The sequence below is a fragment of the Bufo bufo genome, chromosome 2, assembly GCF_905171765.1.
Source record: "Bufo bufo chromosome 2, aBufBuf1.1, whole genome shotgun sequence".
In the NCBI taxonomy this organism is placed as follows: Eukaryota; Metazoa; Chordata; class Amphibia; order Anura; family Bufonidae; genus Bufo; species Bufo bufo.
The window spans coordinates 820,376,897-820,521,075 of NC_053390.1; the positions used below are offsets into that span (position 1 = coordinate 820,376,897).

At 45.7% G+C, this 144,179-nt stretch overlaps 1 protein-coding gene and 1 pseudogene across 1 annotated transcript; both read left to right on the forward strand.

Moving 5' to 3' along the window:
• The first annotated feature begins 6,773 nt into the window (after nt 1–6,773).
• On the forward strand, nt 6,774–105,968 carry LOC120991087 (vomeronasal type-2 receptor 26-like). Its single transcript, XM_040419977.1, has 2 exons — nt 6,774–6,905; nt 105,237–105,968. The coding sequence occupies exons 1-2, from the start codon at nt 6,774–6,776 to the stop codon at nt 105,966–105,968; spliced, it is 864 nt and encodes a 287-aa protein (XP_040275911.1).
• A 20,031-nt stretch (nt 105,969–125,999) lies between these two features.
• On the forward strand, nt 126,000–126,173 carry LOC120992968 (annotated as a pseudogene).
• The last annotated feature ends 18,006 nt before the right edge of the window (nt 126,174–144,179 follow it).

Genomic DNA, 144,179 nt, shown 5'->3' on the forward strand with positions numbered 1-144,179 from the left:
CAGATAATCACATCCTAATCGCAGCTCCCAGATACACCACGGATCAACCTATGTCTTTGATGGAAAGGATGTCCAACTAAACGTCCATCGCCACGCCACACCTTACCACATCAGGACCTGCCTCAGAGTCAACTCCCCAAAGAATCGAACCGAAGGATGGAGCATCATCATGGAGGCAATGTCACCCAAGGAGTATCACAATCGACGAGGGCAAGCTGAGGAAACCGAAAATTCAGCAAGAGACTCAAAGAACACAGGGGACATATTACAGAGAGGAGGGAACTGTCGTTAAAAGTTTTATTAAGCATAGGATGACTATAGTAGACTTTCTTTTTGGCTTAGGAATGGTATGTAGGTTTATTTTCTATATGCCTCCCTGTGTAAGGTCTGACCTGATTACGGTTATGAGAGCGTGATCGGGTCAGGTCGTTGCAAGGGAAATTCTATAAATCAGCACTCTGGTCCCTACTCCCCATATGAAAGCCGCCACCGTTGGTTTGAGAGGGATCTAATGGCTGCTGGCTCTGAGAGCAATGTTCTTAGTGAAAGCTACCAGCGGGTCCTCATCAGCAACGGTGGGGTATGGCACACTGATGCCGGTCTCACTGAACCATGGGCGCCCCAACATTGGAACATTGGTTGGTGGGACTGGTGTCCATGTGAATGCTATATCACCTTTATTGGTCGACTCTGTTTTAAAAGACCTTCCTCAGGGACTGATCCCCCCTGTCGGAACCATGTCTAACAGAGATTCACTGTGGGTCAGTAGCATATTTGTACCAGATTAAATAGATGTTGTCCGATTAGGGCCACATTTGTTTAAAAGAAGGCTGATTCATTTGGGAGCATTTGCGCATGTTCTGGGTGTGGTAGTGGATGGTGAGTGTTTGAGCGCCACCCACCGCCGCTCTCAGGAAATGTGCGAATGTGTACCTTCCAGGTCGAAAAAGTATTTCTATTGGTCAAGGCATGAGGTGGAATGTACCTGCCTATCTGTAATATTACTGGGCAGCCATGTGCCATGGAGGGCAGGGTTAGCCCAGTAAAAGGTCTAACCCGAATATCCTATCTATGTGTAGAGCTTGCATGTCTTTCTTTCTCACTTTTCTTTTTTCTCTCTCTTCACTATGCAGGAGATTTTTTCCTACTGTGCGCCAAATTACACAGAAGGTTTTTTTTATCTCCTTCATAGTCTTTAGTACCTTCATGTGTCACACACACACACACGCACGTTATATATATATATATATATATACATACACACACACACGCACGGCCTTAGATGGAGGAAAACGTACAGTGATCCCGTTTTTATATATATATAAGTTGGGATCAATGGTTGGATTGAAAGGGATTTTTCATAAATCTTTTGATACATCACAGATAAGACATATATTATACAAGCCTCATCTCTAATGCATGCAGCACATCGAAATTAGCACGTAACACACCCTCTGCCAGTCCTGGACACAATGGCAGCATCTCTGAACAAAGGAGCTATTTAACATCTCACCTCACATACAATCAAACAAACTAAGATAGCCTATTCACCTTGTTAGCATATAGAGGGAACCCTGTTGACTGTAAAATAGCTCTTTTGCAAGTATTGTATACAGCAGATACCAGCATTGTTTAACAAAGTTTCAACTGTAATTTGGTGACACATGTTCCGAGAGCCTCTTTAGAAATACCAGGAGTGTTCCAATTGGACCTTGAGAAACAATATGCGCCCACCCCCAAAAAGCCCTATAAGTATGTGATGAAAAATAAAGATGTCAGATATTTAGCAACCTAAGTTCAGTCTGGGCTGTTATTTATCTCTCTGATCAGAAGCAAAGGGATATTCATTGCACAGGGAAATATTCACGGGTTGGAGGTCTGATGCCTCATCTTGTACCAGCATAAACCTGCCTGAAGAAAACCGCTAACAGAGGTGCTGAGTCAATTGCAAACAAAGAAATATTTTTCTCTATTGCAAAAGTAGTCAACTCATGAATATGAACGAACTGACCATCAACCAGGTTAACTCCTGCCCCATGGTTGATAAACACCTCAATTCCCACGGTTTTGGACTCTAGTGCTACCTCAGAAGACAGGAGATATCGGGTACTACCAGTAAATGACAAAAGTAAGTTTTCTGGCTCCCCACCCACACCTCCAATAGTATGTTGGGGATTAAACATTTTTTTATTTTTGTTTTCACCTTGACGCTGAACGTACGGACATATATTCACAAAATGTCCCTTCTTTACACAACAATAACAGACTCCCTTCATATGACCAAAGCTCTTGCCAGCAGTTCCAGGAGTAGCTCCCACCAACTGCATAGGCTCGTCGCAAGGCGTAACCACAGGTGTCTCTCAACCATAAGTGTCAAAGGAAGCCACCACATTATTCGACAATATGTCCTGAGTGTGAGGAACCCTAGATCTCTCCCTCAGGCATCTATCAAGGCATAGAGAAAGGGACATAGCTGCTTCCAATGACTCAGGATTTTCATGAAAGTGCAATGCGTCCTTCAGCCTCTCAAAAAGACCCTGACAGAATTGGCTACGGAGAGCAGGATCATTCCACTCCATATCCGTAGACCATCTCCTAAATTCAGAGTAATAGGTCTCCCCCCGGAGCGCTCTCCTTGTCGTAAACCACGTAACTTGGTCTCAGCCTGAGCAATCCGGGTTATTGTAAATAAGACCCAAGGCTGTAAAAAATTAATCTACCGACTGGAGGGACTGTGATCCGGTCGGCAGACAAAAAGCCCAAGACTAGGCGTCACCTCTAAGCAATGAAATGATCATACCCACATGTTGGCTCTAATCTCGAGAAGAGTATGGACACAGCTTAATGTACAATTTACACGACTCTGTGAACCGAATGAAATTGTCGCTACCCCCGGAAAATCTGTCTGGGAAGGCAACCTTAGGTACAGGGCAGGCCTGGTACCCAACACCGTAACCAGCTGCTTGTGGTCTCTGGATCTGCAAGATGGTCACACGGAGGTCAGCTACCTCCAAAGACAGACCCTGCAGCTGTCCGACCAGTGCAGACATAGGTTCCATAGCTGCACTGACCCGAACAAAAATGGCGGTTTTGGCGGTTGATAATGTCAAGGATGAGGTATGGGAGGGAACACCAAACCGACAAAAAGAGGGAAGGGAAAATCCACTAGGCCTCAATGATAGGGAAAGGGTCACCTCCTATAGAACCCTATTCCATGCCCTGACTCTTATCCGTATGGGCACACCCTGAAGGTAGGAATGCCCTAAAGACAGGGCTTGAGACGACCCATTCCTTCCCAGGTGGAGGAACCAGCATCTCCCTGAGGCCTAGTAGCAACAGATACAGGGAGGGTAAACACTAGAAAGAAATGAGACACTTAACTTTTGTAGAGAGATGGACAAGCAGGAACTCCAGACAGGACAACACACCAACTCTTCCAAAACCAAATGATGCTATCACCTGCATAGCCTGAAGGGTGAGGTCAGACCATATAGGGGAGGTGTGATTACCACTAAGCTACACCTGAAACAAGGGGTGTAGTCATGAACAACAACAACATTGAAGCAAAAGTAACCAAAGAGGCTATTAGATCCCTTCACGTGTAGCCAATCTCTTTGATCTTCTGACGTACTAGAACATGGGCAATCGACCAAGGTCAGGAGTTTTAGTGTCCTCTACCTCCTCATCGGCACTCTGAGTTGACAACTCCACAGGAAGAGTGCGTCTGCGTTGCTGTTCTCCCTACCTGACCGGAACTTGATGTGGTATTGGTATCGGCGAGCCATCCAGAGAATGCCAAGCGTACCGAGCTTGGCATTCTCAAGATGTGCTAACGGGTTGTTGTCTGTCATCACGGTTACATAGAAACATAGAATGTGTCGGCAGATAAAAACCATTTGGCCCATCTAGTCTGAGCAATATACTGAATAATATGAATAGCCTCTGGCCCTATCTTATATGAAGGATGGCCTTATGCCTATCCCATGCATGCTTAAACTCCTTTACTGTATTTGCAGCTACCACTTCTGCAGGTAGGCTATTCCATGCACCTACTACTCTCTCAGTAAAGTAATACTTCTTGATATTACTTTTAAACCTTTGCCTCTATCATTTAAAACTATGTCCTCTTGTAGCAGTTTTTCTTCTTTTAAATATTTTCTCCTCTTTTACCTTGTTGATTCCCTTTTATGTATTTAAAAGTTTCTATCAAATCCCCTCTGTCTCGTCTTTCTTCCAAGCTATACATGTTAAGGTCCTTTAACCTTTCCTGGTAAGTTTTATCCTGCAATCCATGTACTAGTTTAGTAGCTCTTCTCTGAACTCTCTCCAAATATTAATATCCTTCTGGGGATATGGTCTCCAGTACTGCACACAATACTCCAAATGAGGTCTCACTAGTGCTCTGTAGAGCGGCATGAGCACCTCCCTCTTTCTACTGTTAATGCCTCTCCCTATACACCCAAGCATTCTGCTAGCATTTGCTGCTGCTCTATGACATTGTCTGCCTACCTTTCAGTCTTACCTCTGCCCCTGTCAGGTAATCTGCGAACCTTTCGGTCATGGTCCACACCAGTGCCAGTAGTTACAATTTAAAGGAGCTATAGTTGTCAGGGTTGCGCTCCGACTGCCTCAGAGACCGGCTGCTGTAGGCAATGACTCTCTCACTCCATCTTGGACTTAGGATGACACGGTCCCCAGACCATGTAGACTTCCGTTGGTGTACAGCAAGAATGGGGCGTCGAAACGTGCATAAGCCAGAATCGGGGCACTTGTCAGCGCCTCCTTCACTGCTTTAAAGGCCTCTTGTTGCCGGGGGCCCCACTCAATGGGATGATTCTTTGGGCCCTTCACCATGCCCTTTGATAACTCGTTTAATGGTCCTGCCAAATGAGCAAACTTGGGTATAAAACTCCGGTAGTAGCCGGCCAGTCCCATGAAATGAATGCCAGCACCTCTCGTAGTGTATGCAGCTGGGGCCACTTCTGGACAGCCTCCACCTTTTCATGGGGCCGGCTTTACCCCCTCCTGGGTAACCAAGTGTCCCAAATATTCTTTCTGCTGTAGAAACACTTGGCACTTCTTGAGCTTTATCTTGAGCACATGTTTTGCAGCTGTCCTAGTACCTGCTGCAGCTTCTGGAGGTGATCCTCAAAGGAGGCCCTAAACACTACTATGTCATCCACGTATATCAATACTGACTCAAAGTTGAGGTCCCACAGACAGTGCTCCATCAGCAGATGAAATGTTTAAAGGACATTGGACAGACTGAAAGGCATCTTGAACTCAAAGAGTCCCATAGGTAGGATGAAGGCCGTCTTCCCTTTGACCTTCTTGGCCACCGGTACCTGCCAATTCCCGCTGGCCATATGAAGAGTCGAAAAAGAACTTCACATGACTCAGGGTGGACAACGACTCCTCAATCTGTGGAAGGTGGTAGGCATCCCGGACAGTCTGGGCATTCAGCTTCTGATAATCCACACAGAACCGGAGACTCCCATCTTTTTTCTGCACCAAGACCACTGGAGCAGCCCAGGGAATTTGACTCTCCTGGATCACCCGATTTTCCAAAATGCTGGCCACCATCTCCTTAACCTCCTGGTACATTTTGGGGGCGGAATTTGTCGGCAACCTTCCCTGATAGGCACAGCATCGCCGGTGGGGATTGTGTGCTCAACGGTGGCAGCACAGCCGAAGTCCTCATCATATATCGAGAATGCCTCCTGAAATTCCCAAAGTTTATCTTCCAGCAACTTCTGTTGTCCTGGAGTCAGAGTTTTGCAGTCCACCCCCATCCGGGCCATGATCACTCGGCCATTCCACCCCGCTGTCGGGGTCTCCCTTTGATGGACCTTTACAGTATATGTCCAGGCTGATCTCTCTTCTGGTTGCAGCATGAATCTCCTTAGTCGTAGGATGTCTCCCTCAGACACATACCCTTTGGCCAGCAAGGTATTCTCAGGCACGGTTAACTCTCAGTCTTTAACACTCAGGCAGCGTATAGGCACACTTCAATCCTTCACAATAGCAAGGGACTGGTTTCGTAGTAGCCGATCCATCTCCCGCAAGGCTTCCATGGCCTCTGGGTCTCTCCGCTGTATTTCATTTAACGTCTTCTGTACGGCTTTGTAGTACCACATTAGGGTGTCGCCCTCTCACTATCGTTGGTTGAGGAAGTGGCTCCACAACTGCACTACTTTAGCATGTCCTCCCTGGGCTCCCTGCAGCAGGGAGAATACTTTCTCTAGGGTGTCTCTCTCGGATTCATGCCTTACCTTCACTGTCCGTCTGACGTCATACTCTAGAGCCCCCAATGCAACCTCTGCCTACAGCTCGGGGGTTAGGTTAGTCCAGTCCTGCAACGTCATGTTTTTACCGTCAAATTTTGGCCGATGATGCAATAGCACCCCCACAAGGATGTACCCTACTGCGGCAGGCATGGCAGGAAAAAGTTGTATCTGTCGCACTGGGGCCGTTGTTCCAGCGGTGTTGGGGTAAGTTGGCCTTGAACTGGCGCACACTGAGCTGGGAAGTTTATCAGCTCTCCAGTGTGAAACATCACTTTAAATTGTGGAGTCTTTGCAATGAACAGCCAGCAACACTTGTGGCCTGACACAAACAGAAACCCTAACTAACAAACTACAGGCCTAGTCTCAGTCTCTAATATTCTCGGTGCCAACACTGTAATGAGTTGAATGCACAATCAGTCTTTCTGACCCAGGTCTGCTCTGCATACGCTGGTGACTGTGAACCAAACAAAAGCTTCTCCAATAAGCATGTGGTACCGCAGCTTATGTTGCTTTGCTCCTCAACTCTCATCAGCGTTCCTGGAAGAAGTCCTTGTTCTTCTGGACTGGATCAGGGTCTCACAAACAATCAGCTTCACTAAGCAGCAGCTCAGGTCACTGGTGAGGGATGCTCCCACACCTGGATGTTGTCGGATCCTCTGCTCACACAGTTCCTCAGTCTGAGCTTCCTCTAAGATGGATGCTCTATCTCTTCCTCTCCAGGCTTTTGGTAACTCCACCTCTCATGAATATGGAAATATGCATTCTGTTAGCTGGGTTTAAGAAAACAGCGGCATCTTGTGGCCAAACGACATAATGTCAGTCCAGATCATTTAATTTTATTTACACAAACAGTGTTCGCAAAATGAGAGCTGTTTCTCCATCTCACAGCTTAACTCTCACCTGGTCAAGATACTGTATGTGCAATTACTTGTAATGACCGGCGTCACGCAAAGGGAGGGAAATGGGAAGGCCCTGTCCAAGGAAGAGGGAAAGGTGGTGACCCCTGACTCACCTTGAGGCTGGCACCTGACTTCCCTGACGTCCCTAGACGGGTTCCTCACCCGTACGCCGATCACATGCCTAAACCCTGGCTTTCCCTAAGATGAGCCCTGTGTAGTGAACGGGGCGGTGGGATCACTAGTCCGCACCACTGACACTAAAAGGAAAACACCAAAGAGAGGACAGACAATACAGACAAACATATAATCCCAGGTGGGCGACCACAAAGGCCCAACAGGGATCCTGAGGGTAACGTTCTGGAACAACAACCAGGGAACACAGCTACACAGCTCCAGTGGGTCAGTATTGAAGTCCAGGCAGGAAGCTCTATATCTGGCAACCAGAGAAGTGGGAGAGGGGAATATAAGGAGGTTAGGAGTGCTGGACAAGAAACAGCTGAGGAGAAGAAGCTACGGATCCCTGAGTGAGCCAAAAAGGGTTGCAAGGCAAACCCAGAAAGCTACCATTAAGAACCAGCACTATCTTTATACATAGAACGCGCAGCCGCCCGCTGCGACTTTCTGACCCCGGGTATAACGGAGTCAGACGTGGCTCTTGACACCCTCGTGACAGTACCTCCCCTTCCACGAGGGGCCTCCGGACACTCAGGACTAGGTCTCTCAGGATGAGGGCATGAAAAACCCAAACTAACCTGTCGGCGTTTACCTCAGACGCTGGAACCCACATTCTTTCCTCGGGAACGTAACCCCTCCAATGCACCAGATATTTGAAACTCTAGATTACCATCCAACAATAACAGGAGGGGGTGGCAGCGGTGATGGTTCTAGAAGTGGAACATACTTTTTGAGTAACGACTTATGGAAGACGTTATGAATTTTAAAAGTCTGAGGTAGCTCCAGGCGAAAAGCCACTGGGTTAATGATGGCTACTATTTTGTAAGGACCAATAAACCTAGGACCCAGTTTTCAAGAGGGAACCTTTAATTTAATATTCCTAGTAGATAACCACACAGTCATTCACTCCTAGGTCCGGACCTGGCGACCGTTTTTTATCAGCCATGCATTTATATTTTCCTCCCATATTTTTCAAATTAGCTTGCACTTTTTGCCATACAGATGAAAGAGATGACGAAAACCGTTCCTCTTCGGGAACCCCAGAAGACCCCCCCTCTTTGAAAGTACAGAATTGGGGATGAAAACCATATGCACCAAGAAATGGTGACTTACCAGTAGATTCCTGACGGTGATTATTTATGGCAAACTCGGCTAACGGTAAATATGATGACCACACCTCTTGGTTTTCAGACACAAAACATCTTAGATATGTCTCAAGGTTTTGGTTGGTACGCTCAGTCTGTCCATTCGACTGAGGATGGAAAGCTGAGGAAAAGGACAAGTGTACCCCCAAACGGGAACAAAAAGCTTTCCAAAATTTAGAAATAAACTGGGTTCCCCGATCCGAAACAACATCGGAAGGGACCCCGTGAAGCTTCACAATTTCACTGATGAATACCTGAGCAAGAGTCTTAGCATTAGGTAGTGCGGGTAACGCAATGAAGTGTACCATTTTGCTAAACCTGTCCACTACTACCAAGATAACTGTTTTACACGCAGACAAAGGTAAGTCAGTGATAAAATCCATTGACAGATGTGTCCATGGCCTATTGGGAATGACAAGTGGCAATAAAGACCCTGCAGGACGTGTATGAGAGACTTTCGCGCGTGCACAAGTAGAACAAGAAGACACAAAATCCATTACATCCTGACGCAACCTTGGAAACCAAAAACGACAAGACAATAGCTCCAAGGTTGCTTTACTACCCGGGTGCCCCGCAAGTGCCGAATTATGATGTTCCTTCAATAATTTGAGACGCAGGTTTAACGGTACAAACAATTTCTCTGAGGGGCAAGAGACCGGGGCGTCCCCCTGGGCCTCTAACACCTTCTCCTCCAGAACAGAGTGTACCGCAGAGACAACCACTGCTCTTTGTAGAATGGGTACCGGATCACTAACATTACCCCCTCCAGGGAAACTACGAGATAATGCGTCTGCCTTGCTATTTTTTGCCCCAGGACGATAGGTAATAACAAAGTTAAACCTAGTAAAAAATAGCGACCACCTAGCTTGTCTAGGGGTGAGACGCTTAGCTGATTCGAGGTACAGAAGGTTTTTGTGGTCCGTAATCACAGTGACGGGGTGGATTGCCCCCTCTAAAAAGTGACGCCATTCTTCAAACGCTAGTTTAATAGCTAATAGTTCCCTATTGCCAATATCATAGTTCTTCTCTGCTGCAGATAGTTTTTTAGAAAAGAAAGCACAAGGACGCCATTTGCCAGGAGACGGACCCTGAGACAGCACAGCTCCCACTCCCACCTCTGACGCATCTACTTCATCCACTGACCGGAGAGCCTGGGAATCAGTAGGTAAAGAGAACGCCCAGGATTGCGGGTCCCCCTGAAGCAGGGAAATAACAACCCCCACCCGCTGTTCTTCATTACCAGAGGAGTAAGGGCGCAGCTTAAAATATAATTTACAGGCCTCACGGAACGTCACAAATTTGTCCCTTCCCCCAGAAAATCTGTCAGGAAGAGCAACCTTGGGTTCCGCAACAACCTGGTTACCTGTAGCAACCGCTGGGCTTGCGGTCTGTTGCAATTGCTGCTGTTGCTGGAGAACCGACCCCCTCAATCCTGCCACCTCCAAAGACAGGCCTTGAAGTTGCTTTGACAAAGCAGCAATTGGATCCATACTGGATTCTAAGTAGGTAGAAAGAAAAAGATTTTTTTTTTTTTTCTCTAACTACACAAAATAAGGGCCAGATATAATGTAATGACCGGCGTCACGCAAAGGGAGGGAAATGGGAAGGCCCTGTCCAAGGGAGAGGGAAAGGTGGTGACCCCTCACTAAACTTGAGGCTGGCACCTGACTGCCCTGACGTCCCTAGACGGGTTCCTCACCCGTACGCCGATCACGTGCCTAAACCCTGGCTTTCCCTAAGATGAGCCCTATGTAGTGAACGGGGCGGTGGGATCACTAGTCTGCACCACTGACACTAAAAGGAAAACACCAAGGAGAGGACAGACAATACAGACAAACATATAATCCCAGGTGGGCGACAACAGCAGACCACAAAGGCCCAACAGGGATCCGGAGGGTAACGTTCTGGAACAACAACCAGGGAACACAGCTACACAGCTCCAGTGGGTCAGTATGGAAGTCCAGGCAGGAAGCTCTATATCTGGCAACCAGAGAAGTGAGAGAGGGGAATATAAGGAGGTTAAGAGTGCTGGACAAGAAACAGCTGAGGAGAAGAAGCTATGGATCCCTGAGTGAGCCAAAAAGGGTTGCAAGGCAAACCCAGAAAGCTACCATTAAGAACCAGCACTATCTTTATACATAGAACGCGCAGCCACCCGCTGCGACTTCCTGACCCCGGGTATAACGGAGTCAGACGTGGCTCTTGACACCCTCGTGACATTACTGCTGTACCACTTAGTGGATTCTGCTGTCTTTATTGAACTAGTAGCGTGTAGTCAGCCTAGATGGTAGATACTTCACTTTCTCCAAAAATACAGTCCCTGCCTTATACGCTCATTTGATGGAGAACATGGGCCACTTGTTGCAATTTTAGATGAGGAGCAAGGTGCATGCCACCATTGACACAAGGCGAGGTCCTATTGACACCTGCACGTTTATGTTGGTCTGGTTCATATGCCAGATGCTAGAAACATAGAAACATAGAATGTGTCGGCAGATAAGAACCATTTGGCCCATCTAGTCTGCCCAATATACTGAGTACTATGGATAGCCCCTGGTCCTATCTTATATGAAGGATGGCCTTATGCCTATCCCATGCATGCTTAAACTCCTTCACTTTATTTGCAGCTACCACTTCTGCAGGAAGGCTATTCCATGCATTCACTACTCTCTCAGTAAAGTAATACTTCCTTATATTACTTTTAAACCTTTGCCCCTCTAATTTAAAACTATGTCCTCTTGTAGCAGTTTTTCTTCTTTTAAATATTCTCTCCTCTTTTACCTTGTTTATTCCCTTTATGTATTTAAAAGTTTCTATCATATTCCCTCTGTCTCGTCTTTCTTCCAAGCTATACATGTTAAGGTCCTTTAATCTTTCCTGGTAAGTTTTATCCTGCAATCCATGTACCAGTTTAGTAGCTTTTCTCTGAACTCTCTCCAAAGTATCAATATCCTTCTGGAGATATGGTCTCCAGTACTGCGCACAATACTCCAAATGAGGTCTCACTAGTGCTCTGTAGAGCGGCATGAGCACCTCCCTCTTTCTACTGGTAATGCCTCTCCCTATACACCCAAGCATTCTGCTAGCATTTCCTGCTGCTCTATGACATTGTCTGCCTACCTTTAAGTCTTCTGAAATAATGACCCCTAAATCCCTTTCCTCAGATACTGAGGTTAGGACTGTATCACTGATTTTATATTCTGCTCTTGGGTTTTTACGCCTCAGGTGCATTATCTTGCACTTATCAACATTAAATTTTAGTTGCCAGATTTTTGACCATTCCTCTAGTTTTCCTAAATCCTTTTCCATTTGGTGTATCCCTCCAGAAACATCAACCCTGTTACAAATCTTTGTGTCATCAGCAAAAAGACACACCTTACCATCGAGGCCTTCTGCAATTTTGCTGATAAAGATATTAAACAATATGGGTCCCAGAACAGATCCCTGACGTACCCCACTGGTAACAAGACCTTGGTCTGAATATACTCCATTGACTACAACCCTCTGTTGCCTGTCCCTCAGCCACTGCCTAATCCATTCAACAATATAGGAGTCCAAGCCCAAAGACTGCAATTTATTGATAAGCCTTCTATGTGGGACAGTATCAAAAGCCTTACTAAAGCCTAGATAAGCGATGTCTACTGCACCTCCTCCATCTATTATTTTAGTCACCCAATCAAAAAAATCAATAAGATTAGTTTGACATGATCTCCCTGAAGTAAACCCATGCTGTTTTTTCGAGAAAGAAAGATAAATGTAACGCACAAGAGTAACTACAGCCCATGCTGTTTTTTATCTTTCAATCCATGGGATTTTAGATGTTCCACAATCCTCTCCTTAAGTATGGTTTCCATTAATTTCCCCACTATTGATGTCAGGCTTACTGGCCTATAGTTGCCCGATTCCTCCCTACTACCTTTCTTGTGAATGGGCACAACATTTGCTAATTTCCAATCTTCTGGGACGACTCCTGTTGCCAGTGATTGGTTAAATAAATCTGTTAATGGTTTTGCTAGTTCACCGCTGAGCTCTTTTAATAGCTTTGGGTGTATCCCATCAGGCCCCTGTGACTTATTTGTATTAATTTTAGACAGCTGACTTAGTACCTCTTCCTCTGTAAAGACACATGCATCAAAAGATTCATTAGTCTTCTTTCCTAACTGAGGTCCTTTTCCTTCATTTTCCTTTGTAAAAACTGAACAGAAGTATTCATTGAGACAGTCAGCTAGTTCTTTATCTTCTTCCATATACCTTCCTTCTTTTGTTTTTCATTTGGTAATTCCTTGTTTTAGTTTCCTTTTTTCATTTATGTATCTGAAGAATGCCTTATCGCCATTTTTCCCTGACTGAGCTAATTTATCTTCTGCCTGTGTTTTAGAAGCTTTTATAACTTGCTTGGTCTCTCTCTGCCTAATCTTATAAATTTGTCTATCATCCTCGTTTTTTTTTTTTTTTTATAATTCCTAAATGCTATCTTTTTGTTTTTAATGATTTTGGCTACTTCTGCTGAGTACCACAGTGGTCTCTTCCTTTTTTTGCTTTTACTGACAAGCCTAATGCAATTTCCTGTTTCCTTCAATAGTGCCACTTTTAAGTAGTCCCATTTCTCCTGGACTCCAATGAAACTGTTCCAATCTGATAGGGACTCGTATACCACTAATCTAATTTTAGAAAAGTCAGTTTTTCTAAAATCTATAACTTTATAACTTTATCTATAACTATATCACACCTACATGAGTTACCTTATGATTATCAAGCTGCAAGGTAACCCAAACTGACTCTAAATTGTTCTCGCTAACTTGTATCAAATTAGATTTTATGCTATCTTTCACATACAGGGCCACCCCTCCCCCTTCTTGCCTTCTCTGTCTTTCCTGTATAGAGATAACCCTGGTATTGATATATCCCAGTCATTACTCCCCTTGAACCACGTCTCAGTAACAGCCACTACATCTATATTCTCAGATGCCATTATAGCCTCAAGTTCATTGATCTTATTCCCTAAACTGCAAGCATTTGTAGACAAGAATCTGAGCTTGTCATTTCTTAACCTTTGTGCTACTGGCATCTTCTGGCATTGTTCCGGGGGGGCAGTTGGACTGCTGGATTATCACTCTTTTGCCCCCCTTTCCTAGTTTAAATGCTCCTTAGCAAATAATTGGAACTGTTCACCGAGGACATTCGTTCCCTTGAGAGAAAGATGAAAACCATCTTTCTTGTACAGTTCTTTTCCATTCCAACAAGAGCTAACATGAGACACAAAGCCAAACCCTTGGTTCAGACACCATTCACCAAGCCATACATTGAATTCCTTAATGTGCATCTTCCTGTCATGCTGAAGGTTATGCACAGGCAAAACTGCAGAGAATGAAACAGTTGATGCAACCTCCCGTATATCCTTTCAAAGTGTGTGAAAAGCTTCTTTCACCTTTGAAAAGCTTCTTTCACCATGTTCTAGCCAATGAACATCCTCCCATCCCCGACAGAAGCAGGGCAAAATATTGCTTCCACTTCCTCTCCTTCCTATCATGTGTGTTGCCATGTTATCTTAGTACTAATAAGCATGAGTGAGAGAAGAAACACAATTAATCTGTTGTTAATGTGCATCAAGCATCAAATATTCAGGTGGCTGTCTGCATGCCAACTGCAACTGGGCAATGTGGTCAGCAACATTGGCAGTACCTCTGTAACTGTGCTGCATTTGGGAAAATAACATTTGCTCCCTGCAAGGGGTACGTGATAAATTTTGAAAAAGTATAGTGACTTACAGCAACAGAACTGTCTACTATTACACCAGTTCATTCATAACATTTCAACCCACTATAAATCCACCTGGTGCGTTTGTACAACCAGCAGATTGTTGGCCTTCTCTGTTTCATGCTATGCTGCTACTGCTACTATTTCTATACTTGCAGCATGCTACTATAACTCCTACACACACGGAAAAGCCTTTGTTTCCTCTGACACAGGCATCTTTCTCCCGGTTAGGCATCATTTTTAGACGTGTGTGCACTGTTTCTTATGCTATTAACACATTTGTGAGAATAAACAGTACCATGGATCTGCCTCCTTTAAGACATAATTTTTAGACTCTGGGTCCAAACAAGCCACTGTTTTTTTCCCATAACGCTGTGTGTGTTTAACTTTTGCAAATCTGACCAGTGTCACTTATTGTGGTGATAACTTTAAAACGCTGTGACTTATCCAGGCCATTTTGATATAGTTTTTTTCGTCACATATTGTTCTTCATGACACTGGTAAAATGGAGTAAAAAAATTTCATTTTTATTTATAAAAAAATACCAAATTTGCCAAAAATTTGGAAACATTTGCAAGTAAATCTTGAAATTTCTCCGACATTTTCAAAAACCAACTATTTAAGGACCAATTTAGGTCTGAAGTCACTTTGTAAGGCTTACATAATAGAAACCACCCAAAAATGACCCCATTCTAGAAACAACACCCCTAAAGGTATTCAAAACTGTTATTTAAAACGTCATTAACCCTTTAGGTGTTCCACAAGAATTAATGAAATTCAGAGATACAATTTCAAAATTTCACTTTTTTGGAAGATTTTCCATTTTACAAATTTTTTTCCAGTTACAAAGCAAGGGTTCACAGCCAAACAAAACTCAAAATTTATGGCTCTGATTCTGTAGTTTGCAGAAACACCCCATATGTGGTCGTAAACCACTGAATGGGCACACGGCAGGGCGCAGAAGGAAAGGAATGCCATACGGTTTTTGGAAGGCAGATTTTGCTGGACTGTTTTTTTGACACCATGTCCTATTTGAAGCCCCCCTGATGCACCCCTAGAGTAGAAACTCCAAACAAGTGACCCCATTTTCGAAACTAAACCCCTCAAGGTATTCAAAACTGATTTTACAAACTTTGTTAACCCTTTAGGTGTTCCACAAGAATTAATGGAATATAGAGATACAATTTCAAAAATTTCACTTTTTTGGCAGATTTTCCATTTTAAGAATTTTTTTCCAGTTACAAAGCAAGGGTTCACAGCCAAACAAAACTCAATGTTTATGGCCCTGATTCTGTAGTATACAGAAATGACCCATATGTGGTCATAAACTGCTGTACGGGCACACAGCAGGTCGCAGAAGGAAAGGAATGCCATACAGTTTTTGGAAGGCAGATTTTGCTGGACTGTTTTTTTGACACCATGTCCCATTTGAAGCCTCCCTGATGCACCCCTAGAGGAGAAACTCCATAAAAATGACCCCATTTTAGAAACTACGGGAGAGGGTGGCAGTTTTGTTGGTACTAGCTTAGGGAACATATGATTTTTGGTTTCTCTATATTACACTTTTTGTGATGCAAGGTAACAAGAAATAGCTGTTTTGGCACCGTTTTTATTTTTTGTTATTTACAACATTCATCTGACAGGTTAGATAATGTGGTATTTTTATAGACCAGGTTGTCACAGACGCGGTGATAACTAAAATGTATACTTTTTTTATTTATGTAAGTTTTACACAATGATTTCATTTTGAAACAAAAAAAATCATGTTTTAGTGTCTCCATATTCTGAGAGCCATAGTTTTTTTCAGTTTTTAGGCGATTATCTTAGGTAGGGGCTCAATTTTTGTGGGATGAGGTGACGGTTAGATTGGTACTATTTTGGTGGGAATACGCATTTCTTGCTGTTGTATTTTTTTTGATGTAAGGTGACAAAAAAATTGTTTATTTAGCACAGATTTTATTTTTTATGGTGTTCATCTGAGGGGTTAGGTCATATGATATGTTTATAGAGCCATTCGATATGGACACGGCAATACCTAATATGTCTACTTTTTTTTTTCCCAAATTTTTCCCAAATTTTTTTTGAACTTCATTTGAGCAAAATTACGCTTTTGTTTATTTCTACTTGAAACGTACATTTTTTGGGGGAAGAAACTTTATTTTTTCAACTTTTTTTCACTTTCTTTTTTTGTCCCACTTTGCGACTTCAACTTTTGGGGGTTTAATCCTTTACATTGCATTCCAATACTTCTGTATTGGAATGCATTGGCTATATAAGTAATACAGTGTGTATTACTCATACAGCTTCCGTCCTGTGAGATCCAGGGGGCTGGATCTCACAGGCTCGTCACAGGAAGGCAGCGCCGATGCCTCAGGAAGTCATCGTGCTGCCTTCCATGCTATCGGGTCCCCCCTACAGCCCCACGGGGACCCGATGGCACCGCTGCCCTCCGCCGCCCGCAACATGTAAAAGTCGAAAACCGCAGGTCTGAATTGACCTGCTGTTTGCGGCGATCACCGTTCGCCTGCGCATTTACCTAAGGTTCCTGCTCAATGATTTGAGCAGGCACCGGGTTCCGACCACAGCCCGTCGAGCGGCGGTGATCGGAAATACATAGGACGTACAGGTACGCCCTATGTCCTTAAGTACTGGAACATCAGGGCGTACCTGTACGCCCTATGTCCGGAAGAGGTTAACCACCATCTACCCCCAATAAGGGACTATTTTTGGAACATTTATAATTTTAAGACAGATAAATTAAAATTAAACATGGCCTTTATTAACATCATCAGCCATGCATACCATTCTATACCATGGAATCCCAATACCTTAATCATTACCACAATTAAGGGAGGTGCCAGAGGTACTAGACTTGCCAAAATTCCATTGCCAGTCATTCAAGGAAATATTCCAAACATACCATTTATAAATTTGTCCAAGAATAGTATGACAAATTATAATATATTTTAGAAGGATCCCCACTTTACCCCTTCTCCTACCTTCGAGACACCTTAAATATACTGTTCTGTCTTCATACACGTTCAGACAGTGTGCAGTCTGACATTCAGCATAAACCATTCCTGTCTTCCAAATAAGAGGACTGTTCTTTGTAGTCTAACTTGTTTATTGGTCAACAGGTCATACATATGTGATTGTTTTTTTTTTTTATTATTATTTATTTTTTATTATTTCTTATAAATACAAAAAACAAAAAGAAAGGGAAGGAGGAATATAATACACATACAAATTCATCCTCAAGTATATAATCTTCACAGTATACAAGCTAATAAGGTTCTGGCATATTACCTTAACTTACCAGTCAAAACAAACCTTTAAAAGAAACCCAGAGTAAGTGCTTATATACCTCTCTCCATAGACAAACCCTACCCAGTAAACCCCCCCCCCTGCCCGCTCCCACCCACCCAGGCCAGGCCACGGCTGTCGCAAGTGCGGCGGGCGACTCCCGTCATAGTTCCAATCTGTTAGTTTATGTACTGTGAGCTGTACCAATCTGCAAATATATTTTAACCTGGGGTCCCTAGATGTTTTGGGTTGTCAGCACCACTCCAGCCACTTCTACTCGCCCATGGTCATTATTTCTCCCCTTTAACTTTAATATCCTCCAATTCCTTAACTCTGTGCATTAATCTTTCCCACTCTGATAGGGTGGGGGCCCTATCCATCACCCTATTCCTAAGAATTAATACCTTGACCACCAAGAGTCCCTTCAACCAGCGTCTCTGTACACTTTTCAGTGTTCTAATTTTAAGCTCCGGGGGAATTATCCCAAGTATGGCGAATTCAATTGTTACAGCGGGACTATTTTCCCTTACTAACTCCATACCCTGCAGTATATTTTGCTAAAAAGTTTTTAGAGCCGGACAGCTCCACAACATGTAAATATATCCGGCTGCGGGGCACAGGCATTTCAAACAGCAGAATTCTGTTCCTTTTTTTCCATACATTTTGGAAAGAAGACCCGGAGTGAGGTATAATCGATGTATTATTTTAAATTGTGTCAACCGGTGCTGACGTGAAAGAGAGGCCTTCTTAATATTTTGGTATGCCCTTTCCACCGTAGAGGGTAGCTTACCCCTAAGTCCGCTTCCCATTTGCCAACAGAGTTAAATTTCAAAACAGTGCTTAATTCCATTCTAAATCTAGTGTAAATTTGTGAAACCCTGACTTTTTTCCCGTAAGAGTCATAACAAAAGCCTAATAATGATTGCGTAATTGGTGTTTGAGAAATTTTATTTCGCATATATGCGAGTGCATGTTTAAGTTGGGCATATCTATAGTGACTTAGAGCCGTGATAGGTGTCTCGTGAAATATTTCACCTATAGGTTTTAGTTTACCAGAGCTGCAAATATGTGAAAACATCGTAATCCCTCTTCGAGTCCAGAAGTTATTGTCATTAAGCGCAAGAAATTCATTTAGGAAGGGATTATCCCATAGCGGGGTGAATTCCTGAGCGTATGTAATCTGCAAGAGAGACCTGGTCTTATTCCATACCTTCTGTAACATTGAGCTTATCGGGCAGGTGCCCAAGGAACCAGTTTCTAGTGTACTGAAGATGTTGGATATGGGGCGTATCTGTAGTTTAGTGAGGTAGGATAACAACATTCCGTCTCCCACGTTAGTACACCATTGCAATTGGGAAGCGAGGTAATAGCCTTGGAAATATGGTAGACCGAGACCGCCGTCTGTTTCGGCCAAGGATAGGTATCGTAACTTAGTGCAAACCCTTTTTCTGCCCCATATCAGATCATTGACCAGCCTATCAATCCAGTTGAAGAAGCCGTCCTCAATCCATATGGGGCAGGGGCCGATCAAGTACAATATCCAAGGCAGAAGAATCATTTTGATCAGTGCAATTCTATTGATCTGCGAGAGGGGGAGTTTCTGCCAAACCCGAACCCTCTCCTTTACTTTATTGATCAAGGGAATGGTGTTCAATTTGTTATAGTCCGTTACTGAGCTGCCAATCTTTATCCCCAAATATTCCAAGTGGTCCAGTGGGGATATTACTTTTACCTTTAACGTGTTTTGTGGGGGTGCGCGATTCAGGGGGAAGAGGACGGATTTGGACCAGTTTATCTCATATCCAGCCACCCTGCTGAACTCATCTATAATTTGCATGACACGTGGAACATTTCTCCAACCATCGTTTAAGTAAAGCAATACGTCGTCAGCATATAAACTGATCTTATCATCCACTCCTCTTCCACCAAATCCCACAATTCCCGCGTCCGCCCTAATCCTACATGCCAGGGGTTCCATAAAAATTGCAAATAGTAATGGCGAAAGAGGACACCCCTGCCGAGTACCCCGTTGCAAACAAATGGAGTGAGAGATCACTCGTTTATATTAATTCTGGCCACTGGGCCATTATATAGCATTTTAAGCCATTCAAGGAAGTTTGCCCCGAGATTCATTTTGTGCATAGTCCGCCAGAGAAAGGACCACTCCACCCTGTCGAAGGCCTTAGCGGCGTCCAAAGACAGGATGGAGCGGTCCTCTCTCCCCCCCCCCCCCCCCGTCTGCACGTTCAAGAAGGCTCGCCGTATGTTTGTCTGAATTTGTCGCCCAGGGATGAATCCCGTCTGGTCTGTGTGTACTAGCACCGGAATTACTCTTTTTAATCTGTTTGCGAGGACTTTAGCGACTATTTTATAATCTGAATTGAGTAATGATATAGGTCGATAGGCCTCAACTTTATTTCCGTCCTTCCCTTTCTTCAGGATACGTGTAATAGTTGCCTCCATTAGGGAGGGGGGCAGTTTCCCAATAGTACAGGATTCATTCAGGACCTCCAGTAACCCAGGCAGCAGGATCTCCGCGTGGCTCTTGTAAATGCCAAACGGGAGCCCGTCCGACCCGGGGACCGAAGACCCCTGAATACCTGATATGACCTCCCGTAACTCCCCCAGGATAATAGGGGAGTTCAGGAAAGTCGAATCTGGCTCAGACAATATGGGGACCTCAATTTGGTTCAGAAAAACATCTATGGGAGTCTCTATGTCGTTTACTTCAGAGCAATATAGGTTGTTAAAGTATTTTACAAATTCTGCCTCAATTTGTGCTGCTTTGTCTAATTTATGACCGTCCCCGGTTAGGATTTGTCTAATCTTTGGACGGGACTTCTGATTGGCTACTATGGAGACCAACAGTTTCCCTGGGGTTCCTGCCTCACTGAACTGCTCGTATCCTTGGAAGAACAGTTTATTTTGTGCCTTTTTGGTCATATAATTTATATAGTGGTCATTGGCAGTTTTTAATTTATCTCGCATACTTGCGTCGTTATTTGTACTGATCCTACCCTCTAGGAATTTTACATTTTCTTCCAGTCTTTTTTCCTCTTTAAAGAACTCTGTTCTTTTGGATTTTATTATGCCATAATATAACCCACGAAGGTATGCCTTCATTGCATCCCACACAAAGTGGATATGTGATGTACCGATATTTTCTCGCCAAAATAGGGCCAGTTCCTTGTTTATCTTCTCTTGATCTTTTATAATGGTTAACCAATGTGGGTTCAATCTGGAAGGTCTTACAGTGGTAGGGTGACCCCCTATCTTAAGAGCTAAAAAAAATGGTGAATGGTCTAAAATTCCATGGATCTCATATTTCATTTTTGAAATTAGAGCGCTCATCTCGCTATTGGCCAGAGTTATGTCAATTCTGGACATGGCCCTATATGTCTTACTGAAACACCAAAATGCCTGTTTGTTGCCATATAGCGCCCGCCAGATGTCCACTAGCCCTGTTTCCTCACAAAAACCTCGGAGCAGTAACGGTTTTCCCTGACTGTATTTTACAGCATTAGATAATCTATCTGATTCAGGGTCTAACACACAATTGAAATCCCCGGATACTAACACCGGGCACCGCTCTTTACCATACACAAATGAGGCCAGGTGAGTCAGGGCGCTCATAGCGAACGGGGGTGGAATATATACAAAGGCCAGTATACAGTGTCGCCCATTCCATCGACCATAAAGGAAAATGTATCTCCCGTCGTCATCAATCTGATGTTCCAGAAGGACAAAGTCCACATCTCTATGGATGTATACACTGACCCCGCGGGAGTATGACGAGAAGCTGGAGTGGAACTGATGCCCCGCCCACTTTTTGATTAAATAAACAGGGATATCAGGTGCTGCATGTGTTTCCAATAGTCCTACAATTGCGGGGAGGTGTCGAGAGATCAAGTCAAAAACTATCACACGTTTTGTTCTATCCCCAAGCCCACGTACATTCCATGTTAAAACTTTATCAATCATGGCGTTTTGAACCTAAAGTGGAGTCTTCCGCCGCCACCCGGCGACAGCCGTGACCGTGCCCGAACATAACCCCTCCCACCCCCAATCTGACCCACCCCCCACCCCCCCAAACTGGTTCACTGATGCGGAACATCTTGTCAACCTCTTACATATTGCCCATCCGCCAGTGGGCCCACCCCCACCGCCTCCGTCCCCCGCCACCCGGCCACTGTTCCGCAGGCCCTGCCCGACATCGTGTTATTTATTTCGGCACGGAGTCCAGCCATTCAAGGGCATCTCGAGTTTTGTCAAAAAAAATTACAGTATCCCTATAGACCACTCTTAGTTTTGCGGGGTACAACATAGAGTATTTAATGTTGACCTCTCGCAATCTTTTCTTTATATCGTAGTACTCCCTGCGCTTATTTTGAGTGTCCCTGGAGAAGTCGGGATATATTTGTATCGGTTTCCCATTATATTCAATATCCTCTATATTGATTGTTTGATTATATACGATTGATTGATTGGTAAAACAGGATTGTTTGGTAAAACTACAAGAATACAAATAATATGTATCAAGCATAGCGTGGCATGTACTATAACATTACATTAACACTGAAGCACATGGTAAAATGGCTGCATGTACATAAGATTGCATGGCTAGCTAACAGTAATAACAACTCCCTGAGTAACAATTACAACTAGCTGAACAACTCTGCAACACACAATATCCCTGAAGCAAAGGTAGATCTCTCACCAGATATGCTTTTACAAGGATGGTGGCGTTTGAGAGGGAGATATGCAAAAAGACAGCTCTGCTGATGTGTCCTGGAGACTGAAGACTTCTCTTTCCCAGGATGTGTTGCATTCCCACAATGCAGTACACCACCCACAATGCAGTAGTATTGTAACAGGCAAACAAAGTCTAATACAATTTAAGACCGCTAGATGGTGCTATAACCACACTAAACACTTCAGAATTACCCTGACCCTAGCAGAATGAACTAGAATCCTTTTCTAACCCTGCTGGGCAAAACATACTGTATACCACACAGATATTTTTTAAATATTTACAATAAAAATCTAAAAATAAAACAGATGCAAACAGGTGTCAGTGTTCATAGATTTTTTTCAAAATTGCACTTTTGTCTCACTACTGCACATGAGCTGAAAGAGGTCAGCACAGGCTGAGATACAGGATGTCCAGTGAAGACTGAGAAATAACAATAAAAAAAAACACTTTAAGGCCTGGGTAAAATCACAGTTTAGATTTTCATTCTTCTGATCCGTCAGAAGAACAGAAAAATAGAAAAATAGATCCTTTCTTTCTAACATACAGTTGCAAGAAAAAGTATGTGAACCCTTTGGAATGATATGGATTTCTGCACAAATTGGTCATAAAATGTGATCTGATCTTCATCTAAGTCACAACAATAGACAATCACAGTCTGCTTAAACTAATAACACACAAAGAATTAAATGTTACCATGTTTTTATTGAACAGACCATGTAAACATTCACAGTGCAGGTGGAAAAAGTAAGTGAACCCTTAGACTAATGACATCTCCAAGAGCTAATTGGAGTGAGGCGTCAGCCAACTGGAGTCCAATCAATGAGATGAGATTGGAGGTGTTGGTTACAGCTGCCCTGCCCTATAAAAAACACAAACCTGCTCTGGGTTTGCTTTTCACAAGAAGCATTGCCTGATGTGAATGATGCCTCACACAAAAGAGCTCTCAGAAGACCTACGATTAAGAATTGTTGACTTGCATAAAGCTGGAAAGGGTTATAAAAGTATCTCCAAAAGCCTTGCTGTTCATCAGTCCACGGTAAGACAAATTGTCTATAAATGGAGAAAGTTCAGCACTGCTGCTAGTCCCTAGGAGTGGCCGTCCTGTAAAGATGACTGCAAGAGCACAGCGCAGACTGCTCAATGAGGTGAAGAAGAATCCTAGAGTGTCAGCTAAAGACTTACAAAAGTCTCTGGCATATGCTAACATCCCTGTTAGCGAACCTACTATACGTAAAACACTAAACAAGAATGGATTTCATGGGAGGATACCACAGAGGAAGCCACTGCTGTCCAAAAAAAACATTGCTGCACGTTTACAGTTTGCACAAGAGCACCTGGATGTTCCACAGCAGTACTGGCAAAATATTCTGTGGACAGATGAAACCAAAGTTGAGTTGTTTGGAAGAAACACACAACACTATGTGTGGAGAAAAAGAGGCACATCACACCAACATCAAAACCTCATCCCAACTGTGAAGTATGGTGGTGGGGGCATCATGGTTTGGGGCTGCTTTGTTGTGTCAGGGCCTAGACGGATTGCTATCATCGAAGGAAAAATTAATTCCCAAGTTTATCAAGACATTTTGCAGGAGAACTTAAGGCCATCTGTCCACCAGCTGAAGCTCAACAGAAGATGGTTGTTGCAACAGGACAATGACCCGAAGCATAGAAGTAAATCAACAACAGAATGACTTAAACAGAAGAAAATACGCCTTCTGGAGTGGCCCAGTCAGAGTCCTGACCTCTACCCTGAGATGCTGTGGCATGACCTCAAGAAAGCGATTCACACCAGACATCCCAAGAATATTGCTGAACTGAAACAGTTCTGTAAAGATGAATGGTCAAGAATTACTCCTGACCGTTGTGCACGTCTGATCTGCAACTACAGGAAACGTTTGGTTGAAGTTATTGCTGCCAAAGGAGGTTCAACTAGTTATTAAATCCAAGGGTTCACATACTTTTTCCACCTGCACTGTGAATGTTTACATGGTGTGTTCAATAAAAACATGGTAACATTTAATTCTTTGTGTGTTATTAGTTTAAGAAGACTGTGATTGTCTATTGTTGTGACTTAGATGAAGATCAGATCACATTTTATTACCAATTTGTGCAGAAATCCATATCATTCCAAAGGGTTCACATACTTTTTATTGCAACTGTATGTTGTGCTACTTTTGCATCTTTTTTGTCAATTCCACAAATGACTTTTTCTCCCATCTCTGATGGAACCGACGAAGACAGATGCAAAATGAGAGCAGTAAATGCTCAAAATCAAGGATGCTTTTTTTTTTCCTTAATTTTTCTGTTTTTTGGACACATCGGAAAATAAAACTAAACAGGGATGTGACCCTGGACTAAAAAGGGAAAATTTCAAAACGTGAAATTTGGCTATGAAGGCACGAAGGCTTAAAACCCTCCCTTCCATGAGCAGAGTTAACAAAATGTGTGAATATTATACATGTACAAAAATGCGCTTTTATAAAATAGCCATTAAAAAAACTGCAACATAAACTGACCCATGGTGAGGATTTGAGATCTGCTTCCTGTCAATTTATGCACCATATTTCTACTGTGCGATACATAGGGTGAAATCGGTGGCAAATCCGTAGCATGTAATGTAATGTCTATTAATTGTCATATCTTTAAAGGGGATGTGCAGGTTCACTGAGAACTAAACATACTTAAAACCTCAGGTTCTTGTAGATGGAGCTGTAGTCCAACATGCTATAGCGGGTAATATACTGTACATGTGGCGCAAATGCTGAATTCTTCTGGGGAGGAATACCAACATATGTCGGGCATCACATGGAGCATGTCACATTTGTATGAATCTACATATACTTCTATATCTGAGATCATCTCTATGGTGGCCTATCACATCTCTGTACAAAGCCTGCTAAAACCTGGTATGAATATAGTAGATCTTTTACCCTTTTCAACCTATAACAACTTATATGATGATTTTACTGAGAATTTACAATGTTCACCCTCAAAACTGTAAATGTAATTCTGAAGAAGAAGCCAGGTGAACTTTTACCTGTACTTATCCCAGAACGCACATAAAGTGATTTATTATTAGATTTTTCTCATCACAGAACTTTTACAAGGATTTATCTCACAGTAAGATAACAAATATATCCCTGTATAGACTGAATACAATAAGAGGTGATCGCCTCATTGATCCCTGTCATATTCTGTGTAAATCCCAGCTCTGCAGAACTAACATTTGTACTTACCCTGAACAGATCCGGTTGTAGTCTCTGCTCCCTTTCCAGAACCATTTTGTCACCCAGGAATGTACAGTGAAGATCCCTCCGATAATGATGTCTCCTTCCTGAGAATATTCATACTCAAAGGTGTAATCCTTCATTACAAGATGACATTGAGCTGCAGGGTCCAGTATCTCAGAATCACAGGTCACACACAAAACCAGCAAAAGGAACATTTTCAGAAAATAACACAAAATGATAGAAATAATTTTGTGCAGTATCATTGCTTCCATGGTATCTCTGGAACACTGGTGTCTGCACAGGCTTGCATCACTGGGAATTATTCAGCACTAGATCAAGGGATGTGACAGGGAGAGGTTTATATCTTATCACCGGTCAGGTCTGCACCGAGAAATAAGCACAGTGTCCTCCTGTGTATTATCTAGAAAAGGACGCAAAGTGAGAAAAAAGTCACAACCACCAGGGATCTCTCTGAACTCCAACAAAGAGTTCTAAAAGTGTGTCTGTACTTAAGTAAAACTTTTCACATGTTATAGTGACAGAAACTACTTATAAAAAGATAGGGATTGGGCTTTCAGGTGAAATTTATGCCAAACGTAAGAAGTTCAAACTACAGTGATGTTATATCATGAAAGTTTAAGTACAGTAGAAGCAAACAACCCACTCTTCTTGAAGGGCGGTCCTCAGGTCATTGAGGTTCGGGAGTACAGAGTTACGAGCCTCTACATAGTGACTCCGCTCATCCTTTAAGTTTTTAATGGTATTCAGGTCTGGAGAAAGTGCAGGCCACTACATTTGAGGTACCCTAGTCTCCAGCAGCCATTTCCTAATGATGCGACCTCGACGAGCTAACACATTGTCGTCCATGAAGATAAAATTAGGCTTGTGTTGTTATGCAGAGGAACAATGACTGAATTAATGAAGTTACTCAAGTAGTATGGGCTTGTCACTCTACCAATCACAAAGTGTAGGTCATTTATGTTTGGACTAGACAAACCTGCCCAAACTGTAGCACCACCTCCACCAAAGGCAAACAGTGGCTGAGGATGACATGATGGCATAGACTGGGTGCATCATGCTTCCCCTCTCCTCTGGCTTCGCTCCACCGCGTCACCTGCTCTGCCTGCTGCCCGGCATTGGAAGCCATTCCTGAGCCCTGGAGCTCTCTGTTTCTTGGTCGAACCTCCTTTCTGGTGTTGTGGCTTCTCAGTTTGGTGGTGGTGGCCTGCTGTGGGTGGTGTCTGCCTGGCTGAGCCCAGCGCCGTCTGCGATGTGGCTGCGACTTTTCCGGTCTCGGTTGCTGCCCACATGGAATTCTCTACCCGTCCCTCTCCTCCACTCCCTAAGCTGCCTCCAGGACCTTGTGTATTCGCTGAATCCCACTGAATTTCTTTAAGGAGACTGGTGAGACCTTTCTGTTTTAGTTCGAGATTTTTATTTTTTTTCTCCACAACAAACCAATGAACTAATGTACTAATATATAACTAGCTGAGATAATACCACTGCCTACTTGTTGTAGTTGTGGTTGCTCCAGCCCTGATTGTTTTTTTATTTTATTTGTTTTTGTTTGTATACGTGGACTTCTTTCCTCTTTCCTTGTCCTTGCTCTGCTGGCTGCCTCTCCCTGAGTTCTTGTCTCTCCTAACACAATAACTGATTAAATGATTAACATACAAGCAGTTTATCTGGGGGGGGGGGGGGGGGGGAGGAAGAAAAAAAGAGAGGAAAGAGAAGGAAAGGAAAAAAAGGAAGGAAAATGAAAAAAGAAAGAAAAAAGGAAAGAGAAAGAAAAAGGAGAAAAGGGGAGAAGAAAGAAGTGAAAAAAAGGACATAAGAAAAGTAAAGAAGGAAGAAAATAAAAATAAGGGTAGAAAAGGAAAAGAAAAGAGGGGAAGAAGATAAAAAAAATAAATGAATGGGCCCTAAGTAGGGATGAGCGGATCCGTAGATGTTCGGGTTCGCCAGGTTCGGCTGAACTTCGGGTCAAAGTTCAGGTTCGGGACCCGAACTCGAAACCGAACCCCATTAAAATCAATGGGGATCTGAACTTTGGTGCACCAAAATGGTTGTAAAATAGTCGTAGTAATGGCTAGAGGGCTGCAAAATGAGGGTAAGAGCAGGACAGTTGCCCTGCAAACAAATGTGGAGAGGGAAATGACTTAAAATAACATAGAATAGTAAAAACTAAAAAATAATAATCTTGAACTAGGAGGCGGAGATCAAAATGGAGTAGGATGTTGAGGAGGCGGTGGATGTACCGGTGTAGGTGGAAGCAGAGGAGGAGGAGGTAGCCAACACTGTTTTTGTTGTTATTTTAATAAAAAAAAATTCCCTTTATTTATTTATTTATTTTTATTTATTTATTTTCTGAAAATTCGTGAAGACCCCCAAACATTGTGAAACAGAGAATGCAAAGAGAAAGTGTGCTGGAATCTAACAATGGCTGGGTGCGGCCGGTATACATGTCTATTCAGCACAAGGTACAGACTAGTCCTGTGGGATCCATGCCTGGCTCATTTTAATGAACGTGAGCTTGTCCACGTTGGCTGTGGACAGGCATCTGCGCTTGTCTGTGATCACCCCCCCTGCCATGCTAAACACACGTTCGGCCAGCACCTCCAAGGCGTAAAGGGCAAGCTCAGGCCATGGGCCCAATTTGGAGACCCAGAAGTTGAATGGGGCAGACCCATCAGTCAGTACGTGTAGGCGTGTGCACACATACTGCTCCACCATGTTGGTGAAATGCTGCCTCCTGCTAAGACGTTCCGTATTAGCTGGTGGTGCTGGTTGCTGTTGCATGATGACAAAGCTTTTCCACATTTCGGCCTCCCTTCTGAGGTGCTAGCGGTGCCCCAGCTGCTTTGGCGACTTTTCCTCCTCCTCCTCTGCCTTCGCCTTGTGCTTCCACTGTGTCCACGCTGTCAGGTGGGAATGCCCTCAGCAGAGCGTCTACCAGCGTGCGCTTGTACTCGTGCATCTTCCGATCACGTTTCAGTGACATAATTAAGGACGACACATTATCATTGTAGTGGGGATCCAGCAGGGTGGCCATCCAGTAATCAGCACTGGTTAGAATGTGGGCAACTCGGCGGTCATTGCGCAAGCACTGCAGCATGTAGTCGCTCATGTGTGCCTGGTTGCCCATAGGCAACGACAAACTGTTCTCTGTGGGAGGTGTATCGTCTGTGTCCTTTGTATCCCCTCCTCATCATACTCCTCATCCTCCAGAACTGTGTCCTGGCTGGACAGTTGTGTACCTGAGCTCTGTTGGTGCAGGAACCCAGCCTCCGAGCCACGTGAATGACTGGCCGGATAACTGTGGAAATGACCCCTCTTCCTCCTCCTCTTCCTCCTGTGCCACATCCTCTTTTATCATCGCCTGAAGCGTTTTTACAAAGAGACATAGAAGTGGGATAGTAACGCTGAGGATGGCGCCATTGGCACTGGGAGTGTGCCAAACTAGGGGGACTGGTGGGTAATAGTACCATCCCAGTCTCGCCTGTTCTTGGAGAAACCCTTTTTAGCGCCAATAGTGGTAGGTCAGTGTCAAGCTACTCAGGTACAGTATATAGTGGATCTTACATCAACATAACATTTGTAAAAGAGTATAATAAAAGAAGATGTGTGCATATATATAAAAAATAATATAAAAAATAATAATAATTATAATATATAGGATAAAAAAATATATAAAAGATTATACACACAGATAGGAACACTATATTCGGTCTCAAGTGCCTAAGAGACCGTATTCTGCAGTGTCATACACGACATAGTGTGGTGTAGTAGGGTGAATTGGTTGTATCAAATAGGTAAAATCTGTTTAAAAGGATACGAGTACATATAATAAAATACTGTAGTGTCGCAGGTTCATTTACTCACTTCACGAGGGGGGGGGGGGGGCGGTTTACCAGGATAAGCATAATACACCTGTAAACCAAACATTCCCCCAGCCTGGATCGCTTCTAGAGTTTTAACGGATGAAGGCAGCCAATCACACGGGTGCTTCTCTTCAAAGGTCTTTATTGCAATACATGTAAAAATCCGGATTTTTACATGTATCCCTTGGTGAGCTGGTGAGCTGTATCCTGCATATATTATATATCATCACATGGTGCGGTGCATAACCTTCAATGTCAAAGGGCTCAATTCCAACGCCAAGAGGAAACTCTTGCTTTTGGAACTGAAATCCCTTAAAGCGGACATTGTGTTCCTATAGGAAACACATTTTGATGGCGACTCCTCCTTCCGTTTTGCCTCTCACCTGTACCCTATTGCTTATTCGGCTACTTATAGCTGTTGGAGGGCGGGGGTTGCCATCTTGATATCTGCACAGTGTCCCCTCAAAATTGAATCCTCAATTCTAGACCCACAAGGGCGTTATATTGTTCTCCGTGGCCACTTAGCAGATAAACCCATCACCTTATGTAACATCTATGCCGCAAATACTTTGCAGATCCGCTTTCTCTGCGAAAAAGGTTTTTGCTGAGGGAGTGGACTCTTCGGAACCTCTGGTCCTTCTAGGTGGGGACTTTAAAGCTGTGTACCTGGCTCTACCGGGCAGACCGGTACATTTGACGCAGCTGCGCTTAGCTAGGGACTTTTGTGAACTGGTGCGGAAATACTCCCTGTATGACCTCTGGCATCTCACTTACCCCACTGACAGGTCCTTCTCCTTTTACTCTGCCACACACGGTTCCCAAACCTGTATCGATTATTTCTTTGGTACAATTTCGACCCTCAGGATATTGGAGGGAGCGGACATGGGCCAAATCACCTGGTCTGACCATGCCTCAGTACTGGTCAACATTAGTAGCGGGTCGAGCCATGTTCGCCAATGCCACTGGAGACTTAATGACTCCCTCCTGAAGCAGCCCATCACTAGGGAGGAGCTCCGCGAACACCTGAAATCGTACTTTGAACTGAATGAGGGATCGGTAGGGGATGTCCGTCCTTTGTGGGAAGCACATAAGGCGGTCATGAGGCGACATCGTATTGCAATAAGCTCAAAATTAAAGAAGGATTTGATCACTTTGGTCAAGACCCTTACGTCCCGCTTGCGAATCCTAGAAGACAAGATGGTTGCTTACCCCTCACGCTGCACACTGAGATGAATTGTTGACACTAGGGCCCAATTGAAGAGTCTAGTTTTAGGTTGTGTCAACAAGTTACAACTTTACACACGACAGCGTTACTATGCTTGGGGGAACAAACCCCATACTTTGCTGGCCATACAACTAAGGAACCGCAATCTCCAAACGGGTCCTGAGTTAAAATGACGATCTTGCCCAAGCTTCTGTATCTTTTTGAGACCTTAACGATTGTAGTTCCCCTCAAGGATCTGAGATCCATCCTTAGATTCATATGGGCGGGGAGACGTCATAGAATCCCAAGGTCAGTCCTTCTATCCAGTAAGCACCAGGGTGGATTAGGGGTACCGGACCTGTCCAAATATTATTGGGCGGCCCAACTACGTTCTGTCACAGTCTGGACTTCCCTGCACCCATACTCTGTCTGGATGCAGATAGAAAGACTCTGGCTGGCTCCTACACATCCGAATTCTATGTTATGGTCCGGATTTCACGAGACCCTACCAGTTAAGGATCTCTTAGGGCCCATGGCTTGCACTAGATTCATATGGCAGCTGTGTAGTGGAAAGTTCCCTCTGGTTTCTAGCCACTCCGCCATGATATCCTTTTTGTATCACCCTATGCTCCCTACTAATCTTACTATGTCCACGACGAGGCCATGGTTTCAGCGAGGAGTGTTTCAGTTTGCAGATATTGTGGACCCCTTCACTAGGGACCTTTTGCCGTTTTCTACCCTCCAGACCAAATATAATCTCCCCTCCTCCTCCAATTACTTTTATATCCAGATTAGTCACTTTGCACAGTCCATTTTCTCGGGGGTTACAGTCTCCCTCCCGACTGCCTTTGAACGTCTTTGCACGGAAGGGGTACACGCGAAGGGTCTAATTTCTGAGATCTACTCCATATTGCTGTCTTCCTTCCCTGATTGGGTCTAAAGGCATTCCTACATGGTACGGTGGGAGGAATACCTAGGGAGGCCTTACCGGACGCACTTTGGCACATTATATGGAGGAGGGCAGCAAAATCCTCTATGTCGGTACTTCACCAGGAGTACCAATATAAAATTTGAATGTACTGGTACCACACTCCTGACCTCCTCCATAGAATGAACCCAGTAGTTTCAGGAGATTGCTGGAGGTGCGGGTTGCATAGGGGTACATTGCCTCATATTTTCTGGGACTTGCCCAAGATATGCCCCTACTGGACTGGAGTAGGCACCCTCTTAAATGATATTTTCACAGTGGAAATCCGACCTGACCCTCTGTCCTTCCTGCTTAATGTGGTCCCCACTCAAGTTAAAAAAAACACTCACTTAAGTTATTACTATTGATACTAACAGCAGCTCGTTGTTTAATCTCCCGATCTTGGAAAAACCCTGAACCGCCACAGGTTTCTGATTTGTGTGCTAGGGTGACAGAGGTCCGAACAATGGAATACTCCATGGCTATGTTTCAGGACAAAATTGTACTCTTGAACGCCATATGGGACCCGTGGGATAATTACTGGGCCAAGAGGCAGCCTTAACGATTTTGTTAGAAAGATGTGTTCCCTCCCCCCCATTGTGTCACTGTCTTTGTTATTTGTCTTGTCTTTTGGATATTAGTTTGGTGAAGCATTTCTTATTGAAAAGCTCTGGGCTCTCGGGTCTCTGAGATGCCTCCACTAATACTTATACTTGATGTCTTTCTGTTCTAGGATATGCTGCTCAGTAGTCCTATATTTGACTGATTAAAGATAGACACAGTTTCTCTTAGCACACTTTATTGTTATATTACTGCTCGACTTTTCATTTTCCATCATTGAATATTATTGAGTGTTACAGGTGCTCAATCAATGTGAATGTGATGCTTTACATGTTTCATCCTTTACCTTGTACTGATGTGCATGAATCTATTGTAGATGTGCATTGTCATTTCTATAATCTTTAATAAATATACAATTATAAAAAAAAAAAGAATAAAGTGGTGGACCTCGAGGACAGGTCAAGCAGATGTAATGTGAGAATACTGGGGCTACCTGAGGGTGCTGAGGATAAAAATCTTACTCAAATCCTACGAACATTTTCCCCCAATGTTTTTAGTAGAGAGGGCACACCGAGTCCCCGGAGGAAAACTAATCCCTAGGAGGCAGCCACGGACACTTCTGGTTAAGATATTGGTCTCATGGGACAGAGATATGATACGAGGGAGTGTCCCCCTAATGTATATAATGGGAACAAACTGGCTTTTTTTCCGTATTTTTCCAAAGAGGTCCAAGAAAGGAGACGTACTTTTAGTGCGGTTTAAAAGCGTCTACAAGAAAAGGATATTAAGTATTCATTTGTGTATCCAGCTAAACTTCGAATCATCTTTAAGATGGAACCAATTTTTTGATACTCGGCTCTTGCTATGGACTGGCTTGATCATAATAATATCTGATTAAGTTGTATTTTTTCTTCTCTTGTTTTGGTAGCAATGGTGGGGCTTAGTGGTAGTGAGAAGGGGAGGGATGGTCATAGTAGAGAGATCTGTTGCAGAATGTGGCGGATCAAGTGGATTGGGGAGTTAGGGCAGGGTTGCAATGCGTCTCATAGGGGGAGGGAGGAAGGGCTTGTTAAAAATTTCCAGACTGTAGGTAGAGAGTCTTATTCTTTGACTTAATGTCAGTTAGAATTCTTACTTGGAATGTTCGGGGGTTGGGAGATAAATTAAAGAGACAAGCGGTCTTTGATCTTGTGCGGAGACAGCTACCAGCGATTGTTTGTCTGGTGGAGACTCATCTTTCCGAGGAGACCTCCCGGCTGAACGGCAGGGCATGGGCTGCGCAAATGTACCACTCCACCTTTACCAGTTATTCTAGAGGAGTGGCAGTCTTTATTCATAGGGCGATTTATTTTGTCTGCGAGGCATCCTCTGTTGATGAGCAGGGGAAATTTGTTTTCTTATAATGTAAAATTGCAGGGAAATTATGTATTCTGGCCTTTGTTTATATTCCACCTCCGTTTTTCTTTTTTGTACTTAATTCCTTGCTAACTTCTATGGATCAATGGCCTGAATGCCCTTCATTAGTTATTGTGTCATCAATCCAATTATAGACAAGGTTTCTATGGGGGGGAGGGGGAAATGGCCATATTTCTGTCCAAGGGTCTCTCCTGGCACGCTTCTGTCAGGAAGCCGGCTTTGAGGATGTTTGGGGATATGTAGGGCATGGGAGAAGAGTATACTCATGTATAAGTAAATCTGGAAAATCTATGTCTAAGATGCAGTAGATCTCACCTTAATGAATATAAAATACATGAGTTATGTTAAACGGATGAAATATGAGACAAGGTCTCTCTCGGACCATGTGCCTTTGTCTCTTGAGCTTTGTATCGCTAATGATAGGAATATGGTGAGACCCCCATTTAGACTAAATCCCTACTGGATGTCAGTAAACAGGATACTGAGCGTTTTTGGCATATTAATTATAATTTAGCTAAAACTCAGGTAGTGTTGGATACCTTCAAGTCCTTTATGAGGGGAATTTTTGTTAGTAATACTGCTAATTTGAGGAAAGGGTATGGCATCAATAAGAAAAACTTAAAAGAGCTAGCGTCATTAGCCACAAATTTTTATAGGAATAAGACAGAAGAAAATAGAAAAAGCTATGCTGAAGGCTAGTCAAGCCTATTCTGGCTTCTTGTAGGAAAAGGTTCAACAGACGTTATTCTTTAATGTCAAAAATATCTTACAGGGTTAGGGCGTCCGGGAAAACTGTTGTCCAGAGTGATTTCTAATCAAGAACAAAAAAAAAAAAAAAAAACAGATAGATAATATCCGCCTAACCAATGGTAAAATAGCTAATGAATAGGATCTTATAGAGAGAACCTTTTTGGATCACTTCTCAGATGTACCGTATATAAAGCAAGTACTAATATTATGGATTAAATAATGGATTCCTATTTGGATGCCATATCCTTTCCAGTCATCACTGACACCCAAATGGATGCGCTAGAAGTAGATCTTTCTATGCAAGAATTGGAAGGGGCAATTAAAGCATGTGCTGGCAACTCCTCTCCTGGATTAGATGGATTTCCATATGAATTTTAGCCTAAATATAGATAAATTATTCTCCCTAGGCTTTTGAGGGTATTTGTTGAATCAATTGAGGATGAGAGCCTTCTAGAGTCAATGACAGAAGCGGTAATAATATTAATTCTGAAAAAAGGTAAAGACCCCCTAGATTTGGAAGGTTTTGACCAGGATGGGATTTGGAGATAGATTTATAGACATCATTAAACTATTATATAGATCTCCTTCGGCAAAGCTGAATGTTAATGGGACTTTGACATCTAGTTTTGACTTGAATAGGGGCATGTGTCAAGGCTGCCCACTATCCCATTGCTATTTGATATTTATATCGAGCCCCTGGCTTTAACAGTTAAACAGGATGCCAAAATCAAAGGGTTTGGAACATTAGGGATTGAAGACCGCATCTCTATATGCGGATGATGTCTCATTTTTTATAGATCATACAAACACAACTCTTCCACGACTCATCCGATTGGTTAATTCCTTTGGCGTGGGTTTCGGGTTTGGATATAAATTGGTCAAAAACTAATCTTATGCCATTAGACTTTGTACCCTCTAATGAGGGTTTTCTGTCTAAGTTGAATGTCTCTGACTCTTTTAATTATTTGGGTATTATTATGTCACCTAAGATTGAGGAATTTATACAGCTTAATTTGATTCCACTGGTAACTAAGCTGAGGTCCAAAATTGGGATGTGGCTCCAACTTCCCTTATCGAGAGCTGACAGGGTATCTCTGGTTAAGATGGTGATTCTACCCCAATTCCTTTATATTCTTAGGAACTCACCTATATGGATAGAGAATATGTTTTTTAAACTTATGGAGAGAATTATCAATGACTTGTTGTGGGGAAGAAAGCGAGTAAGGCTAAAACTGGAATATTTGTATAAACCATTGGAGCATGGGGGGTTGAATCTTCCCTACTTCAAGGGTTATTTTATTGCTGGCCAGTTATGGTTTTATCGCGAATGGCAGAAAAGTGCATTCTTGGATCCTCGTATAACAATGTATTTACTTTACTAAAATCTCGCCAATTGATCAATCGGGAGCAGGATTATAGAGAGGCCAAAAAGTTATTATCCAAGTCTTGGGGTACCATTAAATCATGGCTGGGGATAAGAGGATCGCTTCAATGCACCCCTCTTTGGTATAACTCTCATTTGCATATTTTGGAATAGTTGGGGATCATTTTTGGCACAGGTGGTGAAGAATAGAGAGATAGTGTCCTTACTGGATTTAGCACAAAGGGTGGATAATTTGTCGTGGTTTAGATATTTTCAGTTGTGATCTGCACTTTCTAGTTTAAAGGATAAGTCTCTTTTAGAGATAGATACTTCTACCTTCTTAAATGATTTGGGTATTATTTACTAAAATGCAATCACCAGGACAAAGGGCCTGGGAGTTGACTGCCCAGGTATTCAAATAGAGGGATGGGGAAATATATATTTGAATTAAAATTTACTCTCCCACAATTTTAATCACATTTTGGTACAATTTAATATTCTTCATAGATTATATGTCACGCCCTTATGGCTTAATAAATGTGGGTTAAGAGATAGTTCTAGGTTCCCACGGTGTTATTTATTAGGTGCAGATCACTTACACATGCTTTGGTCCTGTCCAGAATTAAAAGAATATTGAACTGGTATTAATAATTTTCTTATACACAAATTGAAGTTACAGATTCCCTTTAAAGTAGAATGTTCGATAGTGAGTGATCTCTCTGAGTTAAGCAGCCATAAATATAAAAATATAAATATAAATATAAAAAAACTCCTGGTTACTCGGGCCTGGTTTTAACAATATACTCCAGATGTGACTACATGGATACATTTGGTTAACAAGGTCAAACACTATGAGAATATCCTATATAAGCAAAGAAATGCTCAAGATAAGTGGACCAAGATATGGGAGGCCTGGAGTTTTTAAAACTCGTTAGTATAATTCTTAGGATTTTTCTTTTTCTTTTTTTTGTTTCTTTCTTCCTTTTTCTTTTCTCTTCCTTTCTCATGTTTTCTAATGGGTGATAGTGAGATTTGAGATGCATCGCAAAGGGGGGGGGGGGGATTGGGAATTGGTGGTGTATGGTAATAGAAAATTATAATAATATTAAATTTAAAATTTGTACTAAAAACTGAATTGTATTTATTTTATTCTAATAAACATATGAAAAAAAAAGCCAAATAGTGGCTGATGCATAGCACTCTCCTTGACGTCTCCAATAGAGATGAGCGAATTTCTCTAAAATTTGATTTGGTCAGTTCATAAAATTTTCCAAAAAGATTTGATTTGTTACGAATTCAGTTGTGACGGATCACGGGAAAGAACAGCTATTTCCTGGCTGCAGAGAGCCTGTATAGTGATGTAGAACACTGTGCCTTGCAGAAACATGCAAAGGGAATCCAATGTTGTAGTGAAACAGTACTGTAGGTCAGTATGACATGCAGAATCACTTCACTTATTTGGTCAGTTACGGTAAGGTATGAAGAATCGTGCAGCAGCCCAAGATCCTACTATAGCGTAAAAGAGCGCACTCCTTTTACACCATCAGCTGATCACCATGTGATACAGGCATTATGGCTTCTCCAAAGACTTGATCCGTTGTGTGTCTTTTTTTAATCCTTCTGACAGATCAGAAAAAGGGTAAAATAAATGGTGATGTCAACAAGGCCAAAAAGGGAAAATGGTGGCCCCATTATAGAGTGACTAAGGTGGGAACAGCATGAGAAGTCCACAGAGTAGCCCATTGACAGAATGGTGAGGTGGCGGCAGCATGAGGAGACCAAAGAATGGTAATTTGGCAGCAGCATGAGGAGACCACAGAGTGGCCCAGTGACAGAGTGTTGAGGTGGCAGCAGCATGAGGAAACCACAGAGTGTTGAGGTGGCAGTGGCCCAGTGACATAGTGTTGAGGTGGCAGCAGCATGAGAAGTCCACAGAGTGGCCCAGTGACAGAGTGGTGAGGTGGCAGCAGCATGAGGAGACCACAGAGTGGCCCAGTGACAGAGTGGTGAGGTAGAAGCAGCATGAGGAGACCACAGAGTGTTGAGGTGGCAGCAGCATGAGGAGACTACAGAGTAGTGAGGTGGCAGAGGCATGAGGAGACTACAGAGTAGTGAGGTGGCAGCAGCATAAGGAGACTTCAGAGTGGTGAGTTGGCAGCAGCATGAGGAGACTACAGAGTAGTGAGGTGGCAGCAGCATGAGGAGACTTCAGAGTGGTGAGTTGGCAGCATCATGAGGAGACTGCAGAGTGTTGATGTGACAGAAGCATGAGGAGACCACAGAGTGGCACAGTGACATAGTGTTGAGGTGGCAGCAGCATGAGGAGACCACAGAGTGTTGATGTGGCAGCAGCATGAGGAGACCACAGAGTGACCCTGTGACAGAGTGTTATGGTGGAAGCAGCATAACAAGACCACAGAGTGGTAAGGTGGCAGCAAAATAAGCAGACCAAAGATTGGCCCAGTGACAAAGTGGTGAGGTGGCAGCAGCAGGAGAAGTCCACAGAGTGGGCCAGTGACAGAGTGTTGAGGTGGCAGCAGCATGAAGAGAGACAGAGTGGCCCAGTGACAGAGTGGTGAGCTGGCAGCAGCTTGAGGAGACCACAGAGTGGTGAGGTGGCAGCAGCACGAGGAGACCACAGAGTGGCCCAGTGACAGAGTAGTGAGGTGTCAGCAGCATGAGGAGACTACAGACTGGTTCATTGAAAGAGTGGGGAGGTGGGGGGCAAAAGCCTAGCCAGTAACAGCACAAGATGGTTGATGGCAGTAGGATAACCTGGCAGCAGGTGTTTGGCGTCAGGCGGGTGGTATCAGAATAATAGCTGAAGCAGGTAGCCAAAAGAAACAGGTCTCTTTTGACATAGTTTAGGTGTGGCAGTATGGATGATCTAGTGTGATGTATCAGGCACTGGTGTGTGGAAATCCTGGCTGATCCATGCCTGATTCATCTTCACAAAGGTGGAAAGGTAAGTTTTCCTTGTGGTAACTATGGCCCCCGCTGCACTAAACACCCACTCTGATCACACACTACTGGCAGGCAGGAAATCTTGTCCAGGCAAACTTGACCAGTTGCGGCCACAAATCAAGTTTGGCTGCCCAGTAGTTCTGGGGATCTTTGATGTGCGGTGGCAGGGTGCAGTCCAAGTATGCCACCACTTGCTGGTTCAAGTTCTGTCTAGCTGCTGTTGCTGGTGACGGGTGAAGAAAACTGATCATCAGAGACTCTAGACTTAAGTTATTGCTGATGGAGCTAGTACTGATCCTGACCTCCCACCCCCCCAGCAGCCATGGCAGTGGAATGTGAGTGCAGAGGGCCCTGCTGGTCACACTTTCGTGAGGATGGGCGATGGCGCACATAGGCAGCGGCTAACTGGCTACATTGAATGTCTCGATAGTAGTTGAGTTTGTCCTCCCTCTCAGGTGGTGAAAAAAAAGGCCCCATTTTGGACTCGCAGCAAGGGTCTAATATGATGGAGAGCCAGTAGTGATCCCTGTGCCGAATGGTAACAATTCAGCTTTCACTACGCAAGAAACTGAGCATGCATCGGGCCATTTGGGAAAGTGACTCAGAGGGCCTTCATCTCCACAGCATACTGCCACGGTGTGTCTGGGTCATCTGCCTTGTCTTCCTCATCGCTCTGTAGTTCCTCCAGCTGCTCTTGCTCCTCTTTTTCTGTCACCTGTGCAGAAAAACCACCCATTTCTCTACACATTGCTTGTGCTCAAATGTCCTCCTCCCCCTACAGTTCAGCTCCCACAGGGCTCATGTGGCCGTGAAATGTAGTCGCCACATCTCTTTTCCCCTGGCCATCCACATTCAGCAGCATCTGTTCCAGGACATGAAGCAGTGGAACGACATTGTTCATCCCGTAGTCCTGGCGACTGACAAATAAAGTGGCCTCCTCAAAGGGCCGGAGCAAATGACCAGTGTCACGCATGAGTTGCCACTGGCTACCATCAAAGTGAAACATTAGGGATGAGCGAACCCGAACTGACATTTTCGTAAAAGTCCGGGTTCGGTGTTCGGCGCTTTCTTGGCGCTTTTTGAAAGGCTGCAAAGCAGCCAATCAACAAGCATCATACAACTTGCCCCAAGAGGCCATCACAGCCTTGCCTACTATTGGCATGGCTGTGATTGGCCAGTGCAGCATGTGACCCAGCCTCTATATAAGCTTGGGTCACGTAGCGCTGCACGTCACTCTGCTGATACAAGCGTAGGGAGAGGTTGCAGCTGCGACGTTAGGGCGAGATTAGGCAGATTAACTCCTCCAAAAGACTTCATTCTGTGATCGATCTACAGCTGTGGATCATTGAAGTGCTGATATTCAATTGCTCACTGTTTTTAGGCTGCCCAGAGCGTTTTTATATCACTTTTTTCTGGGGTGATCGGCGGCCATTTTGTGGCTTGTGGTGCGCCAGCACAAGCTACCACCAAGTACATTTAACCATCAATAGTGTGGTTATTTTTTGCTATATCCTACATCAGGGTAAAGCTTTCATCAAGTGCATTTAACCATCAACAGTGTGGTTATTTTTTGGACATATACTACATCAGGGGCAAGTTGAGCCTGTCACCCAGCGCCTAAAAAATAGGCCTCACATTTATATTCAACCAAATCTGTACTGTTTTAGCTGGTCAAGTTATTGTTTGTGACCGTCAAAGCACAGTTTTTGTTCTGGGTTGAAAAACAATTCCCAAATTTGCAATTCTCAAACTTAGTGGTTTCTGCTGTATCAGGCCTACTTTAAATCTATCCCTAAAAGGGTATATTAGATTCAAGGTGCTGATAGGATCATTCTGAAAAACTTAACACACACGCTACAGTGCAGATACAAGTCTAATTCTGTGATTAAACGTATACCTGTCACCCAGCACCTAAAAAATAGGCCTCACATTTATATTCAGCTAAATCTGTCATTACTGGTGTGCCTGTATTAGTGTAATACGGTACCTAAATAGATAGCCAGATAGTGTTAGGTGTCTGTAAAAAAAGGCCTGAATTTTAATTCAATACATTGGCCCGAATAATATTTTTCTTATTGTGGTGAACGGTAACAATGAGGAAAACATCTAGTAAGGGACGCGGACGTGGACATGGTCGTGGTAGTGTTAGTGGACCCTCTGGTGCTGGGAGAGGACATGGCCGTTCTGCCACAGTCACACGTCGTAGTGTACCAACTACCTCAGGTCCCAGTAGCTGCCAGAATTTACAGCCATATTTGGTGGCGCCCAATGCCGTTCTAAGGATGGTAAGGCCTGAGCAGGTACAGGCATTAGTCAATTGGGTGGCCGACAGTGCATCCAGCACGTTCACATTATCTCCCACCCAGTCTTCTGCAGAAAGCGCACAGATGGCGCATGAAAACCAAGCCCATCAGTCTGTCACATCACAACCATGCATATCAGGGAAACTGTCTGAGCCTCAAGTTATGCAGCAGTCTCTTATGCTGTTTGAAGACTCTGCTGGCAGGGTTTCCCAAGGGGATCCACCTAGCCCTTCCCCAGGGGTGGAAGAGATAGAATGCACTAACGCACAACCACTTATGTTTCCTGATGATGAGGACATTGGAATACCACCTCAGCACGTCTCTGATGATGACGAAACACAGGTGCCAACTGCTGCGTCTTTCTGCAGTGTGCAGACTGAACAGGAGGTCAGGGATCAAGACTGGGTGGAAGACGATGCAGGGGACGATGAGGTCCTAGACCCCACATAGAATGAAGGTCGTGCCACTGACTTTCACAGTTTAGAGGAAGAGGCAGTGGTGAGACCGAGCCAACGGCGTAGCAAAAGAGGGAGCAGTGGGCAAAATGCAGTGCGCAAAATCAGAACACCCGCCGCCAAGAGACTCCGCCTGCTACTGACCGCCGCCATCTGGGACCGAGCACCCCAAAGGCAGCTTCAAGGAGTTCCCTGGCATGGCACTTCTTCAAACAATGTGCTGACGACAAGACCCGAGTGGTTTGCACGCTGTGCCATCAGAGCCTGAAGCGAGGCATTAACGTTCTGAACCTTAGCACAACCTGCATGACCAGGCACCTGCATGCAAAGCATGAACTGCAGTGGAGTAAACACCTTAAAAACAAGGAAGTCACTCAGGCTCCCCCTGCTACCTCTTCTGCTGCTGCCGACTCGGCCTCTTCTGCTGCTGCCGCTGCCTCGGCCTCTTCCTCCGCCTCTGGAGGGACGTTGGCAGTTGCCGCCCAGCAAACATGGGATGTACTACCAACATCACCACCTGCGTCACCAAGCATCTCAACCATGTCACACGGCAGCGTTCAGCTCTCCATCTCACAAACATTTGAGAGAAGGCGTAAATTCCCACCTAGCCACCCTCGATCCCTGGCCCTGAATGCCAGCATTTCTAAACTACTGGCCTATGAAATGCTGTCATTTAGGCTGGTGGACACAGACAGCTTCAAACAGCTCATGTCGCTTGCTGTCCCACAGTATATTGTTCCCAGCTGGCACTACTTCTCCAAGAGAGCCGTGCCTTCCCTGCACAACCAAGTATCCGATAAAATCAAGTGTGCACTGCGCAACGCCATCTGTGGCAAGGTCCACCTAACCACAGATATGTGGACCAGTAAGCACGGCCAGGGACGCTATATCTCCCTAACTGCACACTGGGTAAATGTAGTGGCGGCTGGGCCCCAGGCGGAGAGCTGTTTGGCGCACGTCCTTCCGCCGCCAAGGATCGCAGGGCAACATTCTTTGCCTCCTGTCTCCTCCTCCTCCTCCTACTCAGCTTCCTCCTCCTCTTCTTCCACCTGCTCATCCAGTCAGCCACACACCTTCACCACCAACTTCAGCACAGCCCGGGGTAAACGTCAGCAGGCCATTCTGAAACTCATATGTTTGGGGGACAGGCCCCACACCGCACAGGAGTTGTGGCGGGGTATAGAACAACAGACCGACGAGTGGTTGCTGCCGGTGAGCCTCAAGCCCGGCCTGGTGGTGTGCGATAATGGGCGAAATCTCGTTGCAGCTCTGGGACTAGCCGGTTTGACGCACATCCCTTGCCTGGCGCATGTGCTGAATTTGGTGGTGCAGAAGTTCATTCACAACTACCCCGACATGTCAGAGCTGCTGCATAAAGTGCGGGCCGTCTGTTCGCGCTTCCGGCGTTCACACCCTGCCGCTGCTCGCCTGTCTGCGCTACAGCGTAACTTCGGCCTTCCCGCTCACCGCCTCATATGCGACGTGCCCACCAGGTGGAACTCCACCTTGCACATGCTGGACAGACTGTGCGAGCAGCAGCAGGCCATAGTGGAGTTTCAGCTGCAGCACGCACGGGTCAGTCGCACTGCGGATCAGCCCCACTTCACCACCAATGACTGGGCCTCCATGCGAGACCTGTGTGCCCTGTTGCGCTGTTTCGAGTACTCCACCAACATGGCCAGTGGCGATGACGCCGTTATCAGCTTTACAATACCACTTCTATGTCTCCTTGAGAAAACACTTAGGGCGATGATGGAAGAGGAGGTGGCCCAGGAGGAAGAGGAGGAAGAGGAGTCATTTTTAGCACTTTCAGGCCAGTCTCTTCGAAGTGACTCAGAGGGAGTTTTTTTGCAACAGCAGAGGCCAGGTACAAATGTGGCCAGACAGGGCCCACTACTGGAGGACGAGGAAGACGAGGATGAGGAGGAGGTGGAGGTGGAGGAGGATGAGGATGAAGCAGGTTCACAGCGGGCTGGCACCCATCGCAGCTCCGGCCCATCACTGGTGCGTGGCTGGGGGGGAAACACAGGACGATGACGATACGCCTCCCACAGAGGACAGCTTGTCCTTACCTCTGGGCAGCCTGGCACACATGAGCGACTACATGCTGCAGTGCCTGCGCAACGACAGCAGAGTTGCCCACATTTTAACGTGTGCGGACTACTGGGTTGCCACCCTGCTGGATCCCCGGTACAAAGACAATGTGCCCACCTTACTTCCTACACTGGAGCGTGATAGGAAGATGCGCGAGTACAAGCGCACGTTGGTAGACGCGCTACTGAGAGCATTCCCAAATGTCACAGGGGAACCAGTGGAAGCCCAAGGCGAAGGCAGAGGAGGAGCAAGAGGTCGCCAACGCAGCTGTGTCACGGCCAGCTCCTCTGAGGGCAGGGTTAGCATGGCAGAGATGTGGAAAAGTTTTATCACCACGCCACAGTTAACTGCACCACCACCTGATTCGGAACGTGTTAGCAGAAGGCAACATTTCAATAACATGGTGGAACAGTACCTGTGCACACCCCTCCACGTACTGACTGATGGTTCGGCCCCATTCAACTTCTGGGTCTCCAAATTGTCCACGTGGCCAGAGCTAGCCTTTTATGCCTTGGAGGTGCTGGCCTGCCCGGCGGCCAGCGTTTTGTCTGAACGTGTATTCAGCACGGCAGGGGGGGTCATTACAGACAAACGCAGCCGCCTGTCTACAGCCAATGTGGACAAGCTGACGTTCATAAAAATGAACCAGGCATGGATCCCACAGGACCTGTCCATCCCTTGTGCAGATTAGACATTAACTACCTCCCCTTAACAGTATATTATTGTACTCCAGGGCACTTCCTCTTTCAATCCTATTTTTATTTTCATTTTACCATTATATTGCGGGGTAACCCAAAGTTGAATGAACCTCTCTCTGTCTGGGTGCCGGGGCCTAAAAATATCTGACAGTGGCCTGTTCCAGTGGTGGGTGACATGAAGCCTGATTCTCTGCTATGACATGAAGACTGATTCTCTGCTGACATGAAGCCTGAATCTCTGTTACGGGACCTCTCTCCTCTGCCTGGGGGCCTGGGCCTAAATATGTGACAGTGGCCTGTTCCAGTGGTGGTTGACGTGAAGCCTGATTCTCTGCTATGACATGAAGCCTGATTCTCTGCTGACATGAAGCCAGATTCTCTGCTATGGCATGAAGAGACTGATTCTCTGCTGACGTGAAGCCAGATTCTCTGCTATGGGACCTCACTACAATTTATATTGGTTAATTTTTATTTATTTAATTTTTATTTTTATTCATTTTCCTATCCACATTTGTTTGCAGGGGATTTACCTACATGTTGCTGCCTTTTGCAGTCCTCTAGCTCTTTCCTGGGCTGTTTTACAGCCTTTTTAGTGGCGAAAAGTTCGGGTCCCCATTGACTTCAATAGGGTTCGGGATGAAGTTCGGGTCGGGTTCGGATCCCGAACCCGAACATTTCCGGGAAGTTCGGCCGAACTTCTCGAACCCGAACATCTAGGTGTTCGCTCAACTCTATTAAACATCAAGAAATCATTTATAGCCTTTCTCTGTTCATAAAGTCGGTGGAGTTCCAATGGGTGGACACATTGCATATCAGCTGATGTTGGGGGACGCCATTCTGCCTTCGCAGCTCAAGGAGGAAGTGCTTTGCAGTGTAAGAGTGGCTGAAGTGGATGCAGTTACCTGGCCATTTTCAGGATGTCTTGCAGATGGGTGGAAGACTTTAGGAACCTCTATACAATCAGATTAGACATGTGTGCCATGCAGGTAGCATGGCTCAGCCTTCCTTGACGCAGCGCCAACACCATGTTCTTTCCGATTTCGGTGACCATGGTTCCGATTTTAAGTTGTCGAGGAGAAAGCCAGGATTCAGTTTCTTGATGGAGGATGCAGAGCAGTTCCTCCCCTGTGTGACTCCGTTCGCCCAGGCAAACTAAATGCAGAACAGCCCTGCATGTGTGATATGCTGGAGGAGCACTGTAAATTATCCCTGCAGTTGAGGCTGAGGACATGGTTGAGTAAGAGGAGGCAGAGGCAGACATTGGTGCAGGACCCACAGCTTGAGACCGTGGAGGCGACAGTGGCGTCACCTGGCCAAGTTGCTGGTGTGGCTGGGCAGGAACCACATTTACCCAGTGGGCCATAAAAGACATATATTGTCCTTGACCGTAGTTGCAGCTCCATATGTCGGGAGTTCTGTGAACTTTAACAGACACCGACAGGCTCAAGGACTTGTCCACTTTCTGCTCAACATATTTGTGCAGGGCTAGTACTGCCTTTTTCACAAAGAAATGACAGCTTGGTACTCTACACCTTGGCTCAACACAAGCCATCAGTTCTCTGAAAGTTGCAGAGTCCACCACTTGGAAAGGTAGGGACTAAAGTACCAGCAACTTGGCCAGGAGAACATTCCGCTTCTGCACCGTTGGTTGAGTGCACGGGTACTGTTGTATTTTTGGAATCACTTCGGTGATCGATTGCTGATAAAATGCGTGAATAGGAGTAGGAGTACGAGGAGAAGGAGCATCAGGACCAGATGATGGGATGGATAGACAGCTCCCTTCTGCTGAGGTGGTGGAGCCTTGACCGCAGGAAAAGGGCTGCGTGCCACTGGGTAATGCATATGTATCTGTGGCAAGCCACGGTTCTCCCAGGCCACTTTAGGGTGACGATGCATGTGTTGACGCAGGGCTCTGGTGACATCATTGACACCCTCGCTATGCTTTACCTTCTGCCCCCAGATTAGGCAAATGGCCATGTTTACCTTCTTTGGCAGTTTGATTAAAAACTGCCACACCTCTGAGTATGCCATTTCCCCCCCAACACTCTGCGCTGGCTGCCTGCTACCGCTGCCTTTGTGAACTTCTGTACCGCTACTTTCTGGGCAGGTAGGCTCCTGCAAAGCAGATGGTCTACCCCGGGGACGTTTGGCAACAGACCTCGTACTGCTTACACCCTGCTGACTCACGGCCACGCTACCAGCTTCCTGGCTTAGCCGCTGCATCACGCGCAAGCTGCCACCTTCTTCTACTGATGATGCACTACTGTCTGTACGTCACTGATGTCCCCCTCAAAGGTCTCAGGGCCAGGAGCCTGAACACTCGCAATATCCGCTCACACGCAACTCATCATCACTACTTGCCCGCCTACCTGAAGAAGCGGCAGATCTTTCCTCCAGATCTTGGATGGGCACTAGCTGCTGATTGTCCTCTAGAAGCTCATTCTCGCTAAAAAGTGGAGCCGAGCCTATGGCATATACTGTAATACAGTCCTGATCAAAAGTTTAAGACCACTTTAAAAATGACAAAAAATCACATGTAGCATGGCTGGATCTTAACAAGGTTCCAAGTAGAGCTTCAACATGCAACAAGAAGAAATGGGAGTGAGACAAAACATTTTTTGAGCATTCAATTTAATAAAAACAACGAATAAACTGAAACAGGCTGTTTTGCAGCTGATCAAAAGTTTAGGACCACACCACCAAAAAAAAAATAAACCCCCCAAAACAGAAATCCAACTTCCAAACATGAACTAAGTAATGAGTAGCTCCACCGTTATTGTTTATCACTTCCAAAATTCATTTTGGCATGCTTGATGCAAGCGTTTCCATGAGGTGAGTGGGAACATTTCTCCAAGTGGTGAAGACGGCCGCACGAAGGCCATCTACTGTCTGGAACTGTTGTCCATTTTTGTAAACTTCCACTGCCATCCATCCCCAAAGGTTCTCAATTGGATTTAGATCAGGGGAACACACAGGATGGGCCAAAAGAGTGATGTTATTCTCCTGGAAGAAGTCACTTGTCCTGCGGGCATTGTGTACTGTAGCGTTGTCCTGTTGAAAAACCCAGTCGTTACCACACAGACGAGGGCCCTCAGTCCTGAGGAATGCTCTCTGCAACATCTGGACATAGCCAGCGGCCGTTTGACGCCCCTGCACTTCCTAAAGCTCCATTGTTCCACTGAAGGAAAAAGCACCCCAGACCATTATGGAGCCCCCTCCACTGTGGCGCGTAGAAAAAATCTCAGGTGGGATCTGCTTGTCATGCCAGTAACATTGGAAACCATCAGGACCATCAAGGTTACATTTTTTCTCATCAGAGAATAAAACTCTTCCACCTTTGAATGTTCCCTGTTTGGTGCTCTCTTGCAAAGTCCAAACGAGCAGTTCTGTGGTGTTCAAGGAGATAAGGTCTTTGAAGACGTTTTTTGGTTTTGAAGCCCTTCAGTCTCAGATGCCGTCTGATGGTTATGGGGCTGCAGTCAGCAACAGTAAGGGCCTTAATTTGGGTCGAGGATCGTCCAGTGTCTTGACGGACAGCCAATTGGATCCTCCGGCTCAGTGCTGATGAAATTTTTTTGGGTCTTCCACTTGACTGTTTTGTTCCATAACCCTCAAGATCATTTAAGAAAGTCATACTGCGTCCCACCTCAGCAGCGATGGCGCGCTGTGATATACCCTGCTTATGCAGTTCAACAACCCAACCACGTTCAAAAAGGGAGTTTTTTTTCCTTTGCCATCACAACGTGTGACTACCTGACAGAAAATTACAATGAATCCACATCTTTGCACAGATTTGGCCTTTTAACCCATTAAGGACTTAGCCCTATTTCACCTTAAGGACTTGGCCATCTTTTGCAAATCTGACCAGTGTCACTTTAAGAGCTGATAACTTTAAAACGCTTTGACTTATCCAGACCATTCTGAGATTGTTTTTTCGTCACATATTGTACTTCATGACACTGGTAAAATGAAGTAAAAAAAAAAAACATTTTTATTTATAAAAAAATACCAAATTTCCCAAAAACTTGTAAAAAATTGCAAATTTCCAAGTTTCAATTTCTCTACTTCTATAATACATAGTAATACCTCCAAAAATAGTTATTAATTTACATTCCCCATATGTCTACTTCATGTTTGGATCATTTTGGGAATGATATTTTATTTTTTGGGGATGTTACAAGGCTTAGAACTTTAGAAGCAAATCTTGAAATTTTTTAGAAATTTTCAAAAACCCAATTTTTAGGGACCAGTTCAGGTATGAAGTCACTTTGCGAGGCTTACATAATAGAAACCACCCAAAATGACCCTATTCTATAAACTTCACCCCTCAAGGTATTTAAAACTGATTTTACAAACTTTGTTAACCCTTTAGGTGTTCCACAAGAATTAATGGAAAATAGAGATACAATTTCAAAATTTCACTTTTTTGGCAGATTTTCCATTTTAATATTTTTTTTCCGGTTACAAAGCAAGGGTTAACAGCCAAACCAAACTCAATATTTATGGCTCTGATTCTGTAGTTTACAGAAACACCCCTGTACGGGCACACAGCAGGGCGCAGAAGGAAAGGAATGCCATACCGTTTTTGGAAGGCAGGTTTTGCTGGACTGGTTATTTTGACACTCATGTCCCATTTGAAGCCCCCTGATGCACCCCTAGAGTAGAAACTCCATAAAAGTGACCCCATCTAAGAAACTACACCCCTCAAGGTATTCAAAACTGATTTTACAAATGTTGTTAACCCTTTTAGTGTTGCACAAGAGTTATTGGCAAATGGAGATGAAATTTCAGAATTTCCATTTTTTGGCAATTTTTCAATTTTAATCCATTTTTCCAGTAACAAAGCAAGGGTTAACAGCCAAACAAAACTCAATATTTATGGCCCTGATTCTGTAGTTTACAGAAACACCCCATTTGTGGTCGTAAACAGCTGTACGGGCACACGGCAGGGCACAGAAGGAAAGAAATGCCCTACGGTTTTTGGAAGGCAGATTTTGCTGGACTGTTTTTTTTTACACCATGACACCATGACAAAAAAGTGGTCCCATTTTAGAAACAACAGGATAGGGTGGCAGTATTGTTGGTACTAGTTTAGGGTACATATGATTTTTGGTTGCTCTATATTACACTTTTTGTGAGTCAATATAACAAGAAATAGCTGTTTTGGCACCGTTTTTATTTTTTGTTATTTACAACATTTATCTGAGGGGTTAGGTCATGTGATATTTTTATAGAGCCGGTCGATACGGACGCGGTGATACCTAATATGTATACTTTTTTTTTTACTTACCGTATTTTTCTCCCTATAAGACGCACTTCCCCCCCCCAAAGTGGGGGGGAAATAGCAATGCGTCTTATGGGGCGAATGCTGCTGATTTTGCCTAATTTTCAATGATACACCGACGCGATGCCGCGCGGCTATTGTATCAGCTGTGAGGGAGGAGGGGCTGGGGGCCGGCATCTGCATTTATAATGACAGCGCGGCCCGTGCAGTTACTGTATTCTACTACACAGGCCCCGCTCACTTTATAATCGTATCTCTAATAGTTAATTGTTATGTATATACTTTAATCGCATAATCAGAGCCTGTATACTTACAACTACAAGCGCTCGGTAGCAGAGAAGAGGGAGGAGGCAGGCCACTTTATGAATGAAGCAGGCGGCGCAGGCGCGTGACGTAGTGACTCACGCTGCCAGCGCCCGTCCTCCCGGCCTGCCTCCTCCCTCCTCTCTGCTACCTACCGAGCGCTTGTAGTTGTAAGTATACAGGCGCTGATTATGCTATTACGGTATATACATAACAATTAACTATTAGAGATACGATTATACAGTGAGCGGGGCCCGTGTAGTAGAATATAGTCATTGCACGGGCCCCGCTGTCATTATAAAAGCAGATGCGACCCCCACCCCCTGTATTGAGGGTCATTCACTACAGGGACACTTATGGAGGGGATCTGTGGATGACGCATAGCATAAGATGCTATATATGTGTCATCCACAGATCCCCCTAATAACTGTCATACACAGATCCCCATAACAGTGCCATCCAGAGACCCCAATAAGATCCACCCACAGATCCCCCATAAGTGTCACCCACAGATCCCCCATAAGTGTCACCCACAGATCCCCCATAAGTGTCACCCACAGATCCCCCATAACAGTGCGTCACCCACAGATCCCCCATAACAGTGCGTCACCCACAGATCCCCCATAACAGTGCATCACCCACAGATCCCCCATAAGAGTGCGTCACCCACAGATCCCCCATAACAGTGCGCCATCCACAGATCCCCCATAACAGTGCACCATCCACAGACCACAATTAGTTCAAAACCCAACAACAGCACACCTTTTGGTTCAAAATATTTTTTTTCTTATTTTCCTCCTCAAAAACCTAGGTGCGTCTTATGGGCCGGTGCGTCTTATAGGGCGAAAAATAGAGTATGTAAGTTTTACACAATGATTATATTTTTTAAGCAAAAAAAAATCATGTTTTAGTGTTTCCATAGTCTGAGAGCCATAATTTTTTCAGTTTTTGGGCGATTTCCTTGGGTAGGGTATGATTTTTGTGAGATGAGATGACGGTTTTATTAGCACTATTTTGGGGTGCATATGACTTTTTGATCGCTTGCTATTACACTTTTTGTGATGTAAGGTGACAAAAAATGGTTTATTTAGCAGTTTTTATTTTAATTTTTTTACGGTGTTCATCTGAGGGTTTAGGTAATGTGATATTTTTATAGAGCCAGTCCATACGGACGCGGCGATACCAAATATGTATACTTTTTTTTTATTTATGTAAGTTTTACACTATAACAGCTTTTTTCAAACAAAAAAAATGATGTTTTAGTGTCTCTATATTCTGAGCCATTTTTTTTTTATTTTTTGGGCGATTGTCTCAGGTAGGGGCTTATTTTTTGCGGGATGAGGTGACGGTTAGATTACTACTATTTTGGTGGGCAAACGCCTTTTTGATCGCTTGCTGTTGTTTTTTTTGTGATGTAAGGTGACAGAAAAATTGTTTATTTAGCACAGTTTTTATTTTTTATTTTTTACAGTGTTCCTCTGAGGAGTTAGGTCATGTGATATGGTTATAGAGCCGGTCGATACGGATGCAGCAATACCAAATATGTATACTTTTTTTTCCTATTTTTTACTAATTTTTTTTACTTTATTTGGGGAAAATGACGTTTTAGTTTATTTTTACTTGAAATTTTTTTGGGGGGAAAACTTTATTTTTTAAACATTTTTGGGACTTGAGCTTTGGGGGGTATATTCCTTTACAATGCATTCCAATACTTCTGTATTGGAATGAATTGGCTGTATTAGTAATACTGTGTGTATTACTCATACAGCTTCCTGCCTGTGAGATCCAGGGGGCTGGATCTCACAGAATCGTCACCGGAAGGCAGCGCGATGCCTTCCTTAGACATTGCGCTGCCTTCCATGCCATCGGGTCCCCCCCCACAGCCTCATGGAGACCCGATGGCACCGCCTACACCCGCCGCAACCGCAGGTAAAAGCCGCAAACCACAGGTCTGAATTGACCTGCGGTTTGCGGCAATCGCCGATACGGGGTGGTCACATGACCCCCCTGGCGTTGTGACAGGATGCCCCCCCCCGCGGCGCCGCTTTTGCGATTTAAACTTAGGACGTACCGGTACGCCCTGAGTCCTTAAGGATTTGAGAAATAGTGCGTACCGGTACGCCCTAAGTCCTTAAGGGGTTAAAGGCATGTGGTCCTAAAATCTGGATCAGCTGAAAAACAGCCTGTTTCAGTTTAATTGTTATTTTCAATTAATTGAATGCTCAAAAAATGTTTTGTCTCCCTCCCATTTCTTCTTGTTGCATGTTGAAGCTCTACTTGGAACCTTGTTAAGATCCAACAATGTAAAATAAGATTTTTTGCCATTTTTCAAATGGTCTTAAACTTTTGATCAGGACTGTACTTTTCTAGCTGAGGGAACTGAAAATGAGAGACGCAGGTTCATGACAGGTGGGGGCACAGGGCCTGTTCCTGGCCATGCAAACTAAGCGTCGTGTCAGAGAAACCCACCGACTCTTGGATGGGGGTGACTGATGTCACTTGCAACAAAGTAGAAGACCGAGTCAACTGTTCAAGCACCGCTGGGTTGCTGGTCAAGACACGACTGCTAGATGACACTGGGAGCTCAGGCTTGTCTCTGCGACTCTTGCTGCCACCCCTCCCCCCCCTTCTTCTGCCGCTACTTCTGCCTGCGCCAGAAACATTTTGGCCACTGCTTTTTTTCTTTGAAGGGCCTGTCACTTGTTTGTCTGACATACTGTAAAATAAAATAATTAAATTAAAAGTTAATTAATACACTCCAAAACTGGCTGTATCACAATGTAATTTCCCCGCAGAGCGGCTAATAAGACCTACTTATATTTCCTATTAATACACCCTAAAAATGGCTGTATCACACTATAAATTCAACACAGAACTGCTAATAAGTCATACTTATATTTCCTATTAATACACCTTAAAACTGGTTGTATCACACAGCCCGTTCACCCCAAAAACATGCAAAGTTCACTGGAATTACTGAGCTATCATATAGTGCAAACAACCTAAAAGCAGCAGTTTACCAGCAATTTGGATTCCCAATAAGTGCAGCAAGGTGTAATAGTAATTTCTCCCATTACCCAGGCTTTACACTGCCCTATTGGTCCCGGCTCTCTCCCTATAGTGTGGACAATGCCTCCCTATCCTTTCCCTACACTTTAAGTGATCTTTTCCTTAACTTCTCAATGTTTTTTTGCAGAAACAAATCTTTCCTAACACTGTCCCTAGCGCCCGTCACGTCTCTCCCTGCACTAAGTACACTGTAAAATGGCAGAAACCAAGATGGCTGAGGCTATTTATAGGGCTGTAACATCACAGGGGCTGGCTGCTGATAGGCTGCATGCATGGCATTGTGGGTGATTCCTTGTTCCCAGAGTTCTTAGCTCCATGTTTTAGCATGTACAGTAGCCATTTTAGAAAAAATACGATTTGTTACAACTAGAGTTGAGCGAACACCTGGATGTTCGGGTTCGAGAAGTTCGGCCGAACTTCCCGGAAATGTTCGGGTTCGGGATCCGAACCCGACCCGAACTTCGTCCCGAACCCGAACCCCATTAAAGTCAATGGGGACCCGAAATTTTGGGCACTAAAAAGGCTGTAAAACAGCCCAGGAAAGAGCTAGAGGGCTGCAAAAGGCAGCAACATGTAGGTAAATCCCCTGCAAACAAATGTGGATAGGGAAATGAATTTAAATAAAAATAAAAAAAATAAAAATGACCCAATATCAATTGGACAGAGGTCCCATAGCAGAGAATCTGGCTTCACGTCAGCAGAGAATCAGTCTCTTCATGCCATAGCAAAGAATCTGGCTTCATGTCAGCAGAGAATCAGTCTCTTCATGCCATAGCAGAGAATCTGGCTTCATGTCACCCACCACTGGAACAGGCCACTGTCACATATTTAGGCCCCGGCACCCAGACAGAGGAGAGAGGTCCCGTAACAGAGAATCTGGCCTTATGTCAGCACAGAATCTGTCTTCATGTCATAGCAGAGAATCAGGCTTCACGTCACCCACCACTGGAACAGGCCACTGTCACATATTTAGGCCCAGGCACCCAGGCAGAGGAGAGAGGTCCCGTAACAGAGAATCTGGCCTTATGTCAGTGCAGAATCAGTCTTCATGTCATAGCAGAGAATCAGGCTTCACGTCACCCACAACTGGAACAGGCCACTGTCACACATTTAGGCCCAGGCACCCAGGCAGAGGAGAGAGGTCCCGTAACAGAGAATCTGGCCTTATGTCAGCGCAGAATCAGTCTTCATGTCATAGCAGAGAATCAGGCTTCACGTCACCCACCACTGGAACAGGCCACTGTCACACATTTAGGCCCAGGCACCCAGGCAGAGGAGAGAGGTCCCGTAACAGAGAATCTGGCCTTATATCAGCGCAGAATCTGTCTTCATGTTATAGCAGAGAATCAGGCTTCACGTCACCCACCACTGGAACAGGCCACTGTCACATATTTAGGCCCAGGCACCCAGGCAGAGGAGAGAGGTCCCGTAACAGAGAATCTGGCCTTATGTCAGCACAGAATCTGTCTTCATATCATAGCAGAGAATCAGGCTTCACGTCACCCACCACTGGAACAGGCCACTGTCACACATTTAGGCCCAGGCACCCAGGCAGAGGAGAGAGGTCCCGTAACAGAGAATCTGGCCTTATGTCAGCGCAGAATTTGTCTTCATGTCATAGCAGAGAATCAGGCTTCACGTCACCCACCACTGGAACTGGCCACTGTCACATATTTAGGCCCAGGCACCCAGGCAGAGGAGAGAGGTCCCGTAACAGAGAATCTGGCCTTATGTCAGCACAGAATCTGTCTTCATGTCATAGCAGAGAATCAGGCTTCACGTCACCCACCACTGGAACAGGCCACTGTCACATATTTAGGCCCAGGCACCCAGGCAGAGGAGAGAGGTCGCGTAACAGAGAATCTGGCTTCATGTCAGCACAGAATAAGTCTTCATGTCATAGCAGAGAATCAGGCTTCACGTCACCCACCACTGGAACAGGCCACTGTCACACATTTAGGCCCCGGCTCCCAGACAGAGGAGAGGTTCATTCAACTTTGGGTTGTCCCGCAATATAATGGTAAAATGAAATTAAAAATAGAATTTAATGAGGAAGTGCCCTGGAGCAGAATAATATATTGTTAAGGGGAGGTAGTTAATATCTAATCTGCACAAGGGATGGACAGGTCCTGTGGGATCCATGCCTGGTTCATTTTTATGAACGTCAGCTTGTCCACATTGGCTGTAGACAGGCGGCTGCGTTTGTCTGTAATGACACCCCCTGCCGTGCTGAATACACGTTCAGACAAAACGCTGGCCGCCGGGCAGGCCAGCACCTCCAAGGCATAAAAGGCTAGCTCTGGCCACGTGGACAATTTGGAGACCCAGAAGTTGAATGGGGCCGAACCATCAGTCAGTACGTGGAGGGGTGTGCACAGGTACTGTTCCACCATGTTAGTGAAATGTTGCCTCCTGCTAACACGTTCCGTATCAGGTGGTGGTGCAGTTAGCTGTGGCGTGTTGACAAAACTTTTCCACATCTCTGCCATGCTAACCCTGCCCTCAGAGGAGCTGGCCGTGACACAGCTGCGTTGGCGACCTCTTGCTCCTCCTCTGCCTTCGCCTTGGGCTTCCACTGGTTCCCCTGTGACATTTGGGAATGCTCTCAGTAGCGCGTCTACCAACGTGCGCTTGTACTCGCGCATCTTCCTATCACGCTCCAGTGTAGGAAGTAAGGTGGGCAACCCAGTAATCCGCACACGTTAAAATGTGGGCAACTCTGCTGTCGTTGCTCAGGCACTGCAGCATGTAGTCGCTCATGTGTGCCAGGCTGCCCAGAGGTAAGGACAAGCTGTCCTCTGTGGGAGGCGTATCGTCATCGTCCTGTGTTTCCCCTCAGCCACGCACCAGTGATGGGCCCGAGCTGCTTTGGGTGCCACCCCGCTGTGAACATGCTTCATCCTCATCCTTTTCCACCTCCTCCTCATCCTCGTCCTCCTCGTCCTCCAGTAGTGGGCCCTGTCTGGCCACATTTGTACCTGGCCTCTGGTGTTGCAAAAAACCTCCCTCTGAGTCACTTCGAAGAGACTGGCCTGAAAGTGCTAAAAATGACCCCTCTTCCTCCTCTTCCTCCTGGGCCACCTCCTCTTCCATCATCGCCCTAAGTGTTTTCTCAAGGAGACATAGAAGTGTTATTGTAACGCTGATAACGGCGTCATCGCCACTGGCCATGTTGGTGGAGTACTCGAAACAGCGCAACAGGGCACACAGGTCTCGCATGGAGGCGCAGTCATTGGTGGTGAAGTGTGTCTGATCCGCAGTGCGACTGACCCATGCGTGCTGCAGCGGAAACTCCACTATGGCCTGCTGCTGCTCGCACAGTCTGTCAAGCATATGCATGGTGGAGATCCACCTGGTGGGTACGTCGTATATGAGGCGGTGAGCGGGAAGGCCGAAGTTACGCTGTAGCGCAGACAGGCGAGCAGCGGCAGGGTGTGAACGCCGGAAGCGCGAACAGACGGCCCGCACTTTATGCAGCAGCTCTGACATGTCGGGGTAGTTGTGGTGAACTTCTGCACCACCAAATTCAGCACATGCGCCAGGCAAGGGATGTGCGTCAAACCGGCTAGTCCCAGAGCTGCAACGAGATTTCGCCCATTATCGCACACCACCAGGCCGGGCTTGATGCTCACCGGCAGCAACCACTCGTCGGTCTGTTGTTCTATACCCCGCCACAACTCCTGTGCGGTGTGGGGCCTGTCCCCCAAACATATGAGTTTCAGAATGGCCTGCTGACGTTTACCCCGGGCTGTGCTGAAGTTGGTGGTGAAGGTGTGTGGCTGACTGGATGAGCAGGTAGAAGAAGAGGAGGAGGAAGCTGAGTAGGAGGAGGAGGCAACAGGAGGCAAAGAATGTTGCCCTGCGATCCTTGGCGGCGGAAGGACGTGCGCCAAACAGCTCTCCGCCTGGGCCCAGCCGCCACTACATTTACCCAGTGTGCAGTTAGGGAGATATAGCGTCCCTGGCCGTGCTTACTGGTCCACGTATCTGTGGTTAGGTGGACCTTGCCACAGATGGCGTTGCGCAGTGCACACTTGATTTTATCAGACACTTGTTTGTGCAGGGAAGGCACGACTCTCTTGGAGAAGTAGTGGCGGCTGGGAACAACATACTGTGGGACAGCAAGTGACATGAGCTGTTTGAAGCTGTGTGTGTCCACCAGCCTAAATGACAGCATTTCATAGGCCAGTAGTTTAGAAATGCTGGCATTCAGGGCCAGGGATCGAGGGTGGCTAGGTGGGAATTTACGCTTTCTCTCAAATGTTTGTGAGATGGAGAGCTGAACGCTGCCGTATGACATGGTTGAGATGCTTGGTGACGCAGGTGGTGGTGTTGGTGGTACATCCCATGTTTGCTGGGCGGCAGGTGCCAACGTTCCTCCAGAGGCAGAGGAAGAGGCCGAGGCGGCGGAAGCAGCAGCAGAAGAGGCCGAGGCGGCGGCAGCAGCAGAAGAGGCCGAGGCGGCAGCAGCAGAAGAGGTAGCAGTGGGAGCCTGAGTGAGTTCCTTGTTTTTAAGGTGTTTACTCCACTGCAGTTCATGCTTTGCATGCAGGTGCCTGGTCATGCAGGTTGTGCTAAGGTTCAGAACGTTAATGCCTCGCTTCAGGCTCTGATGGCACAGCGTGCAAACCACTCGGGTCTTGTCGTCAGCACATTGTTTGAAGAAGTGCCATGCCAGGGAACTCCTTGAAGCTGCCTTTGGGGTGCTCGGTCCCAGATGGCGGCAGTCAGTAGCAGGCGGAGTCTCTTGGCGGCGGGTGTTCTGATTTTGCCCACTGCTCCCTCTTTTGCTACTCAGTTGGCTCGGTCTCACCACTGCCTCTTACTCCGAACTGTGAAAGTCAGTGGCACGACCTTCATTCCATGTGGGGTCTAGGACCTCATCGTCCCCTGCATCGTCTTCCACCCAGTCTTGATCCCTGACCTCCTGTTCAGTCTGCACACTGCAGAAAGACGCAGCAGTTGGCACCTGTGTTTCGTCATCATCAGAGACGTGCTGAGGTTGTATTCCCATGTCCTCATCATCAGGAAAAATAAGTGGTTGTGCGTTAGTGCATTCTATCTCTTCCACCCCTGGGGAAGGGCTAGGTGGATGCCCTTGGGAAACCCTGGCAGCAGAGTCTTCAAACAGCATAAGAGACTGCTGCATAACTTGAGGCTCAGACAGTTTCCCTGATATGCATGGGGGTGATGTGACAGACCGATGGGCTTGGTTTTCATGCGCCATCTGTGCGCTTTCTGCATAAGACTGGGTGGGAGATAATGTGAACGTGCTGGATCCACTGTCGGCCACCAAATTGACTAATGCCTGTACCTGCTCAGGCCTTACAATACTAAGAACGGCATTGGGCCCCACCAAATATGGCTGTAAATTCTGGCAGCTACTGGGACCTGAGGTAGTTGGTTCACTAGGACGTGTGGCTGTGGCAGAACGGCCACGTCCTCTCCCAGCACCAGAGGGTCCACTAACACCACCACGACCATGTCCACGTCCGCGTCCCTTATTAGATGTTTTCCTCATTGTTCCCGTTCACCACAATTTTGAGAATGGCAAATTTGGGAATAGTTTTTCAACCCAGAACAAAAAGTGTGCTTTTATGGTGACTACAAATAACTTGACCAGCTAAAACAGTACAGATTTGGTTGAATAGAAATGTCAGGCCTGTTTTTTTTTTTGCGCTGTGTGACAGGTATAGGTTTAATCACAGAATCAGACTTCTATCTGCACGGTAGCATGTGTCTTAGGTTTTTCTGAATGACACTATCAGCACCTTCAATGTAAGATATCCTTTTTGGGATAGATTTCAAGTAGGCCTCATATACCAGAAACTAGTTATTTTGAGAATGGCAAATTTGGGAATAGTTTTTCAACCCAGAACAAAAAGTGTGCTTTTACGGTCACTACAAATAACTTGACCAGCTAAAACAGTACAGATTTGGTTGAATAGAAATGTCAGGTCTATTTTTTAGGCGCTGGGTGACAGGCTCAACTTGCCCCTGATGTAGTATATGGCCAAAAAATAACCACACTATTGATGGTTAAATGCACTTGGGTGACACAGGCTCAGCCTGCACCAGATGTAGTATATGGCCAAAAAATAACCAGACTGTTGATGGTTAAATGCACTTCGGTGACACAGGCTCAGCCTGCAGCTGATGTAGGATATAGCACAAAATAACCACACTATTGATGGTTAAATACACTTGGTGATAGCTTGTGCTGGCTCACCACAAGTCACAAAGTGGCCGCCGATCACCCCAGAAAAAAGTGATCTAAAAACGCTCTGGGCAGCCTCAAAAAAGTGAGCAAGTCGATATTAGCACTTCAATGATCCACAGCTGCAGATCGATCACTGAATGAAGTCTTTTGGAGGAGTTAATCTGCCTAATCTCGCCCTAACGTCGCAGCTGCAACCTCTCCCTATGCTTGAATCAGCAGAGTGACGTGCAGCGCTACGTGACCCAAGCTTATATAGAGGCTGGGTCACATGCTGCACTGGCCAATCACAGCCATGCCAATAGTAGGCAAGGCTGTGATGGCCTCTTGGGGCAAGTAGTATGACGCTTGTTGATTGGCTGCTTTGCAGCCTTTCAAAAAGCGCCAAGAAAGCGCCGAACACCGAACCCGATCCCGGACTTTTACGAAAATGTTCGGGTTCGGGTCCGTGTCACGGACACCCCAAAATTCGGTACGAACCCGAACTATACAGTTCGGATTCGCTCATCCCTAGTTACAACAAAACGCAAGGAAATTCAACTTAGGGACAAATTTTTCCTTCCTGAAATTCGTATCGAATTCCATTTCGTCAACTTCAAATGACTCATCTCTACTATTATATATTCACTTTGACGGTGACAAGTACAGTGCATTTTAAACAGAAAAAGAAGGTAGGTCACACCGACCCCAATAACCGGCTGAATAACTGTTACATATCCTTTTGACGGTGGCAAGTACAGTGTATTTTAATCGAATAAAAAGATAGGTCACACCGACCAATTAACCAGCTGAGTAACTGTTATATATCCCTTTGACGCTGGCAAGTACAGTGTATTCTAAAAAAAAAAAAAATTCGGTCACACCGACCCAATAAACCGGCTGAATATTATATATCCCTTTGACAGTGACAAGTAAAAGTTTTTTCACCAAACAAATAGGTATGTGTCACCCACACAATTAACAGACTGATTAACTATTATAGCAAAAGTGACAAAATAGGGAGGCTCAACACCCTGATGAACGGATAGCGGTGGGTTCACTGCCAATTGGGTCACTCACCCAATCAAGAATAAAAATGTATAAGCAGAGAAAAGCAGGCACACCACCTACTGGATTGTAGTGGAACACTTGGTAAATTTATTCAATGATATAATATCATACTTAAAAGGCCAATACGTATAAAACATTCAATACAATAAAACAATATTTAAAATAATAAATAAAATCAGTAAATATATATCCCAATTAGAGACCACACTCTGAATGATGTTAGACTATTGTATAGTCTCCTGAGATAATGTCTCCTGAAATAGAGTGTAGCAAATGTGCAGTCAACCAGTCAATTGTTGCCAAATAGAATCGTCTCCATGAGACTCTTACCACTCAGTAGTGTCGACGATATCAGTGAATGGTCTACTTGCATGAAACGGTGAAAGAATGTAGTCACCAGAGCGCTGGACTCTGGACCCTGGATGCTGGGTAGATGAGAAGCGTGCAGCTTGGAGGACGTGTTCAAAGTAAGTAATCACGTACCGGTGAAAGATGTGGTCACCAAAGCGCTGGACGCTAGACGCTGAGTGCTCAGCTCAAAAGACGTACGTTTGGTCAGGTGGTCCGGTGAGAGATGCGGTCACCAAAACGTTGGACGCTGGACGCTGAGTGCTCAGCTCAGAAGACGTACGTTAGATCAGGTGATCCTCTGTGGCTGAATCAGATGATCAGGTCAGCTGGTGCAAACGCCCAATCACGTGCTGTACAGGTCCTTGTAGCGTAGTGGTAATTTGGCATAGCATGGGTCCAGGTCCTATACTGCAACAAATGGTTATGTTGGCAGATAGCTGTTGCAAAGAGTAATTTTCTTTGTCCACGAAATCCTTTGTACTTGGGGTCCGGACCAGTACTAGATGTGGAAATTTGCGTAGTCCGCTAGACGCGTTTCGAGACTACCTGTCTCTTCCTCAGTAGCTACCATTTGTTGCAGTATAGGACCTGGACCCATGCTATGCCAAATTACCACTACGGTACAAGGACCTGTGCAGCACGTGATTGGGCGTTTGCACCAGCTGACCTGATCATCTGATTCAGCCACAGAGGATCACCTGATCTAACGTACGTCTTCTGAGCTGAGCACTCAGCGTCCAGCGTCCAACGTTTTGGTGACCGCATCTCTCACCGGACCACCTGACCAAACGTACGTCTTTTGAGCTGAGCACTCAGCGTCTAGCGTCCAGCGCTTTGGTGACCACATCTTTCACCGGTACGTGATTACTTACTCTGAACACGTCCTCCAAGCTGCACGCTTCTCATCTACCCAGCTCCAGGGTCCAGAGTCCAGCGCTCTGGTGACTACATTCTTTCACCGTTTCATGCAAGTAGACCATTCACTGATATCGTCGACACTACTGAGTGGTAAGAGTCTCATGGAGACGATTCTATTTGGCAACAATTGACTGGTTGACTGCACATTTGCTACACTCTATTTCAGGAGACATTATCTCAGGAGACTATACAATAGTCTAACATCATTCAGAGTGTGGTCTCTAATTGGGATATATATTTACTGATTTTATTTATTATTTTAAATATTGTTTTATTGTATTGAATGTTTTATACGTATTGGCCTTTTAAGTATGATATTATATCATTGAATAAATTTACCAAGTGTTCCACTACAATCCAGTAGGTGGTGTGCCTGCTTTTCTCTGCTTATACATTTTGATTAACTATTATATCTCCGTGTCACTGGTGCAAAGGAGTAGGATTGCACCAAAAAATGCCAACAGGTCACCAGAACACTTTTTAAAACTAATAAAAGCCTAACACTCTCCCTGCCTGCAGCAGCGTCCTGCCCCTACACTATTGAAAGCAGAAAGGCGGCCCACCATGTGATCCAGCATTTATGCATGAATGGTCACATGGTGATCTGGCGAATTACAGCCACGCCAATACTAAGCACGACTGTGATGATGTTCAAGTGCCCACAGCTTAATCAGTTGTTTAAGTGCAGCCTTTCAACAAGCTTTATTTAAAGTACGAACAACGAATCCAAATGTCCGGTACGGTCCCGAAAGTGACAGTCATGGTTCGCTCATCCCTAATGATGAGTCAACATAGTGGCACAGTGACAGAGTGGTGAGGGTGGCAACTAGTGTTGATCGAGCACTATAGTGCTCAGGTGCTCAGAGGCTCGGGCAAAACACATCTTGATAATGGAAGTAAATGGGAGAACCCGAGCATTAAATCAGGTACCCCCTGCTCTGAAGAGGGGAGGGTGCCTGGTTTATAAGAAAATGTCCAAAATTGTTGGTAACTAGTGATGAGCGAGCATGCTCAGCCGAGTACCGGTTTGGCTCGAGCATCGCTATGCTCGGCAGATCCGAGCGCTTTGCCGAGAACCACATGTGCTCGAGCGCCATGCTCTCGAGTCTCCTCCCCACACATTTGGCGCCTTCTAAGCAGCCAATAAACATGCTGGTAAGTATTGCCATCACTGTAATGCCATTAGCCATGTTTTCTACCAGCATTACAGTGATTGGCTGGCCGGAACACATCATCGGGTGCTATATAGCACCCGGTCACCCGGGTTCAGCTCATTGCGAGTCAGGGAGAGCTGCTGTTAGGAAGGGATAGACAGTGTAGAGAAAATTTGATCACAAATTACTAATTGTAAAGAAGTTTCAAACACCCAAGAATCTTTTTAAGGACTACTGTGTGTGTTGGCAGCAATTTAAAGTGCAGATTTGCCCTTTTACAAAAAACCCCCGCTTCATTGGCTATCTTAATAGAAGGTGTCTGCAGTGACTTCAGACATCTGTGCAATACCTTCTGTGTATCAGGGGCATAGATAGGAAGAATATCAGTGAAAACAGCACCCAGTTTTATTGTCTGCGGCAGAAACCGTTTATCGCAGCGCATTGCATTTCTATACCGTCAGAGTGCTTCAATCCCATATATTGGGAACAGTGAAAATCAATATATATACAAATTTCACTGAATCTGCACACAGTTTTCTTGTCTGCGGCAGAAACAGTTTATCACAGTGCATTGCATTTCTATACCATCTGAGTGTTAAATCCCATATATTGGGAAAAAGTGAAAATCAATAAATATACAAATTTCACTTAATCTGCACACAGTTTTCCTGTCTGCGGCAGAAACAGTTTATCGCAGCGCATTGCATTTCTATACTGTCTGAATGTTCAATCCCATATATTGGGAAAAATTTAAATTCAATATATATATAAATTTCACTTAATCTGCACACAATTTTCTTGTCTGCGGTAGAAACCGTTTATCACAGCGCATTGCATTTCTATACCTTCTGAGTGCTTCAATCCCATATATTGGGAAAAAGTGAAAATCAATATATATACAAATTTCACTGAATCATCACGTGGTTTTTCGTCAGCGGCAGAAACAGTTTATCGCAGCGCATTGCATTTCTATACCGTCTGAGTGCTTTAATCCCATATATTGGGAAAAAGTGAAAATCAATATATATACAAATTTTGCTGATTCTGCATACAGTTTTCCTATCTGCCCTAGAAACCATTTATCGCAGCGCATTGCATTTCTATACCGTCTAAGTGCTTCAATCCCATATATTGGGAAAAAGTGAAAATCAATATATATACAAATTTCACTGAATCAGCACACAGTTTTATTGTCTGTGGCAGAAACCGTTTATCACAGCGCATTGCATTTCTATACCATATGAGTGCTTCAATCCCATATATTGGGAAAATGTGAAAATCAATATATATACAAATTTTTATGAATTTGCAAACTGTTTTCTTGTCTGCGGCAGAAACCGTTTATCGCAGCTGATTGCATTTCTATACCGTCTGAGTGCTTCAATCCCATATATTGGGAAAAAGTGAAAATTAGGGTTGAGCGAACCCGAACTGTACCCGAACTTTAGTACCCGAACATTTCAGTAAAAGTTCGTGTTCGGGTGCGGTGTTCGTTGCTTTCTTTGCGCTTTTTGAAAGGCTGCAGAGTAGCCAATCAACAAGCGGTTAACTGTCTGACCTTAGAAGCCATCACAGCCATGCCTATATCACCCCCCTGTCATTGATAACCCCTCTGTAAGGCTCCATTCAGACATCCGTATGTGTTTTGCGGATCCGATCCATGTATCCGTGGATCCGTAAAAAACATACGGACGTCTGAATGGAGCCTTACAGGGGGGTGATCAATGACAGGGGGGTGATCAATGACAGGTTGGTGATCAGGGAGTCTATATGGGGTGATCACCCCCCTGTCATTGATCACCCGCCTGTAAGGCTCCATTCAGACGTCCGTATGTGTTTTGCGGATCCGATCCATGTATCCGTGGATCCGTAAAAAACATACGGACGTCTGAATGGAGCCTTACAGGGGGGTGATCAATGACAGGGGGGTGATCAGGGAGTCTATATGTGGTGATCACCCCCCTGTAAGGCTCCATTCAGACGTCTGTATGTGTTTTGCGGATCCGATCCATGTATCTGTGGATCTGTAAAAAACATACGGACGTCTGAATGGAGCCTTACAGGGGGGTGATCAATGACAGGGGGGTGATCAATGACAGGGGGGTGATCAGAGAGTCTATATGGGGTGATCACCCCCCTGTCATTGATCACCACCCTGTAAGGCTCCATTCAGACGTCCGTATGTGTTTTGCGGATCCGATCCATGTATCCGTGGATCAGTAAAAAACATACGGACGTCTGAATAGAGCCTTACAGGGGGGTGATCAATGACAGGGGGGTGATCAATGACAGGGGGTGATCAGGGAAACTATATGGGGTGATCACCCCCCTGTCATTGATCACGCCCCTGTAGTTTAACCGCCTCCGGACAGCCTAACGCAGGATCGCGTTCCGGAGGCGGCAGCTCCAGGCAGAGTCACGCATCTATGCATCATCTCGCGAGACGCGAGATTTCCTGTGAACGCGCGCACACAGGCGCGCGCGTTCACAGCATCAGAAGCTAAGCGAGTGGATCTCCAGCCTGCCAGCGGCGATCGTTCTCTGGCAGGCTGTAGATGCTATTTTATTAACCCCTAACAGGTATATTAGACGCTGTTTTGATAACAGCGTCTAATTTACCTGCTACCTGGTCCTCTGGTGGTCCCTTTTGCTTGGATCGACCACCAGAGGACACAGGCAGCTCAGTAATAAGTAGCACCAAACACCACTATACTACACCCCCCCTGTCACTTATTAACCCCTTATTAACCCCTGATCACCCCATATAGACTCCCTGATCACTCCCCTGTCATTGATCACCCCCCTGTCATTGATCACCCCCTTGTAAGGCTCCATTTAGACATCCGTATGTTTTTTACGGATCCACGGATACATGGATCGGATCCGCAAAACACATACAGACGTCTGAATGTAGCCTTACAGGGGGGTGATCAATGACAGGGGGGTGATCACCCCATATAGACTCCCTGATCACCACCCTGTCATTGATCACCCCCCTGTAAGGCTCCATTCAGACGTCCGTATGTTTTTTACGGATCCACGGATACATGGATTGGATCCGCAAAACACATACGTACGTCTGAATGGAGCCTTACAGGGGGGTGATAAATGACAGGGGTGTGATCACCCCATATAGACTCCCTGATCACCCCCTGTCATTGATCACCCCCCTGTCATTGATCACCCCCTTGTAAGGCTCCATTCAGACGTCCGTATGTTTTTTACGGATCCACGGATACATGGATCTGATCCGCAAAACACATACGGACGTCTGAATAGAGCCTTACAGGGGGGTTATCAATGACAGGGGGGTGATCACCCCATATACACTGCGTGCAGAATTATTAGGCAAATGAGTATTTTGACCACATCATCCTCTTTATGCATGTTGTCTTACTCCAAGCTGTATAGGCTCGAAAGCCTACTACCAATTAAGCATATTAGGTGATGTGCATCTCTGTAATGAGAAGGGGTGTGGTCTAATGACATCAACACCCTATATTAGGTGTGCATAATTATTAGGCAACTTCCTTTCCTTTGGCAAAATGGGTAAAAAGAAGGACTTGACAGGCTCAGAAAAGTCAAAAATAGTGAGATATCTTGCAGAGGGATGCAGCACTCTTAAAATTGCAAAGCTTCTGAAGCGTGATCATCGAACAATCAAGCGTTTCATTCAAAATAGTCAACAGGGTCGCAAGAAGCGTGTGAAAAAACCAAGGCGCAAAATAACTGCCCATGAACTGAGAAAAGTCAAGCGTGCAGCTGCCAAGATGCCACTTGCCACCAGTTTGGCCATATTTCAGAGCTGCAACATCACTGGAGTGCCCAAAAGCACAAGGTGTGCAATACTCAGAGACATGGCCAAGGTAAGAAAGGCTGAAAGACGACCACCACTGAACAAGACACACAAGCTAAAACGTCAAGACTGGGCCAAGAAATATCTCAAGACTGATTTTTCGAAGGTTTTATGGACTGATGAAATGAGAGTGAGTCTTGATGGGCCAGATGGATGGGCCCGTGGCTGGATTGGTAAAGGGCAGAGAGCTCCAGTCCGACTCAGACGCCAGCAAGGTGGAGGTGGAGTACTGGTTTGGGCTGGTATCATCAAAGATGAGCTTGTGGGGCCTTTTCGGGTTGAGGATGGAGTCAAGCTCCACTCCCAGTCCTACTGCCAGTTTCTGGAAGACACCTTCTTCAAGCAGTGGTACAGGAAGAAGTCTGCATCCTTCAAGAAAAACATGATTTTCATGCAGGACAATGCTCCATCACACGCGTCCAAGTACTCCACAGCGTGGCTGGCAAGAAAGGGTATAAAAGAAGAAAATCTAATGACATGGCCTCCTTGTTCACCTGATCTGAACCCCATTGAGAACCTGTGGTCCATCATCAAATGTGAGATTTACAAGGAGGGAAAACAGTACACCTCTCTGAACAGTGTCTGGGAGGCTGTGGTTGCTGCTGCACGCAATGTTGATGGTGAACAGATCAAAACACTGACAGAATCCATGGATGGCAGGCTTTTGAGTGTCCTTGCAAAGAAAGGTGGCTATATTGGTCACTGATTTGTTTTTGTTTTGTTTTTGAATGTCAGAAATGTATATTTGTGAATGTTGAGATGTTATATTAGTTTCACTGGTAAAAATAAATAATTGAAATGGGTATATATTTGTTTTTTGTTAAGTTGCCTAATAATTATGCACAGTAATAGTCACCTGCACACACAGATATCCCCCTAAAATAGCTAAAACTAAAAACAAACTAAAAACTACTTCCAAAAATATTCAGCTTTGATATTGAGTTTTTTGGGTTCATTGAGAACATGGTTGTTGTTCAATAATAAAATTAATCCTCAAAAATACAACTTGCCTAATAATTCTGCACTCCCTGTAGACTCCCTGATCACCCCCCTGTCATTGATCACCTCCCTGTCATTGATCACCCCCCTGTAAGGCTCCATTCAGACGTCCGTATGTTTTTTACGGATACATGGATCGGATCCGCAAAACACATACGGATGTCTGAATGGAGCCTTACAGGGGGGCGATCAATGACAGGGGGGTGATCACCCCATATAGACTCCCTGATCACCCCCCTGTCATTGATCACCCCCCTGTCATTGATCACCCCCCTGTAAGGCTCCATTCAGACGTCCGTATGTTTTTTACAGATCCACGGATACATGGATCGGATCTGCAAAACACATACGGACGTCTGAATGGAGCCTTACAGGGGGGTGATCAATGACAGGGGGGTGATCACCCCATATAGACTCCCTGATCACCCCCCTGTCATTGATAACCCCCCTGTAAGGCTCCATTCAGACGTCCGTATGTGTTTTGCGGATCCGTGGATCCGCAAAACACGGACACCGAGGATCCGCAAAACACATACGGCCGTCTGGATGGAGCCTTACAGGGGGGTGATCAATGACAGGGGGGTGATCACCCCATATAGACTCCCTGATCACCCCCCTGTCATTGATAACCCCCCTGTAAGGCTCCATTCAGACGTCCGTATGTGTTTTGCGGATCCGTGGATCCGCAAAACACGGACACCGAGGATCCGCAAAACACATACGGCCGTCTGAATGGAGCCTTACAGGGGGGTGATCAATGACAGGGGGGTGATAACCCCATATACACTCCCTGATCACCCCCCTATCATTGATCACCCCCCTATAAGGCTCCATTCAGACATTTTTTTGGCCGAAGTTAGCGAAAAAAAAAATAAAAAATTCTTACAAAGTCTCATATTCCACTAACTTGTTGTCACGACTGTGACTGATCCAGACAGGTCTGGGAGGAGAAGGTCGCAGCGACTTGCTACTCGCGATAGCTTGTGAGTTTGCTCCGTGGTTCAGGGTATGTCATCCGGGTTTTGCCTTGTGAACCTTTTTGTCCTGACTGGGAGTTTGTAGGCATCCTTCTCAGGTGAGTCCTGTCTGCCACTCCCAGATACTATATTAGTTTCAGTTTCACTTGCAGCCATTGCCAGATATAGTCCTTACTTCCAGTGCTACTCTGACCTTTGAAGGAGATCGTTTGACGGTGTTGCTGTGGAGCTCTTGTCCGGCGTGGACTGTCTTGTTTGGGATCGCCTTCTCTGCTCGTGACTGGATAAGTCTATCTCTGCTGTTGATTGTTTGTTTGTTGCTGTCTTCCCCTGTTGTTCTCCTAGACGTGAGTGATGGTGACTAGCGCTCCCATCGGCCTTTCCCCAGTCTAGTCTTGTTAGGGCGACTGAGGGTTTAGGCATCCTGCTCGCCGCACGGGTTAACACCCCGTCTAGGGTATCAGGGCAGACAGGTGCCAGCTTAGGGTTAGTCAGGGGTGGCCATTCTATTTCCCATCCGTAGATAAGGGTCCCCCTTCCCCTCCGTCTGGTGCGACACGACTGCTGCTGGGATAGCGGTCGTGACAGTATATCTGGCCTTTAAAAAAAATTAAAAAAAGTGACATTTCCTTTTTTTTTTCTCTCTGCTTGCTGTTTTGCTTTGTATTTTTTCTGTTCCACTATGGATCCGGTTACGGTTTTGGCGAAACAATTACAGGGGTTATCCCTTGAAGTGGCAGGATTAAAAGCAACAGTGCTGCAGCAGCAGCAGCAATCCTTGGGTTCCACCGTTGCTACGGGAAACCAAGGTACTCCTGAGCCAAAAGTGGCTTTACCTGATAGGTTCTCAGGAGGGAGAGACCAATTTGTAACCTTCAGAGAAGCTTGCAAATTGTTCTTCAGGTTACGCCCTAGATCCAGAGTAAACTAAAAACCAAACAAGTGGAATATTGTATCAAAAAATGTCATTTATTATAAAATATAAAAGATATGGAGAACAACAGGATGTTATACAGTACACGGAGAAGCACAAGGCCAGTTGCATAAAGAACACCACCATGGAACTGCGCAAAATAAGGCACACATGGGTACGACCAAAAGATAAAGCTAAAGCTCTGGGATAACCAGATAGGTATCGCATATAATGGTCTCCCCAATTCGGGTATAGTACACGGAGTACCACAGACCAGATATGGTAAACCCAAAGCTATAGCTGACATACACGGAATAGTATAGGCACAGCAATCAGCCAATAAAAGTAACACAATAAATATTGATCACTGGCTGGAATCAAAATTACTAACGTGCGCCTAAGTACAGAGGACCCAATGTGAATACATGCAAGGGTGCCCTGTACGCAGTGTGGAACCGTGCTATTGACGGGACGTACCTGAAGACATGGTGGTGAGATGAATGACAGGCCCTGAGCGCGAGACCTCGACGCGCGTTTCACCTCAGCGGCTTCGTCAGGAGGTACTATGTGATACATGGGCAGGGTATATATAGAGTATAGTGGGGGTGGGACGATAGAAGAGAATTACCTGGATGCGGCACATCTGCGGACCACACGATCGGGCGCGGGAAGCCCCATGATATGCGGCGCCATCTCTCAGCGCATCCACATCTGCGCACCGCGCATGAGCGGCACTTACAGACGTCACGGAGCGCGTTGAGATGGCGTCGCCCAGCGCATGCGCACCCCGCGGCCCCCGTGGAACGCAGGTGAACCGCAATCCACGGCTCTGAATAGGACCTGGGGATAAAACATAGTCGCACAATTAATATGATACTGCCACAGGCGCACACCCGCTGTATCCACACAGGGTCCCACACTCACAGGCAATATTATGTTAAAAAGAAAAGAAAACCGCCAGTGAACATATAATATGAGCGAAAGATAAAAAAATAAAAAAAATTTAAAATGAGGGCATGATCATAGGTATAGCAAATTATAGCATAACTCCATGACCTGCCCACACAGTGACAAATCAAAATAGAAAACAAGTGATGTATTAGGGGTCCATATAAATGGAACCATAGGAGTAGCTGACTATAGCATAACTCCGTGACCTACCCGCACAGTGACAAATCAATGAGAAACAAGTAATATATTAGGGGTCCATATAAATGGAACCGCAATACCATTATAGCGATCATACAATTGATCTAGTTACATAGTGAATAACAAAAAAAAAAATTCTGTAAAAACATCATATATGTGAAGGAGTGCTATCAATAATATACATATAGTCATTATTATCCATAGTCCAGAAGGTATACAGTCGGGAGTGCTCATGATGGTCAATAATACAGTCTAGCCCGTAGTTGGCCCATAATTAAATGCACTCTCCGTCTTAGTCTAAAGTGTACATGATGATACAATCTCTCAGATTACAAAACATGTATACAAGATGAAAAGACACTAAGAACATGTAGGCCTAAAGAATGGACATGATAAAACAACAATTCATACAAATGAAGGGAATCATCCCATTGTGTTAGTAAACAACAATAATGCTATATAAAGAGCCACATAATAAGGACCCTAAGACATGATTACCCTCAATGACAAGGGCAGAGGGTGGGGGCGACACAGGTGGCACCCCGGGCAGCAAAAGGCAGCCCGCGGGGTCACCCTAGGCACACCCAACCCACAACCCAACATGGATAACAAAAAAGTCCCCAAAGTCCTGAAAAGAAAGGGGTGACTGGGGTGACACGACCGGCGGCAAAAGGCCGCCGGCGGGGTCAACCGAGACACCCCCAACCACCAAAACCAGAGGGCAGCAGGAGTAGCAATGTGAACAATGGCAAATGTGGGGTGGGAGTGACCGGGGCGGCACCACCGACGGCAAAAAGGCCGTATGCGGGGTCGACCGGGGCACTCATAACCCCACGGTTGTGAGGAACAATGGGTGGGCATTGTAATTTCTCTCCTGCAAGGAGATCCGCAGGCTTGGGCTTTCTCCCTACTATCAGACTCTCCGGCCTTACGATCAGTGGAGGAGTTTTTTGAAGCCCTGGGTCTCGTATATGATGACCCGGACAGGGTCTCACTGGCTGAGTCTAAGCTACGTAGACTTCGGTAAGAGAGCCGGTCTGCTGAACTATATTGTGCCGAATTCCGTAGGTGGGCTACTGATACGTTATAGAACGACTCGGCCCTTAGGAGTCAGTTCTGCCAGGGGTTGTCTGAAAAATTAAAAGACGCGCTGGCGGTATACGAGGTCCCTGGGTCTCTTGAGGCTGCTATGTCTCTGTCCATAAGAATCGATAGACGACTCAGGGAGAGACAATTAAATTTTACGGAGGCCTCTATAGGGCAGGGATCGGTTTGTTATGATCCAGTCGAACCAATGCAAATAGGGGGCGCCACTAGACGGGTGAATCCTCCTAAGTTCCGCCGTAGGTCAGAGGTTTGTTTTCGTTGTGGGGGGAGGGGTCATTTTGTAAAGGTTTGTCCCTCAGAACCCAAGAGACCACAAACAAAGGAGCCGCCGGAAAACTAGATTCCCCAGATTGTGCGGAGGATAACAGTCTGGGCGTATTCGTTTCCTCCATACGCATGTCTCAGTTTTTTTTGTCCGCTACCGTTGAGGCGGGCAATAAGACTGAGATCAATTTCGTCTTTTTGGACAGTGGGGCGGGGGTCAACTTGGTGGATTCACGGTTTGCTCAGGCTCTGGGTTTTACTCCGGAACCGATACGCAGAACTATTCCTGTTTTTGCCATCGACTCCTCCCCTCTTACTCAGAGAGAGTTAACTCAGATCATCCATAATATCCAACTGCAGGTAGGGGACCTCCATAAAGAGCATATCTCTTGTTATGTCCTGGACGGTCTTCCGGCTCCTATGGTATTGGGGCTTCACTGGCTGGTGACTCACAATTGGCAGGCCGGGGAGATTGTGGAGTGGAGTGAACATTGTAAGGACAACTGCTTGAGTAGTAGGTGCTCTACACTCTCTGTAACATCTTTACCTGCCTTTCTGTCAGATTTTATGGATGTGTTCTCTGAGAAGAGTTGTCAGGGGTTACCACCTCATCGTCCATATGATTGCCCGATTAATCTATTACCTGGGGCAAAACTACCTAAAACCCGGTTATACAATCTTTCGGGCCCGGAGAGGAAGGCTATGCAAGATTATATTTCGGAGAGATTGGCTAAAGGACACATCAGACCCTCTTCTTCACCCGTGGCTGCAGGATTTTTTTTCGTTAAAAAGAAAGATGGGGGCCTGCGTCCTTGCCTGGATTTCCGGGAATTAAACCGGATAACTATCCGAGATCCCTATCCTCTTCCTCTCATTCCCGACCTCTTTAATCAGGTTGCTGGTGCTAAATGGTTCTCCAAAATGGAACTCAGAGGAGCCTATAACCTGGTTCGCATCAAAGAGTGGGATGAGTGGAAAACGGCTTTTAATACTCCGGAAGAGCATTATGAAAATCTGGTCATGCCATTTGGTCTTACTAATGCGCCTGCGGTGTTCCAACATTTTGTCAACGATATTTTTAGTCACCTTATCGGGAGATTTGTTGTGATATATCTTGATGACATCCTGGTCTATTCCCCGGATCTGGATACACATAAGATCCGTGTGAGACAAGTGCTGCAGATATTAAGGGCCAACAAATTGTTTGCTAAATTAGAGAAATGTGTGTTCGCCGTAAAAGAACTGCCATTTCTGGGGTATGTGTTGTCAGATTCAGGTTTCCGCATGGATCCAGAGAAAGTCCGGGCGATTATGGACTAGGATCTGCCTGAGAACCTGAAGGCATTGCAACGCTTCCTGGGGTTTGCCAATTTTTATAGAAAGTTTATAAAGAACTATTCCTTGGTGGTCAAACCACTGACGGACATGACCAGAAAGGGATCCGATTTTTCCAAATGGTCACATGCAGCCAAAACTACCTTTACATCTCTGAAGGAGAGATTCACCTTAGCCCCTATTCTCGTACAGCCAGATGTCTCGCTTCCTTTTATTGTAGAGGTTGACGCATCAGAGGTGGGGGTGGGAGTGGTACTATCTCAGGGCCCGTCCCCTGGTGAATGGCGTCCGTGTGCTTTCTTTTCGAAGAAATTGTCTACTGCAGAAAGGAACTATGATATTGGCAACAGGGAACTTTTGGCTATTAAGTTGGCCTTTGAGGAGTGGCGTCATTTTTTGGAGGGGGCGGTTCATCCCGTCACGGTGATTACTGATCACAAAAACTTATTATATCTGGAGTCTGCTAAACGTCTCACCCCTAGACAGGCTCGGTGGTCGTTATTTTTTACTAGGTTTAATTTTGTAATAACCTATCGCCCGGGGGCAAAAAATACTAAGGCGGATGCATTGTCCCGAAGTTTTCCTGGAGGGGGTGATGTTGATGTACCAGAGCCCATTTTGCAAAAGGGGGTGGTGGTCTCTGCATTACACTCAGGTTTGGAGGGGAGGGTGTTGGAAGCTCAGGGGGACGCCCCGACCTCCTGCCCCTCGGGTAAACAGTTTGTTCCAGAAAATTTACGTCTAGAGATACTAAAAGAACACCATAACTCCACACTGGCAGGACACCCAGGTAGTAGGGCAACCTCTGAGTTAGTGTCTCGTAGGTTCTGGTGGCCTAAGTGGCGCCAGGAGGTGTTGAATTTTGTGTCTGCATGTGCTACCTGTGCTCGTTCTAAGGTAGATCATACTCGTCCGGCAGGGCGTCTTTTACCTCTGACCATTCCCAACAGGCCTTGGACGCACCTATCAATGGATTTCATTACGGATCTACCAGTATCAGCGGGGAAGACTGTTATTCTTGTAGTTGTTGACAGATTCAGTAAAATGGTGCACTTTATTGCTCTTGCCGCATTGCCTAATGCTAACACACTGGCTCAGGTTTTTATTGAACACATCGTGAAGCTTCACGGGGTCCCTTCCGATATTGTTTCGGATCGTGGTACCCAATTTGTTTCTAAATTTTGGAAAGCTTTTTGTTCTCGTTTAGGGGTTCATCTGTCATTTTTTTCATCTTTCCATCCACAGTCCAACGGTCAGACTGAACGTACCAATTAAAACCTAGAGACATATTTGAGATGCTTTGTTTCCGAAAATCAGGAGGAATGGTCATCTTATTTACCGTTAGCCGAGTTTGCCATTAATAATCGTCGTCAAGAATCTACCGAGAAGTCACCATTTTTTGGTGCGTATGGTTTCCATCCTCAGTTTTGTACGTTTAGTGAGGGGGGGCCGTCTGGGATTCCCGAGGAGGAACGATTTGCATCTTCACTTTCTTCAGTGTGGCAGAGTGTGCAAGAAAGTTTGAAGAGAATTGGTGGTAGACACAAACGTGTGGCTGATAGGAAGCGTTCTGAAGGTCCGGACCTTGGGGTGAATGACTTGGTGTGGTTGTCTACCAGAAATATCAATTTGAAGGTTCCCTCGTGGAAATTAGGTCTGAGATTTATTGGTCCTTATAGGGTAATTAAGATCATTAACCCGGTGGCTTTTCGTCTGGAGCTACCTCAGACGCTAAGGATCCATAATGTCTTCCACAGGTCTCTGCTTAAGAGATATGTAGAACCTCCTGAACCATTGCCACTACCGCCTCCACCGGTGGTTGTTGATTGCAGTCTTTAGTTTCAGGTAGAAAAGATTGTTGATTCACGATATGTTCGCCGCTCTCTTCAGTACCTGGTGCACTGGAAAGGTTATGGTTCCGAAGAGAGAATGTGGGTTCCAGCATCAGAGATAAAAGCGGACAGACTCATTTGGGCTTTTCATAGCTCCCATCCGGAGAGGCCTGGTCTTGAGGATCCGGGGGCCCCTCATAGAAAGGGGGGTACTGTCACGACTGTGACTGATCCAGACAGGTCTGGGAGGAGAAGGTCGCAGCGACTTGCTACTCGCGATAGCTTGTGAGTTTGCTCCGTGGTTCAGGGTATGTCATCCGGGTTTTGCCTTGTGAACCTTTTTGTCCTGACTGGGAGTTTGTAGGCATCCTTCTCAGGTGAGTCCTGTCTGCCACTCCCAGATACTATATTAGTTTCAGTTTCACTTGCAGTCATTGCCAGATATAGTCCTTACTTCCAGTGCTACTCTGACCTTTGAAGGAGATCGTTTGACGGTGTTGCTGTGGAGCTCTTGTCCGGCGTGGACTGTCGTGTTTGGGATCGCCTTCTCTGCTCGTGACTGTATAAGTCTATCTCTGCTGTTGATTGTTTGTTTGTTGCTGTCTTCCCCTGTTGTTCTCCTAGATGTGAGTGATGGTGACTAGTGCTCCCATCGGCCTTTCCCCAGTCTAGTCTTGTTAGAGCGACTGAGGGTTTAGGCATCCCGCTCGCCGCACGGGTTCACACCCCGTCTAGGGTATCAGAGCAGGCAGGTGCCAGCTTAGGGTTAGTCAGGGGTGGCCATTCTATTTCCCATCCGTAGATAAGGGTCCCCCTTCCCCTCCGTCTGGTGCGACACGACTGCTGCTGGGATAGCGGTCGTGACACTTGTGTCGAAAAATAAAATCTCACATGAACTCACCATAACCCTCACAGAATCCAAATGCGTAAAATTTTTTTAGACATTTATATTCCAGACTTCTTCTCATGCTTTATGGCCCCTAAAATGCCAGGGCAGTATAAATACCCCACATTTGACCCCATTTCGGAAAGAAGACACCCCAAGGTATTCCGTAAGGGGCATATTGAGTCCATGAAAGATTGAAATTTTTGTGCCAAGTTAGCGGAAAGGGAGACTTTGTGAGGAAAAAAAATAAATAAATCAATTTCCGCTAACTTGTGCAAAAAAAAAAATGTCTATAAACTCGCCATGCCCCTCATTGAATACCATGGGGTGTCTTCTTTCCAAAATGGGGTCACATGTGGGATATTTATACTGCCCTGGCATTTTAGGGGCCCTAAAGCGTGAGAAGTAGTTTGAAATCAAAATCTGTAAAAAATGCCCTGTGAAATCCGAAAGGTGCTCTTTGGAATGTGGGCCCCTTTGCCCACCTAGGCTGCAAAAAAGTGTCACACATATGGTATCGCCGTACTCAGAAGAAGTAGAGCAATGTGTTTTGGGGTGTCTTTTTACATATACCCATGCTGAGTAAGAGAAATATCTCGGCAAAATACAACTTTTCCCATTTTTTTTATACAAAGTTGGCATTTGACCAAGATATTTATCTCACCCAGCATGGGTATATGTAAAATGACACCCCAAAACACATTGCCCAAATTCTCCTGAGTACGGAGATACCACATGTGTGACACTTTTTTGTAGCCTAGATCGCAAAGGGGCCCAAATTCCTTTTGGATCCCAGACAAGTCTGGGATCCAAATGTCTAAAAATGCCCTCATAAAAGGAATTTGGGCCCCTTTGCGCATCTAGGCTGCAAAAAAGTGTCACACATGTGGTATCGCCGTACTCAGGAGAAGTTGGGCAATGTGTCTTGTGGTGTCATTTTACATATACCCATGCTGGGCGAGATAAATATCTTAATCAAATGCCAACTTTGTATAAAAAAATGGGAAAAGTTGTATTTTGCCGAGATATTTCTCTCACCCAGCATGGGTATATGTAAAATGACACCCCAAAACACATTGCCCAACTTCTCCTGAGTACGGCAATACCAGATGTGTGACACTTTTTTGTAGCCTAGGTGGGCAAAGGGGCCCACATTCCAAAGAGCACCTTTCGGATTTCACAGGGCATTTTTTACACATTTTGATTTCAAACTACTTCTCACACATTAGAGCCCCTAAAAGGCCAGGGCAGTATAACTACCCCACAAGTGACCCCATTTTGGAAATAAAACACCCCAAGGTATTCCGAGAGGGGCATGGCGAGTTCCTAGAATTTTTTATTTTTTGTCACAAGTTAGCGGAAAATTATGATTTTTTTTTTCTTGCAAAGTCTCATATTCCACTAACTTTTGACAAAAAATAAAAACGTCCATGAACTCACTATACCCATCATGAAATACCTTGGGGTGTCTTCTTTTCAAAATGGGGTCACTTGTGGGGTAGTTATACTGCCCTGGCATTTTAGGGGCACAAATGCTTGAGAAGTAGTTTGAAATCAAAATGTGTAAAAAATGCCCTGTGAAATCCGAAAGGTGCTCTTTGGAATGTGGGCCCCTTTGCCCACCTAGGCTGCAAAAAATTGTCACACATCTGGTATTGCCGTACTCAGGAGAAGTTGGGCAATGTGTTTCGGGTTGTCAAAATGACATTTTTTTGCAAACATTTCATTAAATTTCGATTAATAACAAAAAAAGTAAAAATGTCAGCAGCAATGAAATACCACCAAATGAAAGATCTATTAGTGAGAAGAAAAGGAGGTAAAATTCATTTGGGTGGTAAGTTGCATGACCGAGCAATAAACGGTGAAAGTAGTGTAGTGCAGAAGTGTAGAAAGTAGCCTGGTCATTAAGGGTGTTTAAGCTAGGGGGGGGGGGGGTGAGGAGGTTAAATAGTACACCAGCCCAGTGCTCTGAGCGGATTATACTAATCATTGTGGTCTTGGAAGCTAGGAAGGAAGGTTGGCTGTCTGTTCCAGCTGAGGAAGATAAGTGTTATTTCAAGTTTGGTTGTTTTGTGTCATCTATCCCATCCAGGTTCTGTGCGAGCAGGCTGCTACTATTTCCCCACTTTACCATCTCAGGGAATTCAGGGTTTTGTCAGCCCAGGCCAGGGAACACCTCATACCTACCTTAAAGGTCTGTAGGTGGGCTGAGCAGTGAAGGGAAAGAGGTCAGGGATTAGCTAGGAGGTGACCCTTCCCCTGACTCTCGCCCAGAGCCTGCGTTATCTGTTATACTGAGTGCACGCACGCCGTGACATTATAATCCGCCATACTGTGACTGCCATCACTCAGCGCTTTTGTGATGGCGTCAATTGATGCACTGGTTGACCGCATGCAGGGTTTATCCCTAGAGCTTGCGGATCTGCGTAGTTCGGTTACACAGTGTCAGAGGGTTCTGGCATCAGGTACAGGTCAAATTGGTGGGGAGCCTAAAGTCGCTCTTCCCGAGAAATTTACGGATGATTTTTTCCGCTTTAAAGAGTCATGCAAATTGTACTTACGACTGCGTCCATTTTCGTCAGGTAATGAAGATCAGAGGGTTGGTATCATCATGTCTTTGCTTAAAGGGGACCGCAATCCTGGGCTTTTTCTCTGCCGCCCGGTTCTCTGGCTCTCCAGTCGGTGGAGGAATTTTTCGAAGCCCTGGGATTGATTTACGATGACCCAGATCGGGTCTCGATGGCAGAATCAAAATTGCGTAACTTACTACAGGGAAAACATACTGTAGTACGTTATGTAGTCAGTTTTGTCAGGGGTTATCTGAAAGGTTGAAGGATGCCCTGGCTTTTCATGAGTACCCAGATACTTTAGAGAATGCAATGTCTTTGGCTATGCGGTTGGATAGACGTATCAGAGAGAGGTGTAAGGGTCCCTCCGTGCAGGGGATCCCTCCTGCGTGTGGTTTTGTTTCTCCTACTGCCCGGGGTGATATTACTTATAACTCTGGGGTAGGGGAGGAACCCATGCAGTTAGGTCAGATATCTTGCCATTCTGATAGTAGAGACTTTAGAAAAGTGCACAATCTATGTTACTATTGTGGAAAGAGGGGTCATTTTATTTTTTCTTGTCCTTATGTTAAATCACAGGTGGAAGAGAAAAAGAAAAAAGAAAAAAAAACTTCCCTCACACTTGGTAGTATGAATGGTGTGGTGGAGCAGACAGGTATGCAAGCTCCCTGCAGTTCCCGTTTTCTCCTTTCAGCTATGGTGGCGCTAGAGTCAAAAAATGTGTTTGTTGATGTATTCCTTGATTGTGGTACTGGGGTAAACCTAATTGACTTTCTTTTTCTTCAAGGCCTGGGACTAAGTACATGCACGTTAGAGAACGAGATTCGTGTTTTTGCAATTGATTCTTCCCCTCTTTCTCAAAGGAGCCTTACTCACATTGTTCATGGTATTCACTTAAGGGTGGGTGATTCACATGCTGAAATTATTTCTTGTTTTGCCATGAAGGATTTGCCAGCTCCTATAGTTTTGGGGTTGCCATGGTTGACTAGACATAACCCAATTATAGACTGGCAAGCAAAACAAATCATTGGTTGGAGCGAGTTTTTTGTTCGGATAATTGTCTTGGCACATCTATCTCTGGTGTGTCCATTACGGCTTTACATCAGTATCTCTCGGATTTTGCGGATGTCTTTTCGGCTGGTGGGGCTCAGGAATTGCCCCCTCATCGGGACTATAATTGTCCAGTTAATCTCATTCCTGGGGCTAAGTTGCCAAAGTCTCGGCTTTACAACCCCTTCAACCCGAAAGAGAGGTCGTGCGAAAGTATGTCGCCGAGAGTTTGGCAAAGGGTCATATTAGACCATCTCCATTGGCAGTAAGTTTGTTCTTTGTGAAGAAAAAAGATGGATCACTGAGACCGTGTTTGGATTTCCGGGAATTGAACTGTATTACTGTCCGGGATCCATATCCCCTGCCCTTGATCTCTGATCTTTTTAATCAGATTGTTGGAGCCAAGGTGTTCTCCAAGTTGGATTTGAGAGGAGCCTACAATCTGATCAGGATCAAGGAGGAAGATGAGTGGAAAACGGCCTTCAATACGCACGAGGGTCATTTTGAGAACCTGGTGATGCCTTTTGGGTTGACGAACGCGCCAGCAGTATTTCAGCGATTCGTCAATGACATTTTTCATCACTTGGTGGGGAGGTTCATAGTAGTTTACCTGGATGACATTTTAATTTATTCTCCTGATCTGAAGACCCATCAGGATCATGTGAGACAGGTTTTGACGATCCTTCGCGAGAATAAGTTATATGCCAAATTGGAGAAATGTTTGTTCGCGGTGCAAGAGCTTCCGTTCTTGGGATACATGCTTTCTGATTCCGGTTTTCGTATGGACCCCGAAAAGGTCCGGGCGGTTCTGGAGTGGGACCGACCAGAGAATCAGAAAGCTTTGATGCGGTTCTTGGGGTTTACGAATTATTATAGAAAATTTATTTAGAATTATTCTACCCTAGTAAAACCTCTTACTGATATGATCAAGAAGGGCGCCGATGTCTCTGTCTGGTCGGATGAGGCATTGCAGGCCTTTTCGGCTGTTAAGGAGCGTTTTGCGTCTGCTCCCATTCTGGTGCAGCCGGATGTGTCTCAGCCATTCGTAGTAGAGGTTGATGCATCAGAGGTGGGGGTTGGGGCGGTGCTGTCACAGGGTTCATCTCCTGGAAAGTGGGTCCCGTGTGCCTTCTTCTCCAAGAAGCTCTCGGTCGCCGAGAGGAATTATGATGTTGGAGATAGAGAGTTGTTGGCTATCAAGTTGGCCTTTGAGGAATGGCGTCACTGGTTAGAGGGGGCGTCTCACCCCGTTAGTTACGGTGTATACTGACCATAAGAATTTGGCTTACCTGCAATCTGCAAAGCGTCTGAACCCTAGGCAGGCCAGATGGTCTCTGTTTTTTACCAGGTTCAATCTCGTGGTTACCTTTCGCCCAGGGGTCAAAAACGTCAAGGCAGATGCCTTGTCTCGCAGCTTTTCCTGGGGGAGGTGATTCAGAATATCCGGCGCCGATTTTGGCGGATGGGGTGGTGGTCTCCGCTCTGTACCCTGAATTGGAGATGGAGGTGTTGGGAGCCCAGGAGGGGGCTCCTGGTTCTTGTCCCCCAGGGAGGTTGTTTGTTCCTGAGGGCCTACGATACAAGGTGTTCAAGGAACATCACGATACTGTTCTTGCTGGACATCCTGGTGGTAAGTCCACCTGTGATCTAGTATCCCGGAGGTTCTGGTGGCCAGGGTTACTTAAGAGCATTGAGAATTACGTGACAGCTTGTGAAACCTGCGCTCGGTCAAAGGTTGCTCATACTCGACCGCCTGGTTCACTTCTTCCATTGTCTATTCCATCTCGTCCTTGGACGCATTTGTCTATGGACTTTATTACAGATCTGCCGAGTTCCTCCGGGAGAACAGTGATTTTGGTGGTAGTTGACCGTTTCAGTAAAATGGCTCACTTTATACCACTAACGAGTCTGCCTAACGCTAAGACTCTTGCGCAGATTTTTGTGGATAATATTGTGAAATTGCATGGTATTCCTTCGGATGTGGTCTCGGATAGGGGCACGCAGTTTGTCTCCAGGTTTTGGAGGGCGTTCTGCTCTCAGCTTGGCATTCAACTTTCATTCTCTTTGGCTTTTCATCCGCAGTCGAATGGTCAGACGGAGCGTACTAATCAAAACCTGGAGACCTACTTGAGGTGCTTTGTGGCTGAGAATCAGGAGGACTGGTCCTCATTCTTGTCCTTAGCAGAATTTGCGTTGAATAACCGCAGGCAGGAGTCCACGGGTAAGTTGCCATTTTTTTTGGCGCATTCGGTTTCCATCCTCAGTTTGGTACCTTTTCTGGGTCTGGTTCCTCTGGGATGCCAGAGGAGGAGAGATTCTCTTCTGCCTTATCCTCTATCTGGCGGAGGATTCAAGGGAATTTGGAGAGGATGGGTGAGAAGTATAAACGAATGGCTGACAAGAGACGTATGACTGGTCCGGACCTGTGTGTGGGTGATCTGGTGTGGTTGTCCACTAAGAATATCAAATTAAGAGTGCCATCTTGGAAACTGGGTTCAAGATTTATTGGTCCGTATAAAATTTCTGCGGTGATCAATCCTGTGGCGTTTCGGCTGGATCTTCCGCAGACTTGGAGGATCCATGATGTGTTCCACAGGTCTTTACAAAAAAAATATGTGAGACCGGTGGAACCATCGCCATTGCCTCCTCCTCCTGTTCTAGTCGAGAGAAACTTGGAGTTTGAGATCTCCAGGATTCTCGACACGAGAGTTCTTCGGGGTTCCCTTCAGTACCTGGTGCACTGGAGGGGATACGGTCCTGAGGAGAGGATCTGGGTTCCGGCGTCGGATGTCAACGCCAGCCGACTGGTGAGGGCCTTTCATAGGTCCCATCCGGATAAGGTTGGTCCGGGGTGTCCGGAGGTCACACGTAGAAGGGGGGGGGTACTGTCATGCCCCACTCTGACGATGTGCGGAGGTCGGCCAGGATGACAGCACGAGTTTAGTGTTTGGTTTTGGAGCCGTGCTGGATCTGCCTCTCATCAAGTGCACTAGGTGGGGTCATTAGTTTAAATAGTACACCAGCCCAGTGCCCAGATCGGATTATACTAATCATTGTGGTCTTGGAAGCTAGGAAGGAAGATAAGTGTTATTTCAAGTTTGGTTGTTTTGTGTCATCTATCCCATCCAAGTTCTGTGCGAGCAGGCTGCTCCTATTTCCCCACTTCACCATCTCAGGGAATTCAGGGTTTTGTCAGCCCAGGCACAGGGACACCTCAAACCTACCTTAAACGTCTGTAGGTGGGCTGAGCAGTGCAGGGAAAGAGGTCAGGGATTAGCTAGGAGGTGACCCTTCCCCTGTTTCTTGCCCAGAGCCTGGTTGGTGCGTTATCTGTTATACTGAGTGCATGCCCGCCGTGACATACACTGGTTCAGGCCCTGTGAGATACTTCATCTACATACAGGGGTTTGATTCAGGAATTTGAAATACAGCCATTTGAAATACATCCATTTTGTGCCAAGAAATATTTAATTAGGCCTACACTGGTTCATGCCCTGTGAGATACTCCCTCTACATACAGGGGTTTGATGCAGGCATTTGAAATACAGCCATTTTTTAAAAATAAATATTTAATTTAGGCCTACACTGGTTCAGGCCCTGTGAGATACCCCTCTACATACAGGGGTTGGATTCAGGCATTTGAAATACAGCCATTTGAAATGCAGCCATTTTATGCAAAGAAATATTTCATTCAGGCCTACACTAATTCAGACTGTGTGAGATAAACCCTCTACATACAGGGGTTTGATTCAGACATTTGAAATACAGCCATTTGAAATACAGCCATTTTGTGCAAAGAAATATTTCATTCAGGCCTACACTGGTTCAGACCGTGTGAGATACTCCCTCTATATACAGGGGTTTGATGCAGGCATTTGAAATACAGCCATTTTGTGCAAATAAATATTTAATTTAGGCCTACACTGGTTCATGCCCTGTGAGATACCCCCTCTACATACAGGTGTTTGATTCAGGCATTTGAAATACAGCCATTTGAAATACAGCCATTTTGGGCAAAGAAATATTTAATTGAGGCCTAGTCTGGTTCAGGCCGTGTGAGATACACCCTTTACATACTGTCGTTCTATTCTACTATTAATTAAACACCCATTTAGGGCAAGATCCTAAATTAGAGAAATATGAGGAGAGTGTCAAATAAGGGACGTGGTCCAGGTCGTGGTGCTGCTGGTGGAGCTCCTGTTGCAGGAAGAAGACGTGGTCGATCTGTGCCAGCTACACGCACAAATGAAACCCCTTCCTCAGGTGCGAGTAGGCGACAGAACCTACAGCGGTATTTGGTCGGGCCTAATGCGGCTCTGCGAATGGTGAGGCCTGAACAAGTACAGGCGATAGTAGATTGGGTTGCTGACAGTGGATCCAGTTCCTTCACATTGTCTCCCACCCAGTCTCCTGCTGAAAGACCACAGTTGGCACTTGCAGCCGATGTCCATCAGTCTTTCACCTCACCCCCTTGCAAATCAGCCATGCAGTCTGAGCCCCAAGTCATGCAGCAGTCTCTTCTGCTTTTTGATGACTCTGTTAGCAGGGTTTCCCAGGGCCATCCACCTAGTCCTGCCCCATAAGGGGAAGAGATTGCGTGCACCGATGCCCAACCACTTATTTTTCAAGATGATTACATGGGAGGACCATCGCAGCACGCCTCGGATGATGACGAAACACAGGTGCCAACTGCTGGGGCTTTCGAAAGTGTGCAGACCGACAAGGAAGGCAGGGGTGAAGACTGGGTGGAAGATGATGTGGAGGAAGATGAGGTCCTCGACCCCACATGGAATCAAGGTCATGCGAGTGACCTATGTAGTTCAGAGGAAGAGGCGGTGGTCGCACAGAGCCACCAGCACAGCAGAAGAGGGAGCAGGGTGCAAAGGCGGAGCGGCCATCCTCTAGACAGTATGCCTCCTACTGCCCACCGCAGCAAGGAACCGAGCACACCAAAGCCAGCTCCAAGGAGTTCCCTGGCGTGGCAGTTCTTCAGACAATGTGCTGACGACAAGACACAAGTGGTTTGCACGCTGTGCAATCAGAGCCTGAAGCGAGGCATAAACGTTCTCAACCTGAGCGCAACCTGCATGACCAGGCATTTAAGTGCAAAGCACGAGCTGCAGTGGAGTAGACACCTCAAAAACCAAGAAAGGTCTCTGGCTCCTCCTGCTTCCTCTACTGCTGCAGTCTCGGCCTCTTCATCCACCTCTGGAGTGACAGTGCCACCTGCTACCCCACGAACAGAGGATCTGCCTGCAACACCAACACCTGGGTCACCAAGCATCTCCACAATGTCCCACGGAAGCGTTTAGCTCTTCATCTCCCAAACACTGGAGAGGAAGAGGAAGTACCCCCCAACCCATCTGCGATCCCTAGCCCTGAATGCCAGCATTTCTACCTTACTGGCCTTTGAAATGCTGTCATTCCGTCTGGTGGAGATAGTTTTAAAGGCCTTATGGCGGTGGCTGTCCCACAGTACGTCGTGCCCAGCCACCACTATTTTTCAAGGCGAGCCATCCCTTCCCTGCACAACCAAGTAGGGGACAAAACCAGGTGTGAACTGCGCAACGCCATCTGTGGCAAGGTGCACCTGACTACGGATACGTGGACCAGTAAGCACGGTCAGGGTCGTTATATCTCCATAACAGCACACTGGGTAAATGCAGTGGTGTCTGGGCCTGAGGCGGATAACAGTTTGCCTCCTGTTGCTTCCTCCTCCTACTCTGCTGCTTCCTCATTCTCTACCAGCTCCTCATCCGATCATCGTAACACCTTCACCACCAAATTCAGCACAGCCAGGGGTAAACGACAGCAGGCAGTTTTAAAACTTATCTGTTTGGGGGACAAACCCCACACCGTGCAGGAGCTGTGGACGGGCCTTGAACAACAGACCGATGAGTGGTTTGTGCCAGTCAGCCTCAAGCCCGGCCTGGTGGTGTGCGATAATGGGCGAAATCTCGTAGCAGCTCTGGGACTAGCCGGTTTGACGCACATCCCTTGCCTAGTGCATGTGCTTAATTTGGTGGCTATGAGCTGTGCACTGCGATTGGCCAGCGCTGCAGCAAGGGACACACCTCATACAAAAAATCAGTCAGAAGGAGCGCAGACACCGGAGCCTATACCGGGCGAACGGAGCGGCGCCCAGACATACTAGTAAGTGCAGGGGGACCCCTGGGCGCCGCTCTGCCCACTGATATAGTTCGTTTTTAGTTTGTACAGTAGTGAAAGGTCCTCTTTAAATACACTGACTTGTTCGGCCAAGCATGCTCGAACGACACTAATCACATTTTCCAAAATGAACCAAGCCTAGATTGAGGAGGATTTTCACACTCCTCCGACTGAGGCTGATCTATAGATCTGGCCTTGCTGATGGAACCCCATCTTGCCACTGTTGTTGTCTGCCTGCCAGCCTCCATCATGCCACTGCTGCAGCCTGCCATCCATTATCTTCTGTAAGGCTGCTGCTGCCTCCATCATGCCACTGCCACCATCATGCTACTAATGCAACTTGCTTACTATCACATTCTGTACGACTGTTTCTGCTTCTATCATGCCACTGCCACCATCATGCCACTGCTTTCACCTGCCTACCATGATGTTCTGTATAGCTGCTAATGCTGTCTCCATCATGCCACTTACGCCATCATGCCACTGCTGCGACATGCCAACCATTATCTTTCATAAGGCTGCTGCTGCCTCTATCATGCTGCTGCCTTTCTGACAACATGTACTGTACCATATTGCTGGTGCTCCTCGCTGCTAATTTCCTACTGACACCATTATCACTACTACTACTACTTAACCCCTTAAGGACGCAGGGCGTATCGGTACGCCCTATTTCCCGAGTCCTTAAGGAACTTGAAATCTGTATTCCGGCGCCCCAGGGGTTAATCAGAACGGGATTTCGGCTGAAATCATTCAGCCGGCATCCTGTGACAACGCCAGGGGGGGTCATGTGACTACCCCGTATCGGCGATCGCCGCAAACCGCAGGTCAATTCAGACCTGCGGTTTGCTGCGCTTTTTGCAGTTTCTGATCCCGCGGGGATCAGAAACCTTAGTGTCCCTCAAACAGATTTCACCCCCCCCCCCCCCTGCACCCCTGCATGATTTTTTGCCGGCGGGTGGTGCAGGGAGGGTAGTTTCGGGCGGTTAGGGCGGTGCGGGAGGCGGGCGGTGCGGCAGGCGGGATCGCGATCCCCCGCCCGCCTCCCCTTGAAAATTCATTGGTGTTCAGTGGGTATACCAGGGTGCCAGCACATTGCTGGCACCCTGGTATAAACGGCTGACATCGGTGATGCAATGTCAGCCGTTTAACCCTTTCCATACAGCGGTCCGTACGGAGCGCTGTATGGAAAAAGTTAACAGTAAGAGGGAGCTCCCTCCCTCTCCCATCGGGGGGCTGCAGTGCCTTTGCAGCCCCCCGATGGGGAGGGAGAGAGCCCCCAGACAGCCCCCCGACAGATCCCCTCCTTACCCTTCCCCGTCTGCGCAGTTCTGAGCAGACGTGGAAGGTTCCCATGGCAACAGGAAGCCGTCTCAGGCGTCCTGCTGTCCATGGTGCTGAACAGATCTGTGCTAAAAGGCATAGATCTGTTCAGACAAAGTGTAAGTAAAATACAGTGCAGTACAATATATATTGTACTGTACTGTATTATACAGACATCAGACCCACTGGATCTTCAAAAACCAAGTGGGTCTGGGTCAAAAAAAAAGTGAAAAAAAAGTAAAAATCAAAAAACACATTTATCACTGATTAAAAATGGAAAAAATAAAATTCCCTACACATGTTTGGTATCGCCGCGTCCGTAACGACCTGATCTATAAAACGGTCATGTTACTTTCCCGCACGGTGAACGCCATAAAAATAAAAAAATAAAAACTATTAGGAAATTGAAATTTTGCCCACCTTACTTCCCAAAAAAGGTAATAAAAGTGATCAAAAAAGTTGCATGTACGACAAAATAGTACCAATCAAACCGTCATCTCATCCCGCAAAAATCATACCCTACCCAAGATAATCGCCCAAAAACTGAAAAAACTATGGCTCTCAGACTATGGAAACACTAAAATCGTTAATTTCTAACGATAATTTGTTTTCCCTTAGTCCTAACAGCAGCACAGATGGGGTTAACTGCCCCTGTGGACTGGTAGGACCGGCGGAATTTTAATGAGCCCAAAGAACCAATAAACGATATTCAGCTCCCTGAAAGGGAGGAGATCACCCCCCAGCCCACCGATGTTTTTAACTAGCATAATGTATTTAGGGTGGGATATTTGTGTGCTGCTGTTAGGACTAAGGGAAAACAAATTATCGTTAGAAATTAATGATTCCCTTACGTCCTACCAGCTGCACAGATGGAGAGATAGCAAGAAGAATCCCCTAGGGAGGGTCCTCATGCCTGGCAGAACTAAGAACAGTCTGCCCAAAAGCCGAAAACTCTGCCATCCTAGCATCTATCCTATAATGGGAGATGAAGGTTGACTCAGAGCTCCAGGAGGCCGCCTTATAGATCAACTCTAAGGGGAGGAGTCTTCTCTCTGCAACCGAGGTGGAGACCGCCCTAGTAGAATGGGCTCTCACAAACTCAGGAGGATCTAAGGATTGGGAGACGAAAGCTTCCATAATGGCCTCCTTAATCCAGCGACTAATGGTAGCTTTAGACGCTTTATGGCCTTTAGACTTACCGGCAAACAGGATAAGAAGATTCTCATCTATCCTGAACTCTCTAGATCTATCCACATAGATCTGGAGGCATCTTGAAATATCCAGCGGGTCTCTAGCTGGAGTATCAGAGGAGGAGGCTGTAAACAAAACTGGTAAAGAGATTACCTGATTGATGTTCTGGAAAGTAGGCACCTTAGGCCTGAAGTAGGGTAAAAACTTCAGGAGTACTCTATCCTGTAGGAAAATAATGTACGGGTGAATTGCAGAGAAAGCCTGCAATTCAGAAATTCTTTTGGCTGAAGCTATAGCCAGAAGAAAGACCATCTTTAAAGTCGAAAATTTGAAATTTACCTCCTCCAAGGGCTCGAAGGGGGGAGATGCTAGCCCCCTGAGCACTACTGAAAGATCCCACTGGGGGATAGGTTTCAGTATAGTAGGCTTTAGTCTTTCAGCTCCCTTCAGGAAGCGTTTAATGAGTGGGTCCCGAGAATGTGGCCTGTTGAGACAGGCCGAGATGGCATAAACCTGTACCTTCAAGGTAGCTGGAGATAGGCCTCTATCTAATCCATCTTGAAGAAATTGAAGTATCGCAGGAAGGGGCGGATCTGCGGACGCCACCTGTCTGGAATCACACCATGCCACGAAGATTCTCATGATCCTGGAGTAGGCCTTCTTTGTAGACTCTGCTCGGGAATGCGACAAAGTTCTCAGGACCGACTCGGAAAGCCCTTCTATATTGGGAAGGGACTGATCAACCTCCAGGCTGTCAGGTTGAACCTGTGCAGATCTGGGCAGAGGTGAGTGTCCCACGACACCAGGGTCTGCTCCGGGGGGAGTCTTCAGTATTGTCCCCGACTCATCTGAATGAGCTGGGTAAACCAGGATCTTCTGGGCCAAAACGGTATGATGGCTATTACCGAGGCCTGATCCTGACGGATTTTCATCAATACCCTCGGTATCATGGAAAACGGAGGGAAGATGTAAGCCAGCCTGAACCTCCACGGTATTGACAGAGCATCTATCGCCAGGGGGTTGTCTTCCCTGTAGAGGGAACAGAACCTCTGCACCTTGGCGTTGAACCTGGTTGCCATGAGATCCACTTCTGGCATACCCCATCTGTGAACTAGCGGCCTGAAGATCTTCGGATGCAGAGACCACTCCATGGTCGGTAATCCTCGACTTAAGCGGTCCGCTATCATATTGAGGGAGCCTCGAATATGAACGGCAGATAGATGGGAAAGGTTCGTCTCTGCCCACCGAAGAATCACCCCGATCTCTGACAGAAGGGTCAATGATCTTGTGCCTCCCTGTTTGTTTATATAGAAAACTGCAGTCATATTGTCTGACTGGACTTTCACTGCTTTGCCCCGGATCTGAGGGGCAAAGTGAAGGAGGGCTAGCCGGATAGCTCGCATCTCGCGAAGATTGGAAGAAAGACGCCGCTCCAGAGGAGACCAAGATCCCTGAATTGGGGATCCGTCCAGGTGAGCGCCCCAGCCTACAAGGGACGCGTCTGTAGTCAATATGACCCAAGCTGGTTGGGTCATAGACTTCCCTGGTGGTAGCTGAAACCACCATCTGAGGGAATTCCGGGTTTGACCGGACATGGAGCACAGGGAATCTAGCCCCGCAGGGCTGCCGTTCCATAGGTGTAAGACCTCCGACTGAAGAGGACGGAGGTGCCATAGCGCCCAAGGGACTGCATCCGCAGCCGCTGACATGAGCCCCAGCATCTTCATGAGAGTCCGGATAGAGACTCGACGAGGGACATAAAGGACCTTTGCTAGGTCCTGAATCCGCGCTCTCCTTTCTGGAGTCAACCGGAGGGACATCTCCACAGAGTCGACCATGAATCCTAAATAATGGATTGAAGTCGATGGGCTCACATTCGACTTCTGCCAGTTAATAATCCAGCCTAGGCGGAAGAGAAAAGAGATTGCGACCTGAAGATGGTGGGTAAGGATCGGAACTGAAGAGACTATGCAAAGCCAATCGTCCAGATAAGGAATAATAGTCAGTCCTTGAAGTCTCAAAGCTGCCACCACCGACACCACCACCTTGGTGAAGATAAGGGGGGCAGAAGAGATTCCGAAGGGAAGCGCGGCGAACTGAAAGTGCCTGCGAACCCCTGAAATCTGGACCGCGATCCTGAGGAGTTTCCGGGACGCGGAATGGATCGGAATGTGAAGATACGCATCCTTGAGGTCCAGAGTAGCCATGACGTCCCCAGGGTTGAGGATATGGCTGACTGACCTTATGGTTTCCATGCGAAACCTTGTTTTCCTTATAAATCGATTGAGAAATCTCAAGTCGATGATCATCCGGAGATCTCCCGTCTTTTTGGGAACCAGGAACACTGGTGAATAAATCCCTAGGCCCCTCTCCCCTGCCGGCACCTCCTCTAGGGCTCCCTTGGAAATATAGTCCTGAATGTAAGCTTCTAGGACCACTTGTTTGACAGACCCGAAGTTTCGTGTGGCGATGAATCTCTCTGGGGGGAGAGAGATAAGATCTACCCGGTACCCGAGGGAAACTATGTCCTGGACCCAGGGGTCTGCAATCAACCGGCTCCAAGAGTCTTTGAAATGGGTAAGATGACCCCCCACGGGAATCTGGGGGAGGGGTACGGGAAAATCTAGGGGAGATACTGCAGGGGCAGCAGGGCTTATCCAAGAGCCTCGAAGAGGCCCATAGTCAGGAGGGTTTTGCCTCCCTGGTGGGTTTACGGGAGCTTCTCGAATATTTACGAGATGGTCCCCCCCAATCTCTGCGCCTAGACTGCTGCCCTGGACGACCTCCGCCTTTCTTCTCCTGCCTGGGGCGTCCCCGAAAGGGCTGCTGGGGGAGGCTCTTCCCCTTTTTATCGGAGAGCCCCTCCATTATCTTGTCCAATTCGGACCCGAATAGCCTATCCAGTTCGTAGAGAAGCCCACAAAGATTGAACTTGGACGCGTTATCAGCGATCCAAGGTTTCAACCAGAGTGGTCTACGGGCAGCCGAAACTAGGGCCATAGTTTTGGCGGCCAGCTTCAGCTGCATCTGGGTAGACAGAAAATAGAGCTGTAAAAGAGGAAACCACAATCCCAAGCCAAGCAATAATAAATATCTCAAGGCACAGGGAACTCTGGAGCTAGCTTGTGAAAGCGACGCAACCAGAGCACTGACTGACAGGCTCTGGGCGCTTAAGAGGAGGAAGCCCCGCCCCCTGGGTGGGGCCTCAATCGTAACTAGCCCAGAGGGATAACAGAGCCTAAACAGGCTCAGCAAGCCCTGAATGTCTGCCCCACCTAATCCTGGATCCCAGGGTGACATGGGGAGAAAGTTTTAATAAAAGTAGTGAGGTTTAAACCCTCACGGCATTGCTATGGAAAAACCGCAAGTGACGAAGCGCACCTAGTGCGCGTCACTTCCGGAGATGGCGGCGCCCATAGCTCCGCCACATGCGGCGAGAGAAGGACGGGATACCGCAGCACTCGAGTGGAAGAAGAGGGGAGGGGACACCCGACAGTACCCCAGCGGCACCCGACGGCCATAGCGCCGCTCACATGCGGCGAGGGAGGACGGGATACCACAGCTGGTTCAAAGAAGAGGGGAGGGGACACCCCTCACCCCGACGGTACCCCAGATAGAAACGCTGACCAGCCTATAATAAAGGCAATGAGAGGCCATGGAGGGCAAACTTTAGATCTAAAAAAATAGAGCCCCTAGCACTCTTCAGCTCCCAGAGGGGGAGCGACACCGCCAGTCCACCTGTCCAGAGGACAGAAAAAAACACGGTGGGCTGGGGGGTGATCTCCTCCCTTTCAGGGAGCTGAAGATCGTTTATTGGTTCTTTGGGCTCATTAAAATTCCGCCGGTCCTACCAGTCCACAGGGGCAGTTAACCCCATCTGTGCTGCTGGTAGGACGTAAGGGAACATGATTTTTTTTTGTTTCAAAAATGAAATCATTGTGTAAAACTTAAATAAATAAAAAAAAGTATACATATTAGGTATCGCCGCGTCCGTATCGACCAGCTCTATAAAAATATCACATGATCTAACCCCTCAGGTGACCACCGTAAAAAAATAAAAATAAAAACGGTGTAAAAAAAGCCATTTTTTGTCATCTTACGTCACAAAAAGTGTAATAGCAAGCGATCAAAAAGTCATGTGCACCCCAAAATAGTGCCAATCAAACCGTCATCTCATCCCGCAAAAAATGAGACCCTACTTAAAATAATCGCCCAAAAACTGAAAAAACTATGGCTCTTAGACTATGGAGACAATAAAACATTTTTTTGTTTTAAAAATGAAATCATTGTGTGAAACTTACATAAAAAATATGTATATATATTAGGTATCGCCGCGTCCGTGACAACCTGCTCTATAAAATGACCACATGATCTAACCTGTCAGATGAATGTTGTAAATAACAAAAAAAAAAAGTGCCAAAAAATCTATTTCTTGTTACCTTGCCGCACAAAAAGTGTAATATAGAGCAACCAAAAATCATATGTACCCTAAACTAGTACCAACAAAACTGCCACCCTATCCCGTAGTTTCTAAAATGGGGTCACTTTTTTGGAGTTTCTACTCTGGGGGTTCATCAGGGGGGCTTCAAATGGGACATTGTGTCAAAAAAAACAGTCCAGCAAAATCTGGCTTCCAAAAACCGTATGGCATTCCTTTCCTTCTGCGCCCTGCCGTGTGCCTGTACAGCGGTTTACGACCACATATGGGGTGTTTCTGTAAACTACAGAATAAGGGCAATAAATAATGAGTTTTGTTTGGCTGTTAACCCTTGCTTTGTAACTGGAAAAAAAATATTAAAATGGAAAATCTGCCAAAAAAGTGAAATTTTGAAATTGTATCTCTATTTTCCATTAAATCTTGTGCAACACCTAAAGGGTTAACAAAGTTTGTAAAATCAGTTTTGAATACCTTGAGGGGTGTAGTTTCTTAGATTGGGTCACTTTTATGGAGTTTCTACTCTAGGGGTGCATCAGGCGGGCTTCAAATGGGACATGGTGTCAAAAAACCAGTCCAGCAAAATCTGACTTCCAAAAACCCTACGGCGCACCTTTCCCTCTACGCCCTATTGTGTGTCCGTACAGTAGTTTACGGCCACATATGGGGTGTTTCTGTAAACGGCAGAGTCAGGGCAATAAAGATACAGTCTTGTTTGGCTGTTAACCCTTGCTTTGTCGGTGGAAAAAATGGGTTAAAATGGAAAATTAGGCAAAAAAGTGAAATTCTCAAATTTCATCCCCATTTGCCAATAACTCTTGTGCAACACCTAAAGGGTTAACGAAGTTTGTAAAATCAGTTTTGAATACCTTGAGGGGTGTAGTTTATAGAATGGGGTCATTTTTGGGCGTTTTCTATTATGTAAGACTCGCAAAGTGACTTCAGACCTGTAGTGGTCCCTAAAAATTGGGTTTTTGAAAATTTCTGAAAAATTTCAAGATTTGCTTCTAAACTTCTAAGCCTTGTAACATCCCCAAAAAATAAAATATCATTCCCAAAATGCTACAAACATGAAGTAGACATATGGGGAATGTAAAGTCATCACAATTTTTGGGGGTATTACTATGTATTACAGAAGTAGAGAAACTGAAACTTTGAAATTTGCTAATTTTTCAAAATTTTTGGTAAATATGGTATTTTTTTATGAAAAAAAATTAATTTTTTTGACCCAACTTTAGCAGTGTCATGAAGTACAATATGTGACGAAAAAACAATCTAAGAACGGCCTGGGTAAGTCAAAGCGTTTTTAAAGTTATCAGCACTTAAAGTGACACTGGTCAGATTTGCAAAAAATGGCCAAGTCCTTAAGGTGAAATAGGGCTGAGTCCTTAAGGGGTTAAACTATTACTATTGCTACTACTACCCATAGACAGTCTTGTATGTTCCATTTTATGCTACTCCTGCCGTAATTGATGCCGCATGCCAATATATTCATTCCCTTTCCACATCCACACTGCACTGCTGCTGATCCCAAATAAAAGGCAGAACTATTTTGGGCTTGTTCACAAAGAGCCACTTTCTCTTCTGACAATCAACATTTGTATATGTCGTATAGGCAGACATTCCGACGCTGTCAAGGCATACTTTTTGGACACTTGGTCCCCAAGACACATTTTTTTAATTCCATAACACTGTGTCTGTTTAAAGATCATCTGCCCCTGATAGGAGAAACATTTTGGAAGTTTTGGAATATAAAAAGCATAATACATGTCCCGGTGTGGTGTATTTTGACGCACACTGTATGTTAATGGCGTCAAACGTGCATTTACCCATAGCTATGTATGTCAGTCTCACTCAGACATCATTTACCATTTCTGTCATTACGTTCCTCGTGAGAGGGGACGTAAAAAAATTCACAAAAAAAAATAATGAAAAGAGATAACAAGTTTTCCTAAAAATTCCTAGGATGAGGCTAGAGGGGGGTATATACCAACTATTCGGGTCCGAACTGTACTTTTTCAAATATTTGGTGAACCAGGTACAAAATGAATCTTGAGTAGGCATGAGCAAACCCGAACTGTATAGTTCGGGTTCGTACCGAATTTTGGGGTGTCCGTGACACGGACCCGAACCCGAACATTTTCGTAAAAGTCCGGGTTCGGGTTCGGTGTTCGGCACTTTCTTGGCTCTTTTTGAAAGGCTGCAAAGCAGCCAATCAACAAGCGTCATACTACTTGCCCCAAGAGGCCATCACAGCCATGCCTACTATTGGCATGGCTGTGATTGGACAGTGCAGCATGTGACCCAGCCTCTATTTAAGCTGGAGTCACGTAGCGCCGCACGTCACTCTGCTGTTACAAGTGTAGGGAGAGGTTGCAGCTGCTGTTAGGGCCAGATTAGACAGTGATTAACTCAGCAAAAACACTTAATTCAGTTATCGATCTACAGCTGTGGATCATTGAACTGCTGCTATTTAATTGCTCACTGTTTTTAGGCTGCCCAGAGCGTTTTTATGTCACTTTTTTCTCGGGTGATCGGCGGCCATTTTATGTCTTGTGGTGCGCCAGCACAAGCTGCCACCAAGTCCATTTAACCATCAATAGTGTGGTTATTTTTTTGCTATATCGTACATCAGGGGCTTGGCTGTGCTTGCTATTTTATTGAGGGGTAAAATACAATTGCCAAAATAGCAGTACCCTAAATCTGGTGTTTCAGCTGTGGCTAGCCAATTGTAATACTGTCTGCTGTCTGCCGAAGCACAGTTTTTGTTCTGGGTTGAATACAATTCCCAACTTAGCAATCCCCTAAATAATTGTTTTCTGCTGTATCAGGCCAAGTTTAAATCGATCCATAAAAAGATATATTAGATTTAAGGTGCGGATAGTGTCATCCTCAATAACTTCACACGCTACCGTGCATTTCCAAGTTTAATTCTGTCCGTAAACGTATACCTGTCACCCAGCGCCTAAATAATAGGCCTACAATTTATATTCAGCTAAATCTGTGTTTATTGCTGAGGCTGGTCAATTCATTTAGTGTCCGCCAAAGCACAGTTTTTGTTCTGGGTTGAATACAATTCCCAACTTAGCAATTCCCTAAATAATTTTTTTCTGCTGTATCAGGCCAAGTTTAAATCGATCCATAAAAAGGTATATTAGATTGAAGGTGCGGATAGGGTCATCCTCAATAACTTCACACGCTACCGTGCATCTCCAAGTCTAATTCTGTCCGTAAAAGGGATACCTGTCATCCAGCGCCTAAATACTAGGCCTACAATTTATATTCAGCTAAATCTGTCGTTACTGTTGTGCCTGTATTAGTGTAATACGGTACCTAAATAGATAGCCAGATAGTGTTAGGGGCCTGTAAAAAAAGGCCTGAATTTGATTTCAATACATTGGGCCAAATATTTTTTTTCTTATTGTGGTGAACGGTAACAATGAGGAAAACATCTAGTAAGGGACGCGGACATGGTCGTGGTGGTGTTAGTGGACCCTCTGGTGCTGGGAGAGGATGTGGCCGTTCTGCCACAGCCACACGTCCTAGTGAACCAACTACCTCAGGTCCCAGTAGCCAGCAGAATTTACAGCGATATTTGGTGGGGCCCAATGCTGTTCTAAGGATGGTAAGGCCTGAGCAGGTACAGGCATTAGTCAATTGGGTGGCTGACAGTGGATCCAGCACGTTCACATTATCTCCCACCCAGTCTTCTGCAGAAAGCACACAGATGGCGCATGAAAACCAAGCCCATCAGTCTGTCACATCACCCCCATGCATATCAGGGAAACTGTCTGAGCCTCAAGTTATGCAGCAGTCTCTTATGCTGTTTGAAGACTCTGCTGCCAGGGTTTCCCAAGGGCATTCACCTAGCCCTTCCCCAGCGGTGGAAGACACAGAATGCACTAACGCACAACCACTTATGTTTCCTAATGATCAGGACATGGGAATACCACCTCAGCACGTCTCTGATGATGACGAAACACAGGTGCCAACTGCTGCGTCTTTCTGCAGTGTGCAGACTGAACAGGACGTCAGGGAGGAAGACTGGGTGGAAGACGATGCAGGGGACGATGAGGTCCTAGACCCCACATGGAATGAAGGTCGTGCCACTGACTTTCAGAATTCGGAGGAAGAGGCAGTGGTGAGACCGAGCCAACAGCGTAGCAAAAGAGGGAGCAGTGGGAAAAAGCAGAACACCCGCCGCCAAGAGAGTCCGTCTGCTATTGGCCACCGCCATCTGGGACCCAGCACCCCAAAGGCAGCTTCAAGGAGTTCCCTGGTGTGGCAGTTCTTCAAACAATGTGCTGACGACAATACCTGAGTGGTTTGCACGCTGTGCCATTTCAGCCTGAAGCGAGGCATTAACGTTCTGAACCTTAGCACAACCTGCATGACCAGGCACCTGCATGCAAAGCATGAACTGCAGTGGAGTAAACACCTTAAAAACAAGGAACTCACTCAGGCTCCCCCTGCTACCTCTTCTGCTGCTGCCGCCTCGGCCTCTTCCTCCCCCTCTGGAGGAACGTTGGCACCTGCCGCCCAGCAAACAGAGGATGTACCACCAACACCACCACCCCCTCCGTCACCAAGCATCTCAACCATGTCACACGGCAGCGTTCAGCTCTCCATCTCACAAACATTTGAGAGAAAGGGTAAATTACTACCTAGCCACCCTCGATCCCTGGCCCTGAATGCCAGCATTTCTAAACTACTGGCCTATGAAATGCTGTCATTCAGGCTGGTGGACACAGACAGCTTCAAACAGCTCATGTCGCTTGCTGTCCCACAGTATGTTGTTCCCAGCCGGCACTACTTCTCCAAGAGAGCCGTGCCTTCCCTGCACAACCAAGTATCCGATAAAATCAAGTGTGCACTGCGCAACACCATCTGTGGCAAGGTCCACCTAACCACAGATACGTGGACCAATAAGCACGGCCAGGGACGCTATATCTCCCTAACTGCACACTGCGTAAATGTAGTGGCGGCTGGGCCCCAGGCGAAGAGCTGTTTGGCGCACGTCCTTCCGCCGCCAAGGATCGCAGGGCAACATTCTTTGCCTCCTGTTGCCTCCTCCTCCTACTCTGCTTCCTCCTCCTCTTCTTCCACCTGCTCATCCAGTCAGCCACACACCTTCACCACCAACATCAGCACAGCCCGGGGTAAACGTCAGCAGGCCGTTCTGAAACTCATATGTTTGGGGGACAGGCCCCACACCGCACAGGAGTTGTGGCGGGGTATAGAACAACAGACCGACGAGTGGTTGCTGCCGGTGAGCCTCAAGCCCGGCCTGGTGGTGTGCGATAATGGGCGAAATCTTGTTGCAGCTCTGGGACTAGCCGGTTTGACGCACATCCCTTGCCTGGCGCATGTGCTGAATTTGGTGGTGCAGAAGTTCATTCACAACTACCCCGACATGTCAGAGCTGCTGCATGAAGTGTGGCCATCTGTGCGCGCTTCCGGCGTTCACATCCTGCCGCTGCTCGCCTGTCTGCGCTACAGCGTAACTTCGGCCTTCCCGCTCACCGCCTCATATACGACATGCCCACCAAGTGGAACTCCACCTTGCACATGCTGGACAGACTGTGCGAGCAGCAGCAGGCCATAGTGGAGTTTCAGCTGCAGCACGCACGGGTCAGTCGCACTGCGGAACAGCACCACTTCACCACCAATGACTGGGCCTCCATGCGAGACCTGTGTGCCCTGTTGCGCTGTTTCGAGTACTCCACCAACATGGCCAGTGGCGATGACGCCGTTATCAGCGTTACAATACCACTTCTATGTCTCCTTGAGAAAACACTTAGGGCGATGATGGAAGAGGAGGTGGCCCAGGAGGAGGAGGAGGAGGAAGAGGGGTCATTTTTAGCACTTTCAGGCCAGTCTCTTCGAAGTAACTCAGAGGGAGGTTTTTTGCAACAGCAGAGGCCAGCTACAAATGTGGCCAGACTACTGGAGGACGAGGAGGACGAGGATGAGGTGGAGGAGGATGAGGATGAAGCATGTTCACAGCGGGGTGGCACCCAACGCAGCTCGGGCCCATCACTGGTGCGTGGCTGGGGGGAAACGCAGGACGATGACGATACCCCTTCTACAGAGGACAGTTTGTCCTTACCTCTGGGCAGCCTGGCACACATGAGCGACTACATGCTGCAGTGCCTGCGCAACGACAGCAGAGTTGCCCACATTTTAACGTGTGCAGACTACTGGGTTGCCACCCTGCTGGATCCCCGGTACAAAGACAATGTGCCCACCTTACTTCCTGCACTGGAGCGTGATAGGAAGATGCGCGAGTACAAGCACACATTGGTAGACGCGCTACTGAGAGCATTCCCAAATGTCACAGGGGAACAAGTGGAAGCCCAAGGCGAAGGCAGAGGAGGAGCAAGAGGTCGCCATTGCAGCTGTGTCACGGCCAGCTCCTCTGAGGGCAGGGTTAGCATGGCAGAGATGTGGAAAAGTTTTGTCAACACGCCACAGCTAACTGCACCACCACCTGATACGGAACGTGTTAGAAGGAGGCAACATTTCACTAACATGGTGGAACAGTACGTGTGCACACCCCTCCACGTACTGACTGATGGTTCGGCCCCATTCAACTTCTGGGTCTCCAAATTGTCCACGTGGCCAGAGCTAGCCTTTTATGCCTTGGAGGTGCTGGCCTGCTCGGCGGCCAGCGTTTTGTCTGAACGTGTATTCAGCACGGCAGGGGGCGTCATTACAGACAAACGCAGCCGCCTCTCTACAGCCAATGTGGACAAGCTGACGTTCATAAAAATGAACCAGGCATGGATCTCACAGGACCTGTCCATCCCTTGTGCAGATTAGACATTAACTACCTCCCCTTAACCATATATTACTGTACTCCAGGGCACTTCCTCATTCAATCCTATTTTTATTTTCATTTTACCATTATATTGCGGGGCAACCCAAAGTTGAATGAACCTCTCCTCTGTCTGGGCCTAAAAATATCTGACAGTGGCCTGTTCCAGTGTTGGGTGACGTGAAGCATGATTCTCTGCTATAACATAAAGCCTGAATCTATGCTATGGGACCTCTCTCCTCTGTCTGGGTGCCAGGGCCTAAATATCTGACAATGGACTGTTCCAGTTTTGGGTGACGTGAAGCATGATTCTCTGCTATGACATGAAGCCTGAATCTCTGCTATGGGACCTCTCTCCTCTGTCTGGGTGCCGGGGCCAAAATATCTGACAATGGACAGTTCCAGTTTTGGGTGACGTGAAGCATGATTCTCTGCTATGACATGAAGCCTGAATCTCTGTTATGGGACCTCTCTCCTCTTTCTGGGTGCCGGGGCCTAAATATATGACAATGGACTGTTCCAGTTTTGGCTGACGTGAAGCCTGATTCTCTGCTATGACATGAAGACTGATTCTCTGCTGACATGAAGCCTGATTCTCTGCTTTGAGACCTCTCTCCGATTAATATTGGTTAATTTTTATTTATTTTATTTTTATTTTTATTCATTTCCCTATCCACATTTGTTTGCATGGGATTTAACTACATTTTGCTGGCTTTTGCAGCCCTCTAGCCCTTTCCTGGGCTGTTTTACAGCCTTTTTAGTGCCACAAAGTTCGGGTCCCCATTGAATTCAATGGGTTTCGGGTTCGGGACGAAGTTCGGGTCGGGTTCGGATCCCGAACCCGAACATTTCCGGGAAGTTCGGCCGAATTTCTCGAACCCGAACATCCAGGTGTTCGCTCAACTCTAATCTTGAGTAATTTGCTCATCTCTACTACTGCCCCAAAACAGCCACACATCTACTGCCTTGTCTTTTAGGTTCCGTGCTGTACAGCTACAATTACCCCTACAAAACTTCAGATATCCTTCCTTGTCCAGGAGGTTCCAAATCCACACCCTCCTGCCACAAAATATGTGGATGCTTGATCATAACAAGATTCTGTTTCTTTTACTACTAATATATGCATGAATATATGGCCAGACATCTGCCCCCTGAAGCATCATTTTTTGATTGCTTGTTTAGGACAAGCCACTGTTTCTACTTGCACCATATACAGTCCTGATCAAAAGTTTAAGACCACTTGAAAAATGGCAAAAAATCATATTTAGCATGGCTGGATCTTAACAAGGTTAGTAGAGCTTCAACATGCAACAAGAAGAAATGGGAGTGAGACATAACATTTTTTGAGCATTCAATTTAATGAAAACAACAAATAAACTGAAACAGGCTGTTTTTCAGCTGATCAAAAGTTTAGGACCACATGCCTTTAAAAGGCCAAATCTGTGCAAAGTGTGGATTCATTGTCATTTTCTGTCAGGTAGTTACACGTTGTGATGGCAAAGGCAAAAAAACTCTCCCTTTTTGAACGTGGTCGGGTTGTTGAACTGCATAAGCAGGGTCTCTCACAGCGCACCATCGCTGCTGAGGTGGGACGCAGTAAGACAGTCATTTGGAATTTCTTAAATGATCCTGAGGGTTATGGAACAAAACAGTGAAGTGGAAGACCCCAAAAAATTTCACCAGCACTGAGCTGGAGGATCCAATTGGTTGTCCGTCAAGACACTGGACGATCCTCGACCCAAATTAAGGCCCTTACTGCGGCTGACTGCAGCCCCATAACCATCAGACGGCATCTGAGACTGAAGGGCTTCAAAAACAAAAAACGTCTTCAAAGACCTTGTCTCCTTGAACGCCACAGAACTGCTCGTTTGGACTTTGCAGGAGAGCACCAAACATGGGACATTCAAAGGTGGAAGAAAGTTTTATTCTCTGATGAGAAAAAATGTAACCTTGATGGTCCTGATGGTTTCCAACGTTACTGACATGACAAGCAGATCCCACAGTGGAGGGGGCGCCATAATGGTCTGGGGTGCTTTTTCCTTTAGTAGAACAATGGAGCTTCAGGAAGTGCAGGGGCGTCAAACTGCCGCTGGCTATGTCCAGATGTTGCAGAGAGCATTCCTCATGACTGAGGGCCCTCGTCTGTGTGGTAACAACTGGGTTTTTCAACAGGACAACGCTACAGTACACAATGCCCGCAGGACAAGGGACTTCTTTCAGGAGAATAACATCACTCTTTTGGCCCATCCTGCATGATCCCCTGATCTAAATCCAATTGAGAACCTTTGGGGATGGATGGCAGTGAAAGTTTACAAAAATGGACAACAGTTCCAGACAGTAGATGGTCTTCGGGCGGCCGTCTTCACCACTTGGAGAAATGTTCCCACTCACCTCATGGAAACACTTGCATCAAGCATGCCAAAACGAATTTTTGAAGTGATCAACAATAATGGCGGAGCTACTCATTACTGAGTTCATGTTTGGAAGTTGGATTTCTGTTTTGGGGGGTTTAGGAGTTTTTTGAAGGTGTGGTCCTAAACTTTTAATCAGCTGAAAAACAGCCTGTTTCAGTTTATTCGTTGTTTTCATTAAATTGAATGCTCAAAAAATGTTTTGTCTCACTCCCATTTCTTCTTGTTGCATGTTGAAGCTCTACTTGGAACCTTGTTAAGATCCAGCCATGCTAAATATGATTGCCATTTTTCAAGTGGTCTTAAACTTTTGATCAGGACTGTATCTTTAAACACTGTCAGGTGTCTCCCCTCTATAAGGCCTCATGCACACGGCCGTGTTCCGCGGCCGAGAGCGGTCCGTGGTAACCCCCCCGGGATTCCTTCTGACAACAGGAGCGCACGGCGTCATTGGTTGCTATGATGCCATGCGCTTCATGCCGCCGCTGCTGTACAGTAATACACTCGTATGATCTATACCAGTGTATCACTGTACTGCAGCGGCGGCATGAAGCGCACGGCGTCATAGCAACCAATGACGCCGTGCGCTCCTGCTGTCAGAAGGAATCCCGGCCGGGTTACCACGGACCGCTCTCGGTCGCGGAACACGGCCGTGACATGAGGCCTTTGTTACAATTTTCTGATTGTTTTTGTTTTTATTTTAAAGAGCATAAATCTCATTGTACAGTGTTTTTTTAAACATGCTTCATGTCAACACTGCCAACTATGTGTGTATCCATAGCTTTATAAGACATTGCCACACTGACATTATTTAATGTTGCTGTTTTTACATTAAATAGCTTGAAATGGCAGAGAGAGGTAGAGAAGGAGAGGAAGAAAATGTGAAAAAAAAAATATAGAGAAGGACAAAAGACAAAATTCTGAGTCCTAGGAGACCTCAGATTGTCATACACTAGTTTTAAGGCCAATCAAAACACTTTTGATTCCAGTAGAATCAATTCAGTCCTGGATCAAACTGACTGATTTTCTAGAACCGACCCAAAATGAATTTAAAGAAATTTGCTTACTTTTCAAAAGCGCATTAGTACACCAGATGTACGGTGGTGCAATGTCCTGATTATTAAATCCCTATATAATGCCCAAGAAATGTGTAGAAACTGCAACAATGGTTTCATCAAGCCCATTGCTCTAATTACTCCTTGAGTATATTAATTATTAAATAAATCATTTATTAAACTTTTGCTACTGTATATAAAGCATACAGAAAATAATCTCCATTACCCCTGAGAAATCTTCACTTGTTATATGTGTTGTATTAGATTTATATGTGTGGGGCCAGCGTCTCTCCTCAGCACTCCTCAGTGGGTCAGGTAAAGCTATTAGTGCACTTTATATACAGTTTTGGTCAGTATTTTGGGATTTTTTTTTCTTACTTTCTAATAAGGCTCCATTCACACGTCCGCAAATGGGTCCGCATCCCTTCCACAATTTTGCGGAACGGGAGCGGACCCATTCATTTTCTATGGGGATGGAATGGATGCGAACAGCACACAGTGTGCTGTCCGCATCCGCATTTGCGGAGCGCGGCCCCGATCTTCAGGTCCGCCGCTCCGCAAAAGATAGAACATGTCTTATTCTTGTCCACAGCTTGTGGACAAGAATAGGCATTTCTAAAGGGGTGCCGGGCGGGTGTGTTGCGGCTCCGCAATTTGCGGGTCCGCAACACACCACGGACGTGTGAATGGAGCCTAATCGTATGCTATTCTTTTGTTTGAGAAGATAATGTAATGACTGGCGTCACGCAAAGGGAGGGAAATGGGAAGGCCCTGTCCAAGGGAGAGAGAAAGATGGTGACCCCTGACTCACCTTGCGGCTGGCACCTGACTGCCCTGACGTCCCTAGACGGGTTCCTCACCCGTACGCCGATCACGTGCCTAAACCCTGGCTTTCCCTAAGATGAGCCCTACGTAGTGAACGGGGCGGTGGGATCACTAGTCCGCACCACTGACACTAAGAGGAAAACACCAAGGAGAGGACAGACAATACAGACAAACATATAATCCCAGGTGGGCGACAACCGCAGACCACAAAGGCCCAACAGGGATCCGGAGGGTAACGTTCTGGAACAACAACCAGGGAACACAGCTACACAGCTCTAGTGGGTCAGTATAGAAGTCCAGGCTGGAAGCTCTATATCTGGCAACCAGCGAAGTGGGAGATGGGAATATAAGGAGGTTGGGATTGCTGGACAAGAAACAGCTGAGGAGAAGAAGCTACGGATCCCTGAGTGAGCCAAAAAGGATTGCAAGGCAAAACCAGAAAGCTACCATTAATAAACAGCACTATCTTTAGACATAGAGCGCGCAGCCACCCGCTGCGACTTCCTGACCCCGGGTATAACGGAGTCAGGCGTGGCTCTTGACACCCTCATGACAGATAATGGGTGAGTGAAGATCTGGGAATTGCACAACTGTATATTTACTGCACTTAGGTGCTTTTGAGTGTCTTTTATCCTGTATGTTTTCTGTGTACACTTTTTTATATATCTATTTCTTGTATTTATTTTGTAGCTAGTATTATGGTTATCACATTTGGTTCTTATTGTCTCTATAGGATGGATACTTCCCATTTTATTATAATACCCAGCTGTATACAGCTGTATCTATGTTCTTAATAACATAATATGTGCACTATAGAATCTGTGTATTAAAATAGTATAATATGTGTACAATATATGTACATAAAAGTGTACAACTAACTTGCGTTAAACTTTTTCACAGACACTGAAAATTGCCAGAGATGTCCTGATCACGAATGGCCAAACGAAGGAAAAAACAAATGTGTCGTCAGAGATGATGAGTTTTTCTCCTATGAGACTGATGTTCTTGCAGTAGTCTTTTCCATCATCTCTGAAGAGAAATGTGACTCCATCTTGTCTTCTCTTACATGTACAGAATTGTTATAATATCTTTCCCACGCACTTCACATCCCCCCCGCTGTGAGTTAGGTTCACTTATCTGTCTCAGGACAGATTCTGGGAATCTCCCAGAACTAGAACAAATGTTCTGTCTCATTCAGGGTCATTCGGCACAACAACGTACGTTCTTATATGTGACATATTACATACCATAAAAAGGATGTTCCGGTAGTATGTGTATGAGCACCAATGTTTATCTTTTATGATTGGTTTAACGCTGTTGTTATGCAAACTTTTCTACTGCCTATATAAGGTCAAGCTATAGCATAATAAAATTAGAGTGTTTCTCAGTAACTGAGAAACATCTCTCCTGACGTCAGTGACATCAAACCAAGGAGGTCGTAGAGGTCCAGAAAGGTCCAAATCCTTTCAATCTCCACATTACTCTCTCTTATAACTTTCTTTATAATTGGAATATTCTCTTTATTCCAGAAATCTCCCATTGTCAGAGCCAATAACCAGAACCTCAGCTTCATTCTACTGACTTCTCTCATGTTCAGCTTACTCTGTGTGTTTCTATTCATCGGTCGTCCAGTGAATATAACCTGCATGCTACGACAAATCTGCTTTGGGATCTTCTTTACAGTAGCTGTGTCTTCTGTCCTGGCCAAGACCATCATAGTCTGCATAGCATTCAAGGCCACCAGACCTGACAGCTCCTGGAGAAAGTGTATGGGAGTTAAGATTCCTTATTCTGTAGTGTTGGTCTGTTCATCTATTCAGGTTCTGAATGCAGTTATCTGGTTGTCAGTTTCTCCTCCATATCAAGAACTAAACCTGGATTATCCTGGGAAGATCATCCTCCAGTGTAATGAAGGTTCCGTCTTGGCTTTTTACCTCATGTTGGGTTATATGGGGTTTCTGGCGGCTTTGAGTTTTGTTCTGGCTTTTATGGTGAGGACATTACCTGACATCTATAATGAAGCCAAGTTCATCACTTTCAGCATGCTGGTGTTCTGCAGTGTCTGGATCTGTTCCATCCCAGCCTATCTGAGCAGTACAGGAAAGCACATGGTCATCGTGGAGATATTTGCCATATTGTCCTCAGGAGGTGGAATATTGACCTGCATGTTCTTACCTAAATGTTATAATATCCTAATAAATCATAAAGTAAGTAGTAATGGACAATTGTTAGAGAAATGTCCTCAGCATAAAAGAAAATAAATCATACTTAAGAGTTCAATAACTTTAAACATAGCACTATCATAATGTGCCAGCTTTGCAACTAGTTATTTTGTACATTTTTCACCTACTATTACTATATTAGCCCAATATAGCAGTATAGAAAGGCATATGTAACATCCCAGAGTTATGTTACAAAATTCTTTTGCCCCGCTACAACCTGTTAAGTGTATCTTTATTGTCATCCTGTGTAAGTTAACATCACTTCCTCACAAATGTGCATATTCTAAGCCTGTTACATATATTTGCTGTAATTTCCATGTACAGCAGCAGGTGGCAGCAATGTGTCAGCAGGACCTTAAACAGTTTAGCATATCTAGACTGGAATAGTACATTCCAGTTTAGCTCCCCCGTCTTTGAGGAGGTGTGGAATGTTCCCACATCCTGCCTCATGGGGAGGAAAGGAAGTTACAGTTAGTGTGCCAGCCACCCCGCTAGGGGAAGGCTGTGCAAGTAGGAGCACCCAGAAATAGAGATCCCAAACCAGGATCTCGTCTCGGTTGAGACCAAAGATCACCCTTCCCAGTCTGAGCCCTTCAGCCTCAACTGGTGACCAGCAAGCAGCCATCTCCAGATTTCCAGGACAAACCATTCCCGGTGAGCATAACTGTGAGTAACATCCAGAGACCAGGAGAAGCCAAATTCCTCCTCAGCTAGTCAGTCCCATACACAGCAGAAGATAGACAGAGCAGAAAACATAGATTCCTGCCATATTCTCCAGGCACATGATAGGAGCAGAAGAGATATTGATCCCTGCCATACATTGCCAATACCTGCTGGGACCCAAGACTATTGCTGTAACTCATATGGATTAATGCTGCCTCCAGTAAAGACAAGTTGAATTATAATTCAAGTCTGGATCTCATTCATTGCTACCAAGTTCCTCCATTACTCCTACTAGCAACACACTCATTTATTTCAAGTGAGCCAGGATCCAGGAGTCCAGCTGTACCCAGGTAGGAGACACCGTTGACACTATACCTACTACCACACAGAGACATTACACCACTCTGGCATTCCTCACCTGGTACGTGAGTTGCAACACCTTAAAGGGCCCTGAGACTGTAACCTGCGCACACTGCAATTGGCGTCACGAACAAAACTCTTAACTATCATTTACACCTGACCCAGTCAGTGCATATTGTTGCGCCAGTGTGCATTAGTCCAATCCGGCTTACTGCACATATTTTGCCTGAAAGTTCCCGATGTTAGAAACAAAACTGTCTTTTATTTGAGTGCTTCTAGAATAGCCCAGTGGACATTGGTTTCCCCCCAAAAAAGTCATATCAGCACATAATGGGGTCCTACAGATGCACTTAGCATATACATATGGACAATACAAATACAGTGGAAGTGTCGTGAAGTAACAACAGCTTATCAATGAAGGGTTAGACTATGTGAACTTATAGTGAGCTTACATTCTAGCTGAGGTAATAATGGCAAGAAAATGTTAATTGACTATTTCAATGGATTTCAATGGCTTTTGTCACAAGATAACACTGTGATATGTGTTCTCAGAGTCAATTGTAGCTTATCAGTACCAAGTTCTAAAGCAAGTGGTCTAATAATCCTGTATTCTCTGTTTCCTTACACAATAAAGAGGTCCAAATTCTGTGCCATGAGCACAGGGGCTACACGTCAAGAGATTCATAAAATGAGTTTCTATAACGGAACTGCTGAAGAAAAGCCAAAGATCACCACACACCTTGTCAGGCATCACCTGGAGTGGTATTAAGCATTCTACCAGTGGAAATATCTCCTCTGGAATGATAAATCACATTTAACTATCTGACATTCTGATAAATCCGGCTTTGGCATATTTCAGGAGAACACTGTGTACAGGAATGTGTAGTTTCTGCTTTAACCCGTTCGCTACCTGCGCCGCACATGTACGGTGCTGGAGCAATGTGTAAACATGGCGCCCACTAGCACGTGCAGCGGGTGTCATGGCCGGCAGATCTCTGCTGTTTCAAACAGCAGAAACCTGCGGCAAATTACCGTGATAATAATGCCGATTGTGGTAATTAAATGCTTTAGATGCCGTGACCAAGTGAGATCACGGCATCTAAATGCGCAAAAACCCGGAAGCTCGCGCTTTCGGGCATCCTACCATGTGGCCAATAGGGGCATCGGTAGTTGCGCTGAATGCTTTTAGCCTCGCCAATGTGGCTGAAAGTGTTCATGCTGCAATTCTTATTTCGGCCACCTGATGGCATGCCAGTAAAAGAAATATTGAGTTCAAATGGCATTTAAAAAATCCCTGATAGAGCAAAATGAAACATTAAAAACATAATTTATAGGCTCATATATGAGCCATAAAATCATCACAAAAATGAAAAAAAATGAAAAAATATATAAAAATAAAAAAATATAAAAGTTTAAATCACCCCCCTTTCCGAATAAATAAAAAATAAATACCTAAATAACAATAAATATAAACATCATGGGTATCACCTTGACCGAAAACGCCCTTACTATTAAAAAATACAGTGAATGGCGTAACGGAAAATTGGGTCAAATTGGCAGATTTGCCATTTTTTCATTGCTTCTTTTACCAAAAAAATGAAATAAAATGTGATGAAAAAGTCACGCACACTCCAAAATGGTATCAATAAAAACTACAGATTGTTCTGCAAAAAATGAGCCCAGAAACAGCTTAGTAGACATTAGTTTAAAAAAGTTATGGGGGTCAGAATATGGTGATGTAAAAAAAAAAATATATATATCAAAGTTTACAATTATTTTTACACTATTTAGACATAAAGAACCCATACATATGAGGTATCGTTGTAATCGTATTGACCCCGAGAATGAAGGGCATGGGTAAGTTTTGTCATAAACAAAAAAACAAAAAATTTTCCAATTCCCCCCATTTGGAATTTTTTTTACCGCTTCCCACTACATTTTATGCCATAATTAATGGTGACATTAGAAATTATAACCTGTCCAGCAAATCATAAGCCCTCATACAGCTAAGTGACTGGAAATATAGAAAAGTTATGGCTCAAGAAAAATAGGGAAGAAAAATGAAAACGTAAAAATGAAAAAAATCTCCAGTATCCTAAGGGTTAAAATATGCTGGTGGAAGGCTTGAGTTAGTCCCCTTGTTTCCAGTAAAAAGTAATGTTAAAGAGGTTGCCCAATGAATTATATTTTACGTTTTTCAAACCAGCACCTGTATCTGAATACTTGTGTAATTAAAATAGTTTTATAGCCACCAAGTTATTCAATAAATCTGAGTAGCCCCATCTGCTGTTTGTATGTCTCCTTATTTTTCTGTCAACCTCATTGAGGTGGACACACATGCTCAGTTCTGTTCTTCAACTACCACAAGCCATCTTTGTCTTTAAGTTCGGGAAAACAGACTTGCAAACTGTTCCATACTTTGTGTGACTGTAAGCTGTGTAACGGGGTGGGCTCCCCAGGATACAGCGAAGTCACGAACGAGGAAAACAACTCCACCACCAACTTTTGTCAAAACAGAATTTTACTTAAACATGGTAATGAACACAACCACAAATGCTGGGAACATACAATAAATTTATATACACCCAGGCCGAAGGCTGAGACCCTTGTGCGGCACAGCGTGGCTCCCTCTGATGGATGCAGGAGGAAAGAGTGGTAATTTACTTACTGGCGGGCACAACTGAACTGCCACACCTTACCTGTTATTACCCTAAAAAAACAAGAATAACAGCAGAAGGGCACAGCATGGTTCCCACTCCTTCTCCTTTCTATTTCATATGTCAAGTCAAGCACTGCCATGCAGTGTTGGAGCTTATTGGCATGGATGAAAGTTACCACATAAGCAAGCAGCTGCTAAAGCAAATCAGGTGGCAAAAGCAAACATCCTAGTGGCTGTCTCCACGTCAACTCCAACTGGGCAAGGTAGTCAGTGACAATGGCCGCAACATAGTGTCTGCACTGAACAAGAGGAAAATAACACATACTCCCTGCAAGGTGCACGTGATTAAACTAGTCATGTATAGCTTTATAAAAAAGTATGCTGGTTTGTGCAAGGTACTGATGCAGCAAGCCCTTAAGAAGCTGATGTAGAGGATGGGATTGGCAGTGGCCTTGATGAGAAGATGTTGTTTTGTATCACGGTGTACCTCCTCAGGCTGTCACTCCCTGGGATTCGATATAGTGAATAAGTAATGTGAAGGAACCAGGTAGAGATTATAGAACAAAGAACGTCTTTGCAAAGACAAATAGCAGTGCATCCAGCAGAGGTTCATACAAAGTGCAATATCTCCTCCCAGATAATGGGGTACAGTGGCTGGTAATTTCCCAGAAGATGAAAGAAGAAGTTTGCTAGCTTACACGTACACTGTCTCTCTTCTGATTCCCTTACACTGCTACTATTACTACCATTACTACTTCTACTACCCATAAACAGCCAATCTACTGCCATGTCTGTTTGTACTTCTACTGCATTCGACTAAAAGTGAAAATGTTTCACGGCTCATTCAAAACAAGTCACTTTTTCTTGTACATACCTTCGGCACTGTTAAAACATCATTTTTGGAGGCTTGCTCCCAAAAGAAGCCAATCTTTTTTCTGGCAAGTAGCTCTTGTGGTTGTCATATGGGCAGGCATTCTGACTCTGTCAAGACATTATTTTTGGATGATCGGTCCCTTAAAGGGGTTATCCAAGCCTGGAAATACCCCTATTTACACTGATTCTACTTACTTGGCTCCCCGCTCCCTGCGGCGCTCCTGGTTCCCACACGGCTGCCGCTGTTTATCCCCATGCGTGGATGAAAACATCTGGTGGCGGGGGGGGCAGCCAATGGCAAGCAGTGACGGGGACAAGCCTCCCTAGCATCCTCCCCCCCTCCCCCAACAACGGGTGTTTTCATCCCCGCACGAGGAGAAGCAGAATCAGTGTGAGGGGCCAAGACCTATGGGGGGGAATTTCTAGGATCGGATATCCCCTTTCTCAAACCCCTATATATTTCCCATATGTGTTTAAACACCATCTGTCAACAATAAGGGGCAATTTTTGGAAGCTCTCGAATATTAAAAAAGAATAACACATGTGATTCCGCAGTGGGTTTTTTTGTTTACACCATCACATCAAACACGCCTTTACCCATAGATATTTACGAATGAATGTTCGCTTGTCTCTACTTTGCAGAAAAGAAAAGCTAGAAAGTAAACATTCCATTTTTGTGCCATAAGCAAAAGTTTAATTTATTTGCCATTTTCTTTACTAAAATAATTATTTTTCAGGTTTCTAGTGGAAATTGATTTCCAGATCCCCTGTATTGTAAGAAGCAGATTTACACTGTAGACCTGCATTGCAGAAATGACAAAGTTAGGCCTCATGCACACGACCGTTGTTGGGTTCCGTGTCCGTTGTTCTGTTTTCCATGATTTTCTGCGGACCCATTGACTTTCAATGGGTCCGTTGAAAACTCGGAAAATGCACCGTTTGTCATCCGCGTCCGTGATCCGTGTTTCCAGTCCGTCAAAAAAATAGGACCTGTCCTATTTTTTTCACGGACAACGGTTCGCGGACCCATTCAAATCAATGGGTCGGCGAAAATCGCGGATGCACAACCGTTTGTCATCCGCGTCCGCGTCCGTTTTATTAATCTTTAACATGGCAAAACTGTCTGCCAGATTTGTGCCAAATAAAAAAAATAATAATAATTTCAATACAGGAAGGAAGCTTCAGGTCATAGGTTACCTCATAGCAGTCTGCTAGTGACCTGTGGTGATACTGCTTGTGTGGTGTTTGCTGGAGCATATTATAATTTTTTTTGAACATGCCTAAATGGAATGTAGAAAAATTGATTACTCTGGTACAGGAGAGGCCAGAGCTTTGGGACAGCAGGCTTAATGTCTACCATGACAAAGTCCGCAAGGAGGTCTCGTGGGAGAAAGTGGCCCGTTCCATGAGGCGTGTGGAATGGCAAAAAGCCGATGCCAGAGGCCGGGCAGATTTAGGTAAGTGCCAGCAATGTTATTGCACTGTCCTGGCCCCTGTCTTGTCACTTTTGAACTTGCTATTAATTCCATGATGTCTTAATAACTGCTTACGAGCGTGGAACACGGAGGTGAGCGTTCTGCCGTATCCCAGCCTGGCATCCTCTTTTATTGCTATGATGCGGTGTGCTTTGTGTCGACGATGAAGTACAGTCAGACACTGGTATAGATCATACTAGTGTATTACGGTACTGCAGTGGCGGCTCGAAGCACACAGCGTCATAGCAACCAATGATGGCGTGAGCTCCTGTTCTCAACAGGATGCTAGGCCGTGATACGGCGGAACGCTTAGCTCCATGTTCATAAACTGTATATTTAAATTGCCTGCCTTAATTTATATAGGTCTATATATGGATTTTACAAAAGAATTGTAAAATATATACCATATACTCCTACCATTGGGTGTATTTTAAATGCCTGGCCCTAGCTATGATACTGTAAACTGTAGTAATGGATACTATGCATGTGCACCTGCTAGTTGGTGGCACTTGTTCTAGTTTTAATTGAGCATACAATAATTGGTACTTAACGCATATTGTGCATAAATTTACATACCAATGGCTAGCAAAATTTTTCACTGGTTTCATGAATGTATTTCATTAGTATAGCCACACTGGCACTACTGTAGCATGTGGTGTATTTTCATCCATTTTATACTTTTTTTCCATTTGTTTTTTTGTTTTTTTTCCTTAAAAAAATCTAAGCTTGTATTTTTTTTTTTTCAAAATAGTAAAGCAGACCAAGACCCGGTGGAACAGCTGCCGGGATCAGTTTCGGCGGGAGCTCAATGATCGTGGACGCAGTGGTGAAGGTGGAGCCAGAAAAAGGCCCTATATATACACGGCCCAATTGGAGTTCCTTAAACCAGTCATGGATTTGAGGCCGTAAGTATGTTTATTATGGTGTTTGACTATCATCTCTCACCTCTGTGTAGGTTCAATTTTTTCAAACCCCAAAAAACACACCAACGAACACACCCACGCTCTTCAGCAGTCTGACGAGTCAACACAAGCACATCGCACCTGGCCTGCCCTCTGCAGTCTCTCTTCCTCCTGTGTGCCACTTTATGTTAAATATAGTCACAGATATTTGATGGAATAGAGTGCTATCAGTGCTGGAAATGAGAAGGGAGATGACACTTGTGCACTGCACGTATTTTCTCATCATACAGCTGATTGACATATATTTTGCCAGGTGTTTGTACATCGTCAATATGATAATGTGTACCTTTACATTGGATATCTTCAAAATATGATAAAGATTGTCCAAGGCCTTAGCAAAAATAGGTGCCTGAATAGTGTTCCCATTTTGGTATTTTTCTCTGTATTCCTTTGTTTTTGTACCTAAATGTTTGCGTTTTTAAAAAAAAATTGAAAACAGGACCTCGTCGCAATGGATATTTCGTTAAACATTATTCGCAAGTTGTATTTCAAGGGAAAAAACAGTTTGTGATCAGTTTATAATAAAAAGGCACAATACTTTGTACTATTATACATTGATTAATGATGCACCAACTGCGTTCCTGCTGCAGAATTAGATTTTAAACTTCCACCATGGCCTTATGAAGCATAAGAAATGTTCTGGAAGTGGTATGTTTTAAACTTTAATATACAAAAACGAGTGTGACAGTGTACAAACACGTCCAATGCAGATGTACCGAATTTCAGCACTTGGTTAGCTCCTAGAATGTGTCCACCAGTTTTCGTCCAGGACATACCCAAACTACTATCATTGATCTTATATTTTGTTTCGAAAATTGTGTTGCTGCTCCCAATAGGAATCCTCTGTGAATTTGTGTTTAGATGGATGTGTTAAATTATCATCTCACGCGGATTTTCCACATTTTCCAAATTATGACTTGTAGACTCTACGACTAGAGCACAACTAAACTTTTTGGTTTGTTTAAAACCTAATGTAAAACACAAATTTTGGAATACATAGATTTAATATATGTTTCTTTCTAATGTTTCCATACAGTACTGTGGACAGCTTGGATGATGATCCGGAGGATTTGGATGTGGGTGGGAGCGACACTCCAGCTGTTTTCTCCCCCGAAAGTAGCCCCACCCATACACAGGCTGAGGAGACGGAGCATCCAACTGTTGCGCCGCCAACCCTTTCCCAGGGGACCATGGAGATGACCCAGCAGCCTCACCCAAGGCGGCGTCGAAGATACTCGAGAGCAAATTGACTCTCGAGTCATCGAATTTCTGGCCAAGAGGAGGAGTGAGGGACCTGAAGAAGCAGTGGTGAGGGGCCTGGGTCCTTTACTAAGGGGCGTCCCTGCCCACAGATTGAGCCCTTGTGTGGCAGGGCTCGCTATGATCATCGAATTGTTTTCCTCCCCCTACGAGGAAGACATTGTCGCCGAAATCTACAATGTGAGGCGCAACATCCTTGCAGCGCGCTCACACCAGACTTCGATGCCAAGTCAACCCCAACCCCAACACCATGGCCCACCTGTACCTGGGCATCTTACCAGGTGGCAGAGGAAACCAGCCGCCAACCTTCACATTTTTATCCTCAGGCTGCCACCTATGCCACTGCCCCACAGCAACAACAACAGGTTAGGCCAGGGAGTTCATTCCAGCCTGGTCCCTTTACCAGGGATTTATTTGAGCTTTAGTGTTCTTTTTATGTTAAAGTTTATGTTGTGTTTTTTATTGTTTCATTGCCTTATTTAGGCCATCATACTTTCTGTATAATCTCTATGGAGACCTTGGGTTTCATAACTTTAAAAATTTACTACAACACAATGTGTCTTGATTTTATTTTACAAGCAAAAACAATTGTGACTGCAACCAAAACCCAAATAACTATGTGATGTGGCTTTACAACCAACTCAACCTTTGGATGGAGAAGTAGCAATACAAATTATATAGGGCAGTGATGGCTAACCTTGCCACTATAGCCGTGGTCAAATTACAACACCCAGCATGCTCCATTTATTTTTAATGGGTTGTGAAAGCAGCGAAGCAAGGGGGGCATCTTGGGAGTTGTAGTTTTAACACAGCTGGAGTGCCAAGGTTAGCCATCACTGAGATAGACCATTTGAATTGATGTTCGTCCCAACATCAGTTTGTATGGGGAGCAATGGAAACTAATAATAGTTGAGAGTAGAAGGCACAAATGCACAAACCTCCCTTTTATTTAGATTTGGTTGGTTGAGAAATACACTGCTCAAAAAAATAAAGGGAACACTTAAACAACACAATGTAACTCCAAGTCAATCACACTTCTGTGAAATCAAACTGTCCACTTAGGAAGCAACACTGAGTGACAATCAATTTCACATGCTGTTGTGCAAATGGGATAGACAACAGGTGGAAATTATAGGCAATTAGCAAGACACCCCCAAAAAAGGAGTGGTTCTGCAGGTGGTGACCACAGACACTTCTCAGTTCCTATGCTTCCTGGCTGATGTTTTGGTCACTTTTGAATGCTGGCGGTGCTTTTACTCTAGTGGTAGCATGAGACGGAGTCTACAACCCACACAAGTGGCTCAGGTAGTGCAGCTTATCCAGGATGGCACATCAATGCGAGCTGTGGCAAGAAGGTTTGCTGTGTCTGTCAGCGTAGTGTCCAGAGCATGGAGGCGCTACCAGGAGACAGGCCAGTACATCAGGAGACGTGGAGGAGGCCGTAGGAGGGCAACAACCCAGCAGCAGGACCACTACCTCCGCCTTTGTGCAAGGAGGAACAGGAGGAGCACTGCCAGAGCCCTGCAAAATGACCTCCAGCAGGCCACAAATGTGCATGTGTCTGCTCAAACGGTCAGAAACAGACTCCATGAGGGTGATATGAGGGCCCAACGTCCACAGGTGGGGGTTGCGCTTACAGCCCAACACCGTGCAGGACGTTTTGGCATTTGCCAGAGAACACCAAGATTGGCAAATTTGCCACTGGCGCCCTGTGCTCTTCACAGATGAAAGCAGGTTCACACTGAGCACATGTGACAGACGTGACAGAGTCTGGAGACGCCGTGGAGAACGTTCTGCTGGCTGCAACATCCTCCAGCATGACCAATTTGGCATTGGGTCAGTAATGGTGTGGGGTGGCATTTCTTTGGAGGGCCGCACAGCCCTCCATGTGCTCGCCAGAGGTAGCCTGACTGCCATTAGGTACCGAGATGAGATCCTCAGACCCCTTGTGAGACCATATGCTGGTGCGGTTGGCCCTGGGTTCCTCCTAATGCAAGACAATGCAAGACCTCATGTGGCTGGAGTGTGTCACCAGTTCCTGCAAGATGAAGGCATTGATGCTATGGACTAGCCCGCCCATTCCCCAGACCTGAATCCAATTGAGCACATCTGGGACATCATGTCTCGCTCTATCCACCAACGTCACGTTGCACCACAGACTGTTCAGGAGTTGGCAGATGCTTTAGTCCAGGTCTGGGAGGAGATCCCTCAGGAGACCGTCCGCCACCTCATCAGGAGCATGCACAGGCGTTGTAGGGAGGTCATACAGGCACGTGGAGGCCGCACACACTACTGAGCCTCATTTTGATTTGTTTTAAGGACATTACATCAAAGTTGGATCAGCCTGTAGTGTGTTTTTCCACTTTAATTTTGAGTGTGACTCCAAATCCAGACCTCCATGGGTTGCAAAATTTGATTTCCATTTTTTAATTTTTGTGTGATTTTGTTGTCAGCACATTCAACTATGTAAAGAACAAAGTATTTCAGAAGAATATTTAATTAACTCAGATCTAGGATGTGTTATTTTTGTGTTCCCTTTATTTTTTTGAGCAGTGTATAATATTATCCTAATGGTTGTACTGAAATCCTATTGGCTATGTGCTTTTTCGCCTAACAACACTTACTATTGAGTCTTTGTGTGCCAAAAAAACATATCATGTTTATGTACATGGAATACATGTAGAATGTGATAGTGTTAATTGATAAATTACAGCTTGATATGAAATCTATAACATTCCAAACTAATAAAACACTTCCAAAAGACACAAACAATACTTGTAGTAGTAAACCAAGTTTATTTTACATGGTGAGGCCCACTTTAAAAAAACGAATTAGTGATGTATTAGAAGGTTTTTAGAAACATATAGCAAATCCATTAATGATGTTTCAATATTTGAAATCAGAAACATCTTTTTTTGGAAAAAAAAAATTGATTAACTTTTAGTTCCAAAAAACCTCAGCCCGCAAGCCCACGTCAAGGGTCCTCATTGTCTTGCGAGTCCCTACACTCAACTATGTCTGAAATTACAGGAGCTATCTTGAAAACAAAAAAAAACTAGCGAGCACAGAAGAAATCAAACACTGCCACGAATCGCGTCCCTCTGCCATGGCAAGGACCCCTCTGGGCTTAAAAAGTAGTCTGCATAGAGTTCTCGAACTGCAATGCCTGCAGTCCCAGGTCGTCTATGCAGGGTCCTTTCAAAACCCAAATCTGATGACTTAGGAAGATCTTCCATGTCAACAGAAGAGGAAGCCTCGTGAATCCTGGTGAAGTTGTGTAGAACAACACAAGCTTGAATCACCAGGGTAGCATTCTCCGGATCCATCTGTATGAATGACAAAAACACCCTCCATTTGCTAGAGAGTATTCCGAAAGCGCACTCAACATACTGATGGGCACGAGTCAACCGGTAGTTTAAAATACGCCTCCTGACATCCAAACCACGCTTTGGAAAGGGCCGCATAACATGGTGAGTCAATGCAAACCCTTCATCCGCCACGATAACAATTGGAGCCGGCGGACCAGCAGATCCGGGCAGTCTTCTGGACTCGGGCAGGGCAAGCTGGTTGGCATGAAGCCGCTCACTCATTATAGAAGAACTAAAGATGCGAGCATCAGCAGTACTTCCATAGGCCCCGATATCAACCATTGTAAACCCGTAGTTACTGTCAGCAACAGCCATCAGCACTACCGAAAAATAATGTTTATAATTGAAGAATCGTGACCCTGAGTGAGGAGGCTTCTTCACATGGATGTGCTTGCCATCCATTGCCCCGATGCAGTTTGGAAACTGTGCAGAAATTTGGAAGCCCTCAGAAATCCGAAGTCAATCGTGCACCTTGGGCTGCGGCATCACCGTCTCTCGGAGTTGCTGCCAGATGACCTGGCAAGTGTGACGTACAATCCGAGAGATCGTCGAGGTTCCTAAAAGAAACTCAAAATGCAGGGATGCAAAAGAGTTCCCCGTTGCAAGGAATCTGTAGAAAAATGGAAACAAATAAAATCAGACATCAGCAAATCAAAGGGAACATCAGATACATGAATGACGTATAATGTTGTACACAAGATATGATTTGAAACACCCTAGGTCCATTGTGGACTTATCCAAAATGTAAAGAAATAAATTGGGGGCTAGGAGCAAAACACTACCATCTAATGGGGTGTGGGCAGTATGACCACAACTAAGTTACAACTACTGTCTTTAGCACCTTGGAAATGCTGTAAGGTATTGGTGACTTAAAAATTATGTGAACATTATGCATGATGAGGACGATAGTTGAAAATCACAGGGTTTTTCCACCACCACAATCCCACAAAATAGGGTACAGACCGGTATATAGGCTTCAAGCAGCTTGTATCCTGAGTGAGGGTACCAAAGCTTCAACACACTCCAATAATCCGACGCAGTCCACAATAGTTTGTTAAAAAATTTACATTTAGTCACTCACACAGCCAGGATACAGGCTGCTGTAACCTGGCTGCCTGACTGACTAAAAACTCAATTTTGTCGCAAAATACTGGCAAGTGCTGTGGATTACTGGAGTGTCTTGAGGACGGTAGCTTAACCCAAGTTTGAAACTTGCACAAAAGAATAGACAACCTTCAATATTTGGATGTTATGTGTCAGGGATTAACGGTTATTAAAACCAAAAACAAACAATTAAATAGCACAAAACATTATGGGCAAAGAAAGGTTACTTCAGCAAACAGAAGCACATGTCTAACAGCAGCCATTTTAAAAGACATGTTCCTCCTGACAGAAGCAGTGCACATTACTGCTGAAGCTTGACAAATTAAATATTGCTTACCTCAACGTGACGATGAGCCTTTCCTCAGGAGAAATGCTGCGCCTCATATTGGTGTCCATAAAGGTAAGGACAGTACGTAGAGACGACAGCAAGCGATCAAATGTATTGACTGACATCCTGCAGAAGGATAAAAACTTCTCTGGATGCAGCCGCAGATCTTTGTAGAGGGTATGAAAGTGTCCTTTCCGGTAATGTTGCAAAACAATCCGACTGACCCAAAATCTACGCCTTCTACTAGGTTCCTCAGGCAACAAAGGAGTGCGCAGTCCCCATCGCCGCGAAACAAGCCAATGCATTAAGACCTCGTCCTCACATGCATCATCCATGGTGAAACAGCAAAGACAAGCAACCAAAATAACCTCTGTACTCTGTGAAGACTACAGAAAATGGCCACAAAACCAAACTCAGGTGAACTTCATTTATACCAGTATCCTGGGTGGAGTTAGTAAAATTACATTTTTAACACCATTCCTTCTTTAACCCCTTAAGGACTCGGCCCTATTTCACCTTAAGGACTTGGCCATTTTTTGCAAATCTGACCACTGTCACTTTAAGTGCTGATAACTTTAAAACGCTTTGACTTACCCAGGCCGTTCTGAGATTGTTTTTTCGTCACATATTGTACTTCATGACACTGCTAAAATTGGGTCAAAAAAGTTAATTTTTTTGCATAAAAAAATACAATTTTTACCAAAAATTTTGAAAAATTAGCAAATTTCAAACTTTCAGTTTCTCTACTTCTGTAATACATAGTAATACCCCCAAAAATTGTGATGATTTTACATTCCCCATATGTCTACTTCATGTTTGTAGCATTTTGGGAATGATATTTTATTTTTTGGGGATGTTACAAGGCTTAGAAGTTTAGAAGCAAATTTTGAAATTTTCAGAAATCTTCAAAATCCCACTTTTTATGGACCAGTTCAGGTTTGAAGTCATATTGTGAGGCTTAGATAATAGAAACCTCCCAAAAATGACCCCATTCTAGAAACTACACCCCTCAAGGTATTCAAAACTGTTTTTTTAAATTTTATTAACCCTTTAGGTCTTCCACAAGAGTTAATGGCAGATGGAGAAACAATTTTGAAATTTATATTTTTTGGAAAATTTTCCAATATAATCAATTTTTTCCAGTAGTAAAACAAGGGTTAACTGCCTAACAAAACTCAAAATGGGTTGCCCCGATTCTGTAGTTTGCAGAAACACCCCATATGTGGTCGTAAACTACTGTTTGGCCGAACGGGAGCACATAGAAGGAGGGGAACACCATATGGGTTTTGGAAGGCAGATTTTGCAGGACTGGTTTTGTTTATACCATGTCCCATTTGAAGCCCCCTGTTGCACCCCTAGAATAGAAATTTCAAAAAAGTGACTCCATCTAAGAAAGTACACCCCTCAAGGTATTCAAAACTGGGTTTACAAACTTTGTTAACCCTTTAGGTGTTCCACAAGAGTTGATGGCAGATGGAGAAACAATTTTGAAATTTCTATTTTTTGGAAAATTTTCCAATATAATCAATTTTTTCCAGGAGTAAAACAAGGGTTAACTGCCAAACAAAACTCAAAATGGGTTGCCCCGATTCTGTAGTTTGCAGAAACACCCCATATGTGGTCGTAAACTACTATTTGGCTAAACGGCTGGACATAGAAGAAGGGGAACGTCATATGGTTTTTGGAAGGCAGATTTTGCAGGACTGGTTTATTTACAACATGTACCCTTTCAAGCCCCCTGATGCACCCCTAGAGTAGAAACTCCACAAAAGTGACCCCATCTAGGAAACTACGGGATAAGGTGGTTGTTGTTTTGAGACTATTTTAGGGGTAAATATGATTTTTGGTTGCTCTATATTACTCTTTTTTGAGGCAATGTAACAAAAAAAAAATTCTAAAATTGTTTCTACATTCGCTATTTAGTTTTGTGGAACACCTAAAGGGTTAACATAGTTTGTAAAGTAACTTTTGAATACCTTGAGGGGTGTAGTTTCTTAGATGGGGTCACTTTTTTGGAGTTTCTAGTCTAGGCTACATCAGGGGGGGCTTCTAATGGGACATGGTGTCAAAAAAAAAACTGTCCATCAAAATCTGCCTTCTAGAAACCATATGGAGTTCCCTTCGTTCTATGCCCTGCCGTGCGGCTATATAGCCATTTACGACCACATATGGGGTGTTTCTGCAAACTACAGAATCAGGGCCATAAATATTGAGTTTTGTTTGGCGGTTAACCCTTGCTTTATTATCGGCAAAAAGGATTCAAATGGAAATTTTGCCCAAAAATGGGTGTTTTGGCACCGTTTTTATTTTATATTTTTAACACCGTTCATCCGAGGCGTTTGGGCAAAAATTATTTTTATAGCGACGACTTTTACGCACGCGACGATGCCCAATATGTATGGTTCTCAGACTTTGGAGACACTATGCAGGCATCCTAAAAACTGCGGCCCTCCAGATGTTGTAAAACTACAATTCCCACCATGCCCTGCTGATGGCTGTAGGTTGTCTGGGCATGCTGGGAGTTATAGTTTTACAACATCTGGAGGGCCGCAGTTTGAGGATGCCTGCACTAAAACTAATATTTTTTTGGGGAAAAAAAAATGTTTCCGTGTCTCCAAAGTCTGAGAGCCATAGTTTTTTATGTTCTCTAGTGGACTGTTGGGGATTATAAAAATTTAGTACTCCATGGAAGTGTGATACTCCCTGAAGCAATCGATAACGCAGAGGCCCGGATGATCGGGGCAAGTGTCGCACTGAGTGGTTGTGTCCTTCCGTATCCCCCTCCTGCGACACACTCTGCACTTTTTTTGGGTTCGTCCCTTCTTTCCAGTATGGGGGACCACACCTGGAAAGTGTTGGCCAGGGACGATCCGGGCGCCTCCAATTCCCCAGGTACTCCGGCCTGCTCTTTCCCGGTCCGAAAAGATCAGGTCCTTGAGGACTGCCTCATAGAATTGGAGGAATGTCCCTGTGCTGCCAGCGCTTCGGGATAGTACAAAAGAGTTGTACATGGCAACCTGCACCAAGTAGACCGCAACTTTTTTGTACCATGCCCGGGTTTTGCGCATGGCGTTATATGGCTTGAGGACTTGATCCGAGAGATCAACTCCTCCCATATACCGATTGTAGGCGACGATACAATCGGGCTTGAGGACCGTTGCCGCGGTACCTCGCACAGGGACTGGGGTGATGCCGTTACCGTGGATTGTGGACAGCATAAGGACATCCCTCTTGTCCTTATACCTGACCAGCAACAGGTTTCCACTGGTAAGTGCACGGGTCTCACCCCTGGGGATAGGTACCTGGAGGGGGTAGGCAGGGAGGCCGCGTTGATTTTTCCGCACGGTCCCACAAGCGAACGTGGATCTGGCGGCAAGGGACCTGAACAAGGGAATGCTGGTATAAAAGTTGTCCACGTACAAGTGGTAACCCTTATCCAGCAGTGGGTACATAAGGTCCCACACGAGTTTCCCGGTAACACCCAGAGTGGGGGGACATTCTGGGGGTTGAATCCGGGAATCTCGCCCCTCGTACACACGAAATTTGTAAGTGTACCCTGAGGTACTCTCACAAATTTTGTATAGCTTCACGCCATACCTCGCCCGCTTTGTGGGAATATATTGGCGGAAACTGAGTCTCCCCTTGAACGCAACGAGAGACTCATCAACCGCGACCTCCCTTCCAGGTACGTAGGCCTGCTGAAATGTGGCCCCAAAGTGATCGATGACCGGCCGTATCTTGTACAGCCGGTCATAGGCAGGATCACTTCGGGGGGGACATGCTGCATTATCGGAATAATGCAGACATTTCCGGATGGCCTCAAACCGGGGACGTGTCATGACCATACTGTACAGTGGGGTCTGGTATAGGACGTCCCCACTCCAGTATTGCCTGACACTGGGTTTTTGGACTAGACCCATATGCAGCACGAGGCCCCAAAATGTCCTCATCTCGGCTGCACTGACCGGCGTCCAGCCACCGGGTCTAGCCAAAAATGAGCCTGGGTTTTGAGCGACGAACTGTTGGGCGTACAGATTCGTCTGCTCCACCATCAGATTCACCAGTGGGTTACTGAAAAAAAAACTAAAATAGTCTATTTCAGTAAACCCCACTGTGGGAATCTGGATTCCAGGATTGCCAGCAAAATCCGGAATCTCAGGCTCAAAGTCCACTGGGGGACACCAGCTAAGTTCATCGGCAGGGGGCTCCGGTGGACTTATTTGGTGGGCCGGGAAACCAGTACGAAGCCCAGGGCGGCTCGTACTAGGGTGGGCCACAGGATCCCTAGCATGTGGGGCCCCTGGCTCCGCCTGGCGGCGTCTCCGCCGCCTTGGTGGCTCATCGTCATCAGATGATGATGAGGAGGATGCGGATGATAAAAGGAACGTGGGGTCATCCTCATCCTCACTGGGGCTCTCAGAGTCGGAGGCAATCTGGGCGTATGCCTCCTCGGCCGAGAACATCCGGCGGGCCATGGGTGTGTGTGCGTGTATGTGTGCGTGTGTGGAAACCTTTATTATATGTGCGTGTGTGTGGGGGCAACGGGTGTTCGCGTACTAAAAAAGGCAAAAAAAGAAAGGGCAAGTGTAAGGAAAAAAAAAGTTCAAACTTGCTGATCAGCGGTACAACGCTGATCAGCGGTCGGTGGGGTGGTGGGGCGGACGGACGCTAAAAAGTGCCGGCCAGTCAGCGCACGCAGAAAAAAAAAAAGTGGTGGTAAGGGGGCTGGTGGTCAGGGGAGGGGGGGGGCTGGTGGTGGGGGGGTCTGGTGGGGGGGGCAAGTGGCAGGGGGGGATCTGGGGTCTGATAGATGGATCAAAGAAAGTTTGGAAATAAAAGTTTTTTTTTTTTTTTTTTCTAACTAACTTTTCCCTTCTTTCCCTGCCTAACGGTGCCTCTCCCTCACTGACCCTAACCTACCTGGGTGGCGATGGGTGCAGGAGGGTGATGGATGCCGATTGTGGGGACACAGGAGCTCGTTCTGGACGGTGCTGCACGGTCAGGGTGCTGGACAGGAAGAGGAGGGGAGAGAGGAGCGCAGGAAGTTTGAATCTCGCGCCTCTCTCCCCTGCTCCAATCAGCACCCTGGACAGCGGCGTTCAGCACCAGGGCCAGCACCGCCTCTCCAAATCCTCGGACTGCGATAGGTGGTGTAAAATTACGCCACCGATCGCAGTCTTTTTCCGGTTCATCGGGTCACAGGACACCCGAATGGACCGGAAACGCAGAAAACCGCAGGTCTGAATTGACCTGCGGTTTTCTGCGATCGTCGATGCGGGGGGGTCAAATGACCCCCTCTGCATTGTTATGGGATGCCGGCTGAATGATTTCAGCCGAAATCCCGTTCCGATTAACCCCTGGGGCGCCGGAATGCCGATTTCAAGGTAGGACGTACCGGTACGCCCTGAGTCCTTAAGGACTCGGGAAATAGGGCGTACCGATACGCCCTGCGTCCTTAAGGGGTTAATGACGGTCCGCCAAAAAAAAACGGAAACACGGACACACGGAAACACAACGGAAGCAAAAACGGACACGGATCACGGAACAACGGAACCCCGTTTTGCGGACCGCGAAAAATACTGTTGTGTGCATGAGGCCTTAGTGTTACTAAAAAATAACAAAGCCAAAACTACTGTAGAAATTAACTGATATGAGGAAATTATTTTCTGTGACTAAAAAGCTAGAAATGTACAACCAAGATTTTTAACCTTTCGCGGGCAGATGAAGAGGCTATTCACCAGTGTTATTAAACAATTTACAGAGGGACAAATAACTTAAAATGATGGATGAGCGGAACAGTGGATTTCCAGGTTCGAGGGGTTCAGTCAAACTTAACTTTTTCAAAGTTTGGTTTGGGTTCTGAACTTGACCCCGAGCAACGAACCCCATTGAAGTCAATAGTGACCCGAACTTTGGGGCTGAAAAATGGCTGTAAAAAAGTCATAGAAAGGGCTGGAGGGCTGCAAAAGCTTCCAAAGTGTGCGTAAGAACACTACAATTGCCCTGCAAACAAATGTGGATAGGGAAATTATTTAAAATAACATAAAATGCATAAAAATAAAAAAATAACAATCTTGAACCAAGAGGCGGAGGTCCAAGTGGAGTAGGAAGTTGAGGAGGCTGTGGACCTGAAGAGGCGGAGGAGGTGGAGTAAGAAGCCAACACTCTTTCAGTTTTTTTTTTTGTTTTTTTTTTAGATGTGTCCGTCAGTTCTATGTGTGACCTTTAGCCATTTTTTGGGGGGTTATCTACTCTGCCAATATAAGACAATAATCTTGAGCCAGGAGGTGGAGGTCTGAGTGGTGGAGGTGTAGGAGGAAGAGGCAGGAGAAGAAGCCAACACTTTTCTGTTTGTTTTTTTATATGTGTCTGTCAATTCTGTGTCAGGTTGATAAGGGCCACGGCATGACAGTTTGGTGCTTGTATGTCCTGGGTTAAAACTGGGTAAAAAATTTAATCTCAGTTTAAAATCTCACAAGTTAGACGGATGCCAAAGGGGTTTTCTAAATTTAAAAAAATTGCCAGAGTGTCAAAAACACACTCCACAGAACAATTTCCTCTTCTACATCAGTTAGATGGATGTAAAAGGGGTGTTCTTAATTAAAACTTTATGTATTTTTCATTTTATTTATTTATTTTGTTTTTCATTACTATAGGCCCCAATACATTGGAAAATGGCAAAGAGAACGCACAAAGTCAGCTGGAGTATAACAATGGCTGGAGAGAGGGGTAGAGAGGCTGTCCCAGATGGGCCTGGATAGATGGCATGCTTCGACAACATGACGTACGTGTAAGGAAAAGGTGTGGCCAAAAGTGGTCGTGCACCAGGCGAGTGGTGCTATGCAGATTCTGAACCTAAAGAGGAGCATTTTGGTGAGGGCAGGGTGGCGGAAGGATCATCTCCCTGTTTTTTCAGAGCGACATGCCTTCTGGAATGAGGCTGGGGCCTGGAGGCTGTTGCCTTGAGAAGTGTTCTGATTCTGCAAATTGCGACTCGGCGGCAAACCCTTTTCAGGTTATCTGTTCTTGCCTTTTATGGTGTGATCACCTGTAGTATCTTTTCATTTCAGTTTAATATCTCCAACATCCCCTATCTGGGAACCATATATTAAAAGAATTATCAGCCACTTCTCGGCCTTTTGGCTAGGATCAAGGCTTGTCCGGACCTAGTCAAGAGGCAGTCTGAGCTACCAGTGAGGATTGGGAAGGCGATCACCGAGCAGAAGGCTGGCAATATCCATGCACAACATCCGTTTCGCTACCACAGGCAAGATGAGAATCCCGAATTTCGTCTTAATCGGGAGGAGGAAAAGAAAGGCGAGCTATTGTTCTTCGTGAACGAAATTCTGCTAAAGACTTTGAATGTAAAGAAGGAAAGCATTCTGGCTCTGACTGATTCTAAGAAAGGTGGGTTCATCCTTACCTTTGAAAGCATTTTCACAACCTCTACAAACAACTGAAAATCTATTACACGGATTCCATTCTAAGTGGAAATAAGTTTGTTTTGCTTTATTTGATGGGCGAGATACCCCAAATCGTACACATGTACAACCCATTTGTTTCTTTGAGTGACATTGAATTTTTTCTTTCAAGATATTGTTTCAGTTATAAATCTGATCGGAAGCTGATGAATAAAGCAGACTTATGGACTGGAAAGTACCAATTTTTTGTCACCTTCAGGGAGGACCCTGGAGGAATTGGAGGCTTGAATCACCCCCATCAGGTTTTTCAATCGGGGGAGACAGAGGATACATCTACTATCCTGGAATGCCTGAATATTGCAGAAAGTGTCACCAATTTGGCCATACAGATGTGTCCTCACTTAACTGATCAATTATCCCAAAATGTCCTGAGTAGAGTTGAGCGGACACCAGGATGTTCGGGTTCGACGGGTTTGGCCGAACTTCACAAAAAAGTTCGAGTTCAGGACCTAAACTTGACCGAACCCGAAACCCATTGAAGTCAATGGGGACCCGAACTTTTGAGCACTAAAATGGCTCTAAAAATGTCATGGAAAGGGCTAGAGGACTGCAAATGCCAGCAAAATCTGGTTAATAGCATGGCAAGTGCTCTGCAAACAAATGTGGATAGGGAAATGACTTCAAATAACAAAATACGTAAAAATTAAAACTAATAATCTTGATCTAGGAGGACGAGGTCCATATGGAGTAGGAGGTTGAGGAGGCGGTGGTTGTGACGGTGTAGGTGGAAGTGGCGCTGGCGGAGGAGGAGGTAGCCTGCACTGCTTTTTGGTTTTAAATTTATTTATCTTTTTTAAATTCGGGTACACCCCAAAACATTGGGAAATATATGATAACCCCCTTCAGTCGTGCTAAGCACACATTCAGACAATACACTGGCTGCAGGGCAGGCCAGCACCTCCAAGGCATAAAGGGAAAGCTCAGGCCATGTGCCCAATTTGGAGACCCAGAAGTTGAAGGGGGCAGACCCATCATTCAGTACGTGTAGGCGTGTGCATACATACTGCTCCAACATGTTGCACGTCCCCACGATGTCCATGATCCAATTGGATATCTTCTCTATCAACTTTCGATGCTTTTTTTATGCACCTACTATGGTGCTCATGGGTAGCGGGGATTCAGGGTTCCAGGCCGGAGAGGGAGCCTGAGAAAGGGATACCCCATACAAGGGAAGTCAATGGATGAAATTAAATGTAATCGAGCGGAAATGTGGGACAAAGTTTTGAAGCATAAGCTCCCAAGTTAAGGAGGGGGCGCGCGGCAATTACCCACTCCTGACTCGGGGAGGTAGTGAGGATAAATAACAATACAGGACTCTTAAGATGCCCTGTTATTGGAATTATTAATAAAAAATTATAGGGAATGTCACTGTGGTATTTTGGATTAGGATACGTTAGCCAGAAGAGGCCTTCTGCCGCTTTGTTGACTCTAGATAACTTCTGCCTGATCGCAAGTCCCTGTGACATCCACAATCAATTTGGATATCCAAGGGAGGTTAATTCTTTCAAATTAAATATGATAGAGTGGAAATATGGGACAAAGTATTGAAGCGCAAATGTGGGACAACTTGTTAAAGTTTTAGCTTTGAATGAAAGGAGGTGGCACGCATCAATTACAGAAGAATTTCTGAAATTTTATTCCCTGTCAACTATGCAGAGCAGGGGTTTCTATCCAGCAAAATTTGTAAAATGTCACCTGACAATGTAACAGATGCACCTATGCAGAGGTGCCCCCGTGACGTCCACCATGTTGATCACTGTTATCGGCGAATCAGGGTTCCACACAGGAGAGGGAGCGTGAGAAAGAGAGACCACATCCAAGGGAGATAAATTAATTACATTTTTTTTTGATCGAGCGGAAATATGGGAAAAGTTAATGAAGCACAAATGTAGGACAAATTATTGAAGAGCAAATGTGTGACAAATTATTAAAGCGCAAATGTGTGACAAATTATTGAAGCGCAAATGTGGTCCAACTTGTTAAAGTTTAAGCATTGAATAAAAGGAGGTGGCGTGAATCGATTTCAGAAATTTTATTACCTGTCACCTGTGCAGAGCATGGGTTTAATCACGTCCAAAATTGTAAAATGTAACAGAAAAATTTGTGAAATTAATTAACCTGTCTACTTGGTAGAGCAGAGGTCAAAAATTGTTTAATGTCACCCGAAAATGTAAAAGAAAAATTAGTGAAATTTATTAAGCTGTCAACTAGGTAGAGGAGGGGTAAAATACACAAATTAGTAATTTTTTAAAACTGTCTACTAAGTTTAGCATTGGTACATCACACCCAAAAATTTGTGAATTTCACCCGAAAATGTAACAGACGAAGTAGTAAAAAGACATAAAATAAAATACGTACAAATAAAAAAAAATTATAATAAATTGATTTATGAAGTGGAGGTCCATATGGAGTAGGAGTTTGAGGAGGCGGTAGACGTAGCGGTTTAGGGGGAAGCAGCGTTGGAGGAGGACGAGGTAGCCAACACTGGTTTTTGGTTTTAATTATAATAATTTTTTTATTTATTAGGGTGCACTCCAAAAGAGTGTGAAATATCCAAAATACAAGAAAGAGCAATTGCGCTGCAGTATAACAATGGCTGATTAAGGCCGGTATACATGTCTATTCTGCACAAGGTACGGACAAGTCCTGTGGGATCCATGCCTGGTTCACTTTAATGAACGTGAGCTTATCCACATTGGCTGTGGACAGGCGGCTGCGCTTGTCTGTGATAACGCCCCCTGCCGTGCTAAATACACGTTCAGATAATACACTGGCTGCAGGGCAGGCCAGCACCTCCAAGGCGTAAATGGCAAGCTCAGGCCATGTGGCCAATTTGGAGACCCAGAAGTTGAAGGGGGCAGACCCGTCATTTACTACGTGTAGGCGTGTGCACACATACTGCTCCACCATGTTGGTGAAATGTTGCCTCTTGCTAAGACGTTCCATATCAGCTGGTGGTGCTGGTTTTTGTGGCGTGCTAACAAAGCTTTTTCGCCTTTTCGGCCTTGCTAACCCTGCCTTCTGAGGTGCTGGCGGTGTCCAAGCTGCATTGGCGACCTCTTCCTCCTCCTCTGCCTTCGCCTTGTGCCTCCACTGTGCCACCAGCAGTGTGTCTACCAGCGTGCACTTGTACTCGCGCATTTTCCGATCACGCTCCAGTGAGGGAATTAAGGTCAGTACGTTGTCCTTGTAACGGGGATCCAGCAGCCTGGCATAGAAGTGGGATATAACGCTGAGAATGGTGTTATCGGCACTGGCCATGTTGGTGGAGTACTCAAAACAGCGCAACAAGGAACAGATAGAGGCCCAGTCATTGGTGGTGAAGTGGTGCTGTTCCGTGCGTGCTGCAGCTGAAACTCCACTATCGCCTGCTGCTGCTCGCACAGTCTGGCCAGCATGTGCAAGGTGGAGTTCCACCTTGTGGGCACGTGGGCATATGAGGCGGTGAGCTGGAAGGCCGAAGTTACGCTGCAGCGCTGACAGGTGAGCAGCAGCAGGGCGTACACAGATGGCACGCACTTTATGCAGCAGCTCTGATATATCGGGGACATTTATAAGAAATCTCTATACCACCAAATTCAGCACATTCCCCAGTCAAGGGATGTGCGTCAAACCAGCTAGTCCTAGAGCTACTACGAGATTTCGCCCATTATCGCACACTATTAGGCCGGGCTTGAGGCTCACTGGCACCAACCACTCATCGGTCTGTTGTTCAAGGCCCGTCCACAGCTCCTGCGCGGTGTGGGGTTTCTCCCCCAAAAAGATAAGTTTTAAAACTGCCTGCTGTCGTTTACCCCTGGCTATGCTGAAGTTGGTGGTGAAGGTGTTACGCTGTCCGGATGAGGAGCCGATAGAGGATGAGGAAGCAGAGTACGAGGAGGAAGCAACAGGAGACAAACTGAAGTGCCCTGCAATCCTCGTGGTGGAAGGACATGCGGTAAACTGCTATCCACCTCAGGCCCAGCCGCCACTGCATTTACCCATTGTGCTGTTATGGAGATATAACGTCCCTGACCGTGCTTACTGGTCCACGTATCCGTAGTGAGATGCACCTTGCCACAGATGGCGTTGCGCAGAGCACACCTGATTTTGTCCCCCACTTGGTTGTGCAGGGAAGGGATGGCATGCCTGGAAAAGTAGTGGTGGCTGGGCATGACGTACTATGGGACAGCCTCCTTCTCCAGTGTTTGGGAGATGGAGAGCTAAACTCTTCCGTGGGAGATTGTGGAGATGCTTGGTGACCCAGGTGGTGGTGTTGCTGGCAGATCCTCTGTTTGCGGGGTGGCAGGTGCCACTGTTACTCCAGAGGGGGATGAAGAGGCCGAGACTGCAGCAGAAGAGGAAGCAGGAGTAGCCAGAGACCTTTCTTTGTTTTTGAGGTGTCTACTCCACTGCAGCTCGCACTTAAATGCCTGGTTATGCAGGTTGTGCTCAGGTTGAGAACGTTTATGCCTCGCTTCAGGCTCTGATTGCACAGCGTGCAAACAACTCGTTTCTTGTCGTCAGCACATTGTCTGAAGAACTGCCACGCCAGGGAACTCCTTGGAGCTGGCTTTGGTGTGCTCGGTCCCTTGCTGTGGTGGGCAGTAGGAGGCGTACTGTCTAGGGGACGGCCGCTCCGCTTTTGCACCCTGCTCCCTCTTCTGCTGTGCTGGTGGCTCTGTGCGACCACCGCCTCTTCCTCCGAACTACATAGGTCACTCACATGACCTTGATTCCATGTGGGGTCGAGGACCTCATCATCTTCCACCCAGTCTTCACCCCTGCCCTCCTTGTCAGTCTGCACACTTTCGAAAGCCCCAGCAGTTGACACCTGTGTTTCGTCATCATCCGAGACGTGCTGCGATGGTCCTCCCATGTACTCATCTTGAAACATAAGTGGTTGGGCATCGGTGCACTCAATCTCTTCTACTTCTGGGGCAGGGATTGGTGGATGGCCCTGGGAAACCCTGCTAATAGAGTCAAAAAGCAGAAGAGACTGCTGCATGACTTGGGGCTCAGACTGCTTGGATGATTTGCAAGGGGGTGAGGTGAAAGACTGATGGACATCCGCTGCAGGTTCCAACTCTCATCTTTCAGCAGGAGACTGGGTGGGAGACAATGTGAAGGAACTGGAGCCACTGTCAGCAACCCAATCTACTATCGCCTGTACTTGTTCTGGCCTCACCATTCGTAGAGCCGCATTAGGCCCGACCAAATACCGCTGCAGTTTCTGTCGCCTACTCGCACCTGAGGAAGGGGTTTCACTTGTGCATGTAGCTGGCACAGATTGACCACGTCCTCTCCCTGCAACAGGAGCTCCAACAGCAGTACCACGACCTGGGCCACGTCCCTTATTTGACGTTCTCCTCATATTTCTCAAATTTAGGATCTTGCCTTAAATGGGTGTTAAATTAAAAGCAGAATAGAACGACAGTATGTAAAGGTTGTATTTATTAATAGAAGAATATAACCTCAGTATCTAAAGTGTGTATCTCACAGGTACAGGTCCAGACTATGCCGCAATTAAAGTTTTTTGTCCGAAATGGTTGTTTTTCATATAACTGAATAGAACCACAGTATTTAAAGTGTGTATCTCATACCTACAGATCCAGACTAGGCAGCAATTAAAGTTTTTTGACCAAAAGGGCTGTTTTTCAAATAACTGAATAGAACCACAGTATCTAAAGTGTGTATCTCACACGTTCTGATCCAGACTAGGCCGCAATTTATGTTTTTTTGCCCATAATGGTTGTTTTTCAAATAACTGAATAGAACCACAGTATGTAAACGGTATATCTCACACGTCCTGATCCAAACTAGGCCGCAATTAAAGATTTTTGCCCAAAAATTGTGTTTTATTAATAGAAGAATATAACCACAGTATCTAAAGTGTGCATCTCACAGGTACAGATCCAGAATAGGCCGCAATTAAAGTTTTTGGTCCAAAATGGTTGTTTTTCATATAACTGAATAGAACTACAGTATCTAAAGTGTGTATCTCACACGTACAGATCCAGACTAGGCCGCAATTTAAGTTTTTTTTACCAAAATGTCTGTTTTTCAAATAACTGAATAGAACTACAGTATCTAAAGTGTGTATCTCACAATGACATATGCAGCAAAGGCTGCAAAATTAAGTTTTTGGCCCAAAAATTGCTGTTTTTCAAATAACAGAATATAACCACAGTATCTAAAGTGTGTATCTCACACAGACTGATCCAGACTAGGCTGCAATTTATGTTTTTTGCCCAAAATGGTTGTTTTTCAAATAACTGAATAGAACTACAGTATCTAAAGTGTGTATTACAACAATGAAGAAAATGGCATTTGGAGATAATTTTATATCATGGGTAAGGTTGCTATATACCATAAGTTCAGCAAAAGTTATACTAAATGGGGAATATTCTGATAATATTGATATTGGCAGGGGGTGTTAGACAGGGTGTCCCCTCTCCCCCCTGCTTTTTGCTTTAGCTATGGAGCCGTTGGTGGATATGATAAGGCAAGATGAAGAAATCGTGGGGTTTATATTCAGAGAGTACGAGGAAAAAATAGCTTTGTATGCGGATGATATTACGCTGTTTTTAGGTTCACATAGATCACTTTTGAAGATCTTTCTGGTATTTGAACAGTATGGCAAATATGCCGGTCTCAATATAAATTGGTCTAAATCGGCCTATGTCCCGATTGATCCTCTGAACAATTTTATACCAGGAGCACTGGAAATCAGGAAGAGCAATGAATCTGTCAAATATCTGGGTATTCAAATATCCCCAAATCCCCAGGAATTTGTTGAGTTGAATGTGATTCCCAAAATACAAGAAATTAAGAAGAAAATAGATGTCTGGAAAAGATTATATGTCAGGTCGGATTTCCTTAGCGAAAATGTATTACCTTCCCTAATCTATATACTCTGGAATCCACCGGTAATAATCCACCAAAAAATCTTCAAAAAAATAGCTAGTCTTTTAACAGACTTGATAGGGCGAGTGAAAAAAACAAGGATAAAAGCACATATATTGTGTATCCATGAGAGGGAGGGCAGGTTACCAGTTCCAGATATGGAACTTTATTTTAGATCAGGTCAAATAAAAAACATGATAATGTGGAGCAACACGAAAAGATATAAGTCTATGATATAAGGGATAAACGAAAGGCTAGAGAACTGTACTATTTTTTCAGCTGACAGAAGCGGCGGTTTTGACACAACAGGGAAGTAGAAAGATACCGATATTTGTGTTGATGGTGTAGGAGAGTACCTGGGGTGGTGGTAGACGGGAGGTACGTGCCACCGGGGGTCCTGGCCCTAGTGGAGTAAGAGCCGGAAAAGTGCATTTTTGCAGCGGTTATGCTGTTAACACAGCGAATCCGGGCCGGCTCTTATTGGGAGCAGGCAGATATGCGGGCGTGTGCCTGTCTCCCCACGGTCCAGGCCAGGTTTTGCAGGGAAGGGTTAAAACAAGGGTGTGGTGCGAAATGTGGAGCTTCTGTGTTCTCTGGCTGTGAGAGTAAGAAGTGGAGGTGAGCTGGGCTGCGTGCTGAGGCCTGTAAAGGAGTGTGCAGGGACCCGCAGCTGAATCCAGGAGGGATCCGTGTCCTGTGGCTAGAAGCAGGACCCATGGACTTACTTCACCAAGGAGAAAAAGGTGACATTACTCCTGGCTTTAAATAGACTTTGCTTTATGTGACTCAAACAGGCCTCAAGTAGCCTGCAGCAGGGACTTGCTGTGTTTGAACTATTATTTTGCTGTGTGTGACCACCCTCCCTATCAACTGCACCGTCTTTCACAAATATGCACCGTGTGAATAAACAAAGCAGACCGGTCTGTGTTGCCTCTATACTGCACTCGCTACCACTGCCTACCAGAGCGGATCCCCACAATTGGTGGCTTCAGCGGGCAAACAGCAGTGAGGCCGAAAAATTGTTTTGTTTGGACTGTATGTCATATATTAAGCCGGCAAGTTTTGTGGCTCCAGATAAGATGGAGGTGGCCATTAGATACTAGGTGCAAAGTAATGAGGAGGCTACTCAGAGACCTGAGGAAGCCCTGAGAGACCAGCGGCAGTTGAATAGTCTACTGGCCCAGCAACTGGCGACTATGCAGGAGACCATGCGTGTGTTACAACAACAAGCCGTCCCGGGTGGAACCGCAGTCCTACCTGCTGCCCGGGATAAGGTGCGCTCAGCGTTAAGAAAGATAGGCCCCGAGGATGATATCGAGGCATTCCTGATGGTCTTCGAACGCACTGCGGAACAGGAAAGGTTACCTGCAGAACAGCGGGCCGAAGTAGTAGCGCCATTTTTAGTGGGAGACGCACAAAAGGCCTACTTCGACCTCAGTCAGGAGGAAGCCAAGAACTATAAGAGGCTGAAGGGGGAGGTGTTGGCTCATCTTGGGGTTAATACCTATGTGCGTACACATCGAGTCTACCAGTGGGCCTTCTCCGAGTCCCGGCCTGCTCGGTCCCAGGCCTATGACCTGTTACACCTGGTAAAAAAATGTCTGCAGCCTGAGACATTGAGCCCCTCGCAGATGGTGGAACGGGTGGTGGTCGATCGTTTGGTGCGGACACTGCCAAGGGCCATACAGCGCTGGGTTGGTCAGGGAGACCCCGGCAACCTGGATCAGTTAGTAAGCCTAGTCGAGAGGTATGTGGCGACCCAGGACATTGTGCGGGACTCAACGCAGGCACGGGAATCCGGTCAGGCTCCCTCTCAGGCTAGGGATCCGGAAAAAGGGACCCAACCACAAAGGGGGGGGGGAGGCTAGTCCTACTCCAGGGAAGAGAGACTGGGGAGGGACCACGGGGATTCAATGTTGGCACTGCCACGGCCTGGGACATAGGGCAGCGAACTGTCCTCAAACATCTGAACCCATGGACTGCGGGTTTGCTCGCCGGTCCTCTTTCTTTGCCCGGCCTGTATGTACCACGGATGCCCGGACGGACGCCGATATGCCGCCTCTGTGCCAAGTCTTGGTCGATTGGCATTCGATTAATGCTTTGCTGGACTCTGGGAGCCTGGTGACCCTAGTGCATGAGTCCTTAGTGTCTGAGACACTCCCAGAGAAGCAAACCCTGTCCATTGTCTGTATCCATGTGGATTGCCGGGAGTACCCCACTGCCAGGGTTACCATGTCCTTGTTGGACAAAGAGGTGCAGCATGTCATGGGAGTGGGACGCCAAATCCCTTATGCCGCCATACTGGGAAGGGATTTTCCTTTGTTCTGGACTCTATGGAAGAGCGATATGCCTTCCCTTAGGGACAGACGACCATCGGGCTCAGTGCCCGAGGATCCCGGTGCGGGGATACCAGCCGTAGGGGTCACCACATCACCTGTAGAGTGTCATCCCGATAGGTTTCCCCTAGAGGTGTTGGCAGGCGAATAAGTGGAAACCCCGTCCATCCCGGACCTGGAGGTATCCCGTGACACGTTCGGGACCGCCCAGCTCCAGGATCCGACATGTTTGCGGGTGAGGGAAGGGGTGACAGTGGTAAATGGGGTGGCTCAGCACCCAGGGGCCGACTCTGTGTTTCCCCATCTGGCTTTTAACCAGGACCTGCTGTATAGGGTGGACAAAGTGCAGCACGAGGTAGTGGAGCAGCTGGTGGTACCCCAGCCATACCGCCGTGTGGTACTGGACTTGACCCACTCCCACGTGCTGGGAGGACATTTGGGCTTAAAAAAATAACCAAGAGTGGATTCTGCAAAGGTTCTATTGGCCCGGGGTTTATGAGGAGGTCAAAAGGTTTTGCCAATCCTGTCCAGTGTGTCAGATGACGAGCCCCCAGCCCCACTATCGCAGTCCCCTAGTACCCATGCCCATCATTGAGGTCTCCTTCGAGAGAATAGGGATGGATCTGGTAGGCCCCATAAACAAGTCGGCCAGAGGGCACCAGCATATCTTAGTGGTCTTAGACTATGCCACCAGATATCCTGAAGCGATCCCACTACGTCATACTTCAGCTAAGCTCATAGCTAAAGAACTCATGGGTGTGTTCGCAAGAGTGGGGATTCCAAAAGAGATCCTGATCGACCAGGGGACGCCCTTCATGTCTAAGGTGACGAGGGAGCTCTGCAAGCTTTTAGGGGTTAAACGGTTACACACGTCCGTATACCATCCTCAAACCGACGGACTAGTGGAGCACTTTAACAAAACCCTAAAAACTATGCTCAAAAGAACCGTAGCCAAAGACGGAAAGGATTGGGACCTGTTGCTGCCGTACGTATTGTTCGCAGTGCGAGAAGTGCCCCTGGCATCTACGGGATTCTCGCCCTTCGAGCTATTGTACGGTCGACGGCCAAGAGGGTTGCTGGACATCGCTAAAGAGGCGTGGGAGCAACAGCCCACCCCACACAAGAGTATTATAGAGCATATAGAAAAGATGCAGGACCGTATAGAGACAGTCCTACCAATCGTCCGGGAACACATGGAGGCCGCCCAACTGGCACAGAGCCGGGTATACAAATGGAGTGCCCAGGTCTGGACATTTTACCCGGGTGACCGAATACTGGTGCTAGTCCCCACCATTGACAGTAAGTTTTTGGCACGGTGGCAAGGTCCCTACGAGGTGAAAGAGAAGGTAGGGCCAGTGAATTACAAGATATCCCAGCCAGGCCGGCGGAAGCCAGAACAGGTATATCATGTAAATTTACTGAAATCGTGGAGAGATAGGGAGTGTCTCATTGGGGACGGCCCAAGCACTGTCTTGTCTGCGGGGAAGATCCCAGCTCCACCCGAGGTCCCGGAGGGCACCTCCACGGTAAAGATAGCGGGTGGTCTGTCGACCAAACAAGCTCAGGAAGCCAAAGAGTTGGTGAGTCGAAATAGGGACGTGTTCTCTGAGCTTCCTGGTCGAACTTCGGTAGTCCGACATGACATCGTCACCGAGCCCCACGTCAGGGTACGGTTAAAGCCGTATTGTGTACCTGGAGGCCCGGCGACAGGCCATTTCAGAAGAAGTAAGGTCGATGTTGAGGTTAGGGGTGATTGAGGAGTCAAGGAGCGAGTGGGCCAGCCCCATAGTCCCCATCCCAAAACCTAACGGTACTTTGCGCTTCTGAAATGACTTTAGAAAGCTCAACGAAGTGTCAAAATTCGATGCCTACCCCATGCCCCTGGTAGACGAGCTCATAGAACGGCTAGGGAAAGCTCGCTATTTCTCGGTCCTCGACCTCACAAAAGGATATTGGCAGGTGCCTCTCACAGAGGCGGCAAATGAGAAGACTGCCTTTGTCACCCCTGAGGGGTTATTTCAGTACCAAGTTTTGCCCTTTGGCCTACATGGCGCTCCAGCCACCTTCCAGCGATTGATGGACGTCATCCTACGGCCCCATCGTCCATATGCTTCGGCATATCTGGACGACATCATCGTGTTTAGCCAGGACTGGGAGAGTCACCTGCTCAAGGTACAGGCAGTAGTCGATTCACTTAGAAAAGCCGGACTGACAGCTAACCAAAAAAAGTGTTCGATCGGGTTCGAGGAGGTCCGGTACCTGGTATACATGATTGGGCGGGGAGTTGTCAAACCCCAGGTAGACAAGGTTGAGGCGATCAAGAGCTGGTCCAGACCTCTTACCACCAAGCAAATACGTTCGTTCCTAGGGATGATAGGATATTACAGGCGCTTTATCCCCAACTTTGCCACAGTAGCGGCCCCATTGACAAGACTTTTAAAGGGGAGGAAGACGGTGATGGTCCGCTGGGATGAGCAGGCGGAAGAGGCGTTCTCCCGTTTGAAGTCGGCTCTGTGTGGGTCCCCGTTTTTGGTGACACCCGACTTCACACGGGAATTTGTTGTTCAGACAGACGCCTCTGGAGTGGGCCTAGGGGCAGTACTCTCTCAGGAAATCAGTGGGGAGGAACACCCTGTTGTCTTCCTAAGTCGCAAACTCACCCCAGCGGAAACCAGGTACAGCGTGGTAGAGAGAGAATGCCTGGCCATTAAGTGGGCCCTCGAGTCCCTTAGGTACTATCTGTTAGGGAGAAGGTTCCGTCTGGTGACCGACCATTCCCCTCTTCAGTGGATGAGCCGGGCCAAGGAGGGGAGTGCCCGGGTCACCAGATGGTTCTTATCCCTCCAGAATTTTAAGTTCAGTGTCGAACACAGGGCAGGCCACTTACAGGGGAATGCCGATGCCCTGTCCCGGGTACACTGTTGTACGTGTGTCCAACCTCTCAGGATTTAACAGGGTGTGCAACCCTTCAGGGTTGAACAAAGGGGGGGGGGGGATATGTAGGAGAGTACCTGGGGTGGTGGTAGACGGGAGGTACGTGCCACCGGGGGTCCTGGCCCCAGTGGAGTAGGAGCCGGAAAAGTGCATTTTTGCAGCGGTTATGCTGTTAACACAGCGGATCCGGGCCAGCTTTTATTGGGAGCAGGCAGATATGCGGGCGGGTGCCTGTCTCCCCACGGTCCAGGCCAGGTTTTGCAGGGAAGGGTTAAAACCCGACCAGCAACAAGGGTGTGGTGCGCAATGTGGAGCTTCTGTGATCTCTGGCTGTGAGAGTAAGAAGTGGAGGTGAGCTGGGCTGCGTGCTGAGGCCTGTAAATGAGTGGGCAGGGACCCGCAGCTGAATCCAGGAGGGATCCGTGTCCTGTGGCTAGAAGCAGGACCCATGGACTTACTTCACCAAGGAGAAAAAGGTGACATTACTCCTGGCTTTAAATAGACTTTGCTTTATGTGACTGAAACAGGCCTCAAGTAGCCTGCAGCAGGGACTTGCTGTGTTTGAACTATTATTTTGCTGTGTGTGACCACCCTCCCTATCAACTGCACCGTCTTTCACAAATATGCACCGTGTGAATAAACAAAGCAGACCGGTCTGTGTTGCCTCTATACTGCACTCGCTACCACTGCCTACCAGAGCGGATCCCCACAATGGAAAAGGTTTAGAAGGAAGTAAGGGCCTTGTGGACCCAGGTGACATGCAGACACCATTGTGTGGGATAATACCCAACTAATATAACTAAAGGTAATTGAACAAGAGATTTGGTGGAAACATGGAGTCTACAAACTGGGCCAGGTATGGACCCATGGGAATATAATACCTTATGAGGATTTTAAAAAAGGAGTATGGATTGGGTAATACAGAACTGTGGTTTTTCTATCTACAATTAAAACAAATGTTGAGAAAGCGGCTGGGACGGGGTACACAAATTGTTGCCCTTCCACAGCCGCTAATTGATGTTATTCGATTAACAACAGGGGGAAACTTGTCTACAAAATATACTATTGTCTGCTACAACAAAAGACTAAGGAAATAGCAAGAAAAAGCCTAATGCATAAATGGCAGGATATTATAGACCCCCAATGCGAAGAGATTTGGGATTTGGCCATACAGGGGAAAAATAGGATCTCAAAGAACTTTTCCCATAGAATTACTCAATTTAATATACTCTATCGTCTTTATTATTCCCCTAAGTTTTTAATGAAGTGCTATAAACCTAAACTCTTTAGATGTTTAAAGTGTGGAGAGATAGGGGTGGATGATGTTCATATACTTTGGACATGCCTGAAGACCCAGGAGTACTGGAGAAAGGTCAGGGATAGAATAGAGCAATACCATCGGATTAAAGTCCCCAGCCATTTTGAGATATGCATATTGGAGGGGATGGACAAAATGGATATCTATCAACATCGAGAAATCACCTCCAAATTGCTGTTTTATGCTAGGAGATGTATCGTCCGACACTGGGGGGGTCGTGCTGTACCCACGATCAAGGAATGGGAGAGGCTTACTAGAAATTCACTGGTTTGTGAGGAATCTCATTTGGTAAATAGGAAGAAAAAACATGGCAGAAATGGTTGGTATAGGATGGGGGATGGAGGTGGGGGAGGGAGAGGTGGATTGGAGGAGTGAGGGTTTGGAGAAAGAAAAATGTTTCTTTTATTTTTTTTTATCTTTAGAAGCGGCCATTGAAAAAGGGTGATGGGTGGGGAATGCCATGAATTATGGAATGTTATTAAAAGATTGTGAAAACTTTTTTGTATGATATTAAAAAATAATAAAGATTATTTAATAGAAAGTGTGTATCTCACACGTCCAGATCCAGACTAGGCCGCAATTTAAATTTTTTGCCCAAAATGGTTGTTTTTAAAATAACAGAATATAACTACAGTATCTAAAGTGTGTATCTCACAATGACATAGGCAGCAAAGGCTGCAAAATTAAGTTTTTTGCCCAAAATGGGTGTTTGTTTAATAACAGAATATGACAGCAGTATATAAACCTTGAATTTCACACATTCGGATGCATCAAGGGCTGTAAAATTGTGTATTTTGCCCAAAAAGGGTGTTTTATTAATAGAAGAATAGAACCACAGTATGTAAAGGGTGTATCTCACACGTCCTGATCCAGACTAGGCCTCAATTTAATTTTTTTGCCCAAATTGGTTGTTTTTCAAATATCTGAATAGAACCACAGCATCTAAAGGGTGTATCTCACAATGACATAGGCAGCAAAATTACGTTTTTGGCCCAAAATGGGTGTTTGTTCAATAACAGAATATGAAAGCTGTATATAACCCTTGAATTTCACACGTGCAGATGCAGCAAGGGCTATAAAATTGTGTATTTTGCCAAAAAAGGGTGTTTTAAAAAACCCAGAACATTATGGCTGTATTTCTAGCTTAAATTGCACACTGACTAATCCTGCAAAGGCACCAGATGTTGGATATTGCCAAAAATTTGTGTTTTTTTCAAAGCCAGAAAATTATTTAATTTATTAAGGCCTCATGCACACGACCGTATTTTTTCACGGTCCGCAAAACGGGGTTCCGTTGGTCCGTGATCCGTGACCGTTTTTTCGTCCGTGGGTCTTCCTTGATTTTTGGAGGTTCCACAGACATGAAAAAAAAGTCGTTTTGTTGTCCGCCTGGCCGTGCGGAGCCAAACGGATCCATCCTGAATTACAATGCAAGTCAATGGGGACGGATCCGTTTGACGTTGACACAATATGGTGCAATTTCAAACGGATCCGTCCCCCATTGACTTTCAATGTAAAGTCAGGAGTTAATATACCGTAGGATCAGAGTTTTCTCCAATCCGATGGTATATTTTAACTTGAAGCGTCCCCATCACCATGGGAACGCCTCTATGTTAGAATATACCATCGGATTTGAGTTACATCGTGAAACTCAGATCCGACAGTATATTCTAACACAGAGGCGTTCCCATAGTGATGGGGACGCTTCTAGTTAGAATATACTACTTAACTGTGTACATGACTGCCCCCTGCTGCCTGGCAGCACCCGATCTTTTACAGTGATCAGCACAATTAACCCTTCAGGTGCCGCACCTGAAGGGGTTAATTGTGCGTATCATAGCCCCCTGTAAGAGATCAGGGGCTGCCAGCAGACCCCCCTCCCTCCCCAGTTTGAACATCATTGGTGGCCAGTGTGCGGCCCCCCCGCCCCCCCTCTATTGTAATATCATTGGTGGCCAGTGTGCGGCCCACCCCCCGGTCCCCCCTCTATTGTAATATCATTGGTGGCCAGTGTGCGGCCTCCGTCGGCCCCTCCTCCCTCCCTTTATTGTAATATCATTGGTGGCCAGCGTGCGCCCCCCCCTCTATTGTAATATCATTGGTGGCCAGTGTGCGGCCTCCCCGGCCCCCCTCTATTGTATTAATATCATTGGTGGACAGTGTGCGGCCTCCACTCTTCCACCCCCCCCATCATTGGTGGCAGTGGAGATTCCGATCGGAGTCCCAGTTTAATCGCTCTGGGGCTCCGAACGGTAACCATGGCAACCAGGACGCTACTGCAGGCCTGGTTGCCATGGTTACTTAGCAATATTACAATATTAGAAGCATCATAGTTACCGGCTGGCTGCTGAGCTGTCTGTGTCCGGCCGGGAGCTCCTCCTACTGGTAAGTGACAGATCATTAAGCAATGCGCCGCACAGACCTGTCACTTACCAGTAGGAGGAGCTCCCGGCCGGACACAGACAGCGCAGCAGCCAGCAGGTAAGTATGATACTTCTAATATTGTAATATTGCTAAGTAACCATGGCAACCAGGCCTGCAGTAGCGTCCTGGTTGCCATGGTTACCGATCGGATCCCCAGAGCGATTAAACTGGGACTCCGATCGGAATCTCCGCTGCCACCAATGATCGGGGGGGGGAGGCCGCACACTGGCCACCAATGATATTAATACAATAGGGGGGGGGCCGCACACTGGCCACAATGATATTACAATAGAGGGGGGCAGGGGGGGTCGCACACTGGCCACCAATGATATTACAATAGAGGGAGGGGGGGCCGGGGGAGGCCGCACACTGGCCACCAATGATATTCAAACTGGGGAGGAAGGGGGGTCTGCCCCCTGCTGCCTGGCAGCCCCTGATCTCTTATAGGGGGCTATGATATGCACAATTAACCCCTCAGGTGCAGAACCTGAGGGGTTATTTGTGCGGATCACAGCCCCCTGTAAGAGATCGGGTGCTGCCAGGCAGCAGGGGGCAGTCATGTACACATTTCGTAGTATATTCTAACTAGAAGCGTCCCCATCACTATGGGAAGGCCTCTGTGTTAGAATATACTGTCGGATATGAGTTTTCACGGAGTGAAAACACAGCTCTGAAAAAGCTTTTATGCAGACGGATCTTCGGATCCGTCTGTATGAAAGTAACCTACGGCCACGGATCCGGATGCAAATCTTGTGTGCATCCGTGTTCTTTCACGGACCCATTGACTTGAATGGGTCCGTGAACCGTTGTCCGTCAAAAAAATAGGACAGGTCATATTTTTTTGACGGACAGGAAACACGGATCACGGATGCGGCTGCAAAATGGAGCATTTTCCGATTTTTCCACAAACCCATTGAAAGTCAATGGGTCCGCGAAAAAAAACGGAAAATGGCACAACGGCCACGGATGCACACAACGGTCGTGTGCATGAGGCCTAAAACTTGTTTTTAACAATCACAGATGCAGCAAGGGCTGGAATATTAACTACCTCAGCCCCTATAGCTTAAACACCCTTAATGACCAGGCCACTTTTTACACTTCTGACCTACCCTACTTTCACCGTTTATTGCTCGGTCATGCAACTTACCACCCAAATGAATTTTACCTCCTTTTCTTCTCACTAATAGAGCTTTCATTTGGTGGTATTTCATTGCTGCTGACATTTTTACTTTTTTTGTTATTAATCGAAATTTAGCGATTTTTTTGCAAAAAAATGACATTTTTCAGTTGTAAAATTTTGCAAAAAAAACGACATCCATGTATAAATTTTTCTCTAAATTTATTGTTCTACATGTCTTTGATAAAAAAAAAAATGTTTGGGTAAAAAAAAATGGTTTGGGTAAAAGTTATAGCGTTTACAAACTATGGTACAAAAATGTGAATTTCCGCTTTTTGAAGCAGCTCTGACTTTCTGAGCACCTGTCATGTTTCCTGAGGTTCTACAATGCCCAGACAGTACAAACCCCCCACAAATGACCCGATTTCGGAAAGTAGACACCCTAAGGTATTCGCTGATGGGCATAGTGAGTTCATATAACTTTTTATTTTTTGTCACAAGTTAGTGGAAAATGATGATTTTTATATTTTTTTCTTACAAAGTCTCATATTCCACTAACTTGTGACAAAAAATAAAAACTTCTATGAACTCACTATGCCCATCAGCGAATACCTTGGGGTGTCTTCTTTCCAAAATGGGGTCACTTGTGGGGTAGTTATACTGCCCTGGCATTCTAGGGGCCCAAATGTGTGGTAAGTAGTTT

Excerpts from the sequence above, each read along its gene's own strand:
- LOC120991087 (XM_040419977.1), top strand. The coding sequence starts at position 6,774 with ATGTGGTACCGCAGCTTATGTTGCTTTGCTCCTCAACTCTCATCAGCG. Across the intron at positions 6,906-105,236 it reads AGCAGCAGCTCAGGTCACTG|AAATCTCCCATTGTCAGAGC; the intron begins GTGAGGGATGCT and ends TCTTTATTCCAG.